General features: G+C 36.2%; 8 protein-coding genes across 10 annotated transcripts; all 8 read right to left on the reverse strand.

Annotated features, from left to right (window-relative positions):
- Nucleotides 1–4829: 4829 nt before the first annotated feature.
- On the reverse strand, nt 4830–75620 carry LOC308507924 (uncharacterized protein; the record flags this gene model as incomplete). Of its 3 annotated transcripts, none has more annotated exons than XM_081073991.1 (2): nt 4830–4966; nt 75347–75620. In XM_081073991.1, 2 exons carry the CDS (start codon nt 75618–75620, stop codon nt 4830–4832), a joined length of 411 nt encoding a protein of 136 aa, XP_080930117.1. The 3 variants fall into 3 exon arrangements, with proteins under 3 accessions (XP_080930117.1, XP_080930118.1, XP_080930116.1); XM_081073992.1 differs by lacking the exon at nt 75347–75620 and adding an exon at nt 24813–25044 and having other exon boundaries at nt 4830–4981; XM_081073990.1 differs by lacking the exon at nt 4830–4966 and adding an exon at nt 74910–75046 and having other exon boundaries at nt 75251–75620.
- Nucleotides 28842–29096, reverse strand: LOC308507975 (uncharacterized protein; the record flags this gene model as incomplete). The annotated part of the gene is made up of 1 exon (XM_081074091.1): nt 28842–29096. One exon carries the CDS (start codon nt 29094–29096, stop codon nt 28842–28844), a length of 255 nt encoding a protein of 84 aa, XP_080930217.1.
- On the reverse strand, nt 34472–34750 carry LOC308507950 (uncharacterized protein; the record flags this gene model as incomplete). Its single annotated transcript, XM_081074058.1, has 1 exon — nt 34472–34750. One exon carries the CDS (start codon nt 34748–34750, stop codon nt 34472–34474), a length of 279 nt encoding a protein of 92 aa, XP_080930184.1.
- Nucleotides 45431–45733, reverse strand: LOC308507941 (uncharacterized protein; the record flags this gene model as incomplete). The annotated part of the gene is made up of 1 exon (XM_081074036.1): nt 45431–45733. One exon carries the CDS (start codon nt 45731–45733, stop codon nt 45431–45433), a length of 303 nt encoding a protein of 100 aa, XP_080930162.1.
- Nucleotides 50461–50739, reverse strand: LOC308507969 (uncharacterized protein; the record flags this gene model as incomplete). Its single annotated transcript, XM_081074080.1, has 1 exon — nt 50461–50739. One exon carries the CDS (start codon nt 50737–50739, stop codon nt 50461–50463), a length of 279 nt encoding a protein of 92 aa, XP_080930206.1.
- LOC308507937 (uncharacterized protein) lies at nt 54310–54636 on the reverse strand (the record flags this gene model as incomplete). The annotated part of the gene is made up of 1 exon (XM_081074016.1): nt 54310–54636. The coding sequence occupies one exon, from the start codon at nt 54634–54636 to the stop codon at nt 54310–54312; it is 327 nt and encodes a 108-aa protein (XP_080930142.1).
- Nucleotides 65622–65948, reverse strand: LOC308507406 (uncharacterized protein; the record flags this gene model as incomplete). Its single annotated transcript, XM_081072320.1, has 1 exon — nt 65622–65948. One exon carries the CDS (start codon nt 65946–65948, stop codon nt 65622–65624), a length of 327 nt encoding a protein of 108 aa, XP_080928446.1.
- LOC308507960 (uncharacterized protein) lies at nt 70445–70723 on the reverse strand (the record flags this gene model as incomplete). The annotated part of the gene is made up of 1 exon (XM_081074070.1): nt 70445–70723. One exon carries the CDS (start codon nt 70721–70723, stop codon nt 70445–70447), a length of 279 nt encoding a protein of 92 aa, XP_080930196.1.
- Nucleotides 75621–144179: the final 68559 nt, after the last annotated feature.

Here is a 144179-nt window from a genome sequence, read left to right on the forward strand (position 1 = left end):
CTCATCTATATATACAACCAGCACCAACATCTATAGTTTCTATGCAATTTACAATCACCTAGCTCTTAAGAAAGAGGGCGGCACATAAACTTCCAGAAAACAGCCCAATGCTCTTCACTTCGACCAAGGACATCTGAGTTTTGTTCACCATATAATATTGGGTTCAGAAAATATCTGCATTTCCATTGCAGAAATCTATTCATCTCAAAAATATGTCCTCAATGATAAATTTCTATGATAAAATGTGTAATGATGTTTTAATGTTAATCACATTGATTTAAACCCTTGATGCATTCAAGTCTCTTAGAGTATATTTAAATTTCTGATTACTAGTGCTGATTCTCCTGTCTTCAAAAGACCCCAAGTAGTAATTTTCTGACTTATTTTCAAATCCTCATTTGTCAGCCTTCCTTTGCCACAGTTTTAAAATTGCCAGTATTTAAGGAACATGGTTTTTCTATTTTGGAGCTATTTTCTCCCTTTAGTTTCAGTCACTTCTTTTGCCCCCATCTCAAGACTACAAAAAAATAGTGCTTTATAAATCCTTTGTTCTATTTTTAGGACTTGGTGTCTTCCTAGAAAATCTTAATCCAAAATTAAACCTAAATATATTATACCATCTCATCACTTTTTTTGTTAATTCAGAATCTTTCTGGTTCTTTATAGCCCCTCAGATATGGTCATATCACCTAGAAAAATATAGTCACTGAAGTGTCATCCAGTTTCTCATTATGGACCCCATTCTACTTCCTACACATGATCTGTCTGTAATCAAGTTTCTGATAGCCACCAGTCTTAGCTTCTTTTAAAAACTGGGTTATGCCTTTTCTTATGGCCAAGTAATTTTCCACTGTATCTCTGTACCACATCTTTATCTAATCATCTACCAAAGGACACCTTGGTTGTTTCCATGCGTTGGCCACCACAGTAGTGCTGCAATGAACATAGGGGTACATATATCTTTACAGATAAATGTTTTCAGATTTTGGGGGGTAGATACCGAGAAAAGGGATTGCTGGGTCATATGGTAGTTCTAACTTTAATGAAGAAAACAAATATAACCAAATCCTGAGATAATTATCATAATGTTAAACCAACTATAATGTGATTGAAGCATTTTGTATAAGTTTTTACTCAGAATGTTCTTTCAATTTATTGGTCTTCGCATTATAACATATATCCAATTCAGCAATTATGGGTAGCATACATCTTGTACCTATAAATCTTTTTGCTTAAAAATATTGTATGGTTTTACTATGGAAAACAATTGAAGCTCTTATTTTAAATTCTGGAATCACCGAAGGATTAGCCTCATAGAAAAACATTGTATCTGAGAGTATGATTATTTTTAAATATATTCAAAATTTAAAATCTTGTAACTAGAGATTTAAATGAATATAAATGTTGATTATAAAACACCTATTACTAATTACAAGGAATATATCTTAGAGAGTATTATGAATAAATTTTAATTACTCTTTTAATCTCTGATTGCTGCTTTCCCTCTGCAACCTCCCAAAGAACAGAGAAATTCCTTCTAACGAGTTTCTTACAATAGTTCCTGTTGTGCAAATTGCCTTTGGAAACATTATGATATATGAATTACCCCCACAACATTGGGAAGATATTTTATCAACATTTTCATGTGAGGAAACTGAGTTTTAAGGAGTTGTTATGTTACTAGACCAAAGTAACAAAGCAAATAAGTAGCAAAGTGCTCTGCCATTCCGCATTCATACTCCGGGCAGATGATCACCTCATCTGTCCTGGAATGGTTATGGTAATGAGATTGCTTCTCAAGGCAACTGAATTATTCTCACCACATCCTATCTTATACAGTCTCTCAGCAACCCATAGTGGGTGGATCCCAATATTGCTTTAAGAACTAGAAGAGACTGTTCATCATCACATGAGTCTCTGACCACACCCATGAGTTCTTCTGCAAAGGCTGGTCTCTCTCTTTCCCCTGCTCTGGGGATCACATTCTGCACTGATTCCCAGAAATCTGTAAAACTGACTCTAACAGCAGGTAGGATGCTTCAAAGTAAACCTCAAACCAACGCTCTTCTCCCTTTCCCTGCAACAGAATGAGGCATTATTTTTTCTGGCTTTTTGGGCCATATTATCCTTATCCAGGTTGCCTAGACCTCACTTTAAACTATTCTTTTTTTAAAATTAATTTATTGGGTGGGTTACCATTGTTAGTAAAGTTACATAGATTTCAGGTGTGCAATTCTGTAATACATCATCTATGTATCATACTGTGCGTTCACCAGCCAGAGTCAGTTCTCTTTCCTTCACCCTATATTTGAACTATTCTTTACTTACAGAATCATGACATTTGAAAGTACAAGCAAATTCTAGGGATCAATTAATTAAACCCATATTCTGAATGCACAGCTCTACTCAGACTTTTCTAATAAGTGGAGATCCAAACTCGACCAACTTCAGGATAGGGATACTTACAAGACAGCCATTGTCACCTGCCTCTAACCATTACAAACATTTCTTATCTTGTGAACTCTACTTGTCTTTAAATTCTACCCATGGGCTCTAGTTCTCTTCAACGGAAACACAAAGTGGAATAAACCTAGTTCTCTGCCACAAAAGAAAAGCTTTGGAACTATGTGGAGACATAAGTATAAAGAGAACACAGTAAAGAGCTCAGAGACAGATATATATGTAGTGCAGGAGAAACTGGCTCACTGTAGTGAAAAACGAACCTGAAGCACTACGTACAAAACTGGCTGCATGTGAATTAATTATCGAAATATAAAACACAAAACTTTAAATTTAATGAAAGAACATGTAGAATATGTTTGACATAAAAGCAAGGTAGGTATTCTTAAACAAAACTATAAAATCGCAAAGCATAGTGTTAAAATTTTTTGAATAAATGAAGAATTTTATCTCCCCACTAAGATATCAAGCTTACTGAAAACAGGAATCTGGATTTTCACCTCCTTGCAGCCCCCTAACGATGCACACAATGGGCTTATAATAGACATTTGGTCATTGATTTGTAAAAAACAATAAATTATTCATTATACATATTATGGACAAAGATAAACTTATGATAGCTTGGAAGATGTTATTTGCATAGTCTAAAAATAACAAGGGAATAACACCAAGAATATACAATGAACTCCTACAAACAAATATAAACTCCAACAGAAAAATGGGTTAAAGACATGGAGTATCACGTAGCAATAGAAATTACGTTCTAAAGGTATGCAAAGCAGCACAGATAGACATTTCAACACAAATCATACTGAGTGAAAAAAAAGTACTTAAAATAATATATAATAGGACCATTTATATAAACTAAAAATATATAACATATAACCAACTCTCTTGGTACTTTTGTGAAATGAAATGAGACAGTTGCATGTAAAATAACATAAATTACAAGATGGCTGCAGATGACAAACAGAAAAATAAAAATGAACAAAATAAAAGAATAAAAAATAAATATGTTAAGCAAAAAATTAATTGGAAAAAAAAAACAACAACTACAACACAGAAAAGAACCCTGTGTGGACAAATGATAACATGATATAAACAGGGGAGAAGAAGCTCATCTTTACATTTGAAGACATTTATGTGAAAACATCGGTTGTGCCCTGGCCCAAATTCAAAGTGCTGTAAAGACATATGTCCGTTACCTAAGTTTTTGCTTTCACCACCTTTTATCTTTCTCCCCTGATATCCAAGACCTCTGGGATTTTGGCGTGCACTGTTGATTAACTAATACAATCCCTGTCTACAGCGTTACCCAACTTCAGCTAAGAGTGGCCACGCGACAGAGTAATGGCCAGTGAAGGATAGGCAAAAGTCTTCTGAAAAGGATTTCCCTTCCCAAATAAAAAGACAAAGTTTCTTTAGAAGGCCTGACGTTCTCCTTCCTCCCTTTTCCTGCCTGGAATATAAGCATCCACTTTGGTCACATATAGCATCCACTTTGAAGCTGTAAGTGTGAAAGTCACACAGCAAGAATGGGGAACAAGAAGAGAGAAGAATCCTGGTTCTTGCTAATTTCCTTGAGCAGTTATAATAGCCTTAGTCTGCTCTAAGATTTGTTGTTTCACATATTTCAAAAGATGCTAACTGTTTAAGTTAATATTGTTGCCCTTTCTTTACCAAGACTCAGAGCCAGGATCAAAGTAATCACTTCTGTCCTGGATGAGAACACAGCTTGATGACTAGATTCCCTTTCTGATTGACCTATCTGCCCAAATAACACTCTGTCCACACAAGATATGAAACTTTGGGTGTGATATTTGTGTTTATGTTTAAATATAATGTAATAAATGAACATACAATGGGTTAAGAAACATGTAAGAGAGCCAATATTTGAATTCAACCATTAAAGACACAGAAGCTTATCCTAACTCATATCCTTAATCTGGTCAGCCCTCTTTCCAGGAGACTACAGACCCTGACATCAAAGATGACTCTTATGTAAAGGAAATCAGACTTGTTAGTAAATAAAACCTTTTATTAAGAAATTGCTATTTTTGCTCCATTTTAATATACTCCAATTGTATAGTGCTCCTGCGCATGTGCAAATAATCGTGGCACAGAGACAGGAAAACAAATGTAAGAACTCACATTTAAAAAATGATCAAAATAAGGTCTTCTGTCTTCACTGACGTGATGGAACTACTCAGCCTCCTTCAATTGCAAGCAGCTTCTTTGAAGTTAAATCAGGTTCCCGAACGACAATCACAATTATTCACTTCAGCGTGAAATTAATAAATAGGGGGATTTCCTTTGGACTTGGACTTGGAGTGATCATGTCAAAGGCACAGCATGATCAGCAGTGATGATTAGCAGCAAGAGGAAGAACATCTTCTGTAACAAAATGGCCGGTAGCCACAGCAGCCTGAGCCACAGCCACATCCATAGCCACAGCCACAGCCATAGCCACAGCCATAGCGGGAGCCATACCCACAGCCATAGCCACAGCCCCCACAGGAATGTCCATAGTATTTGCAACACATGGTGCCAGGAGGTGAGGTTTCAGCTGAGGTGTAAGAGAATATTTCTGAAGTCTGAGTATCACCTACTCTTCCAGGACTTGTATATACTTCCAGGAATGGATAGGTCATATGTCACATGGGCTCTCATTTGACAACTGTTTGCTTAAAATGAGCTCATTCTGTGTACAATAATTTTGTTAGGGTGTCATAATTTATTTACTGGAATCCTAGACCTTTCCTCACGCCTCAAAACAAAACAAGAAATAAATACATTTTCTAAGCACCCAAGCTTATACAACCTTAATTCTCTCTTACATAATTGCACTAAAGACCATGACATATCACCAAAATACATTTAACTTATAAATATGTGTTTATTACTTTGCTCTTTCAACATCCTAGAAATCCTCTATTAAACAGAAGTTCTATTCACTATTAATGTCCTCTTCATCATCATCACCATCATCTGCCATCATCATCCTTATATCACCTTGGTTTCTTTTCTTTTTTTTCTTTTCCTAATATAATATTTTTGGGCTTTTTCCATCATAATTACTCTTAAGGTACTTTTCATGGATTTTGAACAAGGAATTATTTCAACAATGTTGTCTACATTTCTTGATATAGTCTCCTTCTTTCTGAAGGAAAATTTGTCTATCCTCTACTTTTCCAGTCAGGTTATGACATTTCCTACTTTGAGCCCAAATTTTTTGTTAATCTCCTGATGGGTAAGTTATGTAAAATTTATTACTGATTATTTAAACAAAAAGGACAAAATTTCAAACAATTTCAATTTAGAGGAAAATACATTGGTTTGATAACTTCTTTGTTAAAGTTTAGTTCTTAAATGCACATCTGTCTGTGAGTTTTCTCAGACTGGTCTCCTGTTTGTGCTATATATCTGTGCTCCACACTAAAATGTAATCAATCACAATTTATACTCCAGACTCTGAAATATTTTCTTAATTTTATTCTCACCTTTCTTCTCCAAGTAATATTTTAATAATGATATTTACTTTTATTTACCTTTGTTGGATACCTTGCAATCATGACATTTATAATAGTTGACCTTTCCATGTGTTTATTATTTATATATCCTTAGTGTTAACTTGATATCGTATCTTCCCATTGTTTCTCTGATGAATAAACTTCTGGTCCATGACGTTTCTTTCATTGACAAATCTTTCTTTCCTGTTTCCTAAGTTTGAGGCTTTTTGTGGTTACTTTATTCTCCATCGTTGCTTTTCACTTGATGCACTAGTAAAACTTTTCTGTTACTACTGATTCAATTTTCATATATATACAAAATGACTCCTAAAACTAAAGATCTCTGCATTTCTCTGGATCCACTCAGGACATAGAAAGCACACAGTAGGTTAAACAGAAAATGTTTGATGCAAAAATAAATTATGATGAAAGAATAACTATGAGCTATGAGGAAACTTTACATGGTACCCTAAGGATGTGCAAGAATACTCGAGGAAGAACAAATTGGGAAGGGGTAGCTCTGCCCCCTGGATAGCAGAGACGTTCACTGGTTAGGCCAGTCACTTGGCAAGCACGAGACAACGGCTCTGGAGCGCAGAGGGTGAACAAATAATTAGCAACTGGTGGTGTGGACGTGTAGAGGGTCTGGGAGTCCTGGAGCACAGGCAGACTATGGGAGAACAGCCTGTAGAGGGCATCTGGGTGTCTGTGTGGACCAGGGGCCTACAGGGACTGATGGATGAGAAGTCTTCAAGGTGCTAGGCTCCATGAAGAGGGGGCGGGGCAATTAAAGGTTATGGCCAGGCGGAAGGTCCAACGTCATTGAGGAGCCAGCATATTCTGGACCCATGGCTGAGCAGAGCTTCACCAGTGTCCTCACGTCCACACTGCTAACCCTATGTACTTCTTTCTAGTGCTGTAGCCAACAAATACAACACTGTTTCCTCCTGCAATGTCCCACAGCAGCCTCTACTGAGAAAGCTTACCGCCATGCTCACATTACTTGAGAAATACTTCAAGGAATCCCATCTGTTATCACAGAGGGTGAACTTGGAGCTGATAGACAGTAAACTTGTCCATCTCTTCGAAGTATCAGAGGCTCTGTAGTAGAAATAGCTTTCCATGGCAAACAAATGGATTCATTTCCTGGCTCAGCTATTTGCTAATTATTTGACCATGGAAAATATCCTCAAATGCATAAACCTGCTTCTGCAACTGTTAAATAAAAATAACTACATGAATTTTAAAATATGTGAAGAGGCCTATAGAAAAGATATAGAAAATACTAAGGGTGTGGAACAGATCCTAATAAATAGCGAAGACACTACATTCACTTATTTTTCCCTTTTCTTATATCCAAGCATAAGCATTCCAAAATAAACAGCTATTTAAATATCTATATTTACTTGTACTGATATATTTATTACACCAAAAATTAAACTACAAGATTTACTTTAAGGTTGCTATGGTTTTAAGTGTGTGTGTGTGTGTGTGTGTATGTGTGTGTGTGTGTGTTAATTAATGTTTTCCATAATAACTTTTCAAAAGTGACCCAACTCCCTTAGAAAATGAACTACTGTGTGTGTGATTGGCCTCAATACACTTTGCCTAAAGCATTTTAAACAATAATATTTTTGTAAAAATACAAAATCGAGAATATGTCACAAGGCTTGGCTTCATGGATTATTTTGAAGCTTCAGGAATCATGAACACCTACCGGAATTACAAGCACCTAACTTGAAAACAGGCCTATGTATTTGACAGGGAGAAAGTAATGGGCATTGTGAGATCATCACAGGATTGCTATGCATGAGGCTGTCACAGGATTGCTATGTAAAAGTGAAGTCACTCTCTGGAAGTCTGACCGTATTGCAGTTGAAGATTTCAGCAGAGATGAGTAGGGTGTCATTCGTTATAAATGTGCCCCTCCTGATTCGTGATAGTCTAAAAGTACGATGCGAACCACATGGATAGCAAATATACATTTCCCCTCTTTACCCTCTTCCATTTAGATGTCAATTCAATCTGAGTCAAAACGTGATTTGGTCTGACATCCTACACAACTAGGCAGTATTCTCTTCTCTACCTTTAAAATGCTTGATCTGCGGGGAAAAATATCTCACTTTCAGATGTCTGTATTTGAGCCTTAACACCAGTCAGTGAAACTGGCAGACTATGAATTATGAATGTCATTTAATAAAGGCTGAGGCTCAGAAGGGTTTGTTTCCAAATCAAAATCACATTTCCAAATTTTCTTGGTCAAACATCCAATGTAAGTAACCTCTCTTTGAATATTTTCAGTGTTGGGGAACTCTCAATTTCATGTTTTAAATGATCCCATTTTATGGGGAAATCCCTTTTTGTTAGTAGTTTCTATACAACCCAACTCTCTCAGAATCCGGTATCAGGAGTTCCTAGTGTAACTTAAGATCCTTGCAATACTATATTTATTTCCCTGATACCTCTCTAATAAGTCTCTAATTCAGCCTTTGGTTAATATGAAATATTCCTATCTTGCCTTCTCGAGGTTTAAGCTTCTGCTGATACTATGGCCTTACTTTGTAAATATAGTTGCTATTAACTACTTCATTCAACCATCATGCCTTGTCTCTTCTGTAGGACATTATATTCAAAATGTATTCATCCAATCTGGCCATCTTTCAAACCCATAAAAAGTTCTTTATTTCACCTCTTTCCTATTGTTTTTGAGAACACTGCCACTTTTTCAGTGCCTCTAACGTTATGCCTTGCAGGCATTGTTTAAATTATGAGATCAACTCTTTCTTTTCCTTTTAATTAGAATAGAAAGAAGTGTTATGGGTCAGATAGATCCATCAGGCTCCTGTGTGTTTTAATTTCTTCGTGACATCCAGAATAAGCAGTAATGTCACCCATATGCTGACATTCTCAGAGTTGGATAACTGCTCCTGGCACCAAAATCCATTTTTGGCTATTATGTTTATAAAACTGCCACATATTAAGAAGATAGCTTCCTTGTAATTTCAAACATGTTCATCTAATTCTGACTCCTGGAACCAGGAGAACAATATCAATCTGCCTGCCATGTAACAATTATTCAAACATATGGGGGTGAAAGGAAATAGTGTTCTTCACACAAAATGCTGAGATACACACTTCTCAGTATCCCCTCTCGTAAGTTCCTCATCCATTCCCCTCACTCTCTGAACTGCCCTTGCACATTTCCAAGTGCAGACACTAGAACATACCTGTCAACTATTCCAAAATCCTCCAAACAAAACTTCTTTCTTCCTTTCCTCCATAGTCCAATACACACACACACACACACACACACACACACACACACACACACGTAAATGGTTTGAAGTTGTGTTTACCGCTGATAAGGAATAGGATAAAGAAGCGGAAGAGATATGAAGAAGTTGCAAACACAAGAACAAGTGGCTGGATAAGCCAAGAAAGATCTTAAAATAAAGTCCAGACAAATCTTAACGCCTCGTAATATAAGGACATCTGGCCCCGACCTACGTCTCCAGCCTCGACCCTTTCTGCTCTCCTGTCACAGGGACGTCCTTACAGTCTCTAAGCACACAAAACTGTCACTTCAGAGCCTCACATTTCTTCTCCCCTCTGCCTGGATCAGTCTTCCCCCAGTTCTGACACCTACCCATTTGTCAAATATCAGCTTAGTTCACACTTCTTCAGACACTTAACCGGATCTTCCTCTCTGAAACAGCACCATATAATTTTTAGAAAATCAGACTTTACTTGTTAGAGCAGTTTTACATTCACAGCAAAACTGAGCAGAAAATACAGAGATTTTACACATACCCCCTACCCCACCCATGCACAGCCTTCGCTATTAGCAATATCCTTCACCAGAGTGAATTCTTTGTGCCATTTTCATTTGTACCATATGCTTATTTGTCATCTGTATATCTATCTTCTTTGGTGAGGTGTTAAGGTCTTTGGCCATTGTTTAATTCAGTTGTTTGTTTACTTATTGTTAAGTTTTAAGAGTTCTTGTATATTTTAAATAACTGTCCTTTATCAGATATGTCTTTTGCAAATGTTTTCTCCAGGTTTGTGGCTCGTCTTCTCATTCCTTTGACAGTCTTTCACAGAGCAGAATTTATAATGAAGTGCAGCTTATCCATTCTTTCTCTCACGGATCATATCTTTGGTTTTGCACCTAAAAAGTCATCACCAAGCCCAACATGACCTAAATTTTCTTCTATGTTATCATCTAGAACTTTTATAATTTCACATTTTACACTTAGTGTGTGATCTTTTTTGCGTTTGTCAAGGATACAGGTCTGCTTCCAGATTTTGTTTTCTTTTTTTTCCTATAAGAGTCTAGTTGTTCCAGCACCATTTTAGAAAAGACTGTCTTTTTTTACATTGTATTTTCTTTGCTTCTTTCTCAAAGATCAGTTAACTATATTTACGTGAGACTATTTCTGGGATCTCTGTTCTGCTCCATTGAGCAATTCCTTGATAATATGTATAGTCACCAATACATACTATCTTACAGTAAGTCTTATAGAATCTTATAGTCTTATACTATCTTATAGAAGTCAGGTAGTGTCAGGTTTGGGTTCTCCAACTTGTTTTTTTCCTTCAATATTATGTTGCTTATTCTGGGTCTTTGCCTCCCCATATAAACTTTATAATCTGTTTGTCAATTTCCCCCCCAAAAAAAGAATAACTTGCTGGGATTTTGATTGGGATTTCTTTGAACCTGTAGATGAAGTTAGGAAGAACTGACGTTTTGACAATATTGAGTCTTGCTATCTATGAACATGAAAAATATCTCAATTCTTTTAGTTATTCCCTAATTTCTTTTTTTATTAAATTTATTGGGGTGACATTGGTTAGTAAAATTATATAGGTTTCAAGTGTACATTTCTATAATAGAGTAGAATATCAAAGTATTCTACTTTGGGGCTGCTATTGTAAGTAGCATTACGTTTTAAATTTCAAATCCCACATGTTCAGTGTTGATATGTAAAAAAGCAATTGAATTTTGTATATTAACCTTACATACTGCAACCTTGCCATAATCTCTTATTAGTTCCAAAAGGTTTTTTTTTTTGTAGATTTATTCAGATTTTCTACATAGACAATCCTGTCATCAATAGAAAAACAAAAACCGTTTCTTTCTTCTTATCAATATAAATTTCTTTTTTGTTGTTTTTATTTTATTGCATCAGCAAAGACTTCCAGAATGGTGTAAAAAAGTAGTGAAAGAGAACATTCCTTGCCATTTCCTGATCTTAGCAAGAAAGCTTCTAGTTTCTCACCATTAAATACGATGCTAGCTTCAGGGATTCAGTAGATATTATTTATCAGGTTGAAGAAGTTCCTCTCTATTCCTGGTTACTGAAAGTTTTTGTCATGAATGCTGTTAAGATTTTGCCAAATGCCTTTTCTGCCTCTATTGATATGATCGTGTGATTTTTCTTCTTTAGGCAGCTGATGTAATGGACTACATTAAGCAATTTTTGAGGGTTGAACCAGTCTTGCATAATTGGGACAAATCCCACTTTGTTATGGTGTATAATTGTTTTTCTATATTATGGGATTCAATTTGATAATATTTTGTTGAGAATTTTTACATCTGTGTACATTTAAAATATTCGTCTGTAGTTTTCATTTCTTGTAATATCTTTATCTGGTTTTGGTACTAGGGTAATGATTGACTCGGAATTAGTTGGGAAGCATTCCTTCTGCTTCTATCTTCTGGAAGTGATTGTGGAGAATTGGCATAAGTTATTTCTTAAATGTTTTGTAGAATTCATCACTGAATACACCTTGGTCTGATGTTTTCTATTTTGGAATATTGTTATTGATCCAATTTCTTTAATAGATGCAGTCCTATTAAAATTATCTATTTCTTCTTGCAGTTTTGGCAGACCATATGATTTTTTATAGCAAGTCAGTGTCTATTAATGATTATAAAAACTGTTTACAATTCTACTTTTTTATTCATTTTTATTTCATCATTTGATGTCTGATTGTTTTTTAAGCTTTTGTCTGACTCTCCCACTAGATTACACCTTTTGAATACAAAGGTAATCATGCTTGTTCAATGTTGCATTAAATCCCACAAGAGAAATGAAAGAAGACCTAAATATATGCAGATACATACAATGTTCATGGATTACAAAACTTAATAGTTTAAGATGTCCGTTCTCCCAAAATTGATTTATATTCAACTCAAACCTAATTAAAATATCAGCAGTTGTGGTTATTGGCAAGTTAATTTTAATGTTTAGATGGAAACCAAAAGAACGAAGATAGCCAAAATAATTTTGAAAATGAGCATTCAAGTACTCACATTACCTAATATCAAGATTTACTACAATCCTGCAGTAAACAAAAACATGTGGTATTGGTGAAAGAATGGAGACTAAATAAAATAGTAGATGAAGACATAAATGAACTTCAGGCTCAGCTGACGCAGTGGTTGCTTAACTTTGCAGAAAGATCACAGATACTAACATCAGTGATGATTCCAGCCCAAAAGACACAAATGCTAGCAGAAACAAATGACACTTGTTTTTTGAAAAAGTATAATTTCCTCCAACAATGGAGTATTTATGCTCGTGGACAATAAGAAACCATAAAATAAGAGAACCAAGAATTTATACTTTGAATATAATCAGAATCAAATCTTCTGTTTTCAGGTAACATAATGGAGGCACTCATAATTCTTTAAAAATAACAGGTTCTTTAAAGTAAATGCAGGTGGTATTCAATCCTTATTTAAATGTAGAAATGATAAAATAAGGCATTCTTTGGAGGGAAAGTATGAATTTTGAAATATTATTTCAGAGGCATAGAATATGCTAATATAATGCTCTAGCAAGCAAGAGGAATAGCGTTTTCTGTAGAAAAATGGTCAGTAGGTACAGCAGCCACAGCCATAGATTGACCCATATCTGCAGCCATATCTGGTACCATAGCCACAACCATAGCCACAGCCATATCTGGAACCATACCCATATCCATAGCCAGAGCAGTATCCATAGCCCCCATTGGAGTTCCCGTAATAATTGCAACATATGCTGGCAGAAGATGAGGTTTCAGCTGAGGTACAGAAGAATGCTTCTGAAGTTTAAATGGACCCAGGGTATACCATCAACTTTGTAATTCGTGCAATAAATATTTTATTTAATACATGGTATGTACAAGTCACTCCTGTCAGTTTATAATGAGGAGACTTGGTATTTTCATAGCTACAATATCTGCCTTAAATGAACCCATTAGTATAGAGTCTCCAATTTTTACTGGGGAACACTATTTCTTGTCACCTGGGCATTGTCTTGAGCCAATTACAAATTTATAAGGTAAGTTTTCATCAATTATCCAATTATATGAACACAGGACTCCAAAGATATCTTTTATATAACAAGGCTCTGTGGGGGATAGGAGGGTTTATGTTCGGGAATGCAACTATTCCAATGAGCTTGACTAATTACCTTGACTAGCTCACTACTCACTAATTACTTTGTAGGAGATTTCATTGAAACACATTGCTGAGTTATACAAAAACTTTTCAACATTTTATGTCACAGAATTCCTATGAATCCAATTACCTGTAAATATAATATTCCTGAAATATTTTTACCCCAAGGGCCACTCCTCAGTAAATTTTTATCAACTCTAAGTGATCATTTACTTCAAACCAAAATAACAAAAATATCTTTTATTATAACATGGTTGAATGCTTTTTAAATCACAAATGTCCTTCAGACATTTTAATCTATTTGATTCCAATGAAATTATAAACATAGTAGATAACTTAAAATATGGAAATTGAGGTAAAAAAAGGTTAGAAACTTACTCAAAGTTTCACAGTTAATACATTACCAAGATCAAGTATTTGTTTTTCTTTTTTATGCTACACAAAGTCTTCCTTTCCAATCATTGGAAGCTGGAACACTTGCTATAACAGGAACTTATTGTTTCTTATGGTGATCCCATTCATTGTGAAATTAATTTGTTATAAAATCCTCATGTGCTTCAGACTCTCATTATTTACAATGTCATTTTGGGTCCTAGATAAAATTTTTTTCAGCATTTTGTTCACAAGCCAGTTCCATCCAATATGGCTGCTAGTCCCTCTCACCCTTTCCCTTTTACTCCAAATTGATCTTGCTTTGCTATCTATCCCAATAACTGGTCTCCTAATCTCTGCTGATATGCAGATATGATATCCAGGTTATCCAGGTCAATCATACCTCTGACCACATAATTTAGAGAACGGTAGAAGAAGCTGGTTGTAAATTACCACAACATGAACAGTTTAGAGCAACACCCATTTCTCATCTTACAGTCTTAGTGGGTTTGAAGTTCAAGCACAGCCTAACAGGGATCTCTGCTAAGGGTCTCACAATATTACAATTGAGGTGTTGGCCAGGATATCTGAAAAATCGCCTTGCTCATAAATTAAATTAGACTTGCCAGATTTAGCAAGCATGCCCCAAATAGTACATAAAATATATTTATACTAAAAAGTTATTTTTTTATATCTGAAATTCAAATTTATCCATCTTGTGTTTTATCGGTCCACCTTAACCATAACCTATTCAGAGAAGTGATATCCCTCCAAGGTTAGAGGCAAGTTACAGGTGCTTTCCATAGTGAAGGAGAGGGAATCACATGAGGCTATATGTCATTGGGGGACATCTTAGATTTCTCACTACCCACATCTGTGAATTTGCTCCTTAAGTCCGAGTAATTACATTTTCTCCAGGATAGATGATAAGTTATTGCAATAAGTTTCCAGCATGTGGACATTTTCTGAAATGTATTTCCTCTTTCTCCCCATCCAGAAGGCTATTTTTCTTTTATGATTGCCCATTCCTATTTATCCTTCATATTTAAGCTAGAATTTTGTCTCCTTTTTCAGAAAGATTCCTGACCCTTCTCTCTTAGTCTTACTTTTAGTCCTACTCTCTCTTCTGATTTCTTTCTCTGTATTTCCCATACACCCCTAAGTATAATTATAGTATAGCAATATTCTGATCTGTGTAATTTGTGGGATTTTTGTTTTTGTTTTTGTTTTGTCTTTTCTGCACTTTAGAAAGCAGGGATGAAATATTTTAGTTCTGTGTTCATAGCCCATAATAATAAAATGTCCTTTACTAAGAGCTTGATAAATTTTTGATGAATGAGACCACTTATTCATCTAATTCATATGAAGTGGTTTGCCTCTTCAAGAATAACAATCTATCTATATATCCATCCTCTTTTGCCCTTCTCAAGACTGTAATTTCTTTCAAGATTCAAGGGATTCTAGAAACACTAGATTTATTTAACCATGGGTGGTTGAATCTTGACTCCAGTTTTTGCAGTCTTTTTATAGCCCACATGTAGATATGATTTCTAAAGCTAAAACATATAATAACTGGACTCTCCTCCCAGACATAGAAACATAAAATGTTCCAGTTACTTATTTTCCTTGTATCAGCCTCACCATTTTCACAATCAGGCTTTAAATCTCAAATTCATTCCTAACCTGTAGTATCCTAGAATAGGATATGGACAGAAATGTGTATATAAGATTGGCTAATTCTGCCCCTCTTCCTGAGTTTGTAATTTCCCCCTAAAATCACCCTACCAGGGGGTGATTTTGCTTGGTTTTAGACTCATGCCCTGAGACAGTACCTAATGAGGAAGCCATTTTTGTTTCAGGTGATGTCACAAATTAGAAAGAGCTCTTGTGCTAAGAAATTTGTGTCATAATCATCCATTCACCCCACCCTATTCAGTGTCTCCAGAAAGGCACAGAACACATCTGCAATGCTAATCTTACTAATTTTGAAATACCAGTCTTTCAGATATATAACTGTATATACAACCCTGAATTTCCTACAATTCTAAATGCTAAGAAGAAATACATACATTTTAGATCTCACCTTCGCTAGGTTTTTCTCCCTTATTCTGCACTATTAATGTCTAAGACTTTACAGCTTCTCTACTTCACAAAGTCCCTGATGCTCATCTGTTCCCTTTCATAAACTATGCCACTACCCAAATCCAGGCTCATTTAACCAGTCTTCAGGTCATGTACATACTACTATATATCTCTATATTACATAGATATAGAGATATATAGATACAGATATAGATAGATGTAATGTGTAATACATAATAAGTATAATAGTATATATTATATCATATAATAGTATACAAAATATATGTATATACATATGTGTATAATATGTATACTATATATATACTATATATACTATACTATATACTATATATACTATATATACTATATATACTATATATATACACACATATATTATGTATACTATTATATAACATATACTATTATACATATTTATTATACATATTATATATAGTATGCATATTACATGTAATGCATACTATTATATATACATACTAAATAATATGTATATATTTTATACCTAACTATGGAGCCTTCTGTCTGTCCCCTTCCAACCTATATTTTTCATCATTAGCATTTTCCCAAAGCAGATTGTCCTGAGGCATTTGTCTGTGTGTGTGTGTGTGTGTGTGCATGTGTTGATGAGTACATGAGTTCTGCTTAATACAAAAAGAAAGAAATGGATAGACTGAGGATTGTGAAACATGAGTCATATGCTTCAAAACAAACCCTTGGGTAAAATGAATTAAGAACACGATTCTACCAATAAGAAGCCTTTTTTTGTAGGAATGAAATTTAACATGTGTAGGATCCTGAGTTCAGGATAGGCAACACACTAACAAATCAGAATGGAAGAGAGATATATACGATGGGAATAAACAGCTGAGCATTAGCCCTGCCAATCTCTGAGGAGGTCCCAAAAATAGAAGAGAAAAAGATAAAGCAATAAGTAGCATGTCTAACAGATAGCAAACTTGTTAGAACTAATAAAACATGTTTATTTGGAAATCATCACAATATATTAATAGAAACATAGAATAAGAAGGTAGCAGGTTTATACTTCAACTATAGCCAAAATGAGCTCTTCTATCTTCCAGAAATATCATGGAGTAACTCAGGCCCCCCCGTTACGAACAAGATTTTCAAGAAGACAGTTTTGTGCAGGATCTAACTACTCTCTTCAGTGGGATCTGATGTGATTGTGAGACACTGATACAGAAAAGGCTTTGGCATGATCATTTTAGAGGAAAAGGAGCACTGCAGTTATATTCTAGCAGCAAGAAGAATAACATCTTCTATAGAAAAATGGCCGGTATTCACAGCAGGCAGAACCATAGCCAAAGCCGTATCCACAGCCACATCCACAGCCGTAGCCACAGTTACCACATGAGTTTTTGTAGTAGTTGAACACATGGTGTCTAGAAGTGGGGGTTCAGTCGTTCAGTAGAGGGGCAGTGGAGGTTTCTGAAGTCAGAATAGCATCTCCTGCCCTGAGACCATTATATCCTCCCAGAAATGGCTGCAGCACACAACACAGACTGTGTGGCCTCATTACCACAGCAATTTTCATTTTTAATAAGTTCATCATTCTAAGGAGAACAATTTTTTCAGGTGTTATCACCAGGATTTGGCCGTAGCTAGTAAAGACAATTGTAAGAAAACAGATGTAACCTACACATTGAATAAGTATGTCTTATGGAATGTAATCAAACTTAATTTAGATTTTTTACTCCAGGGGCCATTCTCATGCACTCCCAGGTACATACTATACATGGACACTGGGAGATGTTCCAGCATCTCCTATCTCAATGTCTATAGGACAACTTTGGGCTAAGAAGCAAAGAGCAGGGGCATAAAGTGAGGCAATCTCAGGTTATATCCGCAAGAAAGGAGCCCAGGTAGAATGGCACTGCTGTGCTGGTTGGGGCAAGACACAGGTAAGACAAAGAAGATCTGAATTGGTGTAAAACAGGTATGTGATGCAATATACCAAAATAAATGAAAACGTGATTTTGTCTGATGCAACATAAACCACTCTATTTAACAGTTATTTGAACTTTTTAGTGTGATCCTTTCTTTGAAACATCCTGCCCACTTACATCACCAAAATTTTGTCTGCCCAAATCCTACTGATTCTTGAAAGAATCTTAGGCTACACCACGTATAAGAAGCATTGCTGGACATTCACAACACACGTTAGGCTTAACATCTCTGTTCTTCACAGTTTCCTAACTGTACTGTAGTTCAGAATGTGTTCCATTAGTATGCTCTGTTTTGATTATGTGATTCCCTCAATTGTGAGTTATGTAAGGCCAATAAATTTGTCTTCGTTCTCTGTGAATCTAAAGAACTAAGCACTCACTAACTGCTGAATGAGCACCTATAATATTTTTCCACCTGTGAAAAGTATGATTATTTTATTGTATAGGATTTCTTGTATAAGAAAAATATAATTATTATTATCATTATTATTTTCCTCCACAGCTTTTGAGGCACACTCACATTTATTACTTCATTTGATTCTTACAAAAGCAATGTAAAGTAAGAAATTATAGTACTTATTTTTAGACACACACAACAGATGAGAAAACAGAGACCAAGGGTGGTTGTCTTGCCCAACAACTCCACTGTTTAGTGTTAGAGTTGAATTACTTCAACTCCTACTATAACATAAAAGCTAGGGCAGAATCCATGAATTGTTTCATCGTCAGTTTTTCAAATGCAAAATATTCATATCATCTGACTAAAATTACCCGTATTTTGCAGCTTCTGCCTTCCACGTCTATCCCCTGGATTTTCTTTCTTTATGATCTTCACCATTCCTAGTCAAAGCCTGGTCCAAACATCAAGTAGACAACTCAACCCCCCCCACCCCAAACCTGCTCCATGACTCTTAAGTACCACATAGTGGAACTACAGCTGCTCTTCCCATGCAACTGCGTTCTCTTCCCTCTGAGAGTAAAATCTTAACACTCCCCATGTTAATTTTAGAAACCACAGCATTTGAGTACAAACAATGATATTTATTCTAGACATCTCAAATTGTAGTCAGTATAGGGAAATAGCACCCTAGGTCAGCAATTCCCATGTCAAAATTAAAACCTCAAATTCCATGTTTCCCTTCTAATTATGATCGGCCCACTTTTATGATTCTTTTCACTAAAATGTATTCAACATTGGCTCCATTCCTGCAAACTCCATGACCCTTCCCACATTTCTCGTCACCTGCTTTCTCCCAAAACAGCTTTAGCATAACCATATTTACTTGCATCATCCCATTGATTGTTTTTTCTAGACAGTGACTGAACAATACAATTTAATTTTACAAGAATTTTTAAGGACCTATATCATGCAAGCACTATTCCAGGGCATATAATATTTAATAAAAATTATGTATCAAGAGCTCAAGGATGAGCTCTGTGCTTTAGAAACTCTCTAGGGAGAGTGAATGACCATTTCCATTGGACCTGTCTATCCTTTCACCACATGCTACATGAAAGATAACAGTATTTTTAATTGTTGCATTTCCTCACCCATTAATTATTCTGCAATCAATATCTACTGTTATTGCATTCCCCTCCCCCAACAAAAACTTTTTTTATTAAAGATCCCATACCTTCTGCCGAACATGTTGGAAATTTCTCTAGTAATCAACACAATTTGATGATAAAGATAAAAGCAGGACCAAATCATCAGAAAATAAGCTACTCCATTAAAACTCCTTCATTTGTTACTAAAAACACATCGACAAGCATTATATCAATTTATTTCGTGTCACAGCCTATGTTAGAGTTCACACCTATAGAAAACACGTGACAGATATACAGAACATCTGATTTGGGAGTGTGCCTATGTGTTTGACATGACAAAATTAAGATTATTGATTAAAATTCTGAGCTTGTCAAAATAATATCAATATTCATAAGCATGATATATAAAGTTTATTCATATAAAATGTCATTTTATATGCTAAATATGGGTGAATGTCAGCAATTTCATATTGAGCGACCTAATAATAAATATAATAACAAAAATCTACAGAGTTCTCACATTGGTAGAGCTTTGCATACTTGACTTATTTGGACCCTCAACAATCTTGATCTAGCACTGTTTTAGCACTTTTCCTTTGAATATATTGAGGCTCAGGGAAGTTAAATAATGTGACCACATTCACACAGCTATCATGTTTCCCTGAAAATAAGACTGAGCTGGACCATCAGCTCTAATGCGTCTTTTGGAGCAATAATTAATTATTGTATTATATTATTATTATTGTATTATATTATTATTTTGTATTTACAATTATTATATTATTATATTATATTATTATATTATATTATATTATACCTGGTATTATATTATATTATATTATATTATACCCGATATTTATTATATATAATATATTATATTACATTACATTACATTACATTACATTACATTATATTATATTATAAAGACCTAGTCTTATATTATAGTAAAATAAGACCAGGTCTTACATAATTTTTGCTCCAAAAGATGCAGTAAAGCTTATGGTCTGGCGAGTTCTTATTTTCGGGGAAACATGGTAGTAGCTGATGGAGCCTATTCTAGAATACAAGTAGCATGACTGTGACACCAAGGCTTTTAATCACTATACAATTTTGTTGTTGAAAGTGTGATCATTTGGATAACTAGGAGGAAATGATATCTTGCAGAAGTAGAGTACAGTTAAAGACAATGCTTCATTTATAGGAGAATTTGGATATCAACCTAAAATAGGCTCCAGAGATTTCTGGGCATAGAGCAATATTGTAGCCTGTCTTTATTGATTTGCTTTATGGATTTTGCTTTTTTCTTTTCTTTTCTTTTTCTTTTTCAGACTCATAAGTACAGCAGGTCCTTGAATACTGTCATTTCATCATAACACTTATGAGAAGCCATAGGAACGTAACTCTTGTTTATATCAATTAGCATAAAGCAAAGTTGGTTTTGTTCTACCGTGTTTCCCCAAAAATAAGACCTAACCGGAAAAATAAGCCTTAGCATGATTTTTAATAAAACATCCCCTGAAAATAAGCCCCAATGCATCTTTTGGAGCAAAACTTAATTTAAGACCCGGTCTTATTTTGAGGGAAACATAGTATGTAGTTTTGCTTGAAGGTGTAGAACCTACTGACAATGTTAAGTGAGGACTTACTCTAATACATACCTATTGCAAAACTTTCAAAAAAATAAATTTCTGCTCAATGATAGGAGGAGACAGGCAGTGTGCTGTTAGTTGTTTAATGACTTGGGTGGGAGGGGGATTTTGATTTGCCAGTTTCCATGGTGAAAATACTCATAGCATGACTAGTTTCAAGTTACCAATGATTTAACAAATAGCTTATGAAATTGCTGCATCTATACCATTTTCTAGTTCTTTGATAACTTAACTTTCATGTTTAGAACTTTAATAACATAGAATTTCTTTTGTGTATGATGTGAAGCAGGTACCTCTTCTGTGTCTGAACAGATGGCAAATTAATCCATTGCATTTACTGAATAAACTATCTCAGATGACAACTATGCTTTTACTAGGCACCCCTCTGAAGCCTTTTACACTGGCTACTGTGGTCTTACTACCTCAAGGGAATCTCTGTGCTATACTTCGATAACATGTCTAGGTTGCCTGATCCCTACTGGTGGCATAACATGGCTTCTCTTCTTAGCCAGAGTCCTCTCCTGGCCAACTTCTTGTGACCTTCTAGAACCAATTGTACAACAGAAATAAATCATGAAACACATACAGAATTTTAAATTTTCCAGTAGCCACATTTTACAAAGATAAAAAGGTGAATTAATATTATAGCATATTTTATTTAACTTAACACATAAAAATAATATCATTTAATATGTAATCAATATTTTTAATTTTTTTGATACAGTTTTCATTCTTTTTTCTATATACTAAGTCTTTCAAATATGGTGTGTATTTTACACTTAAACAGTGCATTTTATTTTGGACTAGTTACACCTCAGTATTGGTTGCCATATTGAAGAGTACAGCTTGAGAGAATCTGAGAATTTCTCTATTTTTCTATGGGTAGGCGTAGCCATCTTATGATTTTTCAAATAGAAGTTACTACTACACTAGCAATAAGCTGCCAGCTCATTTGCTACTTTCCCTAAATTCCTCTGCCTTGAATTCTATTTTTCCTCTCATGTAACACCAAATTCAACTCATCCTTTATGATTGCTCACATATCACTCTCCCTTGGAAGCAATTTCTGACCTTTGTCTACACTTTCCTTTCCACAGTCTGACTGAGTTAGATTTCCCCCTTGAGTTATTCCTCAGTAGCCCCATTACACCTGAAAACTCCTACTTAATTTGTGAATGAATGACATACTATTTTGTGTCCTTAGAAGAAGGGACTTGGTGTTTTATTTCTGTATCCCCAGAATCAATCACAGCACACTGCTGGAATACAGATCTTTAAGTTTGTTAAATTACTGAAAGGACAAATCACTGATTTTACAATTTAAAATCTCTACAATATAAAATCTCTACAATATGCAACAGTTCATCAAAGAAAAGAATTCTATGTTTCCTCATAAAGGAGTCTTAAAGTCTAAATCATTTCCTGACTACAGAAAGTACTCACTAATCTCAATGGTTCTTTCCTCCATATGCCTAATCTTGATTAGACATATGATATATGCCAAATCTTCATTTTTCCCAAACTTCACCAGACAAATGTTACACAAACACATACACACACACACACACACACACACACACACACACACACTTGCTATTTTTATCACCCTGTCTCTTTCACATTAGCACCATTTTCACTTTCTACTCTGTTGGAAGTCTCAAATATTCTTTGACTAAGAGTCACAACGTTTTAGATTTTGAAGATACCTTAAATGTTAGCTTATATAGACCATTTCAGGATATGCAAATTATCTTCTTCATGCATAAAAATTATATATTTTCTTTTTCTCAGAATGTTTTCCATAGCAAGGAACATAATGAAACAGTAAGTTAAATTTTCAAAGAGCTTTAATAATTAGAATCCCCTTCCCCTGTTTGTGAGACAAACCTCAGAGTTACCCACAGCACAGTCAGCCCTCAGATCTGACTTACAAACATGCCAACTGTGAAACTGTCCTGCTCTTGAAAGAACTCCTGTTTCTTCACTTGGACCAATTACAGCCTGGGTATACATAGCGTCACTCCAGGGCTGACAATAATAGCCTCATTTCATCTTTCTTGGAGTGGGACATTGTGTGGGGTCTCCTAGTTCTAGCAACCTCAGGGTCAGACATTGTGCTGTGATCCCTGTCATGTCATGGAGAGGACACAGTGATACATTTATCACTGCTGGATGAATGTGAGTCTGAAAAGCCTTTTCTATTGTGGAATCTTAATGTGAAAGTTCTGTCTGGAAGGTCAATGAGAAAAGGACACTAACATCAGAACCCAACAAAGTAGTAGGTTCTCCAACTCAGAAAGTCAACAAGCCTTTTTCATCCCATTCCCACATCTGCCCCATGAAGGCACTACAGCCCAAGTAAAGTACTAGAACTTTGTATTCCAACTGGAAAAAGTGGAACCACTTGGACATACCCAAAACTTAATAGATTTCTTTTCACCTTTTACACTTGATACTGCCCTGTCTAATCTTTCTCTATAGGAGGCATCAGCTCATTTGTCACACTTCAAATTACCTCCCTAAACTATCTCCTAATACTTCAACTCTAACTCTCTTTTCCATTAACCTGTTTTATTACCTCCAAGCAATTATCTGTCCGTATTTATCTCAATTATTTTTTATGTATTTTTAAAAAGATTTTTATTAAAATATAGCTAATACATAAAATTATATTAGTTTCAGGGGTACACCATAGTTATTCAACATTTATGTACCTAAAGAAGTGATCACCATCTCAATTATTTTTAACTTGCTATTATTCCTCTTTACCAACTAGAATATAAAACTCTGAGAAAAAGAAATTGTCTACATGTTCCTACTGTTTCTTTGGTTTAGAGAATACAGAATGTGGCCCTTACAATATTGCTCAAAAATATCTGTCAATTAAGTGAATTAAATCATACCTTCAACCACAATCTTGAAAATAAATATATTTGCACTTCAATCAAATGCAGATAATAAAATATAAACTTTTTCTTAAACCTTATCCTTTCCTTACTTCTTTACCTCTAATGTTTAACACCTAAGTCAGCTTCAATTTTTTCAGTAAGACTAGAAATTCTCTTTCTGACTTATTCCTCCACCTTACACCTCCTCTTCCTAGGACTTTTGCTATAACCTCCTAAATAGGTGCTCTTCCCAATATCATTCTCTTCCAGCTCTTCTCTAGACAGAGTGATTTCCAAGCACAGTTCTGGGAATGGCGTGATTTATGGTTGTGCATGCGACTGCCTGAGTATTTGGGATATGACAAGTAGAGGAGACATTATATTTGATGCTGATATAGAATAAATGCCTGTGTTAGATCAAGGAAAAACCTAAGCTTCAGGTAACATTGTTAGCCCAATTTTCCAGAGAGGCCATTACACTTCAAAAGCAAGAATTCACAAGTACATAGAGATTTGTTAGAAACAAAAAATCATTTTTATTGAGAATGGAGATTTGTTCAACTGTAGGAAGTTAGTATCATCAACACAGTCATACCAGGGAATCAGAGATTAAGGGAGGAAAGACTAACGTTTGGGACATACTCAGATGATGCCACAGAGCTTTGGGCCTCAAAGATGCTATTCTAAGAAATGGGTGGTTCGGGCCAAGACCTCTGTCAAGCACGGGATTTCCTGGATATAGAAATCTTGAGGTATGGATTCTTGAATCATCATTCTCTTCAGAGTCATCATTTCAAACACAAATGAGGTTTGGATAGTGATGTTCTAGCAGCATGAAGAGTAACATCTTCTATAGCACAGTGGCCGGTAGCCCCAGTATCCAGAGCCAGAGCCATATCCACAGCCATATCCGGATCCATAGCCACAGCCATATCCGGATCCATAACCACAGCCATATCCGGATCCATAACCACAGCCATATCCGGATCCATAACCACAGCCATATCCGGATCCATAGCCACGGCCATAATAGGGGCCAAATCCACAGCCAGAGCCGTACCCACAGCCATAGCCACAGGAGTTACCGTAGTAGTTGCCACACATGTTGTCAGGAGAAGGGAACTCAGGTGAGTTGCAAGAGGATGTTTCTGAAGTGTCTCTGTCTTCTACTTGTCTTGGACCTTTATATACTGTCAGTAATTGGCAGAGCATTCCATTCCTCTCCTGACTCAGTCAATAAATATTTAAACAACTACATATTATGTGCCCATCACTGTTGACAATCATTAATGCTTTCCTTAAAATGAGCTCATTATTTTGGAGACTCTGGTTTTACCATTTTCATTTGCTCGACCAGAGTTGAAACAATAGAATCAAGTGCCCAAAACTAAAACTAATATCCAACTTCATAACTTCCTGCTCAAATACCTTATATAATAAGGTTTTGGTGGATTGTAGGAAAACATTGCCCCATTTTCACTCTACTCTTTCCTATAATGTCTACCCCTGCTCATAGGAAAGGAAATAAATAATATCTTCTTTCTGGATTCATTGCAACTTCTTCTCAGGCTTCCACCACCCAGATACCTACTGCCACATACTTATTGGCATCGAATGGTAGAAACCAAGAATGGTGCTAATTCTGTAAGACACAGAACAGCTTCCAAAACAAAAAACATATTGTTCAAAATGTCAAAGTGCTGTGATCTAGAAATTTTAGTTTATAGCCATGCATCTATAAATACGCTTCTTTATCTATAGGTGTCTAAAGCCAAACATACCATTTCTTCTTACCAAACATCTGACCAAACATCCATACCAAACATCTGGCCATTCCATCACCAACATTCACTCAAAACCAAAACAAAAAAAAAGTGGGCTTTTTGTTGTTGTTGTTTTTGTTGGTTAGTTTGTTTGGGAGGGAGAGATTTTTTTGCTCATTTTAATATCTAGGTTTTACTTAAATCACCATGTTCAGAAACAAGCAGAATCAAATTTTAAATTATTTTTTACTCTAACAACTATAAAATCAAAGTTGGAGTGAAATGTAAATTCAGAAATAGCATTCCTTCTACTGGATATTCGAATTTCCACAACAGAGGAGAAAGAGTGGTTTTCCAGTACTTTACAGAATGCCTTCAACAAGCGTTTTCACAAAAATTTTTACAGTGCTGTAGATTTCATTTTCTGAGAATTTTCATTATCGGACATTTTTTCCTTCAGCTGAGAAATTGCCCTACTTACTTTTCTGTGATATTGGTCATTGGTCTAATGTGATCATTCTGCTATATTTCACCCCTAACAATAAGCATAAAGAAAATATATCTCCATTATAGTTTTTCTTTTCATTCGGTTTCTTTTCTCTTCTGTTATTCTTAAAATACAAAACCATAAATTCCACTTCACAAATTCCATAAATGGACGCAATACTTTTCAGTAACAGTCCCAAAACCCATTTTCTGGCCACAATATCTCTAGATATGGAAAAAACCTTCTATCTATATGACACTTTTTTCTGACATCTTACTATTCAGATTTCTGAATACTTATCCATAATGGCAGAAACAATTTCTGTTATGTGTAACCCTGCATAACCAGCTCTGAGTACACTGACTGCACATAATTTGCACTCAGTATTATCCAATAAAAAATGAATGCACTAAGTCAAACACATGTGTAAACATTTGTGGCATTTTTAAGCTATAAGATATTTCATGTATTATTGCCATTCTCCCATTTTATTCAAGTTGAAAGAATCAACATTTCTGACTAAAAGAATCACACCATTTCAGATTCTGAAAATATTTTAAGAGTGAGTTTGTTGAGACCCTTTTCTGAATACATAAATTATCTTACACATGCCTAATAAGTGATACTCCCTTCCTGGAGGTATTAATTAATTTACAATGCTTATCTTATAATACTTAGTATCTTTCGTTTTTTTTAGAACAGTTTCTATGATACAATAAGTTAAATTTTGAAACAATAAGTTAAATTTTCAAGGAGATATAACCGAGTTCCCTTCCCCTGTGTGAGAGATGAACCTCAGAGTTACCCACAGCACAGTCACCCCTCACATCTCACTTATAAACATGCCAGCTGTGAAACTATTTCTGCTCTTGAAAGAACGCCTGGGTCTGCATCACATGGATCAATTACAAACTGGGAACAGATAGCCTCCCTCCAGAGCTGACAGTGATGGCAGGACCATCTTCCTCGGAGTTGGCCATTTTGTGGGATCTCCTAGCTCCAGCGACCTCAGGGTCAGATATTGTGCAGTGACCCCTGCCATGTCATGGAGAGGTCACAGTGATACATTTATCACTGATGGTTGAACGTGAGTCTGAAAGGCATTTCCTCTGTGGGATCTACATGAGACAGTTCTGTCTGGAAGGTCAATGGAAAAAGAACACTAACGTCAGACCCCAACAAAGCAGTAGGCTTTCCAACTCAGAAAGTCAACAGGATTTTTTTTTAATTTATTGGGGTGATAATTGTTAGTGAAATTACATAGATTTCAGGTGTACAATTCTGTATTACATCATCTATAAATCCCATTGTGTGTTCACCACCCAGAGTCAGTTCTCCTTCCATCACCATATATTTGATCCCCCTTACCCTCATCTCTCTCCCCCCATGCCCTCTTACCATCTGGTAACCACTAAACTATTGTCACAAGGATTTTTAATGCCATTCCTATATCTGCTACATTAAGGTACTTGGCCTTTCTCTTTTTCATCTGGAAAACATTGCATGACCTGATCATACCCAGTACTTAATGGATTTCTCCTCCACTTTTACACTTGCTACTATATTTTCTAATATTTCTTTGCAAGTGGCATCACCTCATGTGTCACCAGTTCATATGCTTCTCTAATATTTCAAACCTTCATCTCCAATCCACTGAGCTGTTTTCTCCCCTCCATATCAGTAATCTGTCGGAATTTATATTATTTTCATTAGTTTTTTATCTTCACCTAATATAAAAAACACCAAGTAGGAAAAATGTGTGTAATTTCCTGCTTTCTTTCAAGTATAAAATGTGGCCCTTTGAAACATACTCAAAAATATTTGTCAATTAAATAACATCAATTTTCTCAATCTTCATATATACAAACAAATATATTTGCCCTTCCTTGTAATACAGATGATATGATAGAATATTTTTCTTCTAATTTGTCTTTTCTTTATAGCTTTACTCCTGATGCTAACTACCTGTGTCTGCTTTTAATATCTCAATAATCCTAGAAACTATCTCTTCCGTTCCATTACTCTTTAAATCACACAGGCAATGGCTTCTCTCCCTGGGACTTTTGTACATCCTTCCTAAGTAAGTAACATTTTTCTTTCTCTTCCAGGAACAATGAAATTTCCAAGCACACTTCTGAAATAGTATGATTTATGGTTGTGCATGCGACTGCCTGAGCATGTGGGATATGACAATTAGGGGGAGGTGACATTATTTCTGATGCTGCTATAAGAATTAATGTCTGTGGTATACCAAGGTTCAGGAAACATATTGTTAGTCCAATTTTCCAGAGGGACCATAACACTTTAAAGGGAAGAATTCACAAGTAAGTACATAGAGATTTCTTAGAAACAAAAAATCATTTTTATTGAGAATGGAGATTTGTTCAGCTGTAGGACATGAGTATCATCAACACAGTCATAAAGGGAATCACAGATTAAGGGAGGAAAGGCTAACATTTGGGAAATAATCAGGTGATACCACAGAGCTTTGGGCCTCAAGAATACTGTTCTAAGAAATGGGTGGTTCAGGCCAAGACCTCTGTCAAGCACGGGATTTTCTGCATATAGAAATCTTGAGGTATGGATTCTTGAATCATTATTCTCTTCAGAGTCGTCATTACAAACACAAACGAGGTTTGGATAGTGATGTTCTAGCAGCACGAAGAGTAACATCTTCTATAGCACAGTGGCCGGTAGCCCCAGTATCCAGAGCCAGAGCCATATCCACAGCCATATCCGGATCCATAGCCACAGCCATATCCGGATCCATAACCACAGCCATATCCGGATCCATAACCACAGCCATATCCGGATCCATAGCCATGGCCATAATAGGGGCCAAATCCACAGCCAGAGCCGTATCCACAGCCATAGCCACAGGAGTTACCGTAGTAGTTGCCACACATGTTGTCAGGAGAAGGGAACTCAGGTGAGTTGCAAGAGGATGTTTCTGAAGTGTCTCTGTCTTCTACTTGTCTTGGACCTTTATATACTGTCAGTAATTGGCAGAGCATTCCATTCCTCTCCTGACTTAGACAACAAATATGGAAGCAACTACATATTATGTGCCAGTCACTGTTGACAATCATTAATGCTTTCCTTAAAATGAGCTCATATTTTGGAGACTCTGGTTTTATCATTTTCACAAAGAGTTGTCACAATAGAATCATGTGCTCAAAAGTAAAAGTAATACCCAATTTCAAAACGTCTTGTTACTAACTGCCTTATACGATAAGGTTTTGAGGGATTGTAGAAAAACATTGCCAATTTTTCAGTCTACTCTTTCCAATAATGTGCACCTCGCCCATAGAAAAGGAAATAACTACCATCTCCTTTCTGGATTCATTGCAACTTCTTGTCTGGCTTCTCCCACCCTGACACCTACTGCCAGACACTTTGTAGCATCTTATGGCAAAAACTGAGAATGGTGCCGATTCTACAAGACACAGAACTCTCCCCTAAACAAAAAAACATATGGTTCAAATGTCAAAGTGCTGTGATCTAGATATCCGGGTTTATAGCTATAAATCTATAAATACACTTCTTTATCTATAGGTGTCTCAATCCAAATATACCCTTTTCTTAGTCCATACAAACACATGACCATTCCATCACCAAACATGTTCTAAAAAAGGTAAGTTTGTTTGTTTGTCTTTTTGTTTGTGAGGGAAAGATTTTTTGCTCATCTTACTTATCTAGGTTTTACTTAAATCACCATTTACAGAAACAAGCAGACTCAAAATTTAAATTATTTTTTACTCTAGCAACTATAAAATCAAATTTGGATGGAAGTATAAACTCAGGTCATTCTTTCTACTGGATATTCATATTTAAACAACAAAGGAAAGAGTGGTTTATTGAATGACTTCAACAAGCATTTTCACAAAGACTTTTACAATGCTAATGCTACCAATTTCATTTCCTGAGAATTTTCATTATTTTTCCTTCACTTGAGAAATATTCTTATTTTTTATGATTGTGGTCATTGGTCAATCTGATCACTCTGCTATATTTCACCCCTAACAATAAGCATAAAGAAAATATATCCCCATTACAATTGCTTTTCCTTCAGTTTCTTTCCTCTTCTGTCATTCTTAAAATTCAAAACCATAACTTCCACTTCACAAATTACCTAAATAGACATAACTTTTCAGTAACACTCCCAAAACCTACCTTTTGGCCACATCACTTCTAGATTATTGAAAAATTCTCCTATCTGTAGCACATTATTACTAATATCTTTCTAGTTAGATTTCTGAATACTGATCCATAATGGCTGAAACCATCTCTATTATATGCAACCCTGTACAGCAAGCTCTGACTACAGTGCCTAGCTGATAATTTGCACTCAATCAATATTTTCCAATAAAAAACAGATGGGCTAAGTCAAACAGATGTTCAAACACTTGTATCACTTTTAAGCTACAAAATATTTGGATATATTATCACCATTTTCCCATTATATTCAAGCGAAAAGAATCAACACTTTTGACTAAGAGAGTCACACAATTTCAGATTCTGAAGGTATCATTTTTTTTCAATTAAAGTTTATTGGGGTGACAATGGTTAGCAAAGTTACATAGTTTCAAGTATACAATTCTGTAACACAACGTCTATATATTACATTGTATGTTCACCACCCAGAATCAATTCTCTTTCCTTCACTATATATTTGATCCTGTTTACACTCATCTACCAACTCCCTCCCCCATTACACTCTGGTAACCATTAAACTATTGTCGGTGTCCATTAGTTTTTGTTTCTTTGTTTGTTTTTCTTGCTACTTTGTTGCTTTCAGTTTTACATCCCACATATCAATGAAATCACATGGTCTCGACTTTTTCTCTGAGACTTATTTCACTTAGTGTAATAATCTCAAGATCCATTCATTTAGTAGCAAATGCCATTATTTCATCTTTTCTTATAGCAGAATAGTATTCCAATAGTATTCCATATATACCACATCTCTTTATCCAATCGTCTATTGAAGGATACTTTGGTTGTTTCCATGTGTTGGCCACTGTACATAAAGTTGCAATAAACATTGGAGCACTTATATCTTTATGGATCAGTGTTTTCAGATTTTTTTGGTAGATATCCAGGAGAGGGTTTGCTGGGTCATATGGTAATTCTATTCTTAATTTTTTGAGGAACCTCCTCACTGCCTTCCATAGCTGCTACACCAATATGCATTCCCACCAACAGAAGGTTCCTTTTTCTCCACAGCCTCTCCAATACTTGTTATTATTTCTCTTGTTGATGATAGCCATTCTCACTAGTGTGAGATGATATCACTTTGTGGTCTCTATCTGCATTTCTCTAATGATTATTGATGCCGAGCATCTTTTCATACGTCTATTGGCCATCTGTATGTCCTCTTTGGTCCTCTGCCCTTTTTGTAACTAAATTGTTTGTTTTCTTGTTGTTGAATTGTATGAGTTCCTTATATATTTTGAATATTAGCCCCTTATCAGAGGCTTCTTCGGAAAAGTCTTCTTCCATTCAGTTGGTTGTCCCCTTTATTTTGTCAATGGTTTCTTTTGCTGTGCAGAAGTTTTTAGTTTGATATAGTCCCATTTATTTAGTTTAGCTTTTACTTCCCTTGTTTTTGAGGTCAAATTCCTAAAATCCTCGTTGAACCCAAGGTCCATAAGTTTAGTACCTATGTTTTCTTATATGCAATTTATTGTTCTGCGTCTTTTGTTTAGGTCTTTGGTCCACTTTGACTTAATTTTGATACAGTGAAAGATAACAGTCTAGTTCATTCTTTTGCGTGTGGCTTTCCAATTCTCCCAGCGCCATTTATTGAAAAGGCTGTCTTTTCTCCATTGTATGTTTTGAGGTACTATTATGAAAATTATCTGTCCATATTTCTGAAGATATCTTAATCCTGAGTTTGTCGAAACCCTTTCAATATACATAAATTATCTTACTCATTCCTAGTAGGTTATCGTCCCTTTGGATGTATCAATTATCTTATAATACCTAATAAATAATATATTTTCTTTTTTTTTTAGAATGCCTTCTATAATAAGGACTACAATGAATAAGTAAGGTAAATTTTCAAAGAGTGCAATGACTAGAATTTCATTCCCCTGTTTATAAGTCTAACCTCAGAATTACTCACAGCACAGTCAGCCCTCAGATATGAATTACAAATGTACCAGCTATGAACTGTTCTGCTGTTGAAAGAACTCCTATTTCTCTATCATTTGAACCAATCACAGCCCGGGCACAGATAGCTTCATCCTCTGGCTGAGAGTGATGGCAAAACCATCTTCCTTGGAGTTGGCCATTTTGTGTTGTCTCCTAGCTCCAGAGACCCCAGGGTCAGACGTTGTACAGTGACCTCTGTCATGTCATGGAGAGGACACAATGACACATTTATCACTGCTGGTTGAATCTGAGTCTGAAAGTCATTTTCTGATGTGGGATATGAATGAGACACTTCTAGAAGGCCAATGAGAAAAGGACACTAGTGTCAGAACCCAACAAAGTAGTAGGTTCTGCAGGAAGTCAAAGGGACTTTTTCATCCCATTCCTGTACCTGCCCCATTAAAGAACTAGGCCTTTCTCTTTTCCAGCTGAAAAAACATTGCTCCACCTGATCATACTTGGGACTTAATAGATTTTCTTCCACTTTCACACTTGCTTCTATATCTCTAATCCTTCTATGTAACTGATATCACCTCATTTGTCACCAAAACAAATACCTCTCTAATATTTCAACCCTTCCTCTGCATTCTACTAAGCTGTTTTACTCCTTCCATATCAATAATCTGCCTGAATTTATCTTAATTATTTCTATTGGATTTTTTTACCTTCACCTAATAAAATATAAACACTGAGTAGAAAACTTATTTGTAATTTTCCTGCTTTGTCTTTAGTGTATAGGATGTGGCCCTTTCAAACATACTGAAAAATATTTCTCAATTAAGTGACATCAATTTCCTCAACCTTCATAAATGCAAACAAACATATTTGCCCTTCTTTGTAACGCAGATGATATGATAGAATATTTTTCTTCTAATTTGTCTTTTCTTTATAGCTTTACTTCTCATGCTAACTACATGTGTCTGCTTCTAATTTCTCAATAATTCTGGAAACTATCTCTTCAATTCCATTACTCCTTAAATCACTCAAGCCAAGGCTTCTCTCCCTGAGATTTCCCCCCATCGTTCCTAAGTACCATATTTTGTGTGTATAATGCACACTGTTTTGCCCAACTTTGTGAGGGAAAAATAAGGATGTGTAGTACTACTTCCATATCTCCATAAATGTTTTTAATTATTTTATTTATCTCAGGATTTAAATGTGTAACTCTAGAAATCAATAACGACATACATATGCAAAATAATACCCTGGAATATGATCATCAGTTTTGTTGAACTTATAACGAACTTACAATGACGAAGAGTTCTTGGCCTTCTAAGATGCATAAGTATCAAAAATTTATTACCGGTACATAAATTTTCTTGCACTTTATACCTGTTCTTGTATTTTATAATTATTTGTTACATAAAAATTCTTATATTATAATATGTTAAAATACATGCTAAAATTCCTTTATAATACAAAAAAATAAGTACCTAAATGTAAACAAATAAACAGTAGGTTCAAAAAAATTTTTAAAAAGATTATTTCTCTGAAACTTTGGGCCTAAAACATGGGTGTGCATTATAAATGGAAGGGCATTAGACATGGCAAATTACAGTAAGCAGCATTTTTCTTTCTCTTCCAGATACACTGCAATTTCTAAGCACACTTCTGAAATAGTGTGATTTATGATTGTGTATGTGAGTGCCTGAGCATGTGAGATATGACAAGTAATTGGACAAGATATTATTTTTGATGCTAGTATAACAATAATGTTATATGTTATATGACATAACATATGTGTTATGGCAAAAACCGAGAATGGTGCTGATTCTACAAGACAAGGAAGAATTCACAAGTAAGTACACAGAGATTTGTTAGAAAGAAAAAATCATTTTTATTGAGAATGGAGATTTGTTCAACCATAAGATATTAGTATCATTAACACAGTCATACCAGAGAATCAGAGATTAAGGGAGGAATGGCTAACACAGGAACATAGTCAGATGATATCAAAGAGCTTGTGCCACAAAAACACTATCCTAAGAAATGGGTGGTTGGAAGTCAAGACCTCTGTCAAGCATGGCATTCCCTGGATATAGAAACCTTGAGGTATGGATTCTTGAATCATCATTCTCTTGAGAGTTGACATTTCAGATGCAAACGAGTCTTGGATAGTGATGTTCTAGCAGCAAGAAGAGTAACATCTTCTATAGCACAGTGGCCGGTAGCCCCAGTAGCCACAGCCAGAGCCATATCCACAGCCATATCCGGATCCATAACCACAGCCATATCCAGATCCATAACCACAGCCATATCCAGATCCATAACCACAGCCATATCCGGATCCATAACCACAGCCATATCCGGATCCATAGCCATGGCCATAATAGGGGCCAAATCCACAGCCAGAGCCGTATCCACAGCCATAGCCACAGGAGTTACCGTAGTAGTTGCCACACATGTTGTCAGGAGAAGGGAACTCAGGTGAGTTGCAAGAGGATGTTTCTGAAGTGTCTCTGTCTTCTACTTGCCTTGGACCTTTATATACTGTCAGTAATTGACAGAGCATTCCATTCCTCTCCTGACTTAGACAACAAATATGGAAGCAACTACATATTATGTGCCCGTCACTGTTGACAATCATTAATGCTTTGCCTAAAATGAGCTCATTATTTTGGAGACTCTGTTTTTATTTAAAGAGCATCATTTTCATTTGTTCTGCTACCGAGTTGCTTCAATAGAATCATGTGACCAAATGAAAAACTACTACACAATTTCAAAACTTCCTGTTATTAAATACTTTATATAATAAGGTTTTGGGGAATTATAGGAAAATGTTTCTCCTTTTTCACTGTACTCTTTCCTATAATGTCCACCTCTTCCCATCGAGGAGGAAATAACCACCATATTCGTTCCTGATTCATTGACATTTCTTAATCGGCCTCTACAACACAGTACGTACTGCCAGATACTTACTGGCATCTAATGGTAGAAACCAACAATGGTGCTAATTCTACAAGACACAGAACAGCTCCCAAAACAAAAAATATATGATTTCAAAATTTCAAAGTGCTGTCATCTAGAAATCCTGTTTTATAGCTACGCATCTATCAATATGCTTTTTTATCTGTACGTGTCTAAATCCAAACATCCCCTTTCTTCTCACTCCATACCAAATATCTCACCTTTCTATCACCAAACATTCACTCAAAAACAAAGTGGGATTTTTTTTTGTTTTTGTGTTTTGTTTGTTTGGGAAAGAGGGAGGGAGGTATTTTTTGTTCCTCTTACTCTAGGTTTTATTTAAGTCACCATTTTCAGAAACGAGCAGACTCAAAATTTAAATTATGTTTCATTTAACAACTATAAAATCAAAGTTGGAAGGGGGTATCAACTCAGAAAGATCATTTCTCCTACTGAATACTTGAATTTCAGCAACAAAGGAAAGAGTGCTTTTCCAGTACTCTATTGAATGCATTCAACAAGCATTTTCAAAAAGATTTTTACAAAGCTGTCAATTTCATTTTCTGAGATTTTTCATTATTGGACACTTTTCCATCAGTCGAGAAATCTTACCACCTATTTTTTCTTTTTTTTTGACAATGGTCATTGGTCTAGTTTTAATCATTCTGCTGTATTTCACCGCTAACTGTTACCATAAAGAAAATATATCACCATTGCAATTTATTTTTCTTTGGTTTCTTTCTTCTGTCATCCTTCAATTCAAAACTGTAAATTCCACTTCACAAATTCCCTAAATAGATACATTAGTTATCAGTACCACTTCAAAACCTACTTTCTGGCCATAATATATCTAGTTATAGAAATATTCTTCTATCTGTATGACGTTATTTCTAATACCATTCTACTCAGATTTTTGAATACTGATCTATAATGACAGAAACCATCTCTATTATGTGCAACCCAGCAACACCAGCTCAGACTACAGTGCCCAGCACATAATTTGCATTGCTATTTTCTTCCTAAAAAAAAACAGATGGGCTAGCTCAAACACATGTTCAGATATTTGTGTCCTTTTTCAGGTGTAAGATATTTTCATGTGATATCACCATTTTTCCATTTTATTCAAGCTAAAAAATCAATATTTTTGATTAAGAGAGTCACACCATTTCAGATTTTGAAGATATTTTGTGTTAGTCTGTCAAGACCCTTTCTGAAGACATAAATTATCTTTTGCATGCCTAATAAGTGATACTTCCTTTCAGGGTGAATCAATTATCTTATAATACCTAATACATATCTTATAATACCTAATATCTTTCCTTTTTTAAAAATGCATTCTATGATAAGAACCATAATGAAAAAATAAGTTAAATTTTCAAGGAGCTGTAATAATTAGAATTACTTTCTCATGTTTGTATGTGTTTCCCTGAAAATAAGACGTAGCTGGACCACTAGCTCTAATGCATCTCTTAGAGCAAAAATTAATATAAGACCCTGCATCATATTATATTATAATATATTATTTTATATTACATATAAGACCCGGTCTTATTTTAAAATATTAATTTTTGCTCCAAAAGACGTCTTAGAGCTGATGGTCTCGCTAGGTCTCATTTTTGGGGAAACACGGTAAGACAAACCATAGAGTTACCCACTGTACAGTCAGCCCTCAGATCTGACTTACAAACATGCCAGCTGTGAAATTCTCCTGCTCTTGAAAGAACTCTTCTTTCTTCATTTCTTGGACCAATTACAGCCTGAGCATACAAAGCCTCACTCTAGGGCTGACGCTAATAGCAGGGCCATCTTCCTTGGAGTTGAACATAGTATGCAGTCTCCTAGCTCTAGTGACCTCAGGGTCAGATGTTCTGCAGTGAACCTGTCATGTCATGGACAGGACACAGTGATACATTTTTCATAGATGGTTGAATGTGGGCCTTTTTTATTGTGGGATCTAAATGAGAGAGTTCTGGAAGTCTAATGAGAAAATACTAGTGTCAGAACCCAACAAAGTAGTAGGCTCTCCACCTCAGGTGGTCAAAGGGACTTTTACATTCCATTCCTGTATCTGCCCCATTAAAGAACTAGACCTTTCTCTTTTCCAGGGGAAAAATATTGCACCATGTGTCATACCTAATACTTAATGGATTTCTCTTCCTCTTATCCACTTACTATGGTGCTTTCTAATCTTTCTTTACAACTAGCATGACCTCATCAGTCACCACTACAAATACCTCTCTAGTATTTCAACACTTCCTCTCCATTCCACTGATCTGTTTTATTCCCTCCATAATAATAATCTGTCTGATTTTATCTTAATTATTTTTACTGCTCTTTTTATCTTCACCTAATAAAATATAAACACTGAGTGAGAAACTTGTTTGTAATTTTACTGCTCTGTCCTAGTGTGTAGGACATGGCCCTTTCAAACATACTCAAAAATATTTCTCAATTAAGTGACATCAATTTTCTCAACATTTCCTGATGCAAACAAATATATTTTCCCTTCCTTGTAATGCAGATGACATGTTAGAATATTTTTCTTCTAATGTGCCTTTTCTTTAGAGCTTTAATCCTCATGCTTACTGCCTAGTCAGCTTTTAACTTCTCAAAAAAAAAAAACGGGAAACTCACTCTTGCATTCCATTACTCCTTAAATCGTTCAGGCCACAGCTACTCTCCCTGGGACTTTTCTACATCCTTCCTAAGTACCGTATTATGCCGTGTATAATGCACAAATTTTGCCTAAACTTGTGAGGAAAAATAAGGAAGTGCATTATACATGGGTCATACTAAGTCCATATCTATTTAAATATTTTTAACTCCTTTATTTATGCTTACGAGTTAAAAGTGTAATTCTAGAAATTGATTTTAAAAAAAGCCATATGCAGGTTAATACCCCGGAAATTGATAATCCATTTTGTTAATCTTTGACAAACTTAAAAAGACAGAGTCCTTGGCCTTCAATGATGTGTAAATATGGCAAATATATTACAGGTACATAAAATCTTGTACTTTGTATCTGTTCTAGTGTTTAGAATTATCTGTTATGTAAACATGCTTGTACAATAATATGTTATAAAATAAATGCTAACATTTCTTTATAATACAAAACACAACTAAATGTAAACCAATAAAATTTTAAATTAAGAAATTAACATGGATTCCGGATCAAAATGGCGGCGTGAGGTGATCCTCTGTAAAGCTCTTCTGGAATTTACAACTAATCGGACAACAATAACTCCACAAAGGACTCCCTGCACAGCAGACAGGCAAGATGAAGAGGTCCACTACTTCATTCACCTCCAGGTGGGCGAATCGCGTGAGCGGGGGAGGAGGTAAGGGAGAAGTGCGGGGCACGTAGCCGCGCGGGTGCAGGACGCAGACCTAGCTCAGTGTTCCGAGCTCGCTGCATCCCGGAACTACCGCAGCTGCGGGAGAGGGAAGGACTCAGAATGCTAGGGCTTCGCTTATGGCCCACAGAGCTGAGGGGGCAGCATATAGCACGGCTGAACCCAACGCTCCCGGCAGCAAAGACTGAGGGAAGAAGGCTGAAAACTGTGGTTTAAGCCCTCACTGCCCAGCGGAGAATGGAAGCCTTAGGCACTGAGACTACCCGCCCCTCCCTATCCTCCCAAAGCTCGCCCCACCCCCACCTGCCCGGTGCTAGAAGCGATAAAGTAGGAGTCAGATGAAAAGAACAGGATTTTTGCTATTCTGAGAACTGTGGACCACAGAAACAGATTCGCAGCCCAACTAGTTCCAGCAAAGGGGAGGGAGCTGTGGAAGCAAAACCGGCTATGGTGGTGGTCACCACCATTGCTCTGGGCCACCTCTCACAACTCACCCCGCCCCTGGCCCCACCTATCTGGGCAGATCCCTGCAGGAATAAACAGAACTGCTGAAACATACAGGCTCTGAATCGGGTGCAGAAAGAGCTTTGGAACTTCAAAAGCTCTCCGCACCCCCACAGGGACGTGGTGCCCTATGACCCAGGTGAACTTTTAACAGAGGAGAGACCCGTCTCCCAGGGAATCCCCCCATTGTGTGAGAAGCTGGAAAAGTGCAGAGAAAATATAGCACTACTGTGTCAGAGAGAAAAAAAAAAGGCTGCAGTCAGAGAAAAAATAAAACATTCTTCCAACAAGTATTGGAAAACAAAAGAAATACCTCTTCCTATCAACCTATTGCAGAAGCCACTTCTGTAGATGTCTAGGAAGAGAAATAATAAATCAGTAATTGCCATGAATAACCAAGGCAAAAAGAAGCTCAGAGAGAAAGTGAAAAGTCTCCAGAAAAGGAACTTAAAGATATGGAAATATGTGACTTAAATGATAGAGAATTCAAGATTGCAGTTCTGAAAAACCTCAAAGAGATGCAAGAAAACACAGAAAGGCAATTTAATTAACTCAGAAACGCAATCAAAGAACAACATGAGCATTTTATGAAAGAGATTGAAATTTTAAAAAAGAACCAAATAGAATTTCTGGAGATTAAGAACTCAATAGAAGAAATTAACAATATATTATCCAGCTTAGGTAGTAGAGTTGACCAGATGGAGGAAAGAATCAGTGACATCGAAGATAGAAACCTGGAAATTACACAGATGGAAGAAGAAACAGACTTGAGACTTAAAAGAAATGAAAGAACTCTACAAGAACTTTCTGACTCCATCAGAAAGAGCAATATAAGAATAATGGGCATACCAGAAGGAGAAGAAACAGAGAAGGGAACAGAGAATATACTCAAAGAAATTGTCAATGAGAACTTCCCAAACTTGTGGACAGAACTGGATCCTCGAATGCAAGAAGCAAATAGAACACCTAATTACCTCAATCCCAACAGGCCTTCTCCAAGGCACATTGTATTGAAGCTGTCTAAAATTAACACCAAAGAAAGAATCCTCAAGGCAGCCAGGTAAAAAAAGATGGTAACCTACAAAGGAAAGCCCATTAGATTATCATCAGATTTTTCAGCAGAAACTCTACAAGCTAGGAGGGAGTGGAACCAAATATTCAAACTATTGAAAGAGAGAAATCATGAGCCAAGAATAATATATCCAGCAAAGATCTCCTTTAGATATGAAGGAGGAATAAAGACCTTTCCAGACATCCAGAAGCTGAGGGAATTTTCTAATACACGACCCGCACTATAAGAAATACTAAAGGAGGCTATTCGACCACCATCAACAGGGACAATTTGCGACAACCGAAACGTAAAAAAGGGGAGCATAAAGGCCTGAACCGGAATATGGGAATGGAGAAAGTAAGCGTGCTGAAGAACATGAAATACTCTAAATATCAAACTTTCTTTTACATAATCTTAAGGGTAACCACTCAAAAAGAAATCCAGAACTGAAATATATACAGTAATAAAAAAAAAAAAAACAGAGGGAAACATCATAGAATACCACCACACAGAAATAATAGACAACAACAAAAGAGCAAAGAAACAATGGAGTCACAGCCTTACCAGAAAACTAAAGAGAGAATGACAGGAAATCCTCAAATATCAATAATCACCCTAAATGTAAATGGACTGAACTCACCAATAAAGAGACACAGAGTAGCAGATTGGATCAAAAACCTAAATCCAACCATATGCTGTCTACAAGAGACACATCTCAGCTACAAGGACAAGCATAGACTCAAAGTGAAAGGGTGGAAATTGGCACTCCAAGCAAATGGTACCCAGAGAAAATCAGGTATAGCCATAATGATATCAGATGAAACAGACTTCAGGGTGAAAAAGATAACAAGAGACAAAGATGGACATTTCATAATGGTAAAGGGGACTATACAACAAGAAGACAGAACAGTCATCAATATTTATGCCCCCAATCAGGGAGCACCGAAATATACCAAGCAACTACTAACAGAATGCAAGGGAGAAATTGACCAAAACACAATTGCAAAATGAAATTGCAGCCCTAAATGACACATTAGATGAATTGGACATAATTGACATATATAGAGCACTTCATCCTAAAATATCAGGCTATACTTTCTTTTCGAGTGTACATGGAACATTCTCAAGGATAGACCATATATTGGGGTATAAAAGCAGCCTCAGCAAATTTAAGAAGATTGAAATCATACCAAGCATATTCTCTGATCACAAGGCTTTGAAATTGGATATCAACTGCAAAAAGAAAGCAGGAAAAAACACAAATACATGGAGATTAAACAACATACTTTTAAATAACGACTGGGTCAAAGAAGAAATTAGAGGAGAGCTCAAAACATACATGGAAACAAATGACAATGAAAATATATCCTACCAAAATTTTTGGGATGCGATGAAAGCAGTTTTAAGAGGGAAATTCATATCATTACAGGCCTATCTCAAGAAACAAGAAAAATCCCAAATAAATAACCTCATGTTACACCTCAAAGAACTAGAAAAAGAAGAACAAGTGAAACCCAAGGTCAGCAGAAGAAAGGAAATAACAAAAATCAGAGCAGAGCTTAATGAAATAGAGAACAAAAAGACAATAGAAAAAATTAATGTGACAAAAAGCTGGTTCTTTGAAAAGATTAACAAAATCGACAAACCCTTGGCTAGACTCACGAAGATAAAAAGAGAAGACACTAATTAACAAAATCAGAAAAAGAAAGGGGAAGTTATCACGGACACCAAACAAATACAAAGGATCATTCAAGAATACTATGAAGGACTATATGCCACCAAATTCAATAACCTAGAAGAAATGGACAAGTTCTTAGAAACATATAGCCTTCCAAGGCTGAGCCATGAAGAACTGGAAAATCTAAACAGACCAATCACCAGTAAAGAAATTAAATCAATCATCCAAAACCTTCCCAAAAGCAAAAGTCCGGGACCAGATGGCTTCACTAGTGAATTCTACCAAACCTTCAAACAGGATCTAATACCAATCCTGCTCAAACTCTTCCAAAACATTGAAGAAGAGTCAGTACTCCCTAACTCATTTTATGAGGCCAACATTACCCTGATACCAAAACCTGGTAAGGACAACACAAAAAAAGAAAACTACAGACCTATATCTCTGATGAATACTGATGCAAAAAACCTAAACAAAATTTTAGCAAATCGAATACAACAATGCATTAAAAAGATTATTCATCACGACCAATTGGGGTTCATACCTGGGGCACAAGGATGGTTCAACATCCACAAATTCATCAATGTGATACAGCACAAAAACAAAATAAAGGACAAAAATCATATGATTCTATCAATTGATGCAGAAAAAGCATTTGACACGATACAACATCCATTTATGACTAAAACACTCAATAAAATAGGTATAGAAGGAAAATACCTTAACATAATAAATGCCATCTATGACAAGCCCTCAGCTACTCTCATAATTAATGGTGAAGAACTGAAGCCCTTTGCCCTACGTTCAGGAACACGACAGGGCTGTCCCCTATCACCTCTACTTTTCAACATAGTGTTGTAAGTCCTTGCCAGAGCCATCAGGCAAGAGAAAGAAATAAAAGGCATCCAAATTGGGAATGAAGAAGTTAAAATATCACCCTTTGCAGATGACATGATGCTATATATAAAAAACCCTAAAGACTCCACCAAAAAGCTATTAGAAACAATCAATGAATAAAGTAAAGTTGCTGGCTACAAAATCAACGTACAAAAGTCCATTGCATTCTTATATACTAACAATGAAATCTCAGAAAAAGAAATACAAAAAACAATTCTCTTTGCAATTGCAGCAAAAAGAATAAAGTACTTAGGAACAAACTTAACCAAGGATGTGAAGGATTTATATGCTGAAAACTATAAGACATTTTTGAAAAAAATTGAAGACACAAAGAAATGGAAAGACATTCCGTGCTCATGGATTGGAAGAATCAACATAGTTAAAACGGCCATATTACACAAAGCAATATACAGATTTAATGCAATCCCCACCAAAATCCCAATGGCATTTTTTAAAGAAATAGAACAAAAAATCATCAGATTTGTTTGGAACAACAAAAGACCCCAAATAGCCAAAGCAATCTTAAGAAAAAAAAACAATGCTGGAGGTATCACACTGCCTGACTTTAGCTTGTACTACAGGGCTACAATAATCAAAACAGCATGGTATTGGCAGAAAAACAGACACATAGACCAATGGAATAGAATTGAGAACCCAGAAATAAAACCACATAAATATGGACAGATAATTTTTGACAAAGAAGCTAAAAACATACAATGGAGGAAAGACAGCCTCTTCAATAAATGGTGCTGGGAGAATTGGATAGCCATGTGCAAAAGAATGAAACTGGACTGTTATCTGTCACCATGTACCAAAATTAATTCAAAATGGATCAAAGATTTAAGCACAAGACCTGACACAATAAACTGCATAGAAGAAAACATAGGTACTAAATTTATGGACCTTGGGTTCAAAGAGCATTTTATGAATTTGACTCCAAAGGCAATGGAAGTAAAAGCTAAAATAAACAAAAGGGACTATGTGAAACTTAAAAGTTTCTGCACAGCAAAAGAAACCATCGACAAAATAAAGAGGCAACCGACTGAATGTGACAAGATTTTTGCAAACAGTTCCTCTGATAAGGGTCTAATATCCAAAATATACAAGGAACTCATGAAACTCAAAAACAAAAAACCAAACAACCCAATTGAAAAATGGGCAGAGGACCTGAAGAGACATTTCTCCAAAGAGGACTTACAAATGGCAAATAGACATATGAAAAAATGCTCAACATCACTAATCATCAGAGCAATGCAAATAACCACAATGAGATATCACCTCACCCCAGTCAGAATGGCTATCATCAACAAGACAAATAGCAACAAGTGTTGGAGAGGCTGTGGAGAAAAAGGAACCCTCATACACTGTTGGTGGGAATGCAGACTGGTGCAGCCACTATGGAAGGCAGTGTAGAGTTTCCTCAAGAAATTACGAATAGAATTACCATACAACCCAGCAATCGCTCTCCTGGGTATCCACCCAAAAAATTTGAAAGCATTTCTCTATAGAGACATGTGTACTCCAATGTTCATTGCAGCTTTGTTTACGGTGGCCAAGACATGGAAACAACCAAAATGTCCTTCGATAGACAAATGGATAAAGAAGTTGTGGTATATATACACAATGGAATACTATTCGGCGTTAAGGAAAGATGATATAGGAACATTTGTGACAACATGGATGTATCTTGAGAGTATAATGCTAAGCGAAATAAGTCAGACAGAAAAAGCAGAGAACCCTATGATTTCACTGATATGTGGTATATAAACCAAAAACAAGACAAACAAATGATAAACAAAAAGTCATAGACACAGACAATAGTTTAGTGGTTACCAGAGGGTAAAGGGGATGGGGGGAGGGAGATGAGGGTAAGGGGGATCAAATATATGGTGATGGACAGAGAACTGACTCTGGGTGGTGAACACACAATGAGATTTATAGTTGATGTAATACAGAATTGTACACCTGAATTTATGTGATTTCATTAACAATTATCACCCCAATAAATAAATTTAAATAAAAAAAAATTAACACGAAATTTTTCTTTCTCTGAACGTTTCTACCAAAAACGGGCCTGTGCATTATAAATGGGAGCACATTATACACAGCAAAATACAATAAGTAGCATTTTTTTGCTCTTCCAGACACATTGCAATTTAAAGCTAACTTCTGAAATGGTATGATTTATGATTGTGTATGTGAGTGCCTGAGCATGTGGGTAATGACATGTAGGTGGAGGAGATGTTATTTTTGATGCTGCTATAAGAATAAATGCCTGTGTTATATCAAGGAAGAACCCAAGGTTCAAGTAAATATTGTTAGCCCAATTTTCGAGAGAAGCCATAACACTTCAGAGAGAAGAATTCACAGACAAGTAGACATAGTTTGTTAGAAACAAAAAATCATTTTTATTGAGAACGGAGATTTGTTCAGCTGTAGGACATTCGTATCATCAACACAGTCATACCAGGGAATCAGAGATTAAGGGAGGAAAAGCTAACATTTGGGAAATAGTCAGATGATACCACAGAGCTTCAGGCCACAAAGCTGCTTTAATAAGAAATGGGTAGTTCAGGCCAAGACCTCTGTCAAGCACGGCATTTCCTGGATATAGAAACCTTGAGGTATGGATTCTTGAATCATCATTCCCTTCAGAGTTGTCAATTCAGATGCAAACGAGTCTTGGATAGTGATGTTCTAGCAGCACGAAGAGTAACATCTTCTATAGCACAGTGGCCGGTAGCCCCAGTAGCCAGAGCCAGAGCCATATCCACAGCCATATCCGGATCCATATCCACAGCCATATCCGGATCCATAACCACAGCCATATCCAGATCCATAGCCACAGCCATATCCGGATCCATAACCACAGCCATATCCGGATCCATAACCACAGCCATATCCAGATCCATAGCCACGGCCATAATAGGGGCCAAATCCACAGCCAGAGCCGTACCCACAGCCATAGCCACAGGAGTTACCATAGTAGTTGCCACACATGTTGTCAGGAGAAGGGAACTCAGGTGAGTTGCAAGAGGATGTTTCTGAAGTGTCTCTGTCTTCAACTTGCCTTGGACCTTTATATACTGTCAGTAATTGGCAGAGCATTCCATTCCTCTCCTGACTTAGACAACAAATATGGAAGCAACTACATATTATGTGCCAGTCACTGTTGACAATCATTAATGCTTTGCCTTAAATGAGCTCATTATTTTGGAGACTTTGGTTTTTATTTAAAGAGCATCATTTTCATTTGCTCTGCCAACGAATTGTCTCAATAGAATCATGTGCCCAAAATTAAAACTAATACCCATTTTCAAAACTTCCTGCTATTAAATACCTCATATAACAGGATGGGGAATTGCAGGAAAATATTGCCCCTTTTTCACTCTACTCTTTCCTATAATGACTACCTCTGTCTATAGGGGAGGAAATAACTACTGTCTTCTTTCCTGATTCATTACAACGTCTTGTCAGGTTTCTACCACCCAGATAACTACTGCCAAATATTTACTGGTATCTTATGGTGAAACCATGAATAGTGCTAATTCTCCAAGACACACAACAGTCTGCAAAACATAAAAAAACATGTGGTTCAAAATGTCAAAGTGCTGTGATCTACAAACCTTGGTTTATAGCTATAAATCTATAAATACACTTCTTTAACTATAAGTGTCTAAAGCCAAACATCTCCTTTTTCTCACTACATACCAAATATCTGACCATTCCGTCACAAAACATGCACTCAAATAAATTTTCTTTTTATTTATTTAGTTTTTTTTCTGTCGTTTGTTTGTTTGGGTGGGAGGGTGTATGGATTTTTTGCTCACCTTACTTATCTAGGTTTTATTTAAATCATCATTCTAAGAAAAAGCCGACTCAAAATTTATATTATTTTTTACTCTAACAACTATAAAATCAAATTTGGAGGAAAATGTAAACTCAGAAAGATCATTCCTTCTACTGGATACTCGATTTTCAACAGCAGAGGAAGGAGTGGTTTTCCTCTACTTTATGGAATGCCTTCAACAAGCATTTTCACAAACATTTTACAATGCCATCAATTTTACTTTCTGAGAATTTTCATTATTAGACATTTTCCTTCAGTTGAGAAGTCTTCCAACCTACTTTTCTTGTGATATTGCTAATTGGTCTAATCTGATCACTCTGCTTCTTTCACCCCTAATAAGAAGCATAAGAAAATATGTCCCCATCACAATTTTGCTTTTCTTTTGGTTTTTTTCCTCTTTTGTAATTCAAAACCATAAATTCCACTTCACAAATTCCCTAAATAGACACATTGTTTTTCAGAAACACTCCCAAAACCTACCTTTTGGCCACAATACCTATAGATTATTGAAAAATTCTTCTATCTATATCACATTATTTCTAACACCTTTTCACTCAGATATCTGAATAATGATCCACAATGGCAGAAACTATCTGTATTATGTGCAAGGCTGCAAAACCAGCAGTGACTACAGTGCCTGGCACATATTTGCACTCAATCTCTATTTTCCAATAAAAAACAGATGGGCTAAGTCAAACAGATGTTCAAAAATTTGTCACTTTTAATCTATAAGATATTTGAATATATTAGCACCATTTTCCCATTTTATTTAAGCTGAAAGAATCAACATTTTTTACTAAGAGTGTCACACAGTTTCAGATGAAGGTAACTTAAGTGTTAGTTTGTTGAGACCATTTTCTGGATTCATAAATTATCTTACCTGCCTAATAAGTGATATGCCCTTTCTGTATCAATTAGTATATCTATTACCTTATAATACCAATACATAACATATTTAATTGTTTCTTTGGAATGCTCTGCATATAAGGATCACAATAAAACAAATAGCCAAATATTCAAAGAATACTCCATTGTATAAATGTACTGCAGAACAGAAATAGACTCAGAGCTATAGAGATATAACAGATGGTTGCTAGATGGGACAGGGGTGGGGATAAGAGAGAGGGTAAAGGAATTAGAAATTACAAATTAATAGTCACAATATTGCCACGGAAATATGAAAGATAGTTTGGGGATATAATAAATAATGTAAAGATTTTATAGGGTGTCAGATGGTTAATTGTATTATTAGGAAAACCATTTCATGGACTGTGTAAATGCCTGACCACTGGGCTATACACCTGAAGCTGAATAATATTGAATGTCAACTATAATCAAATATATAAATATAAATATAAATACAAATACAAATGTAAATATATTCACAGGGTGTGGAGTATACCACATAGGGAATAGAATCAATGGAATTGTACCAGCTGTATATGATATTAGAGAGGTAATAAATTGCGGAAGGGAGGTTATCACTTTGCGAGGGGTGTAAATGTTTAAGTGTTATATTGTTCGGAACACATAAAACTGAAAAAAAAAATTCAAGGAGCTATAATAACTAGAATCCCCTTCCCCTTTTTGTAAGTCTAACCTCAGAGTTACCCACAGCACATTCAGCCCTCAGATCTGACTTATAAACGTGCCAGCTGTGAAACGGTCCTGCTTTTTAAAGAATTTTTGTTTCTTCATTACTTGGACCAATTACAGCCTGGGCACAGATAGCCTCGTTCCAGGGCTAACATTGATGGAAGGACCACTTTCCTTGGTGTTGGACATTTTGTGGTGTCTCCAAGCTCGAGCGACCTCAGGGTCAGATGTTGTGCAGTGACCCCTGCCACGTCATGGAGAAGACACAGTGATACATTTATCACTGATGGTTAAATGTGAGTCTGAAAGGCCTTTTCTACTGTGGGATCTAGATAGGAGAGTTCTGGAAGGCCAAGGAGAAAAGGACGCTACTGTCAGAACCTAACAAAGTAGTAGGCTCTCCACCTCTGGTGGTCAATGGGACTTTTCATCCCATTTCTGTATCTGCCCCATTATAGAACTAGGCCTTTCTCTTTTCAAGGAGAAAAATATTGGACCATCTGTCACACCTAAACTTAATGGATGTCTTTTGCTCTTGTACCCTTGCTACTGTGCTTTCTAATCTTTCTTTGCAACTGGCATCACCTCATTTGTCACCACCTCAAGTACCTGCCCAATATTTCAATACTTTCCATACCGTTGACCTGTTTTATTCCCTCCATATCAGTAATCTTTCTGAATTTATTCTACTTTCACTATTTATTTATCTTCACCTAATTAAAAAAACACCTGGTAGGAAACCATAATTTTATTATTTTCCTCCTTTGTCTTTCGGGTATAAGATGTGGCCCTTTCAAACATACTCAAAATATTTCTCAATTAAGTGACATCAATTTCCTCAACCTTCCTAGATGCAAACAAATATATTTGCCCTTTCTTGTAATGCAGATGATATAATAGAATATTTTTCTTCTAATTTGCCTTTTCTTTAGAGCTTTAATCCTCATGCTTACTACCTCTGTCGGATTCTAATTTCTCAACAATATCTTCCATTCCATTACTCCTGAAATCACTCAGGTCACAGCTTCCTCTCTGGAAATTTTGTACATCCTTCCTAAGTACTGTATTTTGCCATGTATAATGCACACTTTTTTGCCTAAATTTGTGAGGGAAAAATAAGGAAGCGCATTATACTTGGGTCGCACTAAGTCCATATCTATATAAATATTTTTAATATTTTATTTATACTTATGAGTTAAAAGTGTAATTCTAGAAATCAATAACAAAAGCCATATGCAAAATAATACACTAAATACGATAACCGGTTTTGTTGATCTTACGATGAACTTAAACCAACAGAGTTCTTGGCCTTCAATGAGGTGTAGATACCGTAAATTTATTACAGACATATAAATTTTTTTTGTATTTGACATCTGTTCTTGTGTTTTGTAATTATTTGTGACGTAAAAATTCATGTACAATAATGTTACAAAACAAATGCTAAAATTCCATTATAATACAGAAAACAAGCACCTACATGTAAACAAATGAAAATTTAAATTAAAAAGTTAAGACGACAGTATGAGGGATATAAATGATGAACGTCTAAGTATTACCTTGTTTTGTACACCTGAAACTAATAAATAAATAAATTAATTTAAAAAAAAAAAAAGTTAAGACAAAAATTTTTTCTCTCAAAGTTAGTACAAAAAACGTGGCTGTGCATTAAACAGGAGCACATTACACAAGACAAAATACGGTAAGTAGCATTTTTTTTTTTGCTCTTCCAGACACACTGCAATTTCCAAGCTAGCATTTGAAATAATATGATTTATGATTGTGCATGTGAGTGCCTGAGCATGTGAGTAATGACATGTAGGTGTAGGAGATGTTATTTTTGATGCTGGTATAAGAATAAATGCCTGTGGTATATCAAGGAAGAACCCAAGGTTCAAGTAAATATTGTTAGCCCAGTTTGCGAGAGAGGCCACAACACTTCAGAGGGAAGAGTAAACAGGCAAGAACACAGAATATTGTTAGAAACAAAAAAATCACTTTATTGAGAATGGAGATTTGTTCAGCTGTAGGACATTAGTATCATCAACACAGTCATACCAGGGAATCAGAGATTAAGGGAGGAAAGGCTAACATTTGGAAAATAGATGATACCACAGAGCTTCAGGACACAAAGCTGCTTTTCTAAGAAATGGGTAGTTCAGGCCAAGACCTCTGTCAAGCACAGCATTTCCTGGATATAGAAACCTTGAGGTATGGATTCTTGAATCATCATTCCCTTCAGAGTTGTCAATTCAGATGCAAACGAGTCTTGGATAGTGATGTTCTAGCAGCACGAAGAGTAACATCTTCTATAGCACAGTGGCCGGTAGCCCCAGTAGCCAGAGCCAGAGCCATATCCACAGCCATATCCGGATCCATAACCACAGCCATATCCGGATCCATAGCCACAGCCATATCCGGATCCATAGCCACAGCCATATCCGGATCCATAACCACAGCCATATCCAGATCCATAGCCACGGCCATAATAGGGGCCAAATCCACAGCCAGAGCCGTACCCACAGCCAGAGCCACAGGAGTTACCATAGTAGTTGCCACACATGTTGTCAGGAGAAGGGAACTCAGGTGAGTTGCAAGAGGATGTTTCTGAAGTGTCTCTGTCTTCGACTTGCCTTGGACCTTTATATACTGTCAGTAATTGGCAGAGCATTCCATTCCTCTCCTGACTTAGACAACAAATATGGAAGCAACTACATATTATGTGCCAGTCACTGTTGACAATCATTAATGCTTTGCCTAAAATGAGCTCATTATTTTGGAGACTCTGGTTTTTATTTAAAGAGCATCATTTTCATTTGCTCTGCCAACGAATTGTCTCGATAGAATCATGGGCCCAAAATTAAAACTACTACCCTGTTTCAAAACTTCTTGCTATTAAATACCTTATATAACACGTTTGGGAAATTGTAGGAAAATATTGCCCCTTTTTCACTCCACTCTTTCCTATGTCTTCTACTGCCCATATGAAAGGACATAACTCCCAACTCTTTTCCTGATTCATTGCAATTTCTTGTCAGGCTTCTCCCACCCAGATACTTACTGCCAAACACTTACTGGCATTTTATGGTAGAAATTGAAAATGGTGCTAATTTGACATGACAAAGAACAGCTCCCAAAACAAAAAACATATGTTTCAAAATTTCATAGTGCTGTGATCTAGAAATCTTGGTTAATAGCTATAAATCTATAAGTACGCTTCTTTATCTATAGGTGTCTAAAGCCAAACATTCCCTTTCTTCAGACTCCTTATCAAATATCAAATCATTCAATCACCAACATGCACTCAAAAAAAAAACAAAACAAGATAAAGTGGGCTTTTTGTTGTTGTTGTTCTTGTTGTTAGCTTGTTTGTTTCAGAGGGAGGTATTTTTTGCTCATTTTACTTATCTAGGTTTTACTTACATTACCACATTCAGAAACAAGCAGAATCAAATTTTAAATTATTTTTTAATCTAACAACTATAAAATCAAAGTTGAAGGGAAATATAAACTCAGAAAGATCATTTCTCCTACTGAGTACTTAATTTTAACAAGAGAGGAAAGACGTGGTTTTCCAGTACTTTACTGAATGTCTTCAACAAGCATTTTCACAAAAGATTTTCACAGTGCTGCCAATTTCATTTTCTGAAAATTTTCATTATTGGACATTATCCCTTCAGCTGAGAAATTGTCCTACTTACATTTTTGTGATATTGGTCATTGGTCTAATGTGATCATTCTCCTATATTTTACCTCTAACAATAAGCATACAGAAAATACGTCTCCGTTATAGTTTTTCTTTTCATTCGGTGTCTTTTCTCTTCTGTTATCCTTGAAATTCAAAGCCATAAATTACACTTCACAAATTCCCCAAATGGATGCAATACTTTTCAGTAACAAGAACTCCCAAACCCTATTTTCTGGTTTAGAAAAATATCTTCTATCTATATCACATTTTGTCTAATATCTTCCTGTTCAATTTCTGAATACTTATCCATAATAGCAGAAAAAAAGTCTGTTATGTGTAACCCTGCACAACCAGCTCTGAATACACTGACTGCACATAATTTGCACTCAGTATTATCCATTTAAAAACAAGTGAGCTAAGTCAAACACATGTTCAAACATTTGTGTCATTTTTAAGCTATAAGATATTTCATGTATTATTGCCATTTTCCCATTTTATTCAAGCTGAATCAACATTTTTGACTAAGAGAATCACACCATTTCAGATTCTGAAGATATCTTAAGAGTGACTTTGTCGAGACCCTTTTCTGAATACATAAATTATCTTACACATGCCTAATAAGTGATACTCCCTTCCTGGAAATATTAATTAATTTACAATGCTTATCTTATAATACTTAGTATCTTTCGTTTTTTTTAGAACAGTTTCTATGATACAATAAGTTAAATTTTGAAACAATAAGTTAAATTTTCAAGGAGGTATAATAGAGTTCCCTTCCCCTGTGTGAGAGATGAACCTCAGAGTTACCCACAGCACAGTCACCCCTCACATCTCACTTATAAACATGCCAGCTGTGAAACTATTCCTGCTCTTGAAAGAATGCCTGCGTCTGCATCACATGGATCAATTACAAACTGGGAACAGATAGCCTCCTTCCAGAGCTGACAGTGATGGCAGGACCATCTTCCTCGGAGTTGGCCATTTTGTGGGATCTCCTAGCTCCAGCGACCTCAGGGTCAGATGTTGTGCAGTGACCCCTGCCATGTCATGGAGAGGACACAGTGATACATTTATCACTGATGGTTGAATGTGAGTCTGAAAGGCATTTCCTCTGTGGGATCTACATGTGACAGTTCTGTCTGGAAGGTCAATGGAAAAAGAACACTAACGTCAGACCCCAATAAAGCAGTAGGCTTTCCAACTCAGAAAGTCAACAGGATTTTTAACGTCATTCCTATATCTGCCCCTTTAAGGCAGTAGGCCTCTCTCTTTTTCAGCTGAAAAATATTGCATGACCTGATCATACCCAGTACTTACTAGATTTCTTCTCTACATTTACACTTGCTACTACATTTTCTAATGTTTATTTGCAAGTGGCACCACCTCATATGTCACCAGTTCATATACTTCTTTAATATTTCACCCTTCCTCTCAAAACCATTGAGCTGTTTTCTCCCCTCATATCAGTAATCTGCCTGGATTTATCTTAATTTCACTATTTATTTATCTTCACCTAATAAAATAAACACTGAGTAGGAAACATGTTTGTAATTTTCCTGCTTTGTCTTTTGGGTATAAAATGTGGCCCTTTCAAACATACTCAAAACATTTGTCAATTAAATAACATAAATTTACGCAACCTTCATATATGCAAACAAATATATTTGCCTTTCTTTATAATGCAGATGATACAATAGAATATTTTTCTTCTAATTTGTCTTTTCTTTAGAGCTTTACACCTCATGCTAACTACCTGTGTCTGCTTCTAATATCTCAATAATCCTGGAAACTATCTCTTCCATTCCATTACTCTTTAAATCACACAGGCCATGACTTCTCTCCCTGGGACTTTTGTACATCCTTCCTAAGTAAGTAGCATTTTTCTTTTTCTTCCAGAAACAAAGAAATTTCCAAGCACACTTCTGAAATAGTATGATTTATGGTTGTGTATGCGACTGCCTGAGCATGTGGGATATGACAAGTAGAGGAGACATTATATTTGATGCTGATACAGAATAAATGCCTGTGTTAGATCAAGGAAGAACCTAAGCTTCAGGTAACATTGTTAGCCCAATTTTCCAGAGAGGCCATTACACTTCAAAAGTAAGAATTCACAAGTAAGTACATAGAGATTTCTTAGAAACAAAAAATCATTTTTATTGAGAATGGAGATTTGCTCAACTGTAGGATGTTAGTATCATCAACACAGTCATACCAGGGAATCAGAGATTAAGGGAGGAAAGGCTAACTTTTGGGACATAGTCAGATGATACCACAGAGCATTGGGCCTCAAAGATGCTATTTTAAGAAATGGGTGGTTCGGGCCAAGACCTCTGTCAAGCACGGGATTTCCTGGATATAGAAATCTTGAAGTATGGATTCTTGAATCATCATTCTCTTCAGAGTCGTCATTTCAGATGCAAACGAGTCTTGGATAGTGATGTTCTAGCAGCAAGAAGAGTAACACCTTCTATAGCACAGTGGCCGGTAGCCCCAGTAGCCAGAGCCAGAGCCATATCCACAGCCATATCCAGATCCATAGCCACAGCCATATCCGGATCCATAGCCACAGCCATATCCGGATCCATAGCCACAGCCATATCCGGATCCATAGCCACAGCCATATCCGGATCCATAACCACAGCCATATCCGGATCCATAACCACAGCCATATCCAGATCCATAGCCACGGCCATAATAGGGGCCAAATCCACAGCCAGAGCCGTACCCACAGCCATAGCCACAGGAGTTACCGTAGTAGTTGCCACACATGTTGTCAGGAGAAGGGAACTCAGGTGAGTTGCAAGAGGATGTTTCTGAAGTGTCTCTGTCTTCAACTTGCCTTGGACCTTTATATACTGTCAGTAATTGGCAGAGCATTCCATTCCTCTCCTGACTTAGACAACAAATATGGAAGCAACTACATATTATGTGCCAGTCACTGTTGACAATAATTAATGTTTGCTTAAAATGAGCTCATTAGGAGACGCTGTTTTATCATTTCACAAAGAGTTGTCGCAATAGAATCATGTGCCCAAAAGTAAAAGTAATACCCAATTTCAAAAGTTCTTGTTATTAACTGCCTTATATGATAAGGTTTTGGGGGATTGTAGGAAAATATTGCCTCTTTTTCACTCTACTGTTTCCTATAATGACTACCTCTGTCTATAGGGGAGGAAATAACTACACTGTCCCTTCCTGATTCATTGCAACTTCTTGTCAGTCTTCTCCCACCCAGATACCTACTGCCAGATACTTAGTGGCATCTTATGGTAAAACTGAGAATGGTGCTTATTCTATAAGACACAGAACTGTCCTCAAAACAAAAAAACATATGGTTCAAAATGTCAAAGTGCTATGATTTAGAAGTCTTGGTTTATAGCTATAAATCTATAAATACACTTCTTTATCTACAGGTGTCTCAATCCAAACATACCCTTTCTTCTTACTCCATACAAACAAATGACCATTCCATCACCAAACATGCACTAAAAAAGGTAGGTTTGTTTGTTTGTTTCTTTGTTTGTGAGGGAAAGATTATTTTTTTGCTCATCTTACATATCTAGGTTTGACTTAAATCACCATTTACAGAAACAAGCAGACTCAAAATTTAAATGAACTTTTACTCTAGCAACTGTAAAATCAAATTTGGAGGGAAGCATAAACTCAGAAAGATCATTCTTTCTACTGGATACTCAAATTTCAAAAACAAAGGAAAGAGTGGTTTATTGAATGCCTTCAGCAAGCATTTTCACAAAGACTTTTACAATGCTAATGCTACCAATTTCATTACCTGAGAATTTTCATTATTTTTCCTTCACGTGAGAAATATTCTTATTTTTTGTGATAGTAACCATCTGTCACTCTGAATACCCTGCTATATTTCACCACTGACAATAACCATAAAAAAATATATCCCCGACAGACTCACTTTCTGGGAGGGGAAAAAAATGGTGGCGTGAGGTGAGCCTGTGTAACGCTCCCCTGGAATTTACAACGAATCAGAAAACAATAACTCCACAAAGGACTCCTTGCACAGCAGACAGGCAAGACAAAGAGGCCCGCTACTGAATTCACCTCCAGGTGGGTGAATCGTGCGAGCGGGGGAGGAGGGAGAGGAGAAGTGCGGAGACGGAGCCGCGCGGGCGCAGGACACAGACCTAGCTCAGTGCTCAGAGCCTCTGCTCCCGGACCTTCCGCAGCTGCGGGAGAGGGAAGGACTCGGACTGCTAGGGCTCCGCTTATGGCCCACAGAGCTGAGGGGGCAGCATATAGCACGGCTGAACCCAACGCTCCGGCAGCAAAGACTGAGGGAAGAAGGCTGAAATCTGTGGTTTAAGCCCTCACTGCCAAGCGGAGAATGGAAGCCTTAGGCACGGAGACTAGCCGCCCCCTCCCTACCCTCCCAGAGCTTGCCCCGCCCCCACCTGCCCGGTGCTAGAGCGATAAAGTAGCAGTGTCAGATCAAAGGACAGAATATTTGCCGCTCTGATAACTGTGGACCGCAGAAACAGATTCGCAGCTCAACTAGTTCCGGCAAAGGAGAGGGAGCTGTGGAAGCAGGACTGGCTGTGGTGGTGGTCACTGGATTGCTCTGGGCCACCTCTCACAACTCACCCCGCCCCTGGCCCCACCTATCTGGGCGGATCCCTGCAGGAGTAAACAGAACTGCTGAAACATATGGGCTCTGAATCTGGTGCAGAAAGAGCTTTGGAACTCCAAAAGCTCTTCACATACCTATCAACCTGTTGCAGAAGCCACTCCTGTAGATGTCTAGGAAGAGAAATAGTAAATCAGTGATTGCCATGAATAACCAAGGCAACAAGATAGCTCAGAAGAAAGTGAAAAGTCTCCAGAAAAGGAACTTAGAGATATGGACATTTGTCATTTAAATGACAGAGAATTCAAGATTGCAATTCTGAAAAAACTGAACGAGATGCAAGAAAACACAGAAAGGCAGTTTAATGAACTCAGAAACACAATCAAAGAACACCATGAGCATTTTACAAAAGAGATTGAAATTTTGAAAAAGAACCAAATAGAATTTCTGGAGATTAAGAACTCAATAGAAGAAATTAACAATAAAATATCCAGCGTAGGTAGTAGAGTTGACCAGATGGAGGAAAGAATCAGTGACATCGAAGATAGAAATCTGGAATTTACACAGATGGAAGAAGAAAGAGACTTGAGACTTAAAAGAAATGAAAGAACTCTACAAGAACATTCTGACTCCATCTGAAAGAGCAATATAAGAATAATGGGCATACCAGAAGGAGAAGAAAGAGGGAAGGGAACAGAGAATATATTCAAACAAATCGTCGATGAGAACTTCCCAAACTTGTGGAAAGAACTGGATCCTCGAATCCAAGAAGCAAATAGAACACCTAATTACCTCAATCCCAACAGGCCTTCACCAAGGCACATTGTATTGAAGCTGTCTAAAATTAACACCAAAGAAAGAATCCTCAAGGCAGCCAGGGAAAAGAAGACGGTAACCTACAAAGGAAAGCCCATTAGATTATCGTCAGATTTTTCAGCAGAAACTCTACAAGCTAGGAGGGAATGGAACCAAATATTCAAACTATTAAAAGAGAGAAATCATGAGCCAACAATAATATATCCAGCAAAGATCTCCTTTAGATATGAAGGAGGAATAAAGACCTTTCCAGACATCCAGAAGCTGAGGGAATTTTCTAATACACGACCTGCACTACAAGAAATACTAAAGGAGGCTATTAGACCACCATCAACAGGGACAACTTGTGGCAACCGAAACATAAAAAGGGGGAGCGTAAAGGCCTGAACTGGAATATGGGAATAGAGAAAGTAAGCGTACTGAAGAAACTGGAATACTCTAAATATCAAACTTTCTTTTACATAAACTCAAGGGTAACCACTCAAAAAACATCCAAATCTGAAATATATACTGTAATAAAAGAAGAAACAGAGGGAAACATCATAGAATACCACCACACAGAAATAACAGACAACAACAAAAAGGCAAAGAAACAATGGAGACACAGCCTTACCAGAAAACTAAAGACAGAATGACAGGAAATCCTCACATATCAATAATCACCCTAAATGTAAATGGACTGAACTCACCAATAAAGAGACACAGAGTAGCAGATTGGATCAAAAAGCTAAACCCAACCATATGCTGCCTACAAGAGACACATCTCAGCTACAAGGACAAGCATAGACTCAAAGTGAAAGGGTGGAAATTGACAATCCAAGCAAATGGTACCCAGAGAAAATCAGGTGTAGCCATAATGATTTCCGATGAAACAGACTTCAGGGTGAAAAAAATAACAAGAGACAAAGATGGATATTTCATAATGGTAAAGGGGACTATACAACAAGAACACATAACAGTCATCAATATTTATGCCCCCAATCAGGGAGCACCAAAATATACCAAGCAACTACTAACAGAACTAAAGGGAGAAATTGACCAAAACACAATTATACTAGGGGACTTAAATACATCATTGACAGCTATGGATAGATCATCCAAACAGAAGATAAATAATGAAATCGCAGGCCTAAATGACACAATAGATGAATTGGACATAATTGACATATATAGAGCACTTCACCCTAAAACATCAGACTATACATTCTTTTCTAGTGTACATGGAACGTTCTCAAGGATAGACCATATATTGGGACACAAAATCAGCCTCAGCAAATTTAAGAAGATTGAAATCATACCAAGCATATTCTCTGATCACAAAGGTTTGAAATTGGATATCACTGTGAAAAGAAAGCAGGAAAAAACACAAATACATGGAGATTAAACAACAGACTTTTAAAGAACGACTGGGTCAAAGAAGAAATTAGAGGAGAGCTCAAAAGATACATGGAAACAAATGACAATGAAAATACATCCTACCAATATTTTTGGGAGGCCGCGAAAGCAGTTTTAAGAGGGAAATTTATATCATTAAAGGCCTATCTCAAGAAACAAGAAAAATCCCAGATAAATAACCTCATGTTACACCTTAAAAAACTAGAAAAAGAAGAACAAGCGAAACCCAAGGTCAGCAGAAGAAAGCAAATAACAAAAATCAGAGCAGAACTAAATGAAATAAAGAACAAAAAGACAATAGAAAAAATTAATGTGACAAAAAGCTGGTTCTTTGAAAAGATTAACAAAATCGAAAAATCCTTGGCTAGACTCACTAAGATAAAAAGAGAGAAGACACTAATTAACAAAATCAGAAATGAAAAAGGGGAAGTTATCACGGACACCACAGAAATACAAAGGATTATCCAAGAATACTATGAAGGACTATATGCCACCAAATTTAATAACCTAGAAGAAATGGACAAGTTCTTAGAAACATATAGCCTTCCAAGGCTGAATCATGAAGAACTGGAAAATCTTAACAGGCCAATCACCAGTAAAGAAATTGAATCAGTATCAAAAACCTTCCCAAAATCAAAAGTCCTGGACCAGATGGCTTCACCAGTGAATTCTACCAAACCTTCAAAGAGGATCTAATACCAATCCTGCTCAAACTCTTCCAAAAAATTGAAAAAGAGTCAGTACTCCCTAACTCATTTTATGAGGCCAACATTACCCTGATACCAAAACCTGGTAAGGACAACACAAAAAAAGAAAACTACAGACCTATATCTCTGATGAATACAGATGCTAAAATCCTAAACATAATTCTAGCAAATTGAATACAACAATGCATTAAAAAGATTATTCATCACGACCAAGTGGGGTTCATCCCCGGGGCACAAGGATGGTTCAACATTTGCAAATCCATCAATGTGATACATCACATAAACAAAATAAAGGACAAAAATCATATGATTCTATCAATTGATGCAGAAAAAGCATTTGATAAGATACAACATCCATTTATGATTAAAACACTTACTAAAATTGGTATAGAAGGAAAATACCTCAACATAATAAAGGCCATATATGACAAGCCCTCAGCTAATCTCATAATTAATGGTGAAAAGCTGAAGCCCTGTGCTCTACGTTCAGGAACACGACAAGGTTGTCCCCTATGACCTCTGCTTTTCTACATAGTGATGGAAGTCCTCGCAGAGCTATCAGGCAGGCAAGAGAAAGAAATAAAAGGCATCCAAAATGGGAATGAAGAAGTTAAATTGTCACTCTTTGCAGATGACATGATGCTATATATAGAAAACCCTAAAGACTCCACCAAAAAGCTACTAGAAACAATCAAAGAATACAGTAAAGTTGCTGGCTACAAAATCAACGTACAAAAGTCCATTGCTTTTTTATATACTAACAATGAAATCACAGAAAAAGAGATAGAAAAAACAATTCCTTTTGCAATTGCAGCAAAAAGAATAAAATACCTAGGAATGAACTTAACCAAGGATGTGAAGGATTTATATGCTGAAAACTATAAGACATTTTTGAAAGAAATTGAAGAAGACACAAAGAAATGGAAAGACATTCCATGCTCATGGATTGGAAGAATCAACATAGTTAAAATGGCCATATTACCCAAAGCCATATACAGATTTAATGCAATCCCCATTAAAATCCCAATGGCATTTTTTAAAGAAATAGAACAAAAAATCATCAGATTTGTTTGGAACCACAAAAGACCCCAAATAGCCAAAGCAATATTTAAAAAAAGAACAATACTGGAGGTATCACACTCCCTGATTTGTCCTTGTACCACAGGGCTACAATAATCAAAACAGCTTGGTATTGGCGGAAAAACAGACACATAGACGAATGAAGTAGAATTGAGAACCCAGAAATAAAACCACATAAATATGGACAGATAATTTTTGACAAAGAAGCTAAAAACATACAATGGAGGAAAACAGCCTCTTCAATAAATGGTGCTGGCAGAATTGGATAGCTATGTGCAAAAGAATGAAACTGGACTGCTATCTGTCACCATGTACCAAAATTAATTCAAAATGAATCAAAGACTTAAGCATAAGACCTGACACAATAAACTGCATTGAAGAAAACATAGGTACTAAACTTATGGACCTTGGGTTCAAAGAGCATTTTATGAATTTGACTCCAAAGGCAATGGAAGTAAAAACTAAAATAAACAAATGGGATTATATAAAACTGAAAAGCTTCTGCACAGCAAAAGAAACTATTGACAAAATAATGAGGCAACCAACTGAATGGGAGAAGACTTTCGCAAACAGTTCCTCTGATAAGGGGCTAATATCCAAAATATATAAGGAACTCATGAAACTCAACAACAAAAAAAACAAACAACCCAATTGAAAAATGGGCAGAGGACCTGAAGAGACATTTCTCCAAAGAGGATATACAAATGGCAAATAGACATATGAAAAAATGCTCAACATCGCTAATCATCAGAGAAATGCAAATGAAAACCACAATGAGATATCACCTCACCCCAGTCAGAATGGCTTTCATCAACAAAACAAATAGTAACAAATGTTGGAGAGGCTGTAGAGAAAAAGGAACTCTCATACACTGTTGGTGGGAATGCAGACTGGTGCAGCCGCTATGGAAGGCAGTGTGGAGGTTCCTCAAGAAATTACGAATAGAATTACCATCTGACCAAGCAATCGCTCTCCTGGGTATCTACCCCAAAAATATAAAAGCATTTCTCTATAGAGACAAGTGTACGCCAATGTTCATTGCAGCTTTGTTTACGGTGGCCAAGACATGGAAACAACCAAAATGTCCTTCCATAGATGAATGGAAAAGAAGTTGTGGTACATATACACAATGGAATACTATTCGGCGTTAAGGAAAGATGATATAGGAACATTTGTGACAACATGGATGGATCTTGAGAGTATAATGCTAAGTGAAATAAGTCAGACAGAAAAAGCAGAGAACCCTATGATTTCACTGATATGTGGTATATAAACCAAAAAGAACAAGACAAACAAATGAGAAACAAAAACTCATAGACACAGACAATAATTTAGTGGTTACCAGAGGGTAAGGGGGTGGGGGGTGGGTGATGAGGGTAAAGGGGATCAAATATATGGTGATAGAAGGAGAACTGACTCTGGGTGGTGAACACACAATGGGATTTATAGACGATGTAATACAGAATTGTACACCTGAAATCTATGTATATTTACTAACAATTGTCACCCCAATAAATTTAATTAAAAAAAAAATATATATATATATATATATATATATATATATATCCCCATTACAATTGCTTTTCCTTCAGTTTCTTTCCTCTTCTGTCATTCTTAAAATTCAAAACCATAAGTTCCACTTCACAAATTACCTAAATAGACACATTACTTTTCAGTAGCACTCCCAAAACCTACTTTCTGGCCATATTACCTCAAGGTAATATGCATTATTTCTACTCAGATTTCTGAATATTGATCCAAAATGGCAGAGACCATCTCTATTATATGCAAACCTGTATAGCAAGCTCTGAGTACAGTGCCTGGTCATAATTTGCACTCAATCAATATTTTCCAATAAAAAACAGATGGGCTACCATAAATAAAGCTGCAATGAACATTGGAGCACACTTGTCTTTATGGATAAATGTTTTCACATTTTTTGGGCAGATACCCAGGAGAGGGATTGCTGGGTCAGATGGTAATTCTATTCGTAATTTTTTGAGGAACCTCCACACTGCCTTGGATAACAGCTGCACCAGTCTGCATTCCCACCAACAGTGTATGAGGGTTCCTTTTTCGCCACAGCCTCTCCAACACTTGTTACTATCTGTCTTGTTGATGATAGCCATTCTGACTGGGGTGAGGTGATATCTCATTGTGGTTTTCATTTGCATTTCTCTGATGATTAGTGATGTTGAGCATTATTTCATATGTCTATTTGCCATTTGTAAGTCCTCTTTGGAGAAATGTCTCTTCAGGTCCTCTGCCCATTTTTCAATTGGGTTGTTTGTTTTTTTGTTGTTGAGTTGCATGACTTCCTTCTATATTTTGGATATTAGCCCCTTATCAGAGGCACTGTTTGCAAAAATGTTGTCCCATTTAGTTGGTTGCCTCTTTATTTTGTTGATGGTTTCTTTTGCTGTGCAGAAACTTTTAAGTTTCATATAATCCCATTCATTTAATTTAGCTTATACTTCCCTTGCCTTTGAGGTCAAATTCCTAAAATCCTCTTTGAACCCAAGGTCCATAAGTTTAGTACCTATGTTTTCTTCCATGTAGTTTATTGTTTTAGGTCTTACGTTTAGGTCTTTGGTCTACTTTGACTTAATTTTGGTACACAGTGACAGAAAACAGTCTAGTTTCATTCTTTTGCATGTGTCATTCTAATTCTCCCAGCACCATTTACTGAAGAGGCTGTCTTTCCTCCATTGTATGTTTTGGGATCTTTGTTGAAAATTATCAGTCCGTATTTATGAAGGTATCTTAGTCCTGAGTTTGTCAAAACTATTTTCAATATACATAAATTATCTTACTCATGCCTCTTAAGTGATCATCCCTTTTTGGATGTATCAATTATCTTATAATACTTAATAAATAATCTTTTTTTTTTTTTTTAGAATGCCTTCTATGATAAGGACCACAATGAACCAGTAAGGTAAATTTTCAAAGAGCTGCAATGACTAGAATTCCTTTCCCTTGTTTATAAGTCTAACCTCAGAGTTACCCACAGCACAGTCAGCCCTCAGATCTGACTTACAAATGTGCCAGTTGTGAACTGTTCTGCTGTTGAAAGAACTCCTATTTCTCTATCGCTTGGACCAATTGCAGCCTGGGCACAGATAGCCTCATTCCCAGGCTAACAGTGATGGCAGAACCATCTTCCTTGGAGTTGGCCATTTTGTGGGATCTCCTCAGGGTCAGATGATGTGCAGTGACCTCTGTGATGTCATGGAGAGGACACAGTGACACATTTATCCCTGCTGGTTGAATGTGAGTCTGAAAGTCATTTTTTGTGACTTTTCATGTGGGATATGAATGATACAGTTCTGGAAGGCCAATGAGAAAAGGACACTAGTGTCAGAACCCAACAAATAGTAGATTCTTCAGGAAGTCAAAGGGACTTTTTCATCCCGTTTGTGTATCTGCCCCATTAAAGAATTAGGCCTTTTTCTTTTCCAGCTGAAAAATATTGCACCACCTGATCATACTCAGGACTTAATGGATTTCTCCTCCAATTTTACACTTGCTACTATACTTTCTAATCCTTTTATGCAACTGGCATCACCTCATTTGTCACCAGAACAAATACCTCTGTAGTGTTTCAACCCTTCCTCTCCATTCCACTAAGCTGTTTTATTGCTTCCATATCAATAATCTGTCTGAATTTACCTTAATTATTTCTATTGGATTTTTTTTACCTTCACCTAATAAAATACAAACACTGAGTAGAAAACTTGTTTGTAATTTTCCTGCTTTGTCTTCACTGTATAGGATGTGGCCCTTTCAAACATACTCAAAAATATTTCTCAATTAAGTGACATCAATTTCTTTAACTTTCATTTATGCAAACAAATATATTTTCCCTTCCTTGTAATGCAGATGATACGATAGAATATTTTTCTTCTAATTTGTCTTTTCTTTATAGATTTACTCCTCATGGTAACTACCTGTGTCTGCTTCTAATTTCTCAATAATCCTGGAAACTATCTCTTCAATTCCATTACTCCTTAAATCACTCAAGCCACGAAAATCCCTGAGATTTCCCCCCATCATTCCTAAGTACCATATTTTGTGTGTATTATGCACACTGTTTTGCACAAATTTGAGGAAAAAATAAGAATGTGTAGTACTAATTCCATATCTCCACAAATGTTTTTAATTATTTTATTTATGCTCAGGATTTAAATGTGTAACTCTAGAAATCAATAACGATATACATATGCAAAATAATATCCTTGAATATGATCATCAGTTTTGTTGAACTTATAATGAACTTGTAATGATGAAGAGTTCTTGGCCTTCTAAGATGCATAAGTATCAAAAATTTATTACCGGTACATAAATTATCTTGCACCTTGTAGATGATCTTGTGTTTTATAATTATTTGTTACGTAAAATTTCTTATACTATAATGTGTTAAAAATAAATGCTACAATTCCTTTATAATACAAAAATCAAGTCCCTAAACAACAACAAAAAAAATGACTTAAAAAAATTTTAAAAGATTACCTTGAAAAATTGGGCCTAAAACGTGGGTCTGCATTATACAAGGGAACACATTATATACAGCAAAATACAATAAGTAGCATTTTTCATTCTCCTACAGATACACTGCAATTTCCGATCACTTCTGAAATAGTATGACTTATGGTTGTGTATGTGAGTGCCTGAGCATGTGGGATATAACAAGTAAGTGGACGAAATATTATTTTTGATGGTGGTATAAAAATAAATGCCTGTGGTATATCAAGGAGGAACCCAAGTTCAACTAAAATATTGTTAGCGCAATTTTCCAGAGAGGTTATAACACTTCAAAAGGAAGAATTCACAAGAAAGTACACAGAGATTTGTTAGAAACAAAAAATCATTTTTATTGAAAATTGTAATTTGCCCAACTGTAAGATGTTAGTATCATCAACACAGACATACCAGGGAATCAGAGATTAAGGGAGGAAAGCCTAACATTTGGAAAGTACTCAGATGGTAACATACAGCTTGGGCCACACAGACGCTATTCTGAGAAATGGGTGGTTGGAGGTCAAGACCTCTGTCAAGCACGGCATTTCCTGGATATAGAAATCTTGAAGTATGGATTCTTGCATCATCATTCTCTTCAGAGTCGTCATTTCAGATACAAACGAGTCTTGGATAGTGATGTTCTAGCAGCAAGAAGAGTAACATCTTCTATAGCACAGTGGCCGGTAGCCCCAATAGCCAGAGCCAGAGCCATATCCACAGCCATATCCGGATCCATAGCCACAGCCATATCCGGATCCATAACCACAGCCATATCCGGATCCATAACCACAGCCATATCCGGATCCATATCCACAGCCATATCCGGATCCATATCCACAGCCATATCCGGATCCATAACCACAGCCATATCCGGATCCATAGCCACGACCATAATAGGGGCCAAATCCACAGCCAGAACCGTACCCACAGCCATAGCCACAGGAGTTACCGTAGTAGTTGCCACACATGTTGTCAGGAGAAGGGAACTCAGGTGAGTTGCAAGAGGATGTTTCTGAAGTGTCTCTGTCTTCTACTTGCCTTGGACCTTTATATACTGTCAGTAATTGGCAGAGCATTCCATTCCTCTCCTGACTTAGACAACAAATATGGAAGCAACTACATATTATGTGCCAGTCACTGTTGACAATCATTAATGCTTTGCCTAAAATGAGCTCATTATTTTGGAGACTCTGGTTTTTATTTAAAGAGCATCATTTTCATTTGCTCTGCCAATGAATTGTCTCAATAGAATCATGTGCCCAAAATTAAAACTAATACCGAATTTCAAAACTTCCTGCTGTTAAATACCTCATATAACAGGTTTGGGGAATTGCAGGAAAATATTGCCCCTTTTTCACTCAACTCTTTCCTATCATGTCTACCTCTGTCCATAGGGGAGAAAATAACTGCCATCTCCTTTCTGGATTCATTGCAACTTCTTATCAGGCTTCTACAATTCAGATATCTACTGCCAGATCCTACTGGCATCTAATAGTAGAAACAGAGAATGGTGCTAATTCTATAAGACACAGAACAGCTCCCAATACCAAAAACATATGGTTAAATATTTCAAAGTGATATGATCTAAAAATCCTGGTTTGTACCTATACATCTATCAATACGCTTCTTTATCTACACGTGTCTAAATCCAAACATCCCCTTTCTTCTCATGCCATGCCAAACATCTGGCCATTCCATCACCAAACATGCACTTGAAAACAAAGTGGGCTTTATTTTGTTTTTGTGTTTTCTTTGTTTGGGAAGGACAGAGGGAAGGATTTTTTTTGTTAATCTTATACTAGCTTTTATTTAAATCACCATTTTCAGAAACGAACAGACTCAAAATTTAAATTATGTTTCACTTTAACAACTAGAAAATCAAAGTTGGAGGGGGTATCAACCCAGAAAGATCATTTTTCCTACTGGATACTCGAATTTCAACAACAAAGGAAAGAGTGGTTTTCCAGTACTCTATCGAATGCCTTCAACAAGCATTTTCACAAAGATTTTTACAAGGCTGTCGATTTCATTTACTGGGGATTTTCATTATTAGACACTTTTTCTTCAGTTGAGAAATCTTCTTATCTATTTTTTTTTTGACATTGGTCATTCATCTAGTCTAGTCATTCTGCTGTATTGCACCCCTAGCAGTTACCATAAAGAAAATATATCACCATTACAATTCCTTTTTCTTTGGTTTATTTCTTCTTTTGTCATCCTTCAATTCAAAACCATAAATTCCACTTCACAAATTCCCTAAATAGACACATTAGTTATCAGTATCTCTTCAAAACCTACTTTCTGGCCACAATACATCTAGATATGGAAAAATTCTTCTATCTATATCACATTATTTCTAATACCTTTCTACTCAGATTTCTGAATACTGATCCATAATGGCAAAAACCATCTCTGTTATCTGCAACCCAGGAAAACCAGCTCTGCCTACAGTGCCCAGCACATAATTTGCATTCCACCATTATTTTCCTCAAAAAAAAAAATAGATGGGTTAGCTCAAACATATGTTCAGACATTTGTGTCATTTTTAAGCTATAAGATATTTTCATGTGATATCACCATTTTCCCATTTTATGCAAGCTAAAGAATCAATATTTTTGACTAAGAGAGTCACACCATTTCAGATTTTGAAGACATATTAAGTGTTAGTCTGTCAAGACGCTTTGCTGAATACATAAATTATCTTATACATGCTTAATAAGTGATACTCCCTTTCTGGATGAATCAATTATCTTATAATACCTAATAAGTATCTTGTAATACCTAAAATCTTTCCTTTTTTAAAAAGCATTCTATGATAAGAACCGTAATGAAACAATAAGTTAAATTTTCAAGGAGCTGTAATGATTAGAATTCCCTTCCCATGTTTGTGCGTGTTTCCCCGAAAATAAGACTAGCTAGAGCACCAGCTCTAATACATCCTTTGGAGCAAAAATTAATATAACACCCAGTATTATATTATATTATACTATATTATAAAATACCAGGTATTATATTATATTTTATATTATATTATACCCAGTATTATATTACGTTATGTTATGTTATGTTATGTTATGTTATGTTATGTTATGTTATGTTATGTTATACATAACAATGTATTATATTAGGCCTGATCTCATATTAAAATAAGTCTGGATCTTATATTAATTTTTGCTCCAAAAGATGTACTAGAGCTGATGGTCCAGCTAGGTCTAATTTTTGGGGAAACACGGTAAGACAAACCATAGAGTTACCCACTGTACAGTCAGCCCTCAGATCTGACTTACAAACATGCCAGCTGTGAAATTCTCCTGCTCTTGAAAGAACTCTTCTTTCTTCATCACTTAGACCAATTACAGCCTGAGTATACAAAGCCTTGCTCTAGGGCTGACACTAATGGCAGGGCCATCTTCCTTGGAGTTGAACATGGTGTGCAGTCTCCTAGCTCTAGTGACCTCAGGGTCAGATGTTCGGCAGTGACCCCGTCATGTCATGGAGAGGACACAGTGACACATTTATCACAGATGGTTGAATGTGAGCCTAAAAGACCTTTTCTATTGTGAGATCTAAATGAGAGAGTTCTGGAAACCTAATAAGAACAGGACACTAGTGTCAGAACCCAACAAAGTAGTAGGTTCTCCATCCAGGTAGCCAATGGAACTTTTTCATCACATTCTGTATCTGTCCCATTAAAGAACTAGGTCTTTCTCTTTTCAAGGGGAAAAAACATTGGACCACCTGTCATACCTACTACTTAATGTATTTCTCTTCCTCCTTCACATTTGCTACTATCCTTTGTAATTTTTCTATGCAGCTCGTATCACCTCATTTGTCACCACTACAAATACCTCTCTAATATTTCAACCCTGCCTCACTATTCCTCTGAGCTGTTTTATTCTCTCTATAATAATAATCTATCTGACTTTATCTTAATTATTTCTACTACTCTTTTTATCTTCATCTAATAAAATATAAACAGTGAGTAAGAAACTTGTTTGTAATTTTCCTGCTTTGTCTTAGTGTATAGGATGTGGCCCTTTCAAATATACTCAAAAATATTTCTCAATTAAGTGACATCAATTTCCTCAACATTCCTATATGCAAACAAATATATTTGCCCTTCCTTTGTAATGCAGGTGATATGATAGAATATTTTTCTTCTAATTTGCCTTTTCTTTAGAGCTTTAATCCTCATGCTTACTACCTGTATCAGCTTCTAATTCTCAAAAATCCTGGAAACTAACTCTTCCATTCCATTACTCCTTAAGTCACTCAGGTCACAGCTTCTCTCCCTGGGACTTTTCTACATTATTCCTAAGTACCATATTTTGTCCTGTATAATGAACAGATTTTTGCCTAAATTTGTGAGGGAAATATAAGGATGTGCATTATACATGGGTCGTACTAAGTCCATATCTATATAAATGTTTCTAATATTTTTATTTATGCTTATGAGTGAAAAGTGTAACTCTAGAAATCAATAAGAAAAGCCATGTGCAAAATAATACACTGGAACACGATAATCAGTTTTGTTGATTTTCAACGAACTTAAAACAACAGAGAGTACTTGGCCTTCAATGATGTTGAATTTTATTAATTTATTACAGACATATAAAATATTTTGTACTTTGTATCTGTTTTTGTGTTTTGTAATTATTTGTTATGTAAAAATTCTTGTACAATAATATGGTCCAGCTAGGTCTTAATTTCGGGGAACACGGAAATAATAAAACAAATTCTTAAATTCCTTTAGAATACAAAAAACAACTACCTAAATGTAAACAAAAATTTGAATTAAAAAACAAAAATGAAAATTATTTCTCTGAAAGTTAGTACCAAAACTTGGGATGCATTATAAATGGGAGCACATTATACATGGCAAAATACAATAAGTACCATTTTTTTGCTCTTCCAGACACACTGCAATTTCCAAGCTAGCCTCTGAAATAATATGATTTATGATTGTGCATGTGAGTGCCTGAGCATGTGGGTAATGACATGTAGGTGTAGGAGATGTTATTTTTGATGCTGGTATAAGAATAAATGCCTGTGGTATATCAAGGAAGAACCCAAGGTTCAAGTAAATATTGTTAGCCCAGTTTGCGAGAGAGGCCACAACACTTCAGAGGAAAGAGTAAACAGGCAAGAACACAGAATATTGTTAGAAACAAAAAATCACTTTATTGAGAATGGAGATTTGTTCAGCTGTAGGACATTAGTATCATCAACACAGTCATACCAGGAAATCAGAGATTAAGGGAGGAAAAGCTAACATTTGGAAAAGAGATGATACCACAGAGCTTCAGGCACAAAGCTGCTTTTCTAAGAAATGGGTAGTTCAGGCCAAGACCTCTGTCAAGCACGGCATTTCCTGGATATAGAAACCTTGAGGTATGGATTCTTGAATCATCATTCCCTTCAGAGTCATCATTTCGGATGCAAACGAGTCTTGGATAGTGATGTTCTAGCAGCAAGAAGAGTAACATCTTCTATAGCACAGTGGCCGGTAGCCCCAATAGCCACAGCCAGAGCCATATCCACAGCCATATCCGGATCCATATCCACAGCCATATCCGGATCCATAGCCACAGCCATATCCGGATCCATATCCACAGCCATATCCGGATCCATAACCACAGCCATATCCGGATCCATAGCCACGGCCATAATAGGGGCCAAATCCACAGCCAGAACCGTACCCACAGCCATAGCCACAGGAGTTACCGTAGTAGTTGCCACACATGTTGTCAGGAGAAGGGAACTCAGGTGAGTTGCAAGAGGATGTTTCTGAAGTGTCTCTGTCTTCTATTTGCCTTGGACCTTTATATACTGTCAGTAATTGGCAGAGCATTCCATTCCTCTCCTGACTTAGACAACAAATATGGAAGCAACTACATATTATGTGCCCGTCACTGTTGACAATCATTAATGCTTTGCCTAAAATGAGCTCATTATTTTGGAGACTCTGTTTTTATTTAAAAAGCATCATTTTCATTTGCTCTGCCAACAAATTGTCTCAATAGAATCATGTGCCCAAAATTAAAATTAATACCCAATTTCAAAACTTCCTGCTACTAAATACCTTATATAACAGGTTTGGGGAATTGCAGGAAAATATTGCCCCTTTTTCACTCTACTCTTCCCTATAATGACTACCTCTGTCTATAGGGGAGGAAATAACTACCGTCTCCTTTCTTGATTCATTGCAACTTCTTGACAGGCTTCTCCCACCCAGATACCTACTAGCAGATACTTACTGGCATCTTATGGTAGAAACTGAGAATGGTGTTAATTCTACAAAAACAGAATAGTTCCCAAAACAAGAAACATATGTTTCGAAATGTCAAAGTATTGTGATCTAGAAATCTTGGTTTATAGCTATAAATCTGTAAGTACACTTCTTTATCTATAGGTGTCTAAAGCCAAATGTACGCTTTCTTCTCACTCCATACCAAACATCTGTTGATTCGCTCATCAAACATTCACTCAAACTGTATATATATATATATACATATATATATATGTATATATATATACACATATATATGTACATATATATACATATATATGTATATATATACATATATGTATATATATGTATATATATATATGCATATACATATATATACACATATGTATGTTTGTTTTGCTGTTATTTGTTTGAGTAGTAGGGTGGATGGATTTTTTGCTCATCTTACTTATCTAGGTTTTATTTAAATCACCATTATGAGAAAAAAGCAGACTCAAAATTTATATTATTTTTTACTCTAACAACTATAAAATCTAAGTTGGAGGGAAATGTAAATTCAGAAAGATCATTCCTTCTACTGGATACTCAAATTTCAACAGCAGAGGAAGGAGTGGTTTTCCTCTACTTTCTTGAATGCCTTCAACAAGCATTTTCACAAATATTTTACAATGCTGTCAATTTTGTTTTCTGAGAATTTTCATTATTAGACATTTTTCCTTCAGTTGAGAAGTCTTCCAACCTACTTTTTTTGTGATATTGCTAATTGGTCTAATCTAATCACTCTCTTTCTTTCACCCCTAATAAGAAGCATAAGAAAATATGTCCCCATTACAATTTTGCTTTTCCTTTGGTTTCTTTCCTCTTCTGTCTGCCTTGAAATTCAAAACCATAAATTCCACTTCACACATTCCCTAAATAGACACATTGTTTTTCAGACACACTCCCAAAACCTACCTTCTGGCCACAATACCTATAGATTATTGAAAAATTCTTCTATCTATATTACATTATTTCTAATACCTTTCTACTCAGATTTCTGAATACTGATCCACAATGGCAGAAACCATCTCTATTATCTGAAAGCCTGCAAAACCAGTGCTGACTACAGTGCCTGGCACATATTTGCACTCGATCTCTATTTTCCAATAAAAAACAGATGGGCTAAGTCAAACAGATGTTCAAACATTTGTATCACTTTTAATCTATATGATATTTGGATATATTATCACCATTTTCCCATTTTATTCAAGCTGAAAGAATAAACCTGTTTGACCTAGAGTGTCACAACATTTCAGATTCTGAAGATTTTTTAAGTGTTAGTTTGTGGAGACTGTTTTCTGGATACATAAATTATCTTACATGCCTAATAAGTGATATGACCTTTCTGTATCAATTATCTTATAATACCAATACATAATATATTTCCTTGTTTTTTTAAAATTGTATGATAAGGATCATAATAAAACAAATTGTTAAATTTTCAAGGAATACCCCATTGTATAATAGTACCACAGAACAGAAATAGACTTAGAGCTATAGAGATAAAACAGATGGTTGCTAGATGGGACAGGGGTGGGAAGAGGGTAAAAGGACTAGAGAGTACAAGTTAGTGGTCACAATATTGCCACGGGAATATGAAAGACAGTTTGGGGAATATAATCAATAATGTTGTAAAGATTTTATAGGGTGTCAGATGGGCAATTGTGTTATTAGAAAGACCATTTCATGGACTGTGTAAATGCCTGATCACTGAGCTATCCATCTGAAGCTGAATAATATTGAATGTCAACTATAATCAAATATATAAATATAAATATATTCACAGGATGCGGAGTATACCACATAGGGAATAGAATCAATGGAATTGTAACAGCTATATTAGAGGGGTAGTAAATTGGGGGAGGCAGGTTATCACTTTGTGAGGGGTGTAAATGTTTAACTATTACGTTGTTCTGTACATCTAAAACTAAAAAACAAAAAACAAAAATTCAAGAGGCTGTAATAATTAGAATCCCCTTCCCCTGTTTGTAAGTCTAACCTCAGAGTTACCCACAGCACATGCAGCCCTCAGATCTGACTTATAAACGTGCCAGCTGTGAAACTGTCCTGCTTTTTAAAGAATTCTTGTTTCTTCATCACTTGGACCAATTACAGCCTGGGCACAGATAGCCTTGTTCCAGGGCTAACATTAATGGAAGGACCACCTTCTATAGAGTTGGTCATTTTGTGGTGTCTCCTAGCTCTAGTGACCTCAGGGACAGATGTTGTGCAGTGACCCCTGTGATGTCATGGAGAGGACACAGTGACGCATTTATTACTGATGGTTGAATGTGAGTCTGAAAGGCCTTTTCTACTGATCTAAATGAGAGAGTTCTGGAAGGCCAATGAGAAAAGGACACTACTGTCAGAACACAACCAAGTAGTAGGCTCTCCACCTCAAGTGGTCAATGAGACTTTTCATCCCATTTCTGTATCTGCCCCATTAAAGAACTAAGCCTTTCTCTTTTCAAGGGAAAAACATTGGACCACCTGTCATACCTAATAGTTAATGGATTTCTTTTCCTCTTGTACTCTTGCTACTGTGCTTCCTAATCTTTCTTTGCAACTTGCATCACCTCATTTGTCACCACCTCAAATATCCCCCTAATATTGCAATGCTTCTTCTCCATACCATTGATCTGTTTTATTCCCTCCATATCAATAATCTGTCTGAATTTATCTTAATTATTTTTTTATCTCCACCTAATAAAATATAAATACTAAGTAGGAAACTTGTTTATAATTTTACTGCTTTGTTTTTAGTGTATGGGATGTGGCGCTTTCAAACATACTCAAAAATATTTCTCAATTAAGTGACATCAGTTTCCTCAACCTTCCTAAATGCAAACAAATATAATTGCCCTCCCTTGTAATGCAGATGATATAATAGAGTATTTTCTTCTAATCTGCCTTTTCTTTAGAGCTTTAATCCTCATGCTTACTACCTGTGTTGGATTATAATTTCTCAAAAATCCTGGAAACTGTCTCTTCCATTCCATTACTCCTTAAATTGCTCAGGCCACAACTTTTCTCCCTGGGACTTTCGTACATCCTTCCTATGTAAGTATCACTTTTCTTTCTTTTCCAGATACAGTGCCATTTCCAAGCACACTTCTGAAATAATGTGGTTTTTGGTTGTGTATGTGAGTGCCTGAGCATGTGAGATATGACAATTAGGGGGAGGTGACATTATTTTTGATGCTGCTATAAGAATTAATGTCTGAAGTATATCAAAGAAGAACCAAAGGTTCAGATAACATTTTGTTAGCCCAATTTTCCAGAGAGACCATAACACTTCAAAAGGAAGAATTCACAAGTAGGTATACAGTGATTTTTTAGTAACAAAAAATCATTTTGATAGAGAATGGTGATTTACCCAACCATAGAATGTTAGTATCATCAACACAGTCATTACAGGGAATCAGAGATTAAGGGAAGAAAGGCTAACATTTGGAAAATAGTCAGATGATATCACCGAGCTTCGGACTACAAAGATGCTATTGTAAGAAATGAGTGGATGGAGGTCAAGGCTCTGTCAAGCATGGGATTTCCTGAATATAGAAATCTTGAGGTATGATGCTTGCGTCATTCTTTTCACAAGTGTCATGTGAGATGCAAACAAGACTTGGATAGTGATATTCTAGCAGCAAGAAGAGTAACATCTTCTATAGCACAGTGGCCGGTAGCCCCAGTAGCCACAGCCAGAGCCATATCCACAGCCACATCCGGATCCATAACCACAGCCATATCCGGATCCATATCCACAGCCACATCCGGATCCATAACCACAGCCATATCCGGATCCATAACCACAGCCATATCCGGATCCATAACCACAGCCATATCCGGATCCATAACCACAGCCATATCCGGATCCATAACCACAGCCACATCCGGATCCATAACCACGGCCACATCCGGATCCATAGCCACGGCCATATCCGGATCCATAACCACAGCCATATCCGGATCCATAACCACAGCCATATCCGGATCCATAACCACAGCCATATCCGGATCCATAACCACGGCCATATCCGGATCCATAGCCACGGCCATATCCGGATCCATAGCCACGGCCATATCCGGATCCATAACCACAGCCATATCCGGATCCATAGCCACGGCCATATCCGGATCCATAACCACAGTCATATCCGGATCCATAACCACAGCCATATCCGGATCCATAACCACAGCCATATCCGGATCCATAGCCACAGCCATATCCGGATCCATAACCACAGCCATATCCGGATCCATAGCCACGGCCATAATAGGGGCCAAATCCACAGCCAGAGCCGTACCCACAGCCATAGCCACAGGAGTTGCCGTAGTAGTTGCCACACATGTTGTCAGGAGAAGAAAACTCAGGTGAGTTACAAGAGGATGTTTCTGAAGTGTCTCTGTCTTCTACTTGACTTAGAACTTTACATGCTGTCAGTAATTGGCAGAGCATTCCATTCCTCTCCTGACATAGACAACAAATATGGAAGCAACTACATATTATGTGCCAGTCACTGTTGACAATCATTAATGTTTTGCTTAAAATGAGCTCATAATTTGGAGACTCTGGTTTTATTTAAAGAGCATCATTTTCATTTGTTTTGCCAAAGAGTTGTCTCAACAGCATCATGTGACCAAAAGTAAAACTAAGACCCAATTTTAAAACTTCCTATTACTAAATACAGGGTCTTAGAGACTGTAGGAAAACATTGCCCCTACATAATGCTACTCTTTCTTATAATGTCTACCCAGCCCATAGGGAAGAAAATAACTGCCATCTCCTTTCTTGATTCACTGCAACTTTTTGTCAGGCTTCTCCCACCCACCCTGCTCTTCCATACCTCCCCTATGTTCAACTCCACTCAAATTTCAAGAAACAGATCAACATCTAATAATTCAAATCCAATAACAACCATTGGTACCCTGACTACTTACAGGTGTTGGAGACAATATTCTATATGTAAGTACTTCGTGTATATATCTCCCTTCCATACAGCAGGTAAAGCGAGATCCTAAGGAGGTACAGCAGCCCTCTTTTATTTCCCCATTTTTGTGGTTATATAGGTGTTGTTATTGAATTGCCTTGTGCAGCTAAACCACTTTTATTTGGATTAAGAAGAAGAAACCCTTCGTTAGACCAGTAACTAAACTTTTTTTTTCCAATGCAGATCTTTCAGCATTTTGCATTATGAGCTATGGGTGCATTCCTAGAATTCAAAAATGATTTTTTTTCTGTCTTCTCCTATCACTATTTCTTGCCCATTTAGTTCAGAAGCTGAAGGAGAGTGGATAAGTCTCAGACACCTGCAGCAAAAGTCCACCCTCACCTCCTAACACTTTCATGATGTAAACTAGCACAAAATGAATTTGTTTTCTAGCTATGTATATGTACATTTTAGTCTACTGATTCAAAATTCTCGAAATTACCTATTTATTAGAGGTTCTCAATCTTCTACAAAAATCTTTATTGTGATTCTGAAATATAATATGCCCCCTTTCTTCCAGACAATCCTTTCTATTACACTTAACCTTTTCAACATGTAAAAGAGAAAAATGAATATCACTTCCTCTGCCGTTAATATTTTTCTTGCCATCCTTAATTCTCAGCTGAAACAAAACAAAATAAAAAAACTCCTATTTAGACATGAAATTTCAGACCTATAGTCACTTCCTGCAGGATACCTTTCCTCACTACTGCAATCTGGATGGGATGATCCTTCTCTTTACTCCTATATGTAGACATATTCAATATGTCATAGTACCTGTGAAGGTTAGAGGAAACTTTGTCTTGATCACTAATAAAAACATGATATTCTTGAGGAAGCACTGTACCTTCCACATCCAGACAGAGTCAGTGTTTGATCCACATTTCACATCAGAGAAATTGAAGGATTAGTGTGTATTAAATGGAAGTCACTACTGGGAGGCATAACTGCAGCAAGCTGCTTTGATGACACACTGACTATCTTTCTACTAAAGATCAAGACATAATGCAGAAAGTAGTATTTGTTTGTTTCTTTTTGGCCTTCAAATTACCATGACATCACAACAATGTCTAGTACGTATAACTTCTTTACTTTCTCTAAATATATAAATATTTTTAATTTTATCTTAACAGCCCCAGCTGAACCACAGTAATCTTGAAGATGATATCTATAAATTAGCACTTTCACCTGATCTCTCTCTCTCTCTCTCTCTCTCTCTCTCTCTCTCTCTCTCTCTCTCTCTCTCTCTCTCTCTCTCTCTCTCACACACACACACACACACACACACACACACCGGGGGCCAATAGTTTGCTATAATCAGAAGTGTCTGGATGCTGATGGTAACCACTTTGAGCACCTCTTGTAATTGCAGAAGTCAAACATGACTTGAATTCATCTTTTGTTATTGGTATATATTATTACAATTTTAATAGATTTTCCTTTCTTAAAATGTGTATACATTTTTTGGCACCCTCTGTATACATAAAATGGAATTTTTCAATTGAGGTAATATACACTACAATAACAAAAGAAAAATATATTCCTATATATTGTCTCCATTACAAAATTCCATGTGCAATGCAGCTCAGCCCTCTGCTGAAAATATCCTTCTGATATGCTAAAAGTGACTTCGATAAGCAAAGTATTCGTAAGCAAAAAATCATATTTTTCAATGAACTTCAACTTTGCATTAATTATCACTAAATGATTACAAAATTTATCCACATCCATAATACAATAAAGACTAGGGCTCTACATCACTTATCAGAATTCCTCAGACTTTTATGACTGATTATCCTTACAGTGATCAAGGTGGTTTAAATTAGTGGGAAGTGGTCATAAAGATACTTGCTTCAAGTTCTTGATATTTTAGGAAAGGTATACAACTGAGTAGACAATGAAGTGTTATGCAGAGCTAAGTAGGGTGTCTTGCCCTGCCTTTTCCCTCTCACCTTGGTTCTTCCGTAGGTATAGCACAGCCAATAATATTCTTTGTGCAATAAGTTGCTGTTAGAATTAACTACATATATTTACATAACCATTTTGCAAGAATGTACACTTAAACTCTATGAACTTTCATTTAAGAGACCATTTATAAACTCTAAAGATGACTGGTTCTTTAAACAAACTTAGAAAGGAGGACCACACATCCTTCCCATGGGATATGGAAGGGTATAGAAACAATGCCATGGTCCTCAGCGCTCTGTTCTCTGTAATAAATACCCATCTCAGGTTTCCAGAACCCCAGAAAGACTATACTCCTAAAATCTACTCCTGGAGTTCTAATCCAAAGATCATTGAAAAAGTCTTCCATTTTTATTGCCTTATTTCTAAAACCTTTACATTCAGATCTCTTGAAACTGATCCATAACAGCAGAAACAATCTCTATTCTGTGCATCGCTGAATCACCAGCTCTGTGTACAATACCGGGCACATAATTCAGACTCAATCAATTTTTCTCCAATAAAAAATGGATGACTAAGTCAAACACATGTTCCAATGTTGTTGTCCTGCTTGTAAACTATAAAATATTTGGATACATGCGTAATTTTTCTTAACACCAGTCCCTTTTTTCTAAAATTGGGTCTAAGCATTTTACATAATTGTTTTTCATGTTTCATGCCTATTCAGTGCTTTTGGTGCAGGAATCATACTCAATAAATGTTATTCCCTTCATCTAATTTTTTTCCACACAATAGTTTTATATTATCATCTAATAATCATTTTTAAAATATCCATATTCTTGTACTGAAATGCTGATTTTGTGTGAATTTAATGTAATAACTTTGTAGCTTAAAGAAGGTTTTTCTAGTGTGTGTGTATATGTATATAATTAGAAATTCTTGGTGATGAAGAAGCAAAATTCTTCAGAAGATAAATTGCTCTTTTAATGGCCTTTTCACACCCTAACTGAGCCATTTTGTGTACTAATTTGTTACTAAACATAGTGTCAACATTACATCATTGGACATTGTATCATGCAAATTTTCAAGTTCAGCAATTAGAGTATGACTTTATGTTGTGTTTATAAAGCACATCATTTGGAAACATGTTTAAGAACATATCATACAAAAAAATCAATGTTTTTTTGAAATTCCAGAAGAGTCAAAAGATCAGTTTATAGTAGAAATATATTTCATTTTTAGGACTATATCTGTTTTGATAGCTTGATTGGGTATCACCATATAGTAAGAGATTTTAGTCAAAATCAAAGATTTATTGAACAGTAAATTCTCACTGTCCATGTGAAATATGTTCTAGAGAATCCATAATTTGAGATGTACATAAATTTCTCCCTCATAATATAGTATTTTTTCGAGTTCCCAATCCCAAAAAAATCTTCTAGTCTAAACTTGTTAAACAATGAAAAATTCCCTCTAACTAGTCCATCTATATTACATTTGTAAAGTGTCTATACACACATTACCTCAATTCATTCTCACAACCTTGTGAAATAAATAGAGCATGTACTTGACAAACAAGTCTTTGGAGAAAGAAGCTGAGGCTCAGAATGATTAAGTCACTACCCTGAGGTCACATGGTGAAGTGTCAGAGCCAAGTCTTCCCAATCTTTTGCTGGTGGCTCATGAGCATACCCTTCTGGCCTAGCCCTCTCCTGCTCACTGACTAGGTACGTGCTACACTCTGGATACTCTTGTGAGAGTAGGAAAAGCCTTGGGATTCTTCTCCAGATCTGGTTAGTGACTTCAGTTCTCCCAGCAGTGATCACAAGTGTATATGAAGACATACTGTCCAGATCTCCCATCTGACTAGCCAATTCCTATTCGTGCCTCAGGCCTCAACACAATTGTCTCCTCTTGGAACTCTTGCCTGACTCTCACACCATTAAATAACCCCTCTGTCTTTTACAACACCTGTAAATATCTCTATAAAAACAATTACCTCATTCTATTTCAATCTTATTATATCACTCCTACACAAGATTATGAATTCATTGAGAACTGAGCTCATTTGGATAGACAGATGAAGATGATAGATGATAGATAGATAGATAGATAGATAGATAGATAGATAGATAGATAGATAGACAGATAGATAGCTAGATAGATGATAAAGATTTTCTACAAAATCTACTGTAATACAAGCTTTTCCTCTCTTTTCTTAACCTCTAAATTGTATAACAACTCCTTTCTACACAACCGAGTACGCAGAAGACCTGATTTTATTTGAAGAATGAAATTCACACCAGCCATAATATTTTCCCCATTTTTCTACCGTACTTTGCAATATGAAAAGCTGACTCCTCTCTTTGTCCATACTCCCTACTCTTGCTTTAAATCTAAGAGACAGTAAATGGGAGAGAGAAGGAGGGAGAGAAAATATCTCCCTTTACTTTCCTACCTCTCTGAGTACCAGCGTCATTTTGTCTGCCGGTCAGGCTCAACACTTCAACTCATTCTTCATGAACAGGTCACAGAATTTCAGGGCCAGTTATCACCAGATCACTACCTATCCTGGAGTTCTCATGATTCACCATCTTTGTGGTGATCCTGCTTGCACTGCCTGTGGTTGGCAGTTCCCATCACATGAATTCCCATAGAATACCTGATTTGACTCTCACAGCTATAGTTATCAGAAAGATATCTTACATTTAGAAGGTATTCTTTCTATAACTATTATTTTTTTTATTCCAATTGTGATCTCTGGGATATAAGAAGCAACCTCCTTGCCACATTAGACTTTAAATGTATTTTGATAATCCATGTCACTTTTTTCCTAGCAAGTCTAGCTACTATAAAGACATATTTCCACTAAATTTGTCTTTGTTGGACATTGTTTTCTATCTTCCTCTTCATTATCTGCAGAATTTGGAGATCTGACCTCCAGATGGGTCCAGGAGTCTATTACCTTTCCCTTCATTATTACAAATACTCAATTCAGGCCCACATCACATCTTCCCTAAATTCTTTTAGACTCATATCTCTTTCAATGAATTCTACAAGACATAAACAGTTTCATTGCCCATAAACACAACTCTGATATCTGTGCATATGCATATACAAGTGTACTTTTTCTTTTTTATATATGATTAATCACTACACAGTAAATTATTGGGGAAAAATATTTGCGAAATATTTAGAAAAACAAATGAAGTCACAGGAAAGCACACACAAAAAATCTTAAGTTAAAAACAGGGAAGATACAAAACTTGTAATCTTTGACGATTTAAAGTAAGACCGATGACACAGACTCGATCAATTCAAAGAAGCATTTCAATGGGAAACTGATTTGCTCCTACCTGAGCACTAACACTAATGACCAAGCCCACAGCATAGAAAATAAGTCATGAGAGGGAAGGGTTCGATTTCAGAAAACAATTGGAAGTTTATCTCCTCTATTCCACTGACATCAAAGCCCATCTATGGCAAAAACAGTTAAAAGGAGTAAAAACGGTCAATGACTACTCCTTGGGACAAGTTTCCTCCATTTACTTCATCAACAAAGGATGCACTGATGATGATTTTCTAACAGCAAGAGCATCTCCTGTCCCAAAACGATAGCCATGGCAATCGTAGCCATAACCAGAGCTGGACCCTTATGACCACAGCCATAGCATGATCCTGGCCACACTCCAGTTCTTGGGAGTGTCTGCATCCATACACACAGCCACAGCCACAGCTGCACTCACGTCCTCAACAGGGATCTCCTTAGCAGTAGCAACGCATGGTGTTTCAGAGGTGAGTGGTAAATAGCTATAAGAGAGGGGAGGTTCTGCAAGTCTGAATGCTCTGCACAATATGAAAGCTTCACGTGCAGTCAGGGGTGGGTGGGAAACAGAGTCTGCCTGCTTAGTCACATAGCAATTTGTTTCAAATTAGCTCATGCTACTAGGCACGCCAATTTGGTTAGGAAGTCTCTTTTTAATTTGCTGTCATCCAGGATTTATCTCTAGTTAATAATGAGCCTGGAATAGAACTGGCTTCTTTTTCATCACCCCAATTCTAATAAAAATATAACTCTCATGTGACTTACGACCTTACATGGACCAAATATGTGTTTTATCTTCTGATTAAATTTAGTGGCTTTGAAAATGGTGTGTGTGGTACATGTATGTTGCGCATGTGTGTGTCTATGTTTATCCTTGTTAGATGAGACTAGTATTATTATCATTATATTCATTTTATAGAAAACAATACAGTAGTTTCCACACCCATCCCCACCCCCCAGCTGTAGGGGAGACGTTCCCAGACCCCCAGTGGATGCCTGAAACCGCAGAAAATACTAAAACTTATGTATACTATATTTTTCCTCATACATACATTATCACTTAAAGGAAGCACTTTAGGTCTTCTCTCTGGCATATCTGAGTTGTCAACATCGCTATTCTTGCACTTTGGGACCATTACAAAGTAAAATAAGGGTCACTTGAACCCAAGCACTGCGATACCACTACAGTCCATCTGATAACCGAGAAGGCTACTAAGTGACTAACATGTGGGCAGCATATACAGCATGGATTCATGAAACAAAGTAATTAATTCGCGTTCTGGGTGGGACAGAGTGGGATAGTGCACTACTCAAAATGGTGTGCAATTTAAAATTTATGAATTGTTTATTTCTGGAATTTTTCATTTAATATTTTTGGACTACGGTTGACCACACGTAACTGAAACCACAAAAAGAGAAACTGCAGATAAGGAGGGACCACTGGACCCCAGCTCTGAAACTTAAAAAATAATAAAGTGACTTGGGCAGAATTACACAGTTGTATAATGACAGACATATAGGTTATTCATTCTACTCCAAATTCTATATTCTTTATGTTTGACCTGAAAAGAAAGCCATAATCTAATAAATTAGTTTTCATTAAAAACATCACAATGCCAACACTCACATTTCATAGTCAACCTCCATACCTTGCTCTTTTATATTAGTAGATCACTTCTTACATTTCACTTTGACCTTCATAAGTTTGTTTAAACCAAATGAAAGTTGATTATTTTAGCTATGAGTCCCAAATATCCCTTAAGGAACGAGGTACCATTCTTACCTGCTCCTCCCATCGTACTGCTCTCTCCAGATGTCAGGACTGCCTAGTCTTCTTCTTCCTAAGAGAAAAGGTAGACAAAAATAAGTTTAAAGAGAATTAATATGGCTCTTTATAAGAGTTTCAATTCTGGATCTAGGCCTGTGTAAAAGTATTAATTTTATTTCATGATCACGTAAAATCAAGCCATAAAATAAAAGGCATCTTGAGGCTTAGGTTTTCATCATTATTGTCTGCCCATTCCCATAAAAAAAAAATGTCCCCAATAAATATGCAATCCTTTAAAATTCTGATTCCATCCATATAGCACATAGCCAATTCTTCTCTGCCTTGTCCCATAAGAGTTTATAAGGATGATATTTACTTGCACAAATTCAATTGGATTCTTCACTAGTCACTAAACAAATCAATTCAACTTACCCAAGGTATACTGAGTACACACCATACATGAGGTGCAATGAGGGCCAAATGCATGGGTGTGCAACCAGTGGGCCCCATGCTCAGAAAGAGGGCTCAGTTACCATCTTTTAAGTTATTAATACTTTTATCTTTAAATTTGTGCTTTGTTACTAAAGTCTGCTGGGACAATGGAAAATGTAGTGGGATTTGGGGTATCATCTCACATGTAGTCCTACTTCCCACGCCTCAGCATGGGTCCTCAGTTTCCCAATGTCCCATCTGCACACAGTGACTGCTGCCACTTTCTCGTCTCCACAGCAGCCCGGGCACAAGCATGGGAAAAGTTGGCATACAGCACCAGTGACAGTCTAGACTCATTCAACAGGTATCCTCATGCCCAAGAGCACATGACATTAAAGAACAAACCAAGAGCACCATGATGTGTCGAAAGAGACCACAGAATATAAGAAAAAGACTTTTTATATTGCCTTTTTCAGTGTGCGCTGGACCCTGTAAATTATGTAGCTGGCCCTACACACAATGCCAAGATATGAGAGGATGTAAGTTAGATCATGTGTTCCCAGACCTTTAAGATTCCATCAATATTTTAGAAATTTCTTCTTGACCCTGCATCCTGCTCCAGTACTCATTCTACATCACTGCTTCCTTTCACAACTTCACTTCTTCAAATTGTTGGTTGCCCTCAGTGTGTCTTTCCTTTTACCATTAATTTCTTAATTCTTTGCAATTTGTATTCCATCCCCACCATTCCTCTAATCTACTCTCCATAAGTCATCAAAGATGGCCTCACTGCCTGATTACAGAAGTGACATTAGCATTACTCATATTTAACCTCCCTGAAGCAATATATATGTGTGTTTGTTTTTTCAATTACAGTTCACATACAATATTATATTCATTTCAGGTGTACAACACAGTGATTTATAAAACTTATAAAGTGATCACTGTGGTAAATCTAGTACCCATCTGACACCGTACATGGTTATTACAATATTATTGACTATATCCCCATGACTATTTTGGAACTACCAATTTTTACTTCTTAATCCCTTCTCCTTTTTCACCCAGCCCCCAACCCCTTTGGCATCTGGCAACCATCAGTTTGTTCTCTATATCTATTAGTCTGTTTCTGTTTTATTTGTTCCTTTATTTTGTTCTTTAGATTCCACATATAAGTGAAATCATACAGCATTTGTCTTTCTCTGTCTGACTTACTCCACTCAGCATACCTTCTAGGTCCATCCACATTGTTGCAGATGGCAAGTTTTCATTCTTTTTTATGACTAATATTCCATTGTATACATATGTACCACCTCTTCTTTATCCATTCATCTGTTGACGGACATCCAGGTTGCCTCTGTATCTTGGCCATTGTAAATAATGCTACAATGAACATATGAATGTACATGTCCCTTTGAAGTAGTGTTTTGGGTTTTGTCAAATAAATACCAGAAGTGGGATTACTGGGTCTTGTCTCTTGTTATAGTTTTGTTTTAAAGACTGTTTTTTCTGGTATAAGTATTGCTACCCCAGATTTTTTTTCTATTCCATTTTCATGAAATATCTTTATCCATCCCTTTCAGTCTGTGTGTGTCTTTCTATCTGAAGTGAGTCTCTTGTAGTCAGCATATGTAAGGGTCTTCTTTTCTTATCCATTCAGCCACTCTATGCCTTTTGAATGAAGCATTTCATCCATTTGCATTGAAAGTAATTGCTGGTAGATATCTAGTTATTGCCATTTTATTATTCATATTTTTCATCTTCATTTTTCTTCTTCTTCTCCTTAAAGAAGTCCCTTTAACATTTCTTTTAATACTGGTTTGATGTTGATGAATTCCTTTAGGTTTTTCTTGTCTTGGAAATTTGTTATCTATCCTGTGATTCTAAATGATAGCTTTGCTGGATAGAGTAATTTTAGTTGCATTTCCTTGCTTTTCATCATTTTGGCTGCCCCCCTGTGTTTGTTTCTATGTATCAGGTAGACCTGCTATGTCCTCTAGTTTTAGTAGAGTGGTGTTATGTAGTAGGTGTCCTGTGGGGCCTAGTGGCACAGTCTCTCTTGTCACCTGAGCTGGGTATTCCAGGTATGTCCCTTGTGTGGATTGAGTGTGTCCTCCTGTTGTAGTTGAGCCTTGTTTGCTGTTTGTATGTCAATGAGAGGGACTGACACTCAGGCTGATTGGTTGTGAGGACTGACCATGACTACAGTGGAGAAACTGTAGTACAGAGGCTGACCCTATGGAACAGAATTCACTTTAGCAGGGTTCTGGTGCCTGGCCAGTCTGCCCTTTGGGTGTGTCATTTGTGGAGAGGGTTGGGTGGTGCTCTGGTGTGGTCTGAAGCTGGACACCAGGTGTGTTTGATCTCGGACTTCTTGGCAGGGGCTCTGTTGCAAGCCGAGGTCAGCTATTGCCTGTGCCTTGCCCAGGGCCACTTGGTATGAGTTACAAAGTTACCTTCAGATGGTTGCCACATGTGCTGGGCTTGGAGGTGCCTGGGAGAGACTAAGCTAGCTGTGAACCAAGACTGGCTACTACTAGTGCCAATCTTGGGGCTTTTTAGCAAGAGTACAGGGCATGCCAAGACTAGCTGCTACTTGTCTGGAGTTTGTGAACCTTTGACATATTTTAGGAAAATCTGCAGCATAAGCCAAGACAAGTTATTTATAGGGAAAAGCCACTGGAAAGGGCTTGGGTGGGCCCATAAGTTGGGTGGGATGAAGTCTCAGAGAATCACCGAGGGCAGGGCAAATGAACAGGTTGATGGAGACTCATATATGATGCCTATCTATGTGTGTGGGCTGGGTGGGGGAGTAGGGCTAAACAATTCATCAATGAGTAAGTCCACGAGTGGGCCCTTTTAGAGGAACACCTGAGACTCCAGCAACCTTCCATCTCAGTCACAATCTCCACTGGTTTTCACAGCCACAAATTGTGAGGACTTCTCTTCCCAGCACTAGAAGCCTGGGCTTGAGAGCCTAGTGTGGGACTAGGACCCCTCACCCTTCCTGGAGTCGAGATATCCCTCTTGATTTTTAACTGCCACATGTGGATGTCAAACCAGATCATTCCACATCTCTGCCTCTTCTACCAGTCTTGACAGGGCTTCTTCTGTCTGTCCTTAGTTATAGGACTTCTGTTCAGCTAGACTTCAGATGATTCTCAATGATAGCTGTTCTGCAGTTGTAATTTTGATGTGGTCAGGAAAGGAAGCAAGCACAGCATTTACCTACTCTGCCATCTTGACCGGAAGCTTCCCTGAAGCATTTAATAAGAAATACTTTGGGGTGGCCTAATGGCTCAGTTGGTTAGAGTGCGAGCTCTTAACAACAAGGTTGCCAGTTCAATTCCCACATGGGATGGTGGGCTGAGCCCCTCGCAACTAGATTGAAGGACAAATTGACTTGGAGCTAATGAAAAAACACACTGTTCCCCAATAGTCCCCAATTTTTTTAAAAAAATGTTTTTAAAAATATAAGAAAAACCTCCATCTTCTTATTGAATTTTAATTAGTTACCTCACAATTTTCCCCTCAAACTATGTAGTTCCCTCCAAAATAGAACTGATCATGTATATTTGCTAGTAACAACTCAACTTATCTAGCTGCAATATATTCTCCAATTTATCCCTAAATATATTCTTAACTTCATCTATATTAAAGTATTGTGATTCTATTTTAAATATTTAATTAGTATTTTGATAAAGAATAAAACAAACAAGACCAAACACTCAGATAATAAACTAGCCTTAGAAGTTTTACTACGTGTTTTCTGGAGCAATTTGTAAAATTATTTAATACCAAAAATAAATACTATTCGGTATATTTTCATCATCTCGTAGTTTGGAGTTCATTAACCTTAATATGAATAGGTGCCTGCTAAATCCTTCTGACCTAGGAACATTTTTATGTATAGTACACATGAAGGGTATCCTATACTCCTACTAAATACATGCTTTTCCTCATGCAACTCACCAGATGCCATCAATGCTAAGTCAAGAAACTACTAAGTAATTCTCTCAAAAGAAAAAATATTCTCCACAAAAAAAAAAAAAATCTGTGGTTGCTTAATAAATTAAACAGTCACCTCAAATTTTTTTAAAAAATCATTTGATCCCAGTAAATATATTGTGAAAGAGGTTGCACAGTTATTTTAATCCCGTTTTTACAGAGAGGTTAAAAATGAGACTGAAGAACAGGTTTTTTCCCAAATCTCCCAGATCGTAAGTGACTACACAATAGGCTTCAGCTGCAGAGCTCATTCTTCTGATCCATTTCATACAAGATTTCCCAGTTTCTTACCACAGACCTGTTATAACAAAGAGATAGCTAGTTCTCAAGAAAATCCATTCCATTGAGAAATAGTTCCAACTGTAAGAGTTGCCCCAGAGACCTCAGCATTCAACAATGAATAGTCCCCGCTGATGGAAACCTTCTCCTCTAGGCTGGATACCTCTTGGAGTCACTTTCATGAATTTTGATGCAAAGGACTTGCTTAATGTAGTCTTTATCTGTTCCCAGTTCCTGGCACAGATGAGTTGATATGACATCTGCTAGGCAGGCCTTCCAAGATACCCAGATTCTGAGAATATTTGTAAGAGAAGCCTGAGATTTTCTCTCCTAATCTGGCTCTTCTAGTAAAAGCCATCAATAAAATGACAGTTTATTGATTTTTTTCTTCCTTCTGTGGCCTATAAAGTCATTTCCCCAATCATCTGACAGTCAACCTCCCATTCATCCTTCAAGAACCAACATGAGTGTCCTAAAATTTTTCATTCCCATTCATTCCATTTCCTAATTTTGATGCTTCTCTGGATTTTTCCCAAAATACCGTATGCATAACTATCACAGCAATTATCTCATCCATAACATAAACTTCTGGCAAATGATTCCTTGGAAAATAAATTTTAAAAATATTTTCATTTTGGCCAATTTCAAACTACCAACACAAGGTCACTGATGTAGATTTGGGAAGAGAGGCACACAGTTAGCCCTCCAAGCTAATGCAGGCTGGCCCCAGCATGCCTCTGCAAGACAGGCCTCTTGGTATGGTACTGAAAAACAGATTCTGGCTTCAAATTCTGGCTCTGTTACTTACTAGCTCTAGAGCAGGGGTGTCCAAACTTTTTTCAACGTTTTACACCAAGGGCCATATGCTGTAAAATACACAAACAGCTGGGCCACTCACTCGAGGTAAAGTACGTATTGCCTCACCTGGTTTATTTAAGTAAACTAAATATATTTTTGGAATTTGCTGCGGACCAATTAAAAACAGATTGCGGGCCTCAGTTGGCCCATGGGCCACAGTTTGGATTCTCCTGCTCTAGAGTCTTAGAGAATTCATTTAATTTTTTCTGTGTCTCAGTTTCCTCATCTATAAAATGAATAAATATAATGATAGTATCTACCTCTTAAAGTTGTTGAAAGAATTTGAGTTAACAACACTTAGAATAGCACCTGGCTATAGTAAGGGCTCTTTAAGAGGTTGTTTTTTGTTTTGTTTTGTTTTTATACAAAATGGAACATGTGATCTTCTCCTTGGAATCTAAAACTTCATCTTAAACCATTAAATCTACAGCCCCTAGTAAAGTCCAACATATTATATTTTATAAATGTTTGAGAACGACTATTAAATATTTGATGAATCTAAAATAGAGAATAGCCCATAGAAGGTGAATATTTGTCTTTTCTCAAAGCATCAAGACACACACACGCACATGCACACACTCACATTTTATCTGCCCTCTGCTTTGAACCTTAAATTTATTCAATGCTAGAAGGTATCTCTCCAAAATGTGATGAGGTACTAAAACTAATTATTACTAGTTAATCTTTCCCTTCTTTACAGAAACTTGTGCAAAATTATATTATTTTTTCTGTTTCTGTAGCCAGAATTACCATTTTTTCCAAGCATTTGTATTTCAATGCCATTCTTTATTTATAGAATCCCAGAGTACTACAGCAAGAAGAGACATGAGAAAGCAATCAGTTCTGCTTCTCTCCTGGATGCTAAAATTCCATTCACAGCATGTCCACAAATTGGTGACTTTAATACCTTCAGAGACAGGGCAGCCAGGCAGATTGCCAAACTACTTCTCATACAGAACTACCTATTAGAGGAATTTCTTATGTCAAGAAGTCTAACCCGTTGAATCTTCCATTTATTCATTAAGATTATTGTCTTTTAAATTGGGCAAAGCAAATAGAATACAGTCATCTAATACTCTTCAAATATACATCACCACAAACAATGTTTCCTGTCCTCATTTCTAATCATTTTAAATACTAATATGAAAACAAGCCTTTTTGTTTCTAATAAGAGCAAGCATCCATTTTCAAATGCCGATATTCAACATATCTGATAAGTTAATACTAAATTCTTCCTTTGGAGTCCCACATCTTGTTTTTTCCTATTTTATTTTTGTAGACCTAAGTGTGGTTTGTTTTACAAGTGGATCACTGTGACTAGCTCACAAACCCATAGTATGTCTTCCCTGAGGTACAGAATACCATTGTCACAGCTACTCTCTTATAACAGTTAAATGCAGCTGGAATAGAGAAAGTGAGATCACTCTAGGAGTTTGTTTGTTATTCTAATAGGAACAAAATGTATATTACTAAAGAGCAAAAATACCCACACTAAAGACAGAGCTTCAAGTTCTCAGCTATTTGTAGAAATTCTTTATATTCAGTCGTGATTGGCAAAGTTTGAATACTTTTATCCATGAAAAAGTAGACATCCTTTCTCTATTCATTCTGAAGCCAAGCACATTTTCTGCATGTGTTTCTCACATTTCTTCTCTCTCAAGTAGTTTTATAATGTCAATATTTTAATCAATTTTGTTGGTTGTCATGATAAGCACAGCTCTTATTACAAACAGACAATATATAAGCTGGCATGCTTTCATCAACAGAATCCTAAAATAGCCCTCATGATTCCTACCCACTGGTACCATGCTTTTTGGCAATCCCCTCACCTTGAGTACAATAGTCCCCCCTTATCCAAGGTTTCACTTTCTGTGGTTTCACTTACCTGAAACAACCGTGGTCGGAAAATATTAAATGAAGAATTCCAGAATTAAACAATTTTTAATTGTACACTGTTCTGAGTAGCATGATGAAATCTCAAGCCTTCTGTCTCAGTCCCACCTGGGATATCAATTATCCCTTTGTCCAGCATCTCCATGTTATATATGCTCCCTGCCTATTTGTCACGCACTGGTTATCACATCGTATATTGCAGTGCTTGTGTTCATTAACTCTTATTTTACTTAATAATGGCCCCAAAGCACAAGAACAGTTTAAACTTTATCATAGGTATGTATGGATAGGAAAAAACACAGTGCATATAGGGTTCAGTACTACCTGTGCTTTCAGACATCCATTGGAATCTTGGCACATATCCCCTCCGGATAAGGGGGGGGCTACTGGACAGGACTTGTAACATCCTTCTAACAAGTAGAATATCATAAAAGTGATGGGACATCACTCCTAGCATTACGTTACCCCCTCATATGGCAAAAGGAGGGATTTTTGTTTATATAATTAAGATCTCGAATTAGTTGGATTTTAGTTAATCAAAAAGATTATCTTGTGTGTGCCTTATCTAATCAGGCAGGAAATTCCAAGCAGTATTCTTTCTCTCTCTCTCTCTCTCTCTCTCTCTCTCTCTCTCTCTCTCTCTCTCTCTCTCTCTCTCTCTCTCCCTCCCTCTCCGTCCTTACCTCCTTCCCACCCTCCCTCCTCCTATTGCTGGCTTTGAAGAAACAAATTAACTCTACAGCACAACTTCTGCTCAAAACCTGAGAAAAACTGAAGATCATTCTAGTTCAGGCTCCAGTTGAGAATTCAGCCTGGCCAACAACTGGATGAGAGCCTTGTAAGACTATAACCACAGAGCCCATCATGTTTTCTTGGACTTCTGACCTACTGGCAGATAATAAGTGTACATTGTTTTAAGCTACTAGTTTATGGTAATTTGTCACATAGCAATAATTAATACACATGTAAAACCCTGGGTAGTTGCAAGGTTTAAGTGTGTATATGCTTAGTCTAACGTCACTAGATATAATTTTTTGGAATTTCCTCCTTTACCCTACATCATCAATTACCATTAGTCTCCCTCCTTCTCTTAACCATGAATCTTCTGAAAATAGTAATCAATACTCATTTTGTTCACTTCCTTACTGTTCATTCATTCCCAAGTTAAACAAACTGTATTCATTCTCACCACTCTACTAAAGTATTCAATATTCTCATTAAGATCATCGTAATTGAACTATTTGCCAAACCTAACTGATGTTTTGAAATAATTACTACATTATTTTATGAAGGAAAAAATTAAAAGTTCAAACCACAGAAATATAAGTCTTACTTTTGATGAACTTATTACAGTTTGCTTGAAGTGATTTATACAACAGTGCATTATTTAAAAGGTAATGAAAGCAACCTGGTATCATGTAACACTTTGGATGAACAACTAAGGGATTAAGAAGTTTTATCCTTACATAACATCTTACTTGGAGATATTTCTGTATGTTATATTGTGAAGAGTTGTAATTCTTCCTTGAAATTCTTTTATCATTGAATGATTTGGATGACGTATAGATGATTAACTCTTAAAATGTAATAAATCCTTCTCTAAAAGCTACATTTAATACTCACAACACTCTCATGAGATAGGCACTATTAGTCCCTATAATTTATTTTTTTAAATACAGTTTAGGGAAGAAAGTAAATTTTTCAAGATCACAAATCAAGTAAATGACAGAGAGAATATTAAAGCTTTGAAATCAGAATTTCCATGCTATATCCTGGAATTTTAATCACTGGATGCCAAATAAATTTAGACTTAGAAATGTCATATTAATGAACTAAAATCATTATTTCTTGTAACAAGAGATTTTAATGGTAATCAATGTTTTTTCAATATTCATCAAGAATACAGAGGTTCCATGAATCAGAGTATCATAAATATCACATGACTAAATATATCATTTTTATATTCTCTTATATTTTCTTATATTCTCTTATATTTTCTTAGATTCTGCTTTCCATAGAATTTTATTTTAATCTACATCAGTACCTTTTTAATTTAAATAATTGTATTGTAAATATTATGAAGTAAAAATAAAAATCTTCCCTATACCCTTCCTGAATGCCACTTCTCAAAGGTTACTATAATTTAAAATCTGGTGTAATTAATTCCAGACCTTTAGGAGAAGGAGTGGGGGGAATTTTTCTTCAGGAAATAAATGGTTCCTGAGTTAGGAATATAACTTAGAAGATATTTTTATTTTTAGGAGAGAAAAGTGCGGTCCCAGGAGCATAAGCTGGGTGATGTCCACAAAAAGAACTAAATTATTCTGCATATTAAAAGAGGAAGAGAGAATTTGGAAATGGAGGACAGAGAAAGCATAATGAACAGTGATTAATGAGGAGATAGTTGCCCAGACAGAAATCCCCTGTGAAATAGATGGCAGAATATTTATAAACCTTCCATTGCAGTATAACATGTATGCAGAAAAGTATAAATCTGAAATACACTGCTCAGTAATTTTTCATAAAGTGAGCAAAACCGAGTGAGCACCATCTAGATCAAGAAACATCAGTTTCTCTGAAGTCCCCACATTCCTCCTCCTAGTTACTTGCCCCAATTCTCTTCCCAAAAAGACAAAACCAAATTACAATCAATATCAGGACTTTTAAATACCATAAATTAGTTTTACCTGTTTTTAAATTTTACATTAACAGAATCAGGCTCACCCATTATTTTGTGTCTGACTTCTATTGTTCGTTATATTTGTGCAATTCTTTCCTGTTTTGCATATATCGAAGTAATGTGTTCTTTTTTATTTCTATATAGTATAGAACTTTATGAAAACACTGTATTTTATTGATGCACTGTACTGTTGATGGACATTTGAGTTGTTTTAGGCTTTGGCAATTAAAAATAATGCTACTAAAAATATCCTTGTATATGTCCATTAATAAACATATGAATGCATTTCATTCAGGAATAGTCTTAAGAGCAGAATTACCCAATCATAGAGTATGCAGAACCTCATTTTAAAAGATAATGCCAAAAAATGTTCTAAAATTTTACCAATAGATATCCCTTCTGGTAACAAGTAGAAATGGCATTTATCCATATCTTTAATAACTCTTTATTTTGTCTGTCTTTTACACTTTCACCATCTTGTGGGTATGTAATAATATGTTGTACTTTTAATTTGCATATTCCTAATAACTAATGAAGATAAACATCTTTTAAAATGTTTGACCACTATTTGAATATCCTCTTTGGTGAATTGTCCAAGTCTTATGTCCATTTTTCTAGTGGGTTATCATTTTTTCCTGATGAATTTATATTGTCTTATATATTTTGGACACAAGTCATTCATCAATTATAAATACATATTGTAAATATGTTCTACTAGCCTGTGGCTTGCCTCTTACTCTCTCTTTGTTAACCTTTCTCCATGGTACTTTCTGGAATATTAAAGATTAAATTCAACATTCCCCATATGATGCATCAAATGCCTAAGACATACTCCCACCAGAGTAATGTCTGGCAAAATCCATTTTACTATTAGAAAATCAACACAGACAACACCTTCTCCAGGAGGCCCTTCCTGGTACCCACAATCTGAGTCACGCTTCCTTTCTCTGAGGTGGCAGCCCTATGATAGAGATATCTATCATGACCCCTACACATTATATTATTTTCTCTTTCATTATCTACCTTCCTTACTGAATTTTATTTGCTTACCAGAAATGCCTTCATATTTTGTTTATTTATCCTTAAGACTTAACCTAATGTTTGATTTAAAGGAGGCACTGAGCAAATGGTGGTTTAATAATGAAAGAATGAATGAGAAAATGAATTAATTGATTAATGAAAGACAAAGAATCATTGGATCTGAAAATATTTAAGACCCTTCCAATTCCAATATTCCACTTTACTATTTTAATATAGAGATAAAAATAAAAATTCAACAATAGTTAAAATAACTGCAAACATTAATAATTGTATCTGATTGTAAAGCATTCCCACACAGGTTAGCCCACCTTATTGTCTGTGAGGAATGTTTTATAGTTTGTGCTTTTCATTTTATATATAAATAAACGGACTAGTATTAGAGATTAAGTTACTTACAAGATCACTCAGCTCTTCAACATCAGAAGTTAATTCAGGTCTCTTGAATCTAATGTCTATTCTTTTTCCTTAATGTCCCAAAATAATAGAAGTATAAATAAAATCATTCATTACTGAGTTTTTCTTCATAAAGCTTCTGTTTACTACATCTTCAATATAACAAACACTTATGACTCTTTCCTTTTATATCCCAAATCTTTTTTTCAAGTTCCTTTCAGACCTTCGCCACTGTAGTTGAACCATGAACACTTCTTAGTAGACCAACTTAATTAGCTCTTATATTTACTGCAAACCTCCCTTCAGACTCAAGGTGTCATGTTTTTGTAATAACATTATGCTATTCTCTGGATTTGGATGGGAGAGTCCCATGATTTTTATGAAGAGGAGTGATATCATATTAGAAGTTAGGGAGAAAGAACAATAAATTTTCCAGCAGTTTTAATTTTAAATCTTATTTGATAACGTATCATAAATCCACACCCTCCAAGTTAAAGATGTGCCTTTTATTCAAATCTTCCTCAGCCTTGTTTAATTATTATGGGTGCTATGATTACTCTTTTCTATAATAATCTTCTGAAATATCAATCTTTCCAGACTCCAGGATTGATTATAAATGTATTTTTCCACTATCATTACCGGAAAGTAGATTTTATTGCATTAATTTTTTGCTTGCTTTTCTATGGTCATCAGACAACTGGTATTTATTAAGCATGTATAATATAAAAGGCATTAGGATATCAAATTTTAAAAATATGTGTCACTGTCTTCTATGTTTAAATTTATATTTCAAGAACTCCAATTTGTCCCGACATGCCACCTATCTGTGACCCATTTGTACTTCTCTTTCATGTTATTATCTTCTCCATGACTACACTCCAACCCCATCATCCACTGCAACTGCTCTTGGTAAAAATTCTAATAATGACCCATGTTCCAATCTTCAGTGCCATCTTTAGTTTTTTGATAACATGTTTTTCTAGTTTCTACCCTACTTCTCTGAAAATTTTCTGTTTTTCCTTAGCTCCTGTTAGTGTACACTCTACCCATCCTTTTCCTATTAGGGTTGCCTTAATTCTGTCTTCACCACTTATTTCTCATTCTCTACATGATTACTGAGCTCTCCCTCCTCTTCCCATTGTTTTAACTATCTGTGATGCCAAGTACATGGATCCAGCTTACGAAAAAGAAAATTTCTCATGCGTTTCACTCAGATACCATGAATTCCATATCTATTTTTCATTACTGTATTTCCTAGAATCTTAGGTAGTATCCAGCACTTTGTCAGATCCAATAAATATTTCTTATATGGATAAATGAGTAAATACACCTTATTTATCTTTAAGGCTTCTCTTCCTCCTACCATGTTTCCCCAAAAGTAAGACCTAACTGGACCATCAGCTCTAATTCGTCTTTTGGAGCAAAATCTTACATAAGACCAGGTATTATATTATAGTAAAATAAGACTGGGTCTTATATTAATTTTTGCTCCAAAAGACACATTAGAGCTGATTGGTCCAACTAGGTCTTATTTTCGGGGGAACATGGTATGTTCCTCTTCTTAATAACTGGTACTACCCAATTACTTGTTGACTTTAAAAATACAACTGCCAAGGAGAGCAGGTCTAAGTTGACAATATAGGAAAATCCTGTCTTCTCATGGACACACCAAATCTATATCTACAAATAGAGCATTTTCTCCTGAAGAATTGAGGGCTGACTGAACAATTTCTGCATAACAAATGACAAAGGGACCACATAGGAATGGGTAGGAGAGATGGAGACACAGTATTAAGGGTAACCCAACCCCCACTGAGGCAACCTGCAACAGGAAGGGATGCCACTGAGGGGCCTGCCCTGGGGCACAGTGAAAAAACAGTGGTTTAAAGAGCACCTAGACTACGTAGGAAGGAAATAAATTTACTAACCGTAGAGGAGCTGCCCAACAGGTGGGGAATTGCTGGAACTACCTTTGGCGTCAAAGGCACTGGAGAGCACCACTTTTTTGTGTGTTCCCCTCCATGTGATAGTGCTGGTGGGAACATTTTTTGTCTGCCAAGGCTATTCCACTGTGCCCCAGAACCCTGGCACACACCAGTTCCAGCTATCCTGCCAAGGCAGCCCCAGCATGACACGCCCACCCCTGGACTCCCCCGACCCACCACCCATACCTATCCCAGCTCTAGCTTTACTGTCCTGCCAAGGGGGTCCCAGTGCAGCATGCCCCAGGACTCCTACTAGTCTTCACCCATTCCAGCTCCAGCTGGCCTGCCAAAGCTGCCTGAAAACACACAGCCTACAAAGGGGACACTCCTTCACAAGGCCACTACTTCAAGACCAGGTGAGGTAGTAGCTGCTTTGACTAATTCATAGAAACAAACACAGAAAGTCAAACAACATGAGATATAGAAATGTGTTCCCCCAAAAAAACAAAATAAAATTCCAGAGGGAAAAAATGCTCACTGAGCTCAAGAGAAGAATGCAGGAACACAGTAAGAACTTCAGCAAAAAGTTAAAAAATATTAGAAAAAAACCAATCCAGCATTTCTACATGCTAATAATCAAAAAGAGAAATTAAGAAAATAATCCCATTTACAATTTCATTAAAAAGAATAAAATACCTAGAAATGAATTTAAATAAGGAGATTGAAGAGGTATATCTGAAAACTATAAGACACTGATGAAAGAAATTGAAGAAGACACAAATAAAAGGAAAGATATAGCATGTTCGTGGGTTTTAAGAAATAATATTGTTAAAATGTCCACACTACCCAAATCAATATACAGATTCAAAGCAATCCCCATCAAAATACAAATGGCATTTTTCACAAAACTAAAACAAAGAATCCTAATATTTGTATGAAATCACAAAAGACCCCAAGTAGCCAAAGCAATCTTGAGAAAGAAGAGTAAAGCTGAAGGTATCACATCCCTGATTTTAAACTATACTACAAAGCCATAGCAATGAAAACAGTATGATATTGGCACAAAAGTAAACACATAGATCAACATGGCAGAATACAGAGCCCAGCAATAAACCCACACATATGGTTAATCAATCTACCAACAAATGAGGCAAAATGTACAATAGAGAAAACAGTCTTTCTTCAATAAATGATATTGAGAAAACTGGACAGCCACATGCAAAAGAGTAAAACTGGACCATATCTTATACCATATACAAAAATAAATTCAAAATGGATGGAAGACTAGAATGTAAAACCTGAAACGATAAAGCTCTTATGACAAAATATGAGCAGTAAGTAAAATATGACATCAGTCTGAGCAATATTTTTGAACCAGTCTCCCTAGGCAAGGTTAACAAACTCAAAAAACAAAACAAAACAAAAAAATTGGATTACATCAAACTAAAAATCTTTTGCACAGCAGAGGAAACCATTAACAAAACAAAAAGGCAACCTGTAAAATTGGACAGATATTTAAGAATCATACATTTTCAAATATCCAAAATTTATAAAGAACTTACACAGCTTACTATCAAAAGCCAAAGAACTTTTGGCAGAGAACATGAATAGACATTCTTCCAAAAAAGACAAGCAGATGACCAATAGTCACATGAAAAGATGTTCAATATCACAAATCATCCGGGAAATGAAAATCAAAATCACAATGTGGTATCACCTCACACCTGTCAGAATGGCTATTATCAAATAGACTAGAAATGATAAACGTTGGCAAGGATGTGGAATAAAGGGATTTGTACATTTTTAATGGGAAGTAAATTGGTACAGCCACTATGGTAAACAGTATGGAGGTTTCTCAAAACATTAAAAATAGAGCTAACATACAATCCAGCAACTTCACTTCTGGATATTTATCTGGAAATTGAAAGAGAGATATTCACCCTTACATTCATTGCAGAACTATTTAAAATAGTCAGGATATGGAAGTAACCCGAGTGTCCAGTGATAGATGAATAATTTAAAAAGATGTGAGATTCTATGGTTATGTTATTATATTACATTGTACTTTATTGTATTATATTACATTATATTTAAAACATTTATATTAGTAATATTCATCCATATTATATAACCTAAAAATGTTTATTATCACTTATTTGACCATACTTACATGTAATTTCACATATCAAATAAGCCTAATTAGTTTAACATCTCCCTTTTTATAAGCAGAGAGAATAAGTCATTTGAGAAGTTCCAGAGTCCCTTTCAAATTCCCAAAGTTACTTCCAGGTTAAAAGACTTTATTTAGAATTTGATTTGGGGAAGTTTGTCAAAAACATCAAAAGGTTTCTGGGCAGTTGACCAAATAGGATCACATGAAATTATAAAACAATATTTAATTAACCATTTCACCAAAGTGACAAAAATTTCAAAGGCAGATATAGAAGATGACATAGTTCTGAGGAGAACCCAGATCTTTTAATACTAAGGAGACTTAGCTTTTGATAAAGACAAAACACAGATTCTTTTGTTTCCTCAATAGATGACATTAAAGGTAAATAATTCTTTTTTTTACAATTTTTATTAACAGTAAACCAATAACGTGAGAAGGCTTCATCCTTTTAAAAGAGAAAAAACCGAAATTCTAATTTTGCACTAGAGTACTTTTGATATTAAAACTCATTTTTAAATACATTAATTTTAATGTATTAGGTTGACCACATTAAAATTCCTTTTTAAAGATTTCTTTCCTACAAAACTTCTGTAACTTTCTATGTCCACTTTAGTCTTCCCTTGTTCTCTTCCCCTTTCCAAAATAACCTGCTTTACTTTAGGACAATATCACTTTCTTTTACCTCAACAAAAATGCATTCCTGTTTCTCATACCTTCTTTTACCAAAACCCCACATATTCTACTTTTTTTGCATACAAAGATGTTTATCTTATGATTTCTAGTAGCCTTGGGTACATATATTATAATACTTAACTCTTAGAATTCTAAATTCCTAGTGAAAGTAAACAAGCAATTAAGGACTGAGAAGTTTAGTTTCTCTACAATAGGAAGTCAAAAGGAAATAGACCAATGTTCAGTAATTAATGTTTTAGTATTTTATCTTGTTTAGAGAATAATCTAGCTATTCAATAAAATTCCATCATTTACTTAGCAAAACTCTAAACTTTTAAGTTACCCAGAAAGATTTGGGGATGACAGTTTTTAAGCACACATACCATAAAACATAATTACTGCACTTAAAACTCTTTTCCTGTTTTTATCTATCTATATCCTTTGTTTAGATTATACACAGATTACTCACAAAAACTTCCTGAGATAGTAGACAAAATCAGCCATCATCTCAAGAGAATTTTCTTGCTAACAAATTTTGCAACAGAATAACATGAACTTACTTGACTAATAAACCAAGGTAGAATAAAACTATTATATTTAAGCTGATAACACTAAAGACATTCCTGTTTCAATTAAACCAATGAATTTAAAATCATTTTAATTTCAAATATTTTCTTAGATCACACTAATCTGAAAAGCATTTGAGTTATATCTATTATATTTTTGAGATTTTTTAGCTATACTTAATTCATATAAGCACTTAATTTTCCTTAAACCAATTAAATAGATCTCTTTTACAAATTAATTTTGGCACTACCATCTAGAGGTAGAAAAATATTACATCTCTATTACATACATACATAGACATACAGAACATACAGACACAGAAATCACGTAGTTTTCATTTTAAATATTTTAGGCTTGTTTCAGTTTCAGAACTCCAAAGTGTGTTTCTGACACACATACTAAGTTAAATGGCCAAAGTTGTTTTTCTTTTTTAATTTTACCAAAGATTTCTTTTCTTTCTTTTTTTCTTTCTTTCTTTCTTTCTTTCTTTCTTTCTTTCTTTCTTTCTTTCTTTCTTTCTCTTTCTCTCTCTCTCTCTCTCTCTCTCTCTCTCTCTCTCTCTCTCTCTCTCTCTCTCTCTCTCTCTCTCTTCCTTCCTTCCTTCCTTCCTTCTTTCCTTCCTTTCTTTTATACTGTAAGCATCCTTTTAGAGCTGGGTTTTGTTTTGTTTTGTGGTTTTGAATCATTTTATCTTTAAGAAGCTTCTCCAGACCACCAAAGCATGTTTGCCATTGTCTCTGAGAGTTTTAGGATCTTCTCTTTAAAGGGTTCCCCATAAGGTGGACCTATCTAAAACAAAGGTTCCCCAGAACAGTCATAGCAATTCCAGATTATCTAAAAAATTCACCCATTTTTCCAGAAAGCCACAAGAGTCTGGTCCACGGACCAGGTGAAACCTATCTTGCGTTTGGATTCCTTAAAATGTCTTAACTACATTTGAAAACCATTTGGGCCCTGGTTTCCAAAAGCTGTTCTAAAACACTAGGTGTCATGTTTTCCCCCTTTTGAACAGGATGGTTGATGTATCAAGAGGCTTCAACAAACAGAAACAGAAAGCAAAAGAGTACTCACCAGGAAGAGCGATGGTATCAAAATAACAAATCCGGAGAACAAGAGCTCAAAATGTAAAGCAAAAGAAGCTTGGATTCAGGAGAGACTTCACCCTCAAACTCTAAGATAGGCAAGAAAGAAGTGAGCTCAATGGGCTCTTGGGTATTGCACTGGTTTTTTCACCATCTTCAGAGCTTTGGGGGCCCTTCTCTGGATCCCACTTCTGATGGGATCAAATAATGTCGACTTTGAAAATAAAACAGCCAGTTATTTTACCAGCAAAATGGGTTTATTTAAGACTAGCAGAATAATTGCAATTCAGGACAAGCAAACTATAGCAAAATCCACAGGCAATTCCACCAAGCAAAGAGAGGAACATTATAGAGCAAAAAAAAAAAAAAGGAAGTTGGAAGTTGTTCTAAATGAAAGTCCATTGGAAGAAAGCCAGAGTTAAGGTTGTTACAGCATTTCTCATTGGCTAGGCTTGTTGCTGGGCCAGGCGACTTTTTCCTGTTGAAGTCTGTAATTGAGGCTTCTTGTTAGGGTCTATAATTGGTGTCTTCCTATTGGATTATGTAATTGACCTGGAGTGGTAATACAGGAGGACTCCCTCTTCTGACTCCAGACTCCATTTTAAATGAGGTTTCCTTTTCTCTCACACCCAAGCCACAAACCTTGGGGTCATGCTTCGCAATAAGATCTTCATCAAACACTAACAATCCAGGCATTCATCAAGTCCTGATTCCGCCTCCTATATATATTTGGAATCTGCATCATCCCCTCAGGTCATGATCTAGTCATGTATTATCATCATCATCATCATCATCATCATCATCATCATCATCATAATCATCATCATCATCTTTCCTGCATTACTGATATAAATTATTTTATCTTTGTAGCACCGATGCATCCTGCTAACCAGTACGGAATAACTTAGTTACAAGTCACAAGTCTACTGAGTGTCTTCACTAATGCAATACTCCCTGTAACCATGACAGTGAAACACAAATTCTGAATATAACATGACATACTGTGTATGTTCTTAACCTTGCCAAGCTACTCACAAGACAATGATGTGAATCCTGGACTGCAGAAAGTTCTTAATAAATAACTGTTGAATTTAGTTGGCAGGAGGAATCCCAGGTTTTTCAAATTTCTCTGTCTTTTTAACATGCTACTTTGCCGTATCCACTATTTGGCTGTTCAGTAAAGTTAGTCTTCACCTCTTTTGTGAAGTTTTCAGGACCTCCTTTCATACCAGGAAGTGTTTGGCACAGTATTGCATTGATGACTTTACAAATGAATAAACATATGCATTAAGAAGAGGTATTATTTGTATCTGTTGTTTTATTATTCATTTCAAATTTTATATAAAAACTAAACATTCAGAGACAAGTCTTAATTAAAAAGAACTACATAGTGTCCTGACATAACTTTTTACAATTTTCATCTTACTGTTTTTGTTTCTTTTCTTATAAAGTCTATGAATACCTTGGGTGCAATAATTTGTTTTCTTGTTTATCTTCTATTCTCCCGTTGCTTATCATATGCATAACTGATATATATATGGGCTTTCGTTAATTATTTGCTACATAGAATGGGATGGAATGGAATGGGATGGAATGGAATGGAATTTGGTTGGATATCAAAAGTTAGTTCTTACACTCATGTTTAGTATGAATTGAATAAAAGAAAAACTGAAGTTACAGAGAACTTTTATGAGGTTATTGCACTAGCTAAAAGGCAAGGAATTTCCGGCATACAGTACTTGAAATGGCACTCTAAAGAAGAGGAAGTTAGAAGAAATACAAACAGAATTTGGCAAGAGATTGGCTCTGGTAGTGAAGAAAAGGAGAAATGGATGATGATGTTCAATTTTCAGACCTTTGCAACTTACCAGTGATGACACCATTTTTGAATTTGTTATTTTATTTTTCTTAGTTAAGATAATTTCTACTCTCTATGTGTAATCTCTTTGGGATCACGGAAAGTGTTGCACAAAGCATAGTGAGAACATGGCCCAGTTTATGTTACAGTAATATAATAACAGTGATTAAAATAAGTAATGAAAGCTCTGATACTCATCTCCGCTGGGTATTCCACACCCAGAAGGTGCTTATAAAAGAATTATCTAGTTATTAACTTTACACCTTTGGCTATTTTCGTAATCACTACAATCCCTTGCTATCAACACAGGTTGCAGTTGTTATATCATTTATTTTGTCATCCTAGTATAACAGCAAGTGGGGTAAGCATGACAAATATAAATGTGGACCTGCCTACGTGTTCCTATTAGAAATAACCCTCCCAGTTTCATATAAAATAATTTTTTTCTCAGAAGCTCTGGATCACTGACAAACTGTAATTGGCTGATTTGGGGAGAACATAAATTTCAATGATAACTGGTAATTACTTCTTTAAAATTACAGGACAGTCCAGGGAAACCAGTGTTAGGCTGTGCTCCTAAGCTGTGCAGAGCAGAAACCCAAGAGAGGACATGCCCTGTGGCCTGAGTTGTGCCAATGCTGATGATAGAAAAACAAGAAATGCTTTCTTCACAAGTACTAAGACTGAGTTTGCAACCACTGACTCTCCAAAATTAGCATTGAATGGCAAACCATGTGTGATGTTTTATACCCACTATATTTCTTGTGCTAAGTGCATAATTTTGCTGAATTTTTCAAGAGGAAACTAAAACATACATTGCATATGTTGTTAAAACAAAAGAGAATTATTTCAAAGAGGGTACAACCGTGCCCCTACAATTTTATGAAATGTTGTGTAGTAGCTGAGAATTAAAATCCATGAAAAGACCTATGATAAACTATACTTTAAACAGGCCGCAAGAGGATTCATGATGGTTCTCTCCATACTAACCCTGACACTTGGTAAACCAGCCCAATTCTTGACAACATACATTTATCCCTAAGGACTGATTTGTGTCCCCCACAAAATCTTTATGTCTAAGTCCTAACCCCCAATGTGGTATTTGGATTTGGGGCTTTGGGCTAATTAAGTTTAGGTGAGGTCATGAGAATGGTTAGTGTCCTTGTAAGAAGGGCTACCAGAGAGCTTTCTTCCTCTCTCTCTTTCACCATGGAAAACACACAGCAAGAAGGCAGCCATCTGCAAACCAGGAAGAGACCCTTTATATGGGAACCTTGACCTTGGACTTCTCAGCCTCCAGAGATGTGAGAAATAAATTTCTATTGCTTAAGCCACCCAGTCTATGGTGTATGGTTATGGCAGCCCAAGCTAACTAATACAGTTATTATTGGCTCAGAGCTGGTATGACCACCTCCAGTTTCAAAAATAACATTCAAGTCAGGATGTTATTATTAACAGCTCCTATTTAGAATAATTACAGTAACAGAGGTTTTCAGATCAAAATAGAAATTTTTCGAATGATAAGTATGGTGCAAAAAAATAGCAAAAGTCCAGAACAGATTACAATTTTTAATATTTTAACAGGTAATTAAAATAACACATCCAAACCCAACTTTTCTTTTTGCAAGTCCCCAGAATTTAGAAAACACACAAAGAAGTGACAAAGAAATTGCTACAACTTAATACATTTTGTAGGATTTAATTTGACTGTTTCTAAACGTTCATCCTAATGAATACCAAGTTGATTACTTTTTTATTTAAAATTGTATGCAGAGCAGAGAAAATCAATTTGAAAGATGTTCTATTGAGTAAATATCTACCCACCAAGAAGAGTTGTAGAAAATAATTTTAAAGTTATAAAAGAGAGAATTGCTTGGTATGAGAAAGAGTAGAATAGACAGATAGGTTGAGATTATTGCTTAATTTTTTTTAATTTGAGCTGGCCCCGTGGCTCAGGTGGTGAGAGCACCTGTTCGATTCCCACATGGGCCAGTGACTGTGCTCTCTACAACTAAGATTGTGAACAATGGCTCTCCCTGGAGCTGGGCTGCCATGAGCAGCCAGAGGTCAGCGTGGGCTGCCGTGGGCTGCTGTGTGCTGCCGTGGGCTACCATGTGCTGCCAGGAGCGGCCGGCAGCCAGCGTGAGTGGCTGGCAGCTGGCGAGAGCTGCCGTGAGCCACTGTGAGCGGCCGACCAATGACGGGCAACTGACTGCCTGGGGGGTGGAGCACAAGGCTCATAATATCAGCATGGTCCAGGGAGCTGTGTCCTATACGACTAGACTGAGAAATAATGGCTTGAACCAGATTGGGGTCGGGGGGAGAGGTGGATGAAGGGGGGAAAACATTTTAGGGGGAAAATAGTACATTGTCAAACATTGTCTAACTATACATTGCTAAACATTGTCAAAAATGAAAACAATAGTTTCTGGATGGTCAAATCTCTTTAACAATGAATAATTAATCAAATAGTAGACTCAACGTTGTTGAAGGCCTTAGAAAAATACATTGCTAACAAATTAAATGACTTTCCATGTTAAAGACAATATCATAAATGACTACATCAGGAAATCCAGCCTGAGGATATGATACCGTAATTCAATCATTTTCACTCCTGTTGAGTTTTGCACTCTCATACTCAATGAGAAATAAGCAGGTAATAATACTGTGGATCTCTTTCCTCCTCTTTTCATTTTCCCAGGCCTGAAACATCTCTATTATAAAAGAATTGATACAGTTTGGCAGATTAATTCATTTCAATGCCAGCAATTTTTTCCTTCCCTAATGCACTGGCAAGATTTTATCTCCCTGCCTACATTTTAAGTTTTGAAATATTACTTCAGGTGATAAATATCATAAAATAGGTGCTTGATTAAATATAAGATAAATTCAAATAAATACAAAAATATAACTCTCATTGGCACCTCATGTAATACAAGTCAGGAAGGTCTGGGTGTTTTATCAATTTCACTAGAAAACAACACAGACCTTATGTTCACATGATCAAATGTCTTATTTGAAATAAAAAAACTAAAAAATAAACAGTATTGTAGCTACTTCAAATATGTGAATGTTTAGTTTTTACACACAAGTGTCTACATTTGCTAAAATTTCTAATTCTCAATTTTTCAAATATTTTTTCAAAAATTTCAAATATTTATCATGGCCTAAAAAAAAAAAAAAAAAAACAGAAATCAATCTATGTGACAGAGTAACCACAACACTTCAATACTGAGGAACCCCTCAGGCCAATGATGATTGAAATCAGTTGAATACCAGACCATTATATCTGATTAAGCACTCTATAATTTTATTGGCAATTTAGGAACTCCAGTTTAATGCTGAGGAGGAAATCTAAAAGAATTAAATCTCTCATATCTTTTTTTTTTTTTCAGGAGGGAAAACTTAATTTGATATTCAGTCCATACTACATAAGGGATAATTTATGGAGACAAATATACTGAAACACAGGCATACGTAAATAAGCAGAGGGAAAATATATGCCTCAAACACAGAGTATTAACCAATAGCCTTATTGTTGAGTCAACTGTTCTTTCCAGTGAACTCCTTTGGACCTCAAATGATAATGCCAATAATAACTAATAAAATGAGGTCTCTGCTTCTTGTGATCCTAGGAACCACCATGTTATTTAATAGTCTTTCCTGATTTTCCCTGTATCTCCTATAAATGAGAAGCATGATCTACTACTAAGTAATTACCAGAAACCCAAGAAACACCTGAATACAGACCAAAGAAAAGAGGGGTACACAAAAGACTGAAGAGGTTGTGGAGGTAGAAAAGAACTAAATCTTGTAAAATAGAGATTGTCATCCAAGCAGTGAGTCTAGAATAACCTTATATTAAGTGAAAAAAATTGGGCTACTTCATAGATAATAGAGAAACCCATTATGAATCCTCTTGTTGCCTATCTTCCCATACAGCTTATCATGAGTCTTTTTATGGGTTTCAATGTTTAGGTACATGAACAATGCTTCATGTGGCTTGTAAGGGCACAATTTTACTTCATTCCTTTTTACTGCCAAATGGTATTTCATTATATGAATATACCACATTTATCTATCCATTCATCAATTGGCAGACATTCGGTTTGTTTTCAAGTTCTGGTTAATGGGAATACTGCTATTTAGAGTCAAGTTTTTGTGTCGATATCTATTTCATTTCTCTTGGATATATATAGCTAAGAATTGAATTGCTGGGCCATATGGTACCTTGTGTTTAAAACTTTTTAGAAACTACCAGAATATTTTCCAAAGCACCTGTTGGAATTTTACATTCCCACCAGCGCTGTATGAGGGTTGCAATTTCTCCACCTCCTCACCAATATTTGTTATAATCTTTTTGATTACAGACATACTGGTGGGTGTGAAGTGACATCTCATTGGGGTTTTTTGATTTGCATTTATCAGAAAGCTAATAATGTTCAGCACCTTTTTATATGCTTATTGGTCATTCATATATTCTCCTTAGAAAAATGTCTATTCAAACCCTATGTCCATTTCTTAATAGGGTTGTTTTTTAACATTGAGTTGTTAGAGCTTCATATATATTCTAGATAAAGTCCTTGATAGGATATATGATTTCAAATATTTTCTCCAATTCTGTGGGTTGTCTTGATCATGTGCAATGAAGGCCAAAGGTTTTTAATTTGATAAAGTCCAACATATTTATGTTTTTTTTTGTCACTTGTGCTTTTATTACTATACCTAAGGAGGATTTGCCTACTAAACGATGTCAGGTTTGCTGCTACATTTTCTTCTAATTAGAGTTTTATAGTTTTATCTCTTATATTTAGGTCTATGACCTATTTAGAGTTAATATTTGTGTATGGTTATAAAAAAGTATCCAAGTTCATTATTTTGCATACAGATATCCAGTAGTCCCAGCACCACTTATTGAATGGAATATTCTTTTATAACTATGTAAAAGATATATTGATATTCACAAAGTATTCAGCTTATCAATATGTTTTAGGTTTATATAATGTCAGTGTTTTTTACAATTCTTAAAAATATATTTAAACTATTAAAAATTTATTCATCCACTTCTCAAACCCCCACCTCTCCTCTGGCAACCACATATCTGTTCTCTGTTTCTGAGCTTCATTTTTTATTTATTCAATTATTCATTTACTTATGTTTTTAGAATCTACTTATAAAAGAGATCATACAGTATTTGTCTTTCTCTGTCTAAGTTATTTCACATTAGGTTCATTCATGTTGTCACAAATGGCAAAAATTTGTTCTTTTTTATGGCTGGATAATATTCCATTTTGTGTGTGTGTGTGTGTGTGTGTGTATTTTCTTATTCATTTTGTGTATGTATGTGTATTTTCTTATTTATTTAACGATGGACACTTAGATTGTTTCCATATCTTGGCTATTGAAAATAATTCTGCAATGAACATAGGAATGTGTGTATCTTTTCAAGTTAGTGGTTTTATTTTGGGGCAAGTAAATACCCAGAAGTAGAACTGCTGGATCATACAGTAGTTCTATTTTTAATTTTTTGAGACACCTCCATTCTGTTTTCTATAGTTCTTGTACCAATTTACATTCCCACCGCAAGTATATGACGAATCTCTTTTCTCCACATCCTCCCCAACACTTTTTATTTCTAGTCTTTTCGAAAGTAGACTTTGTAACAGGTGTGAGGTGACATCTTTTTGTGGTTTTAATTTGCATATCCTGATGACTAATGATGTAGAGCTTCTTTTCATGTACCTGTTGGCCATCTGTATATCTTCTTTGGAAAAAATATCTGTTCAGCTCTTCTGCCCATTTTTAAGTCAGATTGTCTGTTTTGTTGTTACATGAGTTCTTCATATGTGTTTTATATTAGCCCCTTATCAGATATATGATTTGCAAATACTTTCTCTCTTTCAGTATGTGGCATTTTCGTTTGCTGATGGTTTCCTTTGCTATAAAGAGGCTTTTTTGCTTCATGCAGTCTCACTTGTTTATTTACACTTTTATTGCTTTTGCTTTTGGTGTCAGATTCAAAAAAATCAATGCCAAGACCTATGTCAAGGAGCTTACCACCTGTTTTCTTGGTTTTTATTCTAGGAGGTTTATGGCTTAAAGTCTTACATTTAAGTCATTAATCCATTTTGAGTTAACTTTTTTATATGTTTTAAGTTAGCAGTCCAATTTCATTTTTTTTGCACATGGCTGACCAATTTTCTGAAAACCACTTACTAAAGAAACTGTCCTTTACTCATTGCATATTAGTCATAAATTAACCATATATGTGTGGGTTTTTTTCTGGTCTCTATTCTGTTTCACTGATCTATGTTTCTGTTTTTATGCCAATATTATACTGTTTTATTTGCTATCTCTTTGTAATATACTAATAGTTTGAAATCAGGGAGCGTGGTGTCTCTAGCTTTGTTTTCTTTCTCTAATTCATTTAATTATTCTCTTTTATATTTATTCAAGGAACATCAGATTTTGTGCAGAGGAGTAAAGATAAAATACACAATTTTTTGTGCATTTTAAGATTAAAATGTGGGGTGGGGAATCAGCACCAAAAATTACTATTTTAACATTTAAAAAACATATTAAAATAATGTCTTTGTATTCCAAAGTAATTAAACATATAGTGAAATAAACATAGATTTGGAAATCATAAAGTTATGTTGAAGCTCCTGCTATCTTTATGTGACATTAAATAAGTCATTTAAACTCACTAAGGTGGAGTTTCTTCATTTTTGAAATGAGATGTTAAGGCCAATCTTACCCACTTCACTAGATTATTTTCACTAGATTATTCTGAGAACTTTTTGCAAAAGATTTTTGTATTAAAAGTTGAAGGCAATACAATTTGCATCGTTATAATTTAAAAATTTATACATTATTTCACAAAAATACGTTGAGTCCATATATACTAGATGCTCTTTTGGAGCTGGTAATACAGAGATGAACAAGAAATAAGACCCAATCTCTGATCTTACAGAGCTTCCAGTTAGACGATGAGATTTAGACTTTGTGCCCTTTTATTTTTCATATATATATATATATATACATATATATATGTATATATATATATACATATATATATGTATATATATATACATATATATATGTATATATATACACACACACACACACACACACACACATATGTATATGTGTGTGTGTGTATTTACTCTAAAATCTAAAAGAATAAGCAGTGAGCCAAATGGTAACAATGAAAAAACAAAAGCCAGCCCCAGTGCTTGGCATCATGCATACAAATTTTTGGTGCCTGGGTAAACTTCGTCTTTGAAATTTTTTGTTTATTGGAACATGATATTTTTGCAAGTGTTAAGAAAACTCCCTCTTACATTTCACTTTTAATATGCCATTTTCTTCATTTATATGCAGAATCTTTCATTTTATTTTTTTCCATCTGGGCTTGCTTACCCGAAGAATTTCCTATCTGGACTCACTGAAGTTTAAGCCATATTTCAAGTGTGAAAATTGTGCATGAGCCACAAAAGAGGTAAAAATAGACTTTAAAAAGTATAAGGAAGTCCTCTATAGTTTATTTTATAATGGACTCACTAAAATACAAACCCACAGCCCAGATTGGTCATTAAACAGTGTTCAAGACAAGTACGGATGATGGAAATTGACAAACACAGTAACATTTTTACGTTATAAGGGTAAAAATGTGTATGATTTTTATCAATTTGTTGTAGGAAGGGAATAATAATTGTGCTGCATTATAATAAACCAAGACTCAGAAGGAGATTTCTCAAATAATATTGTTCTACAGCACTTGAAACTTAGAAATTGGGCATATAAGACATAAAAGATTAGAATCAGAAACTGAAAACAATTCAAGCTCTTTCATCTGGTCTAATCTTTGTTTGCCTTTGTGTCTAGCTCTGTAGGTAGACTGATTCTTTTGGACTATTACAACTCTTAAATGTGGCCTGGTTTATAAATGATGAAAAGAACCATAAAATCTTTGACAAACACAAATGAAAGAATATCTTGTGAGGTGAATTTAAATGTATTTCTTTAGGAACTGTGCTGTCATACATAAAACTAAGTGAGTATAGAGGTTGAAATGCCTTAGTTTATAGTATAAGAGCAAAAGCTTAAATGTTGATTATATCCAAATGTAGAAAACCCTGCCCCAGAGGCTGAAGAATAAATGAACTGCAATGTCATGTTGTTTTCTACTGTCTACAAATGATGAAGATAAATGTGAGGAAAATCAATACAGCCTTCCTGAAAGCCATCACAAGATGTTAGTAAGAGGCATAAAAACTCGGAAAGTGAAAAATTAGCAGCAAGATGACCAACATCTTTGGGAACAGCATGGTCAGTAGAGAGTCAACTTAGCAAGAACTGTATCCACAATCATAGCTTGACCCACAGTCACCACCATACCCAGAGCCTCAACTACAGCCTGGTTCTGAGTAGCTGCTGCACTCACTCATGTTATAGCCACAGCCAAGGTCACATACATCCACAGGCTCCCCGCAAGTCTTCCTGACATAATTGAAATACATTGTGTCAGCAGGTAAGGCTTTACTTTGTTGTAAAGGAAGATTGATGTCATTCAGAGCTCCAAAAACTACATAACAACCATAAAATGGGTGAAGCTTGTCTCATACAGACTGCCTGCTCAACCACAGCCTCTCATTATTTTGTAGTGTGTTCCTAAAAAAGTTTTGTCACAGCAGTTAAGACAGTCTTCAGGTCACCTCCTACTAACTTTTGTTTTCCTCAAATACATATTCAGTGTGAAATAAGAAGTTATATTTTTATAAAACTATTTCTCACGTGTTATCATGCATAACCAGCAGAGCGACATCTTCTGTCAATGTAAAGTTCCCGTATGAGCACACGTCCATGTGAGAGCTCCTACAACAAACCTTTGGCCTTTTTCATCATCCTGTTGTTTTACCTAAGACCATGAAATCAACTTCTCCCTCGTTGCAATGTACCTCATCATATCAGCCAGGAAGTTATATTCCCATTAACACAAAGGCCACAGAGGCAAAATCATGCCTGTGTCTACCTGCTTCCAAAACAATATATACAATCATGATTAGGTCACATATGCCATCGAATCTAGAGAGTTAACTAATAAGGAAAGTTATCAACACATGCATCAAAGAGTATGTTCTGAAGTCAATCATTTATTTTTTTTCTGTTTGTAATATATATGCCTAAGTTGTTGGCTGTTAATAATATTTTGATAATTTATCTATCCTTCATGTCACTGTGTTATGTATGTCTATTATTCAAAATGTACTCCTCTGGTAAATACAGTAAAAAATGATCTATACTTTCAACATACTCTCCAAATTCTTCATTTTGTTTCTCTTTTTTCATGGCCAAACATCACTTATCTTCTGGTCATATCCAAATGAAGAAATATTATAAATATAATGCATTTTAAATATGTTGTTTTACTGAGAGTCAGTGTAATCACAGTAATAAAAGCTAGAAGGACCATGCACTTAATTCATTGATGTAAATATTCAGATCGCCACTCTTTACTCTCAAGGGTATTGCAGTTTGGATAATAAATTATATCAGTGGCCTATTATCAAAAACTTGAGGGACAACTTGCATAGGTCAAAATGCAAGTTTTGTCATTGACATTTGTATAAATTTAAACAAGTGCAAACTGTCTTTCAGTTGCTTCATCTATTATTGAAGATACTAGTACATGTTAAGGATTAAATGAAATAATATACATGAAGCATTGAGTGAAAAAATGGTCAGTATTATATTAACTGTTAGCTATGGTTATTGCTGCATATATTAAATTATACATTCAGAGAGAGAGAAAGAGAAAGAAGAGAAGCATAGCCTTGTGGGTGATGACACTTCAGAAGTAAAACAAATATTAGACAGAACACCAACAAAAACAGTCTTATTTGATTATACATAGCATTAAGGACAGAGCATATTAATAGGAACCTTGGGAATGTGAAACTTTTAGAAGGAAATTGTTATTAGCTTTGATATTTTTTACCTGAGGCAAAATGTATGCTAATATTTCAGAGAAATGTTAACAGTTGGATTTGAATATTAGTTTCAGTTTAACAATTATGGAATACAAATAGGATGCATTTAGAAAATTCTGAGGATGAAACAGATATAACAAAGTTTTTATTAATGTGATAGGTAGTTTTTAATTAAATTATTATGCATTATTTTATTTTTTGAAAGATAAAAGTAGAATGCTTAAAGATACTTTTCCCCAGGATTGTGAGGCATTGTAGAAAGTGAGAAATAAAACGAATTCATTTTTCAGAATTTTTCACTTAGAGAATGGTTTAATATGCTACCTACTGATGCTTCTGGAAATATGGGAATCGCAAACATTTGTTTTAGGAAAACATATAGTGTGTTCTGGACAGCTTTGTCTAGTTCTATTAGCATTTACATAGTTTTTACTTTTTATAAATGACAGGAATAAGTCATCAATAGATCATATCTTTGAGTATCTAATTCTAAAAAGAAGCGGTGGATTTGAAATACTCAACCCATGTTTTTTTTTCCTTTAGAAAATGGCAATATGCAAATTAAGGGTGATTAACCTGGACTGGAAGCCGAGCCACAGTCAGTGAACACATGACGCTCATGTCCCCCAAATAAGAATGATGTCCATGACCTGCACATTACTGAGAGCCATTGACAAGAATGACTAATCGGACCAGATGCCCTCTTACATTCAGTATTGCTCCAAAGTTTTGAGTTTTTCCCAGGAGAGAATTTAATTGTACCAGGAAATACAGCACAGTCAAAACAATCACAATCATTACATCAAAAAGTTCAGAAAATTCCAACTCCTAAGTTGATTTACAGCTAGAGTGAGCATAAAGAACTATAAGAAGATACCTCGACTTTCAGTGAGAATACAGAAGATTAAGAAAGAGCTTCCTTTGCATAACCACCAGAAAAGCTTGGACAAAACAAAAATCATATTTCTCCATGGAGCTAACCAAGAGCAGTAAATGCAAGGAGTCCTTGTTGAACTGAATTCAAGAGAGAAACAATTCTCGTAGAAGCGTAGGAAGCCATGGGTGGTTCATTTCTGAAGCCAGGTACCTGCTCTAGATTTAATCAGGTCAGACTCAGAGAGAGAATATCAAGATACTGCTTATGTATTTCAAATATGAAAGAGAAGCCAGGTCTCTGACTCCAACTTTGTGAAGCAGCATAGGTTCTAATTTCCAACTGGGAAATCGAAGGCTAACCCATTTTAATACCTCCAAATGTGTACAAGTAAGCCACAAGAGAGGAAAACAGGTTCTAACTCAAACATTCAGCTCATGAGCATCCCAATCTCTTTTATTCCAAGCCAGTACTACTTCCTTTTAATGTGCATCTGACATCACAATGATAGCTTCTTCTGGATGCTGCAACAGACAGCATATAAAATGTAATAGCAGCCAGGTAGAGCATTAAAGTTCCTGAAATGAAAGGAGATTTGATGTAATAGAAACTCAATTGCCATATGTTGCATCAGCTGTAAGTGGCATATTGGAACACAGAACACACAAACCACTTATCTAAACACTCGATACCTCGGGCAGAAACAGGCTCATAATAGATGTCTTTCCAGACAGACAAATAATAACAGCATTTTACATTTTGTAGCGTTTTATAGTTTACAAAGTGTTGGCACATATATAATCTAGTATGGCAATTAAAAATTATGAATTCAATTTTACAGAAAATTGTTTCCCTCATATAAACCTGAGTCACATTTTATCCTTCTTTAAGATTTTCTTGACTGCCATTTCCTCAAGACTTTCACTGACCGTCTTATTTCACATTTCAGCTCCCCTCTCTGGTACTCCATCTCATAAACCTCTCTTATTTTTCTCCAGTTTTTTTCAACATCTGACATGGTCTCTTTTATTTATTTATTGTAAATCCCCCCAATGTTAGAATGTAAGCTCTACCAGTGCAATGATTTTCATCCAGAATAGTAATTAGAGAGTAGGTTCCCAAAACATATTTGTTGAATGCTATATATATTTGTTGAAGGCTGCTATAACAAAACACAGGCTGGGTAGATAATAAACAACAGAAACTTATTTCTCACAGTTCTGGAGACTGGAAGTCAGAGATCAGGGAGCCAGAATGGTCAGGTGAGGGCCCTCTTCCCCATCATAGACTTCTCCTTGGAGCCTCACCTGGAGAACCGGCTAAGGAACCTTCCTCAGGCCTCTCCTACAAGGGCTCGAATCCTATTCATGAGCGTCCTACTCTCATGTCTTAAGCACCATGCAAAGGCGCCACTTCCTAACACCATCACATTGGGCATTAGGTTTTCAGCGTATGAATTGGGGGTGGGGGGGGGCACAAGCATTCAAACCATAGCAGCCTCCTTTAAACCATCCTTAATGTTTCCATTTGGATGACAAATTATATATTACTCTACTTAAGTGACAATGCTAGGAAATTTGTATTTTTTTTCCTCATAGGCAATAGGAAGCTATCAGAAGACTTACAACAGGTGAGTGACATAAACAGACATGTGTTTTAAGAAATGATTTGAGAGCAGCAAAATGAATGAAACTGAGTGTAGAGGGAAACCAATACACACCTTCCCAGTTGGAGATTGTTCAAAACTATGTGAGGGGCCATGAGGATTATGACAAAGGGAAAATTTAAGATGGAGAGATGGAAGAATGGATGGACAGTATGATTTAACAGTCAAATTACATATAGTTATCATCATTTTAAGCATATCAAATATGCTTAAATTTAACCTTTAACAGGTCAAAGCCAGGTGAGTGATTGTTAGCCTGGGGGATGGTGACGATCACGAAGGTGTTCACTGAAGTAGCTGACACAGGTAGATGACCACAACTGAGAGTAAAACATTGAACTCAATTGGGACATAACTTGGAGACATATCTGTGTCCATCTAGGAGATATTTCAGTGACTAGGGAAGCAAAGTGATCGGAACATACATGAGAAATTTAAGATCAGAAAATACAGAGATAGGACTTAGTGCACATTCGGGAGCTTAAAACATTTTGGTCTGTATTTTATTGCAAATGTTAAGTGATATCAATAATGAGCAAAATAATTCCATATTCACCTCCAATAAATACTATTGTATCTTCAAATGAAAAGATCACATACCAGAGGTAAGTGAGTGCTATACATTTTTTTCAATATTTATCCACACTCATTTGAGAAGTATTTTTGTTAACTTTCCCAAAAGAATGTTGGATATTGCAAATCCATTTTTTATTTGGGCACAAATCTACTTGATGACACTTGTTTATCCCTTCTTAGCTCAATTATCCATCCTTAACATGTTTATATTATATTTAAAGTCACCTAATGGGTATATTAAAAAAACAACTGTAAGTGAAATAAGACAGAAAAAGTGAAGAACCAAATGACTTCACTCATGTGTGGGACATAAAACTGAAAGCAGCAAAGAAACAGGACAAACAAGCAAACAAAACCTCATAGACACACACAACAGTTAAGCAGTTACCAGAGGGAAAAGGGGAAGGGGGGATGGTAGAAGAGGGTAAAGGGGATCAAATATATGGTGAAGGAAGGAAAACTGACTCTGGGTGGTGAGCACACAATGCAATATATAGATGATGTAATACAGAAATGTACACTTGGAACCTATGTAATTGTACTAACCACTGTCACACCAATATATTTAATTTAAAAAATGTACTTAACAGCAACCATCAATATGTACTTCTCATATAAGTCTAGTATTGAAAGTGCACTAACAATGTATTTGACCAAAGTCAAACAGCCATATTTGAAATCAAGATTTGACTGAAGCAGAAGTCAATATGAAATACCACTATCACAGAGTAAATTTCTCATATATAGGAATAAATCTAAATTTTTTAAAATATTATCTTATTAAAAAATACGTGGACAAATGTTTAATGTTTGATATATTAGTTCAGAACAGTAATTTCTCAGCACTCACCTGTAAGATTAACTATGGGGTCACTAACCTGAACCTCTGCACAACTAAGTAAATGTGTGCTGCCGGTCCACATGGGAGAACAGCAAAGTGCTGTACTGAAAACTGCGCATCGCCACTGAGTTACTGAGCTTCTCTTACTCTCTAACAGAACATGAGGAAAAGGCATCTCCTCTTCAACTCGTGACCTGGAAAGGTGGTCACTGGCTCTGATGCCTTTTCACTGAAGCAATCTCAAACTGAAACTTAGGATGATGCTTTCTGAATATTTTCTGAGATGGACTTAAGATTTCCACCCTCATTTTTACATTAATTCCTAATATCTTTGGTGTTTTACAATATAGGCTTTATTGTTATGTAGGTAGAGTGAGGCGAACAGATCAGATGATTACCATTGAAAAAAGAGTTTATTACACTCGCAGATCCCAAAAAGAGGGGTGTCGTGTGGGGCGGTCTGCTAGGTCTCTGCTCCCACTCCCCACATAAGAACACAGGATATGGTGAGGCCAAAAAGGAACACCCACGGAGCCATAGGCAGGGGAGTCTTGCTACTATATTCTCGCTGGCAGCTGGGTTGGAGACACAGGAAGCAGGAGCCACACTGTCCGCAACCCGCCATCCTAACTGCAATCCGCACTTGCCAGCCACCATCTTCTTGCTAGCCCCCCATTTTCTGCTAGCATAGCCATGGCAGTTATATTAGTGCCCAATGGCTCACTGGTTACAGCTGACAGCTAACTAGCCACAGCTGATGGCTAGCCAATCACAGTTGATGGCTATTTACTACCCAAGCCAGCACTTTTCTATGTGAGGCCGAGAGCCTGGAAACTGCTTTCTGGGGCTCTGTCCCCACAAGGGGGCATGCCACACTATGGGGTGGGGGGGCACACAGAGAAGCTTGAGAGTCAGTCAGGAGACAAAAGGAGGGGGGAAATGTGGGCAAGAAACTTTATTGTGGTTTCCATGGGAAGGAACAGGAGGCAGGGTAAGCAGGCGTAGGGGTGGTATGATGACTAATTTCAGTGGGCCCACGGGTGTAGGAACTTTCCCTAGTTGTCTGGTAGTTGGCCCTAGGGTGATGTGAGCAGATGGATAATGTCCCTGAGTGCGAGAGCCTGATAAATGAGGTGGTCAAAGGTGTGGGCTCTGAACTGCTTGGTTTGCTTTTGAAAGGTATACTCATGGGATTTGTTTGCTATCTCAAGAATTTGGCTATTTCTGGAGGAGTAATTTCCTCTGGGTTACCAAGGCCCCAGTTATCAAAGCATCAGAATACAGAAAATAGAAGGTACTGTTAATGCACGTGCACATATTTGTTGCTTCAAACAGTTGAGAAAAATTTGTCCTTGTACATTGGATGCTGCGGAGACTTTCAAAATGAACTGTTTATGAACTACGTATACACCAGATTTCATTGCGTGCACACCAAGCTTAACATCTCCTCTAGAATAGAATAACAGGAAGCCAATAGGACGGGAGAAATACATGCATGCATGAGTTTGATTACTTTGGGAGCAGATTCCAGTGAATGGATTAACTATCTGCAGGTAATCGATGTCCTGCTATATTGATATTATTTGTCAAGTGCAATATTAATATTTTTTTCTAAGACCATTTAACACAATAGATGTTATTCCATATTGTTTGGAACATCTTATATAAGTACATTACAAAAAAGTTCCAAATTCTCTTTTTGTCATGGTTTGTCCTTGGCTAAAGAACAGTGATTTAATTAGTTCACTGATAATAGACAATAATACTGTTTTTCTACTGTGTGCTGTGATTATGCCCTGAACATAAGACTGAAGTGGGGGAAAAAAATCATAATGTACATAATTACTAAATCACTGATAGCCTTCATTATGTTTTTCCCATTGTCACTGTCAATTGTAACCACTTTCTTTCCTGATTTTTCTTCTTACGAATGTATTTTTCCACTAGATTCACAATATTGTTCACTGTGTGAGTTCCAGTGAACCCAGACAGAGTTCCAGAGACCTTTCAGCAAAAAACATGTAGTAGAACTATGGTGGGTTTCACCCTTAATATATAATATTATCAACCATTAAAAAAGAGATTTTTCATTGTTTCCACATGTCAAAAATGTCTAGTATACAAGACACAAACATAACACTTTTAATTATATCATTAACCTAATGGGGAACAGAATAACCTAATTCAGGGGAAAAAATTATGTTAGGTTAAAATTAATTTAAATGTTTTCTTCAAAAAATCTGTACCTTAGAGTAGTCATACCTTGGGGAAAATCTCAAAACAAAAATTTTTTTCCAAAAATATTATTTAGCCTGAAAATCTTTACCACTAATTTCAACATATTTTCCATAGACTCAAAATTATAAGGAAGGGTCTTTCTTAAGTATTTTTCTAGTCTGTTGTTTGAATCTATTACAGTAAAAATCAAATGCCTTTTGGGTGCCTTCTCTTTCTCTAAATCATTTTGTTGGTACTGTAGCCTACCTAGCTTGTACAGAAAGGTTAAGAACTTGGAGAAAGCCTATGTAATTATTCAAATATTTATTGCTTGCTTGATTGAACTTTAATAACACTTGCCTGGGATGTTTTCCTTCAGGACCAGAAGGTAAAGATAGTGAAGCTGTCTGAATCTTCTAGAAACCTCCCTAGGCCAGTTGAAACTAACCAAAGACCTATCCAGTGGCCTCACCGTGAACTTTTCTCATTATAATACTAAATTCTCCACCCAAGGCAGGGTTGATCTGCCATTTTCTGTGCAGGTGATGTATGTATAGCCACGTCTGTTTCCTGTACATCCTCACCCCAAACATACCTCAACGTGTTATGATGTAAGCAAGTAGCCCTATCATACCATGCAGTCTTCGGCTCTTGAGCTGACACTGCTTTGGGAATGATCCCCAGTGCACTCCTTGCTTGCTAGGTTGCAATAAAGTTCCTGCTAACAAAATCAACTTGATATGTTCTTTTGGCTGACACCTACCAAGTGGCCTGATCCTGGCTCGGGTCGTTAGCAGTACTAATTTTAATATTTTAACATTCTGTTTGTATTTCACTGTCAAAAGATATATTGAAATTCTATACAGACTATTTCTTGATATACTTGTATCCAATTAAAATTAATAATTAAAATTAAAAGGTGTCTAGTTTAATATTATATAGGCTTGAACATAAGCAATTCTACAAAAATTAGAATTAATATGTAAACCGAACATTTTTTTTTCTGCCTTATACAAATACTTAATTTCTTAAAAATATTTGTTGGCTCAAAAGGTGCATTGTATTTATCCTAAGGTTATCTAGATTCTTAGACCAGCAACATCAGCATCTCCTGGGAACTTAGCTGGGGACCACTGAATTGCAATCTCATTTGAACAAAACCTTCACGTGATTTGTGCCCAAATTTGGGCTCTGCATAAAATTACAAAGTGTGGAGTGTGGAGGAAGGGAATTTTATTCCATACTACCAAGCAATTCTGGAGACACCAGCTGGGTGTGCTACAATTGAACTCGATTCTGACACCACTTACTTGGTGATAGCATCAGAGCCCACATGTTAAGGGGACAGTTCTCCAGGACTACACCACCGCACCTCAGATGCCAGTCATAAGCCCAGGTTGTTACCTTAGCTTCTGAACAAGTGGATATAAATTAGGTTTCAACAACCCCCTTGTGGCATTCATTCAATTTACTGGAGAGGCTCACAGAAACATTTTACTTATTAGATCACCAGTTTATTCTAAAAGGTATAACTCAGGAACAGCCAGATGGAAGAGATGCATAGAGCAAGGTATGGGAAAAAGGCACTGAACTTCCATGCCCTCTCCAGGTGCCCCCCTCTCCCCGTATCTCCACGTGTTCACCAACACAGAAGCTCTCCAAACCCTGTCCTATTGGCTTTTAATGGAGGCTTTATTACATATGCATGATTGCTTAAATCATTGTTCATTGGCAATTGATGATTTATTCGACCTCTAGCCCTTCTCCCCCAAATATATATTTCTTATTGTAAATCACAATAACACAGTCCCACATTAAACTTTAATAAACACTGATCTAGATAGCACATGCTTTCATAATATTTGGATTGCTTATCAATGTATTTCTCTCTTTATACAAATGCTGATCAGTTCTCAATTGTTTTGATCCAAAAAATCAACAGCTTTCACAACCATCTCTAATTCCTGCAGCATGTTTATCTTATGGTCATGAATACCTCAATTAGCAGATAGCATTTCAATATACAGAAGCATGAAAGGTTTAATTTACTTCTGCACTGCTTGCTTATATCTAAAAGTGAACATTCAGACAAAAACTACAAATTTCAACAACATGCCTTGTCTAGATAATTGATATTGTCACACTACTGGAACCATCACAGTATCAGAAATGATGAAAAGTTCAAAGATGTCAAGAATAAGGTTGGATTGGATATTAGGCCATTCAGATTTATAGAAGCTGAAGCCAAGGCAAATGTAAATTTATTCTGTATTTACATTTTTTATTTTTCTATTACTACATATCTTAGAATATCTGCTTATCTATGTATGAGTGCAGGACATGTACTGATGTACAATCTAGAACATTCTGCACCATTCACATACTCTTTTCTGTGAAATAACCCATATCAACAGCTTCACAAACTAAATATGATAACTGAAAGATCGTTGTGTGTGTTAACCTAAAAATAAAAGGCTTAAGTGGGAGACAACAAGGGTTTATTTGAGATCATAACGAACAGCAATTTGGGAAGCAATGATTCAGGTAAAAACCAAATAGTGTTCCCATTAGAGGGTGAAGTCAGGGTATTTATGAGAAAGGGAAGGGGAATAATCACATGAATAGAAGGAAGAAATATCTATGTGTGTAAATAAACTAAGGAAAGAATTTCTACAGGTGCAGATAAGCTAACAAGGTAAGGCTAATGCTAAAGAATGTCATTAATTATTAGTTCCATGATAGTCACAACAGTCAGTTGTTTGGAATACAATGCTGCCTTAGGCCAAGTCCAAGGGTTATTCTGCCCCATTTTAACATTAAAAAGGTTTGAGGAGTAAGACATGCAAAGCAGTTCACCTGGGATAGCAGTTCTAACTCCATTTGAAGCGGCTTGGTTTATATTATTTTTCACATGTGTATCGTGCTTTTCTAATGAAGATTAATTAATATCACATGAATACTTAAGTTTTAGAAATAGCATTGTCCCCAGATCCCCCAAAATTAACAGGAATGACTAAAAGGACTTACATGATAGATACAATCCTCACCTCTGAATGCACACGGTTCTAACCTTAATCAATCATGTTAATCTACAAACACGAGGGACCAAATCAGAAAATGCAGTCTGAAATAATCAATTATCTGGCTGCTAGCCATAGTCCACTTGATGCTACATTTTAGGAGAAGTAAGTATATGTTATTCATTCCTTCCTCTAGGTATTCAGCCCTTAAAACAAGTTTAGAAACCAGAAGACCGATAATTAAGGACTTAAATCTTTTACCATTGATATTAACTGAATATTAGAGAATAAATACAAAATATGTTCAGTCCTCTGGAGAATTTCTTAGGTAATATGTGTGCTCTGGATCCAAAGGAAGGGTATTACATTATTTCAGGACACTGGAATGCTCCTCTTTGGAGGTTTTAGTGCCATATAAGTCCAAATTCTTTGATGTTTCAACAGTGATCAAATGGAGAGGACCCTGGAAGAATCACAATCCTAAAAGAAAGCCCAAAATCTAGACATAGCTCTGAGCAGCTTTTCAGAAAAGTTAAAAAAAAAATTCTACCTAACTATGCACCTCTGAAAATTCAAAATTCAAAGTGAAACAGAGGGAAAATTCAAGAAAGTAAGCACAAGTGGCATGTAAACACAGCACGTACATATAAACCCAGGGCCCAAACTAAATGCAGAGTTAGAAAAAATAGTAATTAACAGCAATACAGTAAACTAGAACCCAAAAATGAGAAGAAGAAAAAAAATCAACAGTTGCTACTCCAGGAAAAGAGTACTTCAAAAATTAGCATAGAAAAAAACGACCCCCAATTTGAACTCAAGTGAACTATGAGTTCCATCACTCGGGCATAACATTCCATTAAGAGGAAAATGAACCTTTGCATGAAGAGTACCTGAGCAACTTCGATCCACTTTGAAGCAAAAGTTAGTTTAACACTTAACATTTGGATCTCCAAATACAACAAAAAACAGGGAAATTATTACCAAAAAAGAATACAGAAACTGACAGCTAGGTGTGAGCTCCGTAGGCAGATGAGATGAGAGATCATGGCGATCACGGTGTAGAAGGCCCCAGTTAAAAAGTGGTGAAGTCCAGATGACCAATATCTTCAATGGGAAGCTGGCCTCCTACAGCCCCCACCAATAGCAGAGAAACATCCACAGATCTACCCAAGTCCTTGGAAACACTCACAGCCATAACCATATCCATAGCCAGAGACTCAGCTATAACTCAGGTCTCCAAAGGCTCCATATCAAGAGTCACAAAATCTAGAAAAATCTGTTGGAGCAAGGAGGGGGCAGGGGCGGTACCAGCCAGAATAGCAGTCATTGTAATACATCATATTAGAACAAAGCGTGTCCTCTGATATCCAGGAGCAAGTAATTAACATTAGACCACCCCAGTCTCCATGGTCTACAGGTCCATTTGTATCTACCTAACAGTGTGTGGGATACTGCAAGTATTTTCCATAACTCATTCTAATAACTGACTTCAAAAATAATAATAAACCTCATTAATTATTTGCCTTTTTATGTAGGACTGACTTTGTACCCATTAAAGACACTTAAATATGCTTTGAGGTTAAGTTGCAATTTCCCTGAATCCATCTCAATCTGTCTCTACTAAGAAGAGAAAATCTTTCACTTTTTCACACCCGATCTGAAAAAAAAAAAAACTCTGAAACTAGACTGTGTTCTATTCTACTCAATTATACTAAAATTTGCCCTCTAATAAGATGTCATTAATATCCCCTGCTAAAATCTTTGATTAGGTAACCTTCCCAGAAACAATTGGCTTCATTTGCTTTTCAGAGCGTGCAGGTATTTTAATGAATTACCTGTGCTCAGAAGGGGTCATACTAAACTTAATAGTTGCTGGTCCCTGAGTTGAATTGAAGGAAATCTCAGAGACAGCAGGGCCCTCTCAAGAAATGCATTTGAAAATGAAGTCCACTCTACACCTTGATTTGTCACCATAACAATAAAAAGAAAAGCAACATAAGCCTTATCCATTCAATAGCACTCTGGACTGGATTTTGAACCTATAGAAACCCCATCCTAACTCAAGAGTTTTACCTTTCTATTTGTTTTTATATTAGGCTGAGAACCACAAAATGCTAATACAGTCATAAGAAATCACCAAAGTCCTGGTATAATTAACAAAATACTCTGAATTTCTATGCAAACATAAGGTAAACTATTGTGCTATCACAAATAGAAGTTTAGAAAGTAAATAAAAATTACTACACATATATCAATAAATTCAGTAAAAAAGAAAGCCATTTTGCTTTCTAGGCAAAATTAGAGCTTATGGTAACATAGTAGTCATCAACAAAATTATGTAACAACAGCAACCCAGGCACATTAGAGTAGTGGCTGTCAAAAGGGAGGTTAGAACGACATAAAGGATTGTTAGGATTAGATGAGACCTAAAGACAGAATTTGTAGGATTACAAGAAACAACATTTTGGCAAGTGTATGAATCTTCCTCAACACTAACACTTCTTTGGTCTTTTGCCCAATCCTGCCCCTTGTCAACAGTAAGTGAAAAATATTTATTGCGGCTCAGTTCCCATGGAATAGTGTTTAACTTCTGTCATGTGGCCCTGAAGGTTGTCCTTTACCACTTCATTCATTGACAAACCAATGTTTAGCTCAATCAACCAGTCGATTTACAGGAGAAGGCACTACCATTTTACCAACTTCTTTTCTCACCCTGTTGGTAATTGTACTACCTTTTTTCTTAGTTTTCCTTTAGTTGAGTGGTCATATGGGTCATAAGTAGTGGCGAGAATTTTCTAAGAGAAAGAGAACTTGTTTTTTAAAAAGTTTGAATATCAAAATATGCAGTATGCAAAAGAGAACACAAATATATTTATAAATGTGATATTCTAGAAGAAAAATCAAAGTCATCTTTAGGTTCTACCTGGTAGTAAATTTTTTTTTTCTGATGATATTTACTTACTTATTTATTTATTTATTTCTATTTTTTATTAGTTCAGGTGCACAAGACAAAGTAATACTTAGACGTTTATCATTTATATCCCTCACCCTGTGTGGACCCCCGTCCGCCTTCCACTATCCCTCTGACATCGCACCGAGCCATTACATTTCCACTATCTCTATTCCTAATGCTGTACTCTGCTTCTTGTAAGTATATACATACATATATATACAGACATACATAAAATTATAGTTGGCATTCATTATTGTTCAGCTTCAGGTGTACAGTGCAGTGATCAGGCATCTACATCATCCCTGAGGTGGTCTCCCAAATGGGACACGTGTCCATCGGATACCTTACAAAATCTTTACAACTTTATTGACTACATTCCCCAAATTAATTTTCAAAAACCCATGGCCATCTTGTGGTTACCGACTGTTTTCTAATCCCCTCACCTTCCCCCTTATCCCTACCACCCCGCCCATCTAGCAACCCTCAGTTTTTCCTCTTTGTCTCCAAACTGTTTCTGATTAGTTCATTCACTTATTCTTTTCTTTAGATTCCACATATAAGTGAGATCACATGGTACTTGTCTTTCTCTGTCTGACTTATTTCACTTAACATAATGTTCTCTAGGTCCATCCATGTTGTTGCAAATGGTAAGATTTCTTTCTTCTTTATGGCTGCGTAATACTCCATTGTATAAATGTACCACAGTTTCTTAATCCAGTCATCTACTGATGGGCATTTTGGTTGTTTCTATGTCTTGGCTATTGTGTATAGTGCTGCAATAAACATAGGAGTGCATAAAGATTTCTGAATTGGAGTTTGGGATTTCTCCAGATAGATACCTAGGAGTGGAATTACTGTATCATAAGGTAGTTCCATTTTCAGATTTTTGAGATACCTCCATACTGTTTTCCATAGTGGCTGCACCAATCTGCAATCCCAACAACAGTGCACAAGCGTTCCCTTTTCTCCACATCCGTGCCAGCACTTGTTTGTTGATTTATTGATGATAACCATTCTGACTGGAGTGAGGTGGTATCTCACTGTGGGTTTTATTTGCATTTCTCTGATGGTTAGTGAAGTTGAGCATTTCTTCATATGTCTGTTTGCCATCTGTATGTCCTTTTTAGAAAAATGTCTCTTCAAGTCCTCTGCCCATTTTTTAATTGGGTTGTTTGTTTTTTGGAGTTGAGTGAGTTTTTTATACATTTGTGATATTAACCCCTTATCAGATATATCATTGGTAAATATCTTTTCCCATTCAGTAGGATCCCTTTTTGTTTTATTGATGGTTTCCTTTGCAGTGAAAAAACTTTTTAGTTTGATGTAATCCCACATGTTTATTTTTTCTCTTACGTCCCTCGCGCGAGAGGATATATCAGTGAAAATCTTACTCCGGGTAATGTCTGTGAAGTTTCTTCCTATATTTTCTTCCAGGTACTTTATGGTTTCAGATCTTACATTTAAGTCTTTAAGCCATTTTGAATTTGTTTTTGTATATGGTGTAAGGAGGTGGTCCAGGTTCATTTTTTTGCATGTGTCTGTCCAGGTTTCCAAGCACCATTTATTGAATAGACTGTCTTTACCCCATCGTACATTCTTGCTTCCATTGTCATAGATTAAATGGGCATATAGGCATGGATTTATTTCTGGACTCTCTATTCTGTTCCATTGATCTATGTGTCTGTTTCTATGCCAGTACCATGCTGTTTTGATTATTGTAGCCTTGTAGTATAATTTGATGCCAGGTATTGTTATACTTACCACTTTGTTCTTATTTCTCAAGATTGCTGAGGCTATCCGGGGTCTTTTATGGTCCCATATAAATATTAGGATTATATGTTCTATTTCTGTGAAAAACGTCATTGGTAGTTTGATAGGAATTGCGTTGAATATGTCTATTGCCTTAGGCAGTATGGACATTTTAACTATATTAATTCTTCTTATCCATGAACATGGTATGTGTTTCCATCTATTTATATATTCTTTCATTTCTTTCTTCAGTGTCTTCTAATTTTCTTAGTACAGATCTTTTACTTCTTTGGTTTATTCCCAGGTATTTTACAGTCTTTGGAGCAATTGTAAATGGGATTGCTTTTTTAATTTCTCCTTCTGATGTTTTATTACTGGTATATACAAATGCAACTGATTTCTGAATATTAATTTTGTATCCTGCTACTTTACTAAATTCATCTATCAGCTCTAGTAGTTTCTTGGTGGAGTCTTTAGGGTTCTCTATATATAGTATCATAACATCTGCATATTATGATAATTTTACTTCCTCCTTACCAATTTGGATGCCTTTTATTTCTTTTTCTTGTCTGATTGCTGTGGCTAGAACTTCCAGCACTATGTTGAATAGAAGTGGAAATAGTGGGCAGCCTTGCCTTGTTCCTGATCTTAGGGGGAATTGTTTTAGCTTTTCCCCATTGAGTATGATGTTAGCTGAGGGTTTATCATATATGGCCTTTATTATGTTGAGATATGATCCCTCTATTCCCACTTTCTTAAGGGTTTTTATCATAAATGGCTGCTGGATTTTATCAAATGCTTTTTCTGCATCTATTGATATGATCATGTGATTTTTATTTTTCATTTTGTTAATGTGGTGTATCACATGAATTGATTTGAGGACGTTGAACCACCCTTGCATACCAGGGATGAATCCCTCTTGATCATGGTGCATGATCTCTTTAATGTATTGCTGAATTCTGTTCACCAATATTTTGTTGAGGATTTTTGCATCTATGTTCATTACCAATATCGGCCTGTAGTTTTCTTTTTTTGTGGTGTCTTTGTCTGCTTTTGGGATCAGGGTGATAGTGGCTTCGTAAAAAGTGTTTCGGAGTCTTCCTTCCTTCTGGATTTTTTGGAAGAGCTTGAGGAAAATAGGTGATAATTCTTTTTTGAACGTTTTGTAAAATTCACCTGTAAAGCCATCTGGTCCAGGGCTTTTGTTTGTTGGGAGATTGTTGATTACTGATTCAATTTCCCTGGTGGTAATTAGTCTATTCGGGTTTTCTGTTTCTTCTTGAGTTAGCCTTGGAAGGTTGTACGCCTCGAGAAAATTGTCCATTTCTTCCAGATTTTCAAATTTGTTGACATATAGTTGCTCATAGTAATTTCTTAAATTTTTTTGCATTTTTGCGGTGTCTGTTGTCACTTCTTTCATTTCTGATTTTATTAATTTGGGTCCTCTCTCTCTTTTTTTTAATGAGTCTGGCTAAAGGTTTGTCAATTTTGTTTATCTTCTCTAAAAACCAACTCTTGGATTCATTGATCTTTTGTATTGTTTTTCTGGTTTCTATTTCATTTATTTCTGCTCTGATCATTATTATCTCCTTCCTTGTGCTCCCTTTGGGCTTATTTTGCTGTTCTTCCAGATCCCTTAAGTGTGAAGATAAACTGTTGATTAGTGATGTTTCTTGTTTCTTTAGGTAGGCCTGCAATGCTATGAATTTTCTTCTTAGGACTGCTTTCGCAGCATCCCATAGATTTTGGGTCATCGTGTTTTCATTTTCGTTTGTCTCGAGATACCTTTTGATTTCTTCCTTGATCTCCTGCTTGACCCATTCATTAGTTAGTAATAAATTATTCAGCCTCCATGAATTGGAGGCTCCATGAACTGTCTTCCAGTTTTTTTGCTGTAGTTCATTTCTAATTTCATAGCACTGTGATCAGAGAAGACAATTGGTATGATTTCAATTTTCTTAAATTTATCAAGACTTGTTTTGTGGCCTAACATATGATCTATCTTGGAAAATGTTCCATGTGCACTTGAGAAAAATGTGTATTTTGCAGCATTGGGGTGAAATGCTCTGAAAACATCGATTAAATCCAAGTGGTCCAATGTATCATTTAAGGCTGTTGTTTCCATATTGACTTTCTGTCTGGAAGACCTGTCCCTCGTTGTCAGAGGTGTGTTGAAGTCCCCTACTATGATAGTGTTACTGTTGATCTCTGTCTTTATGTCAGTCAGTATCTGTTTTGTATATTTAGGTGCGCCTATGTTAGGTGCATAGATGTTTACTAGGGTTATGTCCTCTTGTCGGATCAATCCCTTAATTATTATATAGTGCCCATCTTTGTCTTTTAATACGTTCTTCATTTTAAAGTCTATTTTGTCAGATATAAGTATTGCAACTCCAGCTTTTTTCTCATTTTCATTTGCATGAAATATCTTACTCCAACCCTTCACTTTCAGCCTGTGTGTGTCTTTTGATGTGAGGTGAGTCTCTTGTATACAGCATATACAAGGGTCTTGCTTTCTTATCCACTCAGCCACCCTATGTCTCTTGATTGGAGCATTTAATCCATTTACATTTAAAGTGATTATTGATATGTACATAGTTATTGCCATTTTTAAGTTTGTAGTTAGGTTGTTTTCATCTTTCTTTTATTTACAGAAGTCCTTTTAATATTTCTTGCAACGCTGGCTTGGTGGTAATAAATTCCTTTAGCTTATTCTTTTCTGGGAAGCTCTTTATCTCTCCATCAACTTTAAATGATAACCTTGCTGGATAAAGCAATCTAGGTTGTAGGCCTTTGTTTTCCATCACTTTGAGTATCTCCTGCCACTCCCTCCTGGCCTTCAATGTTTCTGTAGAAAAGTCATTTGATAGTCTTATGGGAGTTCCCTTGTATGTAACCCTCTGTCTTTCTCTTGCTGCTTTTAGGATGCTCTCTTTGTCTTTAAGCTTTGCCATTTTAACTGTAATGTGTCTTGGTGTGGACCTGTTTAGGTTTATCCTGGTTGGAACTCTCTGCACTTCCTGGGCTTGTATGTTGGTTTCCTTCATCAGGTTAGGGAAGTTTTCAGACATTATTACTTCAAATATGTTCCTAATCCCTTGCTTCCTCTCTTCACCTTCTGGTATTCCTATGATGCTCATGTTGTTGGGCTTGACGTTATCCCAGAGGTCTCTTAAACCATTTTCATTGTTTTTTTATTCTTTTTTCTTTCTGTTGTTCTGTTTGGGTGATCTCTGCTAACTTGTCTTCTAAGTCGCTGATTCCATCCTCTGCTTCATCTAACCTGCTGGTAATTCCTACAAGTGAGTTCTTAATTTCAGTAATTGTGTTCTTTAGTTCTAACTGGTTGTTTGTTATGATTTCTACATCCTTCTTTATGTTGTCTCTAAGCTCCTTAAACATTCTTATCAGCAGTGTTCTGAACTCTGTCTCTGATAGGTTGGTTACCTCTGTTTCATTTGGTTCCACTTCTGGAGGTTTCTTCTGTTCTTTTATTTGGGACATGTTTCTTTGTTTCCCCATTCTGGCTGACTCTCTGTGTTTGCTTCGATGTATTAGGTAGATCCCCTAGAGTTCTTAGTTCTTGCTGGGTTATCTTATGTAGTATGTGTCCTTTATATTTGACTTGCACTACTTCATTCTTCTCCTCTGCGTGTGCTCCAAAGGTGACTCCTGTGTTGTGTATACTGTCCTGTTAAAGAAGATCTTTAATTGCTTTTCGCTTGTGAGTAGGTGAGGTTAACTCCTAGGCTGACTAGTTATGAGACTTGGCTCTGCCCACCGCAGTGTTCTGCTGCATGAGGGTTGACCACTTAAATGTGGTTTGGCCTCTATGGGCTCTTGTGCCTGTAGAGAATTCCCTCTGGGTGTGTGACTTGTAGGTCAAACCTGGTAGTACTCTGGTTTGGTCTGGAATTGGCCTCTGGATATGTTGAATCTTGTGCCTCTTAAGCTGGGCCCTAGTAGGGCAATTTCAGAACAAAGCAAATCACCAAGCACAACAACAACAACAAAGAAAAAATCAAATACATTCACATGTAAAAACAACAGACAACCCCCACTCAACACAGGCAAAGATATCAAAGATATAAAGATAAAACAAAACAAAAGCAAAACAAAAAGCAGCACCAGTCTTGCCTTAAGCCCACCAAGTATTCTCCAGGTTGTCCTCTGCTATACCAAAGAGTCCCCTGCCTATTGTGCAGGCAGAGCCGGTCACCTGGTGCCCAGAGTGACTTTGGGACTGCAGATTTGGATGCATGGGGCTGAGGAGTCTGGATAGTTTTTACAAAGTCACTGCAATTTCTGCCCTTGCCTGCACACATGCGCACTGAGAGTAGCACCACCAGCCCTGTGTCCAGTTCTCCTGAGACCTAAGGCACTTCTTCCGTGTGTGTGTGTGTGTGTGTGTGTGTGTGTGTGTGTGTGGCAGGCAGGAGATTTCTGAGCTGCTGAAAGCCAGGAGCTGCATCTGCCACTTACTGCTGATCTCTGGGAGTGCCTCCGCAGTTGCACTTGCCCCGCCCTAGGCAGGCCACAAAGGATGGGGGCTGGGGATGGAGGGGTCTTCTCTCTCCCAGCCCAGCAGTGTCACACTATTCCTGCAGGCCAGAAAAGGTGGTGGCTGGGGGTGGAGGAGTCTCTTCTCTCCTAGCCTAGCCAAAATCACACTCTTCCCAGCCTCTTCCCTGGGTCAGAGCTGCCTGCCAGTCTTCTCAGAGTCTGAGCACTACGGCTCCTCTGTAATCTGACACTACTCCTCAGTTCAGGGGCCAGTTTAAATCTCTGGAAGGGTGGGGGTAGGATTGGAAGAGCAGGGGGAGAGGGGCCCAGGTATGGAGTCTGTGTTCTTTGTCTGCCCTAGGGCCCACGTAGCTGCCCCCTTGGAAGGAGAGATCAGCTGTGGGACGCAGGGAAAGAGCCCACCTCCTGGCTTTTGTGTTCTCTGTTCCGTCCTGGGATCCCCTGCATCTCTGCAGCTGCAGGTGCCGGCCGCGTTTCCACCTTCGCAGGTGGGGGCCGCGTTTCCACAGCCACAGATGTGGGCCGCATCTCCACAGCCGAAGGTACGGGCTGCGTCCCCACAGCCACAGGTGCGGACCGAGTCTTTACTGCACTCCCTTCCCTCTTCCCCTGCTCGCCCAATTTGCGCACCTTCAAGTAATCCTTCCAAGAGTCTTTTAGCTGTTCTGCATGATGAGCAAAGTTCTTTGATGGGTTATATGTCCCGTTTGTGATAAGACCCGGAGGAGAACTCAAAAAGTGCGCCCCGCTGCCACCATTCCTATGATGTCACCTCTGGTAGTAAAATTTTATCTTAAAAATTATTTCTAAGCCAGGACCTATAGGAAGAGAATCCTAAAAGCTTTCACAAGGGAGAAAAATTAAAAGCACATATACAAAGGACTAGATAGATATGCTCCACCAGAAACCCAGAAATGTCAACACCAGTCCAGGCAATGGGTGACATTAAAGAGAGCGACTAAGAGGGTTGGGATTGCACAACTAGACTAGAGGACAACAGTGCAGATTGAACAGGGAACAGAAGGACAAAGAGCTCCCAGAGGAATATTTCTAGGGGGAAGATAGAACTGATGGATTCTCTGATGTGTGCAAACATATTGTGAAGAATTTTACAGTTCTGCCAAAGAGATTAGAGAGGGCTTCTTACGGTAAATTTAGGCAGTTATTAATTCCTAGAAAGGAAATGCAATTCCAATACACCGTAGATTTAGGATAAATATTTTTAGTCATGCTAATGTAAATATTACTGTGATATAACACTATGGAAAGGTAAGGAAAGAAGTGTGTGTCTCGGATGAAGTATATAAAAAAAAGAAAAATCCTCATTTTGCATAATCTGAAGCCAGTAAATTATGTGTAAAACTGAGAAAACAAAAAAAAATGTAGAATAAAATAACATAGAAATGATTAAGTATGAAAAAAATATCTAATGCACTTGAAGATGAATGCCACTAGGTAGAAGAAATGGAAAGTAGAAGAGATAGGTCAGGTGGCTATATTTTCTTGCTATCTGATTTTCTGTACAAGTTTCTTTTGAAACATCCATTTAATGCTTTGCACATTTTAATAGTTAAATAATAATTATAGATGATAATTTTAACTAGCAAAAAGTGCTATAAACAGAATGATTGAATAATGGGCTTCAGGAAAGGTCTCTCCAGGGTTAAGGAATAAAGAGTTTATTTTAATTGCAATAACATGGCATTGAAGGATAACTTGTATCCTGAACCTCAGAAGTATTTTTGACCTTTGGTTTAGTATCTTGGCTCTAATTGGAACCTAAAGAAAGAAAATGATTAAAGATGCAAGTGGTGATTATTTAGTGAATTCATTAAAACACTATTTCAAGTGGTGAGTGTTTGAAAACATCCTAAATATATAAAACTGAGATTAAATTAATGAACTATGCTGTATTTATGATGCAGGAAATATGACGCAGCCATTTTTAAATTATGTTTTTAAATAACACTTAATCACATAGTAGAATGTTCAACGTAATCACACATCAAAGAATATTTTAAAAGTTTTTATTTTCAGTCACTAAGGAAAAAATATTAGTTATTCCTTTTTCAAGATTAATATTTATGTTCTTTTTACTTTCTCTGTTTTGCACATTGATTTCAATGAACAATTATGCATAGAATAACTTTTATTTTTCTAAAAAAGTAAATCAGAACCCATATTCATCTAATCTTTTCCTATGAAGCACAATTTCTTTCCCTTTTAAAATTCCTAATGCTTTTCTCTAGACTCTTCTTCAGTTTCCTATATCATTAATAAATTTTAGATGATTAAAAAAAGAATCAACATTGTAATAAGAATTTGAACAGTGCTATATAGCAGAAAGATTAATTATCACTTCTTATGTGTCATACTTCTAATAACACATTTGTATCAAGTTCTTTGTTAATTATGTATTATGTTACTGATTCATTCCTGGTGTATAACTTATTTGGTTTGTACAATATTTTCCAGAGGCAAGATTTCTCCATCATTTTCTTAGCACTCGTTGCAGTGGCCCCTCCTATGCCAACTGTCATTTTTGCTGGTCACTTCATTTAGATCTCCTTTAAAATCTATTCGTCACCTTCAAGGTTGGGGAACACTCAATTTAGTGATGCTGGGAAAATGTTGTGACTGTGTTAATTTCTCTATCTAGATCAGTGTTTCTTTAAAAGTGATTCTAACACCATCTGCTTCATAATCATTTTATGTTGGTTACAAATGCAGATAAATAGGCTGTGCCCCCAGACTACGGAACCAGAATCTATGGAAACAGAATACTGAAATGTGCATTCTTTAACAGCTTGGCTAGAATTTTTAAGCATCTTCAGATTAGAAAAAAACACAGAATCCAGTTATTATCCAGAAAATAAATTTCACATATTTTATATGTTTGTCAAGCTTGACAAGACACTTTCAAAAACTGCCATGTTTACTATCCCACATTTCTTCTCTTTCAATGGCTAGACAAATCAACCTGGAAGTTCTGGCCTACCTCAGACTCTGGAAGCAGTTCTGCTTTTAGCCTATTCTTAGCCAAAGAGAGATTCAAGAAGCTTAGCAAACTCCATGTAGGACATATCTAAAGGAGTCTGTTTCAAAAGGCTAGATACCATATAATTGCATTTACATGACCTTGTCAAAAAGACAAAACTATAGTGAGGGAAAACAGATCAATGGTTGTTGAGAATTAAGGGAGAATATGACTAAAATAAAGACACCGTGAGAGAGGAAAGATCTAAGATGGCAGAGCAGATAAACACTGCCTGCATCCTTCCATGAACACATTAAAATTAGAACTAAATTATAAAACAATCAACCTGGAGAACCATCTGAAGTCTAGCTGAACAGAAGTCCTGTAACTAAAAATATAAAGAAGAAGCCACGTGGAAACTGGTAGGAGGGGCAGAGATGCAGGCTGGGCCCCAAACCTCCCAGTGGTGGTTGAGAATCAGGAGGGATATCTCAGCCATGGATGTTCCCTCCCAAAACCCCCAGCAGAAGAGTGAGGGACCCTAGCCCCCACACCAGGCTCCTCAGCCTAGAATACTACCCTGTTTCCCCAAAAATAAGACCTAGCCAGACAATCAGCTGTAGCGCATCTTTTAGAGCAAAAATTAATATAAGACTCAGCATTATGTTATATTATATTATATTACATTATATTACATTACATTACATTGCGTTATATTATATTATAAAGATCTGGTCTTATAGTAAAAGAAGACCAGGTCTTATATTAATTTTTGCTTCAAAACACGCATTTGAGTTGATTGTCCGGCTAGTTCTTATTTTGGAGGAAACATGGTAGTACCCACAACAACCCCACAACATCTGGCTGTGAAATACAGTGGGGATTCTGACCATTCAGGTGAAATGGAAGGCTATAGGAAACACAGAAGTACTCTTAAATGACCCACGCACAGATTCACTCATTTTTAGGCACTCACCTTGGGCTCCAGCAGAGGGATGGTGACGCAGGGAACCTCAGAAACATGTGGGAAACAGACTGAGTTATGTAGTTTCAGGCGGAGGAGTGGAGGACAGTCACCGTTTTCCTGGTGAAGGGTCCTGCTCTACAGCCAGCAGGCAACCACCATCTTTTCCATGTTAAACCTGCCCCCACAGGTCAAATCTGAATCTGATTGGCCTGGTGAGCTCCACTGCTCCACCCTGCTGACTCAGCTGGGAACCAGCCCCCTCCCAACTCACACACAGCTGGAGGCACTTTCTCCATGAGCAGCCAGCCCCTCCTATATTGCTCTCTTTCTTGGAAAACTATCAGAGTCAGTGGGCCTCAGGTGGGCAGCAACTAGCCTCTGTGTGCTCTGAGATCTTTGCTGAGTAGTTCCAGGCTTAGTACTGGAACCAAACCAGAGTCTACATTAACTTGATGACCACATCTCCCAGATGGGAGGGGCATTGTGGGTATAGTGTGAAAGAAGGGGAAGGGATTAAGAAGCACAAATTGGTTGTTGCAAAGTAGTTATGGGGACGTAGGGTGTAGCATAAGGAATATAATCAATATATTGTAATAACTATGTATTGTGTCAGATGGGTGCTAGATTTGTTTGGGTGATAGGTGGGAGGGCATTGGGGTCAGGATGAAAAAAAGTGAAGGGATTAAAAAGTACAAATTGTTAGTTGCAAAATAGTCATGGGGATATAAAGTAAAGCAAGGGGAATATGGTCAATAACATGGTAACAACTATGTATAGTGCCAGGTGGGTACTAGACTAGTCAGGGGGATCACTTCTTAATTTATATAAATGTCTAACCACTATGCTGTACACCTGAAACTAATATAAAATAATTGAATGTCAAAAAAAATCAATAAAAAGTGACAGCATGAGAGAGTTTTCTGGGTTGATAAAACTGTTTCACATCCTGATGGTTCTGATAATTATACAGATATATACATGCTTTAAAACATGTACACAACTTTAACTGTATGTTGATTTAAAAAACAATCTGGCTTGATATTTTCCTAAAAGTATAAAAATCCTCCATTCAATGGTCCATATTATATCCCTGTATAATGTTACATTCTTCAGAGAGCTTTAAATATACATTTTTATGCTACCTATACAAATGCCTTATATTAGATTTTGCTTTGATGTTGCCACTTTGGTTTTCACTGATGGAGATTGTAAGAAATAGACATTAGAAACTCGCTATAATGTTATTTATGGAAGTGTTCTTCAAGTGATATTTAGTAATCATATGGTAACTAAATATATATGTATATATACATATATAAGACATAATTTAGCAAGTCTATATATTATATAATATATAATATAATATGTAATTATACTACATATTATATAAATACATACATATGTACATATACATATACATATATGTGTATATATGCACATATGTACACATATATGTACATATATATAATTTTAGCATCAACAGCTAATTTGATGCAAGACCATAAGTGCATAAATTAAGAACCCAGTGGGTTGCAAATATTATTCTGAGAACTGTAGTTTTTGCTCAGGTTTGATCCCATACAACAGTTAATTCTTCTGCCATTTGTATTCCATGTCCACTTTTAAGATGTCAGATTTAGTGATTCAGGAGTAAAACAGAATGTGCAATACATCTCACCATAATAAAATTCACCTTTCATGACCTTTTATATTTAAAAGAGTTTAAAATGCATTTCTCATCTTCCTTCATGTAGTCAATGGAGAATACTCAAGAGACTAACCTTTTCTTAACCTACTTTATGAGGCAAATATGAAGCATGATCAAAAAATATGGTGAATGTATCAATTTTTAAAAATTTGTTACAGTAAAAGACACATTGCCATTAATCCCCCTCAAAATACTCCCCCTTGCTTCTAACACACTTATCCCATCATTCTTGCCAGTTTCTGAAGCAGTTCTGGAAGTCCTCTCTCATGAGTGTCTTTAGTTCCACTGTCATGGCTGCCTCGATGTCCTGAATCAATTCAAAATGCTTACCTTTCACGGTCATTTTTACTTTGGAGAAGAGGCAGAAGTCTCATGGTGCCAGGTCCCATAAATAAGGTGGATGAGGACACACTGTAATGTTTCTATTTCACAGAAATTGCCATACCAGAAGCAATGTGCGACATGGAGCATTGTCATGATGGAGGATGAAACTGTTTGCCCATTTCATGTTAATTTGTTGTTCCTGATCCATGATTTATGGCACACTTTACAACACTCTTTCTCTCAACCATAGCTCACACCTGACTGACTGCACTGAATAAGTTGAAACTTGTCACACACTGTTATTAAAGTTCGATGAGCCACTTCCCATACTGAAGGTCCCTGCCTTTCCATTGGATGGCCCTCGGCAGCAGCATTCACCACATTCTTTGATCATACCTCTTACCACCATGACATCATCAGGATTTATTTTAATTTACAACTTTGTCCTTTTGTTAGTAATGGTTTAACCATTAAACTCATACAACAGACTCAATAAATTACCCATATAAACAAAAAGTGGATTGAAAATAGAACATGATGGACATAGAAGCAATATGAATATTAAGATAGCTTCTGTACACTGGTTCCTCTAGTTGGCATTGTAGACATTGAGCCAGAATATAGAAAACAGGAAAATGTGAAATATTTTTTAAGAGCTAAAAACCCTTTACTGAGGCATATAACACACTGGAGATTGGAGAGGTTAGGACTAATTTTAATCTCCAGATTTACTGCTCAAGGGTATAATAAGAATAGGAGGAATGAAAGGAGAGTCCATGCAAAGTCACCATAGACTGTTTACATTTTCCTTAAATCAATATCCCTTTAGTAGATAGAATGTTTAAGATAGCAAAGTATTATCGTCCCTGCAAAATGCAATGAGAAAATATACCCACAAAGAATGAACCAAGAAAAAAGAACAAAATTGAAAATCACATTTATAGACTAAGTTGAGCACATTTGTGAGAATAAGGAAGTCAATGGAAAAAAAATTAATCAGAATTTAGGAGTGAACATGAAAATCAAATACCTGGGAAATTTTTAAAATAAGGTTCAGCATTCTTTCAAGGAAAATTAAGACTTCAATTTAAACTGCAGTCAATAAAATTTATAATCATTCTACTTTGCACAGTTTAATACATAGAAAATCTGAAGTCCACATTTTATTTTCTGGAAAGCTGTCAATAAAACATCACTTCAAATGTGTTTCCTGGGGACACAGATTATAATAAAGTTCACATGGTCAGAAGTTGATTAATAGAGGTCGATGTCCAATATCTTCTGTAGTCAAGTGGCCAGAAGCCACCTTATCCATACCTAAAGCCAAAGCCCACTTGGGAGTATGTGCTACCACATCCACAACCATCATTATACCCCAGGATATAGCCACAACTGCCCCAGTAGGATCCTGAGTAGATGCCCTCACTGAAGAAACCAAAGGACATTCTGTAAGTTGAGCATTTAGTAACAAAGACCACTTTTCCTGAGAATGACTGGCTCCCTCTGTCCAGTCTTTTATACACCCCCCAACAGTGGGTGTGCAACAAATAGCCCCCTTGTTCTTTGGCATCTTCATTACTCTTTAAAATTGCCTGACTGACTTCTTAGTGTCCCTTTAGTAAGTTGTGTCCCTGTAGTGGGGAAAGAAGCTACTGAAGTGTCATCAACATCCTTGTTAAAAGCAGATTCCCAATTTAACCATCAAAAATCAGGCTTCCAAACAACCAGACGTATTCTTACTATATTATCTAACATCGCTTGTGAAATCACACGTATTTTCTGGCTACACAAAAGGGAAACTAATGCTGTCTAAGCAAAGAGGTTAAAGATACCCAAAGATTCTTCTCCCAAGAAATTTTTGATACATATTTGAGGCCATCAGAGATGTTTTCAAAACTAATACAAATCTTCTGTTATTCATATCTCATGAGATTTAGGAGTCTTTATTTCTCATTAAGAATCTATTACATAATTTAATTGTAATTATTTTGTATTCCGTGATCTCTTGATATTTATCAATTATAAGGAAATATGTTTTTGTATTTATGAGTATTTAATCCATTTTAGAGGATGGCCAGTGCCTTCACTAAATTTTTAATGAATTTTTAATTTCTTCCCTGTTCCTTTTTGTTGTGAAATTATGAACCATGTCTAGGCTCTAAGATTATTAAATAGCATTGATGTTAACCAAGATCTATCAGGCATGAGAAAATAAGTAATTAGAAAAATGGAGTATTTCACAGAGTCAACCATGTGTGATAATAGACAGATGTAGTTTCCCTCATGTTTTCCTCAATAGTTGGCCCTCAAGAAACATGACTATATGATTTACTACAAGCCTGCACTCAGAATGAGAAACTCACATCACAAATGTAATGTTAGCCTTTCAACAAAGAATTTTAAATTTTGTGAACAGATGCTACATCTTACACATATTTAAATCGTTAAGCCAACTGACTTTCACTTAACTGTTCCCTAGAATATGATCAGTGTTACTGGGAAAAGACCCAGTGACGGACTGAAATAGGAAAAAAACTAGATTATACTGTCAAAGTACAAGTTTCATAAAACAAAAACAATTCTTCCAATTTTTACTTAATTTTTAAAAATATCCCATTGTTTAGAAAAGTATAGCAGAAGATGGCATGGAACTTGGTGTGAGCTTTGGAAAGGTTAATGAAAAGAATATATTTAAATTTCTATGTAACCCTGGATTTATCATGTTTAAAACCACCATTGTATAGGGATTGAAATCATATAAAAAATGTATTGGAGCTACATTTAATATTAAGTGGAAGAACAAAGTGTTGGCCTTGAAAGTTAAGAGTGCACTAATGCATTTCTTTATTTCTTTCAATAATGTGTATAAAAAACCCACGAATGTATCTAAATTCTGTATGTATTTACTTATATTTCTGTTTTTATCACTTACTTGAGTGCAATTTGGTCAATATGCAATATAACGAAAGGACCACAATAGTGGAATGGGGAGACTTGAATTCTGGTCTGAGATCCGGATACTGTTTGCCCTTTGGCAGTAACACTGCATTCGGATCCTCAGTTGCAAATTTGTGAAGATGAGGTAACTACCTTTTCTAATACATGAAGTTTTGTGAAGCTCTAATAAGATAATATGAATAAGATGAATATGCAGTGAAATCATAAGGTACAACATAAACATACGTTAAAATCATTGGATTTTTTGTTCATTCCAAACCTAACTCTTTTTTTAAAATTTATTGGGGTGACAATTGTTAGTGAAATTACATAATTTCAGGTGTACAATTCTGTATTACATCATCAATAAATTCCATTGTGTGTTCACCACCCAGAGTCAGTTCTCCTTCCATCACCATATATTTGATCCCCTTACCCTCATCTCCCACCCCCCCCAACACCATTACCCTCTGGTAACCATTAAACTATTCTCTGTGTCTATGATTTTGTTTCTCATTTGTTTGTCTTGTTCTTTTGTTGTTTTTGGTTTATATACCACATATCAGTGAAATCATAGGGTTCTCTGCTTTTTCTGTCTGACTTATTTCGCTTAGCATTATAATCTCAAGATCCATCCATGCTGTTACAAATGTTCCTATATCATCTTTTCTTACCGCCGAAGAAAAGTATTGTGTATATACACCACAACTTCTTTATCCATTCATCTATCGAAGGACATTTTGGTTGTTTCCATGTCTCGGCCCCGTAAACAAAGCTGCAATGAACATTGGACCACACTTGTCTTTATGTATAAATGTTTTCACATTTTTTGGGTAGATACCCAGGAGAGGGATCGCTGAGTCATATGGTAATTCTATTTGTAATTTTTTGAGGAACCTCCACACTGCTTTCCATAATGGCTGCACCAGTCTGCATTCCCACCAACAGTGTATGAGAGTTCCTTTTTCTCCACAGCCTCTTCAACACTTGATACTATCTGTCTTGTTGATGATAGCCATTCTGACTGGGGTGAGGTGATATCTCATTGTGGTTTTCATTTGCATTTCTCTGCTGATTAGTGATGTTGAGCATTTTTTCATATGTCTATTTGCCATTTGTATATCCTCTTTGGAGAAATGTCTCTTCAGGTTCTCTGCCCATTTTTCAGTTGGGTTGTTTGTCTTTTTGTTGTTGAGTTTCAAGAGTTCCTTGTATATTTTGGATATCAGCCCCTTATCAGAGGCACTGTTTGCAAAAATCTTCTCCCATTCAGACGGTAGCCTCTTTATTTCATCGATGCTTTCTTTTGCTGTGCAAAAACTTTTAAGTTTCATATACTCCCATTCGTTTATTTTAGCTTTTACTTCCATTGCCTTTGGAGTCAAATTCATAAAATGCTCTTTGAACCCAAGGTCCATAAGTTTAGTACCTGTGTTTTCTTCTATGCAGTTTATTGTGTCAGGTCTTATGCTTAAGTCTTTGATCCATTTTGAATTAATTTTGGTACATGGTGACAGATAGCAGTCCAGTTTCATTCTTTCCCACGTAGCTATCCAATTCTGCCAGAACCATTTATTGAAGAGGCTGTCTTTCCTCCATTGTATGCTTTTAGCTTCTTTGTCAAAAATTATCTGTCCATATTTATGTGATTTTATTTCTGGGTTCTCAATTCTATTCCATTGGTCTATGTGTCTGTTTTTCTGCCAATACCATGGTGTTTTGATTATTGTAGCCCTGTAGTACAAGCTAAAGTCAGGGAGTGTGATACCTCCAGTATTGCTCTTTTTTTTTAAGATTGCTTTGGCTATTCGGGGTCTTTTGTGGTTCCAAACAAATCTGATAATTTTTTGTTCTCTTTCTTTAAAAAATGCCATTGGGATTTTGATGGGGATTGCATTAAATCTGTATATTGCTTTGTGTAATATGGCCATTTTAACTACGTTGATTCTTCCAATCCATGAGCACAGAATGTCTTTCCATTTCTTTGTGTCTTCTTCAATTTCTTTCAAAAATGTCTTATAGTTTTCAGCATATAGGTCCTTCACATCCTTGGTTAAGTTTATTCCTAGGTATTTTATTCTTTTTGCTGCAATTGCAAAAGGAATTGTTTTTTGTATTTCTTTTTCTGAGATTTCATTGTTAGTATATAGGAATGCAATGGACTTTTGTATGTTGATTTTGTAGCCAGCAACTTTACTGTATTCATTGATTGTTTCTAATAGCTTTTTGGTGGAGTCTTTAGGGTTTTCTATATATAGCATCATGTCATCTGCAAAGAGTGATAATTTAACTTCATCATTCCCAATTTGGATGCTTTTTATTTCTTTCTCTTGCCTGATTGCTCTGGCAAGGACTTCCAACACTATGTTGAAAAGCAGAGGTGATAGGGGACAGCCCTGTCATGTTCCTGAACGTAGAGCAAAGGGCTTCAGTTTTTCACCATTAATTATGAGATTAGCTGACAGCTTGTCATATATGGCCTTTTTATGTTAAGGTATTTTCCTTCTATACCTATTTTATTAAGTGTTTTAATCATAAATGGATGTTGTATCTTGTCAAATGCTTTTTCTGCATCAATTGATATAATCATATAATTTTTGTCCTTTATTTTGTTTATGTGATGTATCACATTGATGGATTTGCGGATGTTGAACCATCCTTGTGCCCCGGGGATGAACCCCACTTGGTCGTGATGAATAATCTTTTAATGCATTGTTGTATTCGATTTGCTAGAATTTTGTTTAGGATTTTTGCATCTATATTCATCAGAGATATTTGTCGGTAGTTTTCTTTTTTGTGTTGTCCTTACCAAGTTTTGGTATCAGGGTAATGTTGGCTTCATAAAATGAGTTAGGGGGTACTGTTTCTTCTTCAATTTTTTGGAAGAGTTTGAGCAGGATTGGTAGATCCTGTTTGAAGGTTTGGTACAATTCACTAGTGAAGCCGTCTGGTCCCGGACTTTTGCTTTTGGAAAGGTTTTGGATGACTGCTTCAATTTTGTTACTAGTGATCGGCCTGTTTAGATTTTCCAGTTTTTCATGATTCAGCCTTGGAAGGCTATATGTTTCTAAGAACTTGTCCATTTCTTCTAGGTTATTAAATTTGGTGGCATATCGTCCTTCATAGTATTCTTGGATGATCCTTTGTATTTCTGTGGTGTCTGTAATAACTTCCCCTTTCTCATTTCTGATTTTGTTAATTAGTGTCTTCTCTCTTTTTATCTTAGTGAGTCTAGTCAAGGGTTTGTCAATTTTGTTAATCTTTTCAAAGAACCAGCTCTTTGTCACAGTAATTTTTTCTATTGTCTTTTTGTTCTCTATTTCATTTAGTTCTGCTCTGATTTTTGTTATTTCCTTTCTTCTGCTGACCTTGGGTTTCACTTGTTCTTCTTTTTTTAGTTCTTTAAGGTGTAACATGAGGTTATCTATTTGGAATTTTTCTTGTTTCTTGAGAGAGGCCTGTAATGATATAAATTTCCCTCTTAAAACTGCTTTCGCTGCTTCCCAAAACAAACCTAACTCTTAAAAGTGGTTAACTAAAGCTAGTCTATGTTAATTTGATGAACCAGCGCACTGAATGTTCTAGAGCAGTATTTTACAGATGCTGCATGCATCAGCATTTCCTAGATGTCTGTTAAAATACACATCGCTTGGTCTGTAGGTCTTGGGAGCACGAATCAGAAAGCTTGAGAATGTGCCCAGTTGATGCTGATGCTGGTGGTCCAGAAACCACACA

The sequence above is a fragment of the Rhinolophus hipposideros genome (assembly GCF_964194185.1).
Source record: "Rhinolophus hipposideros genome assembly, chromosome: 2".
Taxonomy (NCBI): domain Eukaryota; kingdom Metazoa; phylum Chordata; class Mammalia; order Chiroptera; family Rhinolophidae; genus Rhinolophus; species Rhinolophus hipposideros.